At 42.8% G+C, this 144179-nt stretch overlaps 6 protein-coding genes across 6 annotated transcripts; 4 read left to right on the top strand and 2 right to left on the bottom strand.

Moving 5' to 3' along the window:
- Window positions 1-18146: 18146 nt before the first annotated feature.
- LOC121456893 (olfactory receptor 2V2-like) lies at window positions 18147-19094 on the bottom strand. Its single transcript, XM_041665419.1, has one exon. It carries the CDS (start codon window positions 19092-19094, stop codon window positions 18147-18149), a length of 948 nt encoding a protein of 315 aa, XP_041521353.1.
- A 14270-nt stretch (window positions 19095-33364) lies between these two features.
- Window positions 33365-34312, top strand: LOC121456781 (olfactory receptor 56). The gene has a single exon (XM_041665232.1). The coding sequence runs from the start codon at window positions 33365-33367 to the stop codon at window positions 34310-34312; it is 948 nt and encodes a 315-aa protein (XP_041521166.1).
- Window positions 34313-45701: 11389 nt separating this feature from the next.
- Window positions 45702-46655, top strand: LOC121456617 (olfactory receptor 56-like). The gene has a single exon (XM_041664933.1). It carries the CDS (start codon window positions 45702-45704, stop codon window positions 46653-46655), a length of 954 nt encoding a protein of 317 aa, XP_041520867.1.
- A 10489-nt stretch (window positions 46656-57144) lies between these two features.
- On the top strand, window positions 57145-58083 carry LOC121456381 (olfactory receptor 2M3-like). Its single transcript, XM_041664456.1, has one exon. The coding sequence runs from the start codon at window positions 57145-57147 to the stop codon at window positions 58081-58083; it is 939 nt and encodes a 312-aa protein (XP_041520390.1).
- An 8765-nt stretch (window positions 58084-66848) lies between these two features.
- On the bottom strand, window positions 66849-87758 carry LOC121456817 (butyrophilin-like protein 9). Its single transcript, XM_041665288.1, has 11 exons — window positions 87615-87758; window positions 83817-83945; window positions 81404-81751; window positions 79569-79850; window positions 76100-76228; window positions 75354-75386; window positions 75050-75070; window positions 73394-73414; window positions 73210-73236; window positions 69451-69477; window positions 66849-68538 (listed from the first exon to the last, which is right to left on the bottom strand). The coding sequence occupies exons 2-11, from the start codon at window positions 83923-83925 to the stop codon at window positions 67901-67903; spliced, it is 1635 nt and encodes a 544-aa protein (XP_041521222.1). The 5' UTR covers window positions 83926-83945; window positions 87615-87758; the 3' UTR covers window positions 66849-67900.
- Window positions 87759-109357: 21599 nt separating this feature from the next.
- On the top strand, window positions 109358-126713 carry LOC121457083 (zinc finger protein 62). The gene is made up of 2 exons (XM_041665740.1): window positions 109358-109409; window positions 122191-126713. Coding segments are annotated over exons 1-2 (2781 nt in total). The 5' UTR covers window positions 109358-109408; the 3' UTR covers window positions 124971-126713.
- Window positions 126714-144179: the final 17466 nt, after the last annotated feature.

Here is a 144179-nt window from a genome sequence, read left to right as displayed (position 1 = left end):
AAACCAAGTGACCTCATTACAACAATGTCTGGCTAGAACTATGGCCCTGCACCATGCATCTCAGTGTGGAAGTGTGTCTGATGCAGGTGATGGAGGAGATCACAGTCTCCTAACAGCCTGGAGTCAGTTGAGCAGACAGTGAATTTCTGACTGCAATCAAAGACACTGTTCTGGCCTTGTCAAGGAAGCACCAACTATTGTGTGATATTCACAACAGGGAATGGAGGAGGATTTTCCCAGCAAAAGGTGATGTGGTGAGCATGGGGCATGTTGCTTTCAGATGGTTAGGAACTATCAACAGAGACAGCTTCAGAGCTTTCCTTCTCTCTGTACACTGGGGCTCATTTCTCCAGGCTCCACAAAGGCTCTCCCCAGTCTCTGCTCTCCCTGGCTTCTCCTCTCCTTTATACTTCCCTCAAGGAGGGCAGCTCTGTGCAGCTTTTGGTGACTGTGCTGTGGGCTGCAGTGAGCAGCAGACTCAGTGCTTTCTGCTTTTGTGGAAACTTTGGCCATGGTTATTTACAGCAGAAACTCTTTGGAGCTGGTGAGTGAGAAAAGCCTTTGCCTCAGCAGTGACCTGGTGTCAGCTCTGTGAGCAGAGGGCAGAGCTGGCTTGGCTAAGCAACAAGTCATGTCATCTTTATCCAGAAGGGAGTCGTGGGTCTGGAGCTGCTGTTTGGTGCCCGTGGTGCTATGGAGTTGTGGAAAACTTTGGGCCAAGCAGAATAGTTATGGGTGACTCTCCCGGAATCCATGAAGTTCTCACTGTGAAACGGCTGCCTGTTCTGAGTCTAGTGTTCCACTGCCAGGCAGCTATTGTCACAACTCTGTGAGGTTTCCATAGTTAGCAAAACTCTAAGTAATGTGTCAACATCTGCTCCTGTTTGCTGAGATCTGATGATGTCCACCCTACTCCATAAGAGGATGTCCTTTCCATTTTCACACTCAGAGAACACACTTGAGAGCAAATGTGTCTGATGTTTAAGATGCTCACAAGACTTCTCTCGTTCAAGCACTCACCTTGTATCATTAGTAATCAGGGATAAAACAATCCTTCTTTGATGAGGGAGGTGATGTATGCTGTAAATATGCGTTATTGTCATTGGTTAATGAAAAAACTGCTTTCAGCCAGTAGCTTAACAGAGTAAAACCAGGATGAATTACACACACACACACACACACACACACACACACACACACACACACACACAGAGAGAGAGAGAGAGAGAGAGAGAGAGAGAGAGAGGGAGTTGGCCAAGTCAGTGGAATGCTATGTAGCTGCCAGAGTAGAAAGACAAAAGTCACCAGTCAGAACCTTGTTGGTGGCCATGAGCCTCATGGTAAAATATAAAATAATAGAAATTGAGCCGCCACCAAAAACAGACACGATGAAACTTTGCCAGTAAGCCACTGTCACATGGTGATACATAGATTAATGTAGATGGGTTAAATTAATATGTAAGAATTAGCCAATAAGAAGATAGATCTAATAGGCCAGGCAGTAAATTAATTAGTACAGTTTCTATGTGATTATTTCAGGGCTGAGTTGCCAGGCAGCTGGGAAAACAAGCGGACTTATTACAACAAATTGGCAGACCAATGTGGTTGACTAAATCCATATAAAACCTAGAGGGCTTAGAAAAAAATTCTCAACACTATAAAACAAAGTTTAGCCATGTTTATTTTTCCAAATGGACTTTGTTTGCTGGCAGCATGCTGCAGCTTCTTTAAAAGAGGAATTCCTGATTCAGTGGTAGAAAAAAAAACCCTGGTTTTGAAATGCTGGTTTTCTAGGCCATGCTGCCAACACAAACTCTGACTCTTTCTGCTACTTTTTTGCTAGTTTGGATAAAGGTTTGTCTATTTTTTTATTTTCTCAAAGAACCAACTCTTTGTCTCATTGATTCTTTGTATTGCTTTCTTATTTTCTATTTTATTAATTTCAGCTCTCAATTTGATTATTTCCTGCTGTCTAGTCCTCCTGGGTGAGTTTGCTTCTTTTTGTTGAAAAGTTTTCAGGTGTTCTGCTACCTTGCTAGTGTGGAATTTTTCCAGCTTCTTTATGTAGGCATTTAGGGCTATGAAATTTCCTCTTAACACTGCTTTCATTGTGTCCCATAAATTTGGATATGTTGTGTGGTCATTTTCATTGAATTTTTAGGAAGGACATCATTAATTTCTTCCTTTATTTCTTTCTTGACCCGTTCGGGTGAGCATTGTTTAATTTCCATGTGTTTGTGGGCTTTCAGAAATAGTGTTGCTGTTGAATTCTAATTTTAAGTCATGGTGGTCTGATAAGATACAAGGGGTTATTTAGGTTTTCTGTATCTGTTGAGATTAGCTTTGTTACCTGGTGTGTGGTCAATTTTTGAGAAGGTTCCATGAGGTGCTGATAAGAAAGTATATTATTTTATGTTTGAATGGAATGTTCTATAGATGTCTGTTAAGTCCATTTGAGTCATAACATCTGTTAGTTATCTTATTTCTCTTTTAAGTTTCTGTCTGATAGACATGTCCAGTGGTGAGAGTGGGGTGTTGGCGTTTCCCACTATTGTTGTGTGGGGTTAAATGTGTGGTTTAAGCTTTAGTAGTGTTTCTTTCACATATGAGGATGCCCTTGTATTGGGCATAAGTGTTCAGTATGAAATTTCCTCTTGATGATTTTTCCTGTGACAAATATGAAATGTCCTCCTTTGTCTCTTTTGATTGATTTCAGCTTGAAGTCTATTTTGTTCGATTTTAGGATAGACACATCAGCTTGTTTTGCAGATCCATTTGATTGGAAAAAATTTTCCAACCCTTTACTCTGAGATGATGTCTGTTTTTAAGGTTGAGATGTGCTTCTTGTATGCAGCAGAAGGATGAATTCTGTTTTCATATCTAATCTGTTAGCCTGTGTCTTTTTATAGGTGTGTTGAGTCCATTTATAATAAGGGATATTAATTATCAGTGATTGTTAGTTTCTGTTATTTTAGTTTTGTTGTTGGTGATGTTATTGTGTGTGTTTTTCCATTCTTTGGGATTTGTTGCTGTGAGATCATCTATTGTATGTGTTTTTGTGGATGTAGTTAACTTCCTTGGGTTGGAGTTTTCCTTCTAGTACTTTGTCTAGGGTTGGGTTCATGGCTAGGTATTGGTTAAATCTGATTCTGTCATGGAATATTTTGTTTTGTCCATCTATGGTGATTGAAAGTTTTGCTGTGTGAGGAAGGGTTTATGACAGGTATTTGCAGTCCATCATGGTGGAAAGTCCAGGGAGCAGGAGTTTGTCACAGTGCATTCTTAACCAGGAAGCAGAGAGTGATGACACCATGCTGCACAGCTCAGCTCACTTCTTCTACCTGCACAGTCCAAGATCCCAGCCAAGGGAATTGTGCTGCCCACAGTGGGCAGATCTTCCCTACTCAATGTGATCAGGATAATCTCTCTAGGTATGCCAAGAATCCTATCTCCCAGGAAATTCTAGACCCAATCAGGTTAAATTGACTCTTACTCTTCACAGCTGCCATTTTGATAATGTTGTCAAATATAATGGTTTATATACAACACATAAAGGCTGTCAAGTGCTCTCTTTCTAGAAGGTGTGAGTGGGTTGGGTTTGGGGACTTAGAAGGAGATGTTAGGAGGTATCATCTAAAGGGGTCGGTGATGTGGGATTGCCTTCTGTATGCTGTGATTACCATTAATGAATAAAGAAACTGCTTTAGACCTATAGCAGGGCAGAACTTAGCTAGTGGGGAAACTAAACTGAATGCTGGGAGGAAGAAGGGCAGAGTCAGGGAGAAGCCATGGAGCTGCTGCCAGAGACAGACATGCCAAAATTTTGCTGATAAGCCATTGCCATGTGGCAATACACAGATGAATAGAAATGGGTTAAATTAATATGTAAGAGTTAGTCAATAAGAAGTTAGAGCTAATGGGCCAAGCAGTGATATAATTAATACATTTTCTGTGTGATTATTTCAGGACTAAGCAGCCAGGAACTAACCAGCAATCTCCATACAACAAACTGGGGTACCAGCATAGTCAACTAAATTTACATAACACCCTAGAAAGCTTAAAAAGGAATCCTAGACACAAAAGAAGAGAGTTAAGCATGGTTTGGTAGCGGCTTGTCTTGGGTGGGCTTTTCTTTGCTAGAAGCAAGCAGAGACATGGCTTCTTTAAGAGAGGTTTTACCAATTCAGAAGTAGCAGAAAAAGTCACACTGGTTTGAAACAGCTGTGGCTTCCTGGGCCATGCTGCCAGTATAAACTCTAACAAGGTCTGGCTATGGAGCATTTAAATGGGTTTTGTGAGCAGAGTGCTACAATTTGCTTAATGGTGCAACAAATACCCACTGTATACCTGGAACTTGAGCAATATGCATGGCTTGCAGAGGTAGTAAACCGACTTCCACCATGTTGGACTGGGCAGAGCAAGCAGTAAATGCCATATTTGCTCTAGTAATGCTGCAGCTTAGGTTTTTAAGAACCGCTTAGCATTTTAAGAAGCAGTCCTGGTCAGAAAATAATTATAAATACACAGTAAAGACAAATTTAGATGGAAAAAACCTCTAAATGGATCTCAGTGTTAGATAAATGTTCGTAGGCTTGGGAGAGAGAAGAAAAAGAATATAGACATTATAAAAAGAAGTAAATGGTTTAAAAAGAAAAGGTAAAGTCTTTAAATAGATAGAGAACAGACAATTATAGATTAAAGGAGTAAAGATAATAAAATAAATATTAAAAAGTAATAAAGTAAAAATAAGCCACATAAAGATGCACAGAAAGTCTGGATTATGTATTGTGTTTTCTTTGAATTTTTTGACTGTGAAAGGGCAGAGAGACATTTCATTGTATGAACTGCTAAGCTAAACCAGCATTATATTATAAAGATATCTTGATTTTAAAATATGGGTCTAAGGATATGTTGCTTTGGAAAAGAGGTGCTTCTTTTTTTTCCACAGAGGGTGCGAACCTATACATTTATTCCAGGCTAATGTGGTTTGATGGACCAAGACCCTCTGAAAGGTTGCCTTAAACACCCCTCAAAAATTACTTTACCCAATAAACAGCAGGAAGAAGTTTGGGGAGAACTATGGACAAGTTCCCAAATATTGTTTATAAATGTTTCCTTACATTTAAAGGGGGATATGCTATAGAGATTTGCATTGGTATGGATCTTGGTCTATTAATACAAATTTAAGGTCATTTTTGTTATACTGTATATATGTATTTCTGATCTTGATTAAGGTATAATGTTTGTCCAGCTCATTTTAAAATGTAATGTATATATAGGCATCCTCCTGAATATTAACCTTCATCAGGCGATGAAAGGAGACAGAGACAGAGACCCACATTGGAGCACTGGACAGAAATCTCAAGGTCCAAATCAGGAGCAGAAGGAGAGGGAGAACGAGCAAGGAACTCAGGACCGCGAGGGGTACACCCACACACTGAGACAATGGGGATGTTCTATCGGGAATTCACCAAGGCCAGCTGGCCTAGGTCTGAAAAAGCATGGGATAAAACCGAACTTGCTGAACATAGCGGACTACGGAGAACTCAAGAACAATGGCAATGGGTTTTTGATCCTCCTGCACGTACTGGCTTTGGGGGAGCCTAGGCAGTTTGGATGCTCACCTTACTAAACCTGGATGGAGGTGGGTGGTCCTTGGACTTCCCACAGGTCAGGGTACCCTGATTACTCTTCGAACTGATGAGGGAGAGGGACTTGATCGGGGGAGGGGGAGGGAAATGGGAGGCAGTGGAGGGGAGGAGGCAGAAATCCTTAATAAAATCCTTAATAAGTAAATAAATTAAAAAAAAATAAAAAAATAAAAAATAAAACAGTATTAAAAATGTAATGTATAACTAAGAAATATAGGTTAATGGATAATCATCTATAATAGTCAAGCTTATTGTCATGTTAGTTAGGTTTTCTAGATATATAAAGATATATTTCATTAGATATATGTTCTTTAAACCTTTCAAAACCTACAGAGTATGGCATTTAAATGTTTTAAGACACTGGGACTTTTCATGGCAATGAGACATGTCTGTTCCTGGTAGCACCAATTACTTCAAGAGGAAGATGAGCATCAAAGAGGCTCCTTAAGGAGTTTGTTAGCCATTTGGACAAGAAACTGCTCTTGCCTAGACTACTTAACTGGATATGCAGAACCCTCAGAGAAATGACAGCTGAACTTGCTTAAGGGTGAGATTGTACTTTGGGGTTCCTGCAGGACACAGAAGAAAGTGACTGAGACTATGGCCCTGTAGGCTGAAGATGGATGTCCCAACAGTATAGAATAACCTTGGGTGACTGTCCAGGCAGCGAGATGTCTCTGTCAATTCTAGAGTTTTGAAAGTTACTTACAATGTACTTCCTGCTAATTTAGATACTATTATATCCTTCTAGAGTCTTCGATGGAGTTGAAGAATAGATATAGTTTTCCTTAGTCATGATAAAAGATAAAATAGATATAAATATTTTAAATATAATTCTTGCTTGGTAACTGTTATATGTAATTTTACTATGTTAAAGTTAATACCTTTTTTATTTAAACAGAAAAAAGATTCCCCTCTGTATGCTGTAATTACCATTAATGAATAAAGAAACTTCTTTAGACCTATAGCAGGGCAGAACTTTGCTAGGTGAAAAACTAAACTGAATGCCTTTGATTCCAACTCACGGGATCTGCCAGAGAATGTTGAAAGTGTTCCTGTGAAGGTCGAGGAGTGGGAATATAGAAGTGTAGGATCCAGGTGTAGGAATATAGAAACATAGAAATACAAATTTGTAAGCCCACCTATCTACTCTCTGCTTAACATTAAACACCAACTGGCCAATTTTCTTGCTATATATAAGCAAGCTCTAAGTAAATATCCCAGGTTTGTTTGCATTTTTACTTTCTTTATTTCTACAGGTCATAAAGGAAGCTGGGAACTGAATGAAGATGAATTACATGATATCAAAATCCACAGGCCACAGCTGAACTTGGCCTGGTAGAAATGTGTAGCTTTAAAAATCTGTACTAACAATACCAGAGAGGGTACACTTGGTAAAGAGACCCAATGTTTTTTTGGGGGAGGTTGGTTTTGGTTTCTAAGATTCGTTTATTTACTAAGTAAACAGTGTTCTGGCATCTCTGCCTGCAAGCCAGAAGAGGACACCTGATCTCATTACATCCATGGTGGTTGTGAGCCACCATGTGATTGCTAGGAATTGAACTCAGGACCTCTGGAAGAGCAGCCAGTGCTCTTAACCTCTGAACCATCTCTCCAGTCCAGTCATGATGTTTTAAAAGGCCTCAAACCAACAACCTATTTCACCCCCATAGAGAAACTCAAAACATAAAAGCAAACTCAGTTTCAGAAGACGTGGGAAGACAAAGATCTGAACAGATAGATAGACTGGCAAAAACTAGCCAAAATTAGTTGTGTGTGGGGGGGGGGACAATCAATATAATTTATAAATCACTAGCTAAAGTCCAGCTAGACTGAGCTGAAGAAAGGCATATATGAACAAAATCAGAAATGGAAGGGGGGCATTGCTGAGTCTGTAGAAATAAAAGAATTATAAAGATCTGTGAAGACTTTGCCCCAACACATAAGCCAACATAGCCGGAAGAGTGAAACTCCTAGAACATTATCAGATGATGTCGTCTTAGTAGAAATCCGAGGAGACTGTACCAAGTAAAAACTGAATAAATACTTTTGAATCTTCTCAGTGAAAAGTCCAGTATATGACAACATTTCCACACTGTATGCTCAACAGTGTGAAAAAAGGAGGCCGGGATGATGATTCTATAAGGAAATGATAGAGATTTGAGAAGCTAGATATGTTTAAGCAGATTTAGGCACACTATAACATACAATGATACACCACACGGTACCCTGTTAATCTTTGCTTTGTTATTAATTAAAAGTGAATTGTGAGTACGAGTGGTATATGCGTGTGTTTGTGCATTTGGAGGCACTGCCCCTGGAAGTGAGGGAGCATCCCTCAGGAAGGCCGTTACAAGGTGCTTCCTGAGCCTCTAAGTCCACTGGAGGGAACTTCGTCCTTGAAAGAGTCTTGAGGAACTCACTCACCCAGGATCAGACTCAGATTCTTGGCATCTAAACCAGAGCCAGGTCTCCTCATGTCCTCAAAAATCACTGCAGGGAGACCTCTGTGGCCCTGCAGAGTCCAAGGCAGGAGTGTTGTGGCCATCACTGGAGGATGACCCTTCTGCTCGGCTTTTCAATGTGGACGTGAAGGGGTGGGCACTCTCCCCTGGGCAATTCCTAGTTGACCTTGATTTGCCCTCTGTACCAAATGGGGGCTTAGCCAAAATCTCTAAAGACTTCCATATTCAGGGACTCTCAAGACCAAAGTCACTGCAGCCAGCCCTTAACCTACCATTGTCTCCTCCCTGCATTGCTGCCTTTGTGAATGACAGTGACTGATTGCAGTTACTGCTTAGCTGCAGTTATTGACAGTTTTCTGATTGCAAAGATGCTGTTCATTTCACTTGATTTTTCTAATGAAGTAAAACCTGTGTAGACCCTCAGCTCACACACTGAAATCACCAGATGAATAGGATACAGAGGCTTCAGGGCATGAAAGGAGGACCCAAGGATTGACCTGCACAAGTCACCTTTTATATGAGTCTCCAGCTCTGTGGGCATCTGATTGCTGCCACAGTTTGTGTTCAAGAGGAAGGCCCCACTGTCTCAGGAACCACAGGCAATCATTGGTAGTAACAGTTAGTCAGAGGCAGTAGCACCTTAAATCATGAGGACATCTCAGGTGTACCTTTGACAGCTCCCCGACTCCACTTCCCTCTTCTTTGGTTCACCCGGGACAGGCTCCTTGCTCTGGCTTTTGAGGTCCTCACCACTGTAGCCCATCTGCTCTGGCTACTTGTATTTTCCACTGCCTTCTAAAGTGCTCCCCACACAACCATGAAGGCTTTGACAACTATAGCGAGTCCTGGTTTACGATGGCTCCGTGTGACATCGGTGTGAGATGACCTGCATTCAGCAGAAACGGAGCTGCAAGTGTTGAATTTGGGTCCTTCTCCAGGCTGGCCACACATGGCGAAACCTTCTCAGGATGGTAGGAGGTCACAGTGGACCACACTCTCAACCAGCCCTAGCATCGCATGGTTGTTTGTGCTGTCACCAGCAATTTCTTTGCTTAAAGACATTCAACATTTTGCACGAGATAGCCTACAATTTACTGTATACCAAACTGTGTGTCAGACGATTTCACTCCCCAACTGCAAGCAAATAAATGCTAGCAAGTTAAGTAGATTTGGCTTGGTTGTGCTATTCCAAAGGCTAAAGAGATGAAATTCAATTTTATATTATTTCCAACTTACTAAAGACATACCTACAAGGAGTTGAAAAGCATTCATATTAGTTAGCAATGATAGTGACACAAATATCTAAGGAAAATGGCTTAAGGAAGGAGAGATTAATTGAGCTCTTGATTGGCAAGAAGCCAGGGATGCCTGGGTGGAGCGACTTAGCCCTTACTTGCAGAAGTATGTCAGACTGTTATTGAAAGACCCTACAGACCCCCTCCTCAAAACCCGCAGCTAGCATGCTCCCGGGGGAATGTCCTGTTTGCTTTAAAAAAATTCTCCGGATCAGCAGCCAGCCTGCTCTCGTAAGAACATCCCACGTGCTTGAGAGAGCAGGATGTCTATGAGATAGGATGACTGCAAGGCAGGATGTCAATAAGATAGGATATCAACAAAGCAGGTTGACTGCAAAACAGGATATCTATAAGATAGGCCAGGCATCCATGCTGAGAGAGGAAACCATTCATGCCCCCACCTCATTCCGATAGACCGATAACCACGCTTTTGCTTCTGTAAACTTGCTTTTTGCTCTTCCCTGTAAAAAGACCTCCCCCCAGTCTGCAGGCGCGCAAGTCCTCCGAAAGACTTTGCCACCCGCAGGTACCTGTGTTTACTCAATAAATCTCTTGCTAATTGCGTCCTGTGGCCTGGTCTCAGAGTGTCCTGGTTCTGGGGTCTTCATCAGAGAGGAAAGGTCCTCTCTGAGGGTCTTTCAGTTATCATTCAAGTGGACCAGAAAATAGAAAGAGTGGAGCCGGAACCAGGGTCTAGCCTCTAACTTCAAATGACCACCACTGGCTGGTGACTTCCTTCTACCAGCTAGAACCCACCTCTTAAAGGTCCCACAGCCTCCAGAAATAACAACTTCTGGGGAACTAGCTAGCACTCAAAGCATGAGACAGTGGGGGGACATTTCCATTTTAAGGCATAACAACAATAAACAGGGCTGGGAGTTGAGCTCAGTGGGAGAGTGTGCTCAGCATGCGGAAGGCCCTGTTCCAACATGCAATATCAAAGCAACAGAAAACCACAAATTCCACTGAAATTAACAAACTCAGCTAACCTGCCACAGACACCACTTTCTTTTCTTTTGCAGTGTTAGACGTTGGACACGGGTCTCACACATGCTGAGCAGATGCTCTACCCCAGTTCTGACATCATCTCCATTTAATAGATGAGACCATAGATGCTCAGAGAGACTGGGAAACCTTCAAGACCAATAGAATGATCTGGACTCTGCTCTTCTCTTTTAACCTAACACTAGATCTACGTCTCAAGGCTAAGCTCAAATCTCTATGAAAATGTTTCTGGTTGTTTTATTGATAACAAACGCTCATATTTCGGCAATAATAGCAAAGAAAATCTAAGCAGAACAATGTCTAATATCACCTCTTAAAACAAAAGCTAACCTGGGCATGGTGGTGCATGCCTGCAAACCCAGGATTTTAACAGTACAAACATGAAGATCAGATCAAGGACATCCTGGTGACATAGTGACAATGGGGTTACATGAGAAAACCCTCTCACACACACAAAGAAAAGCCAACCCAAACCAACCAACCTGAGATACTGTTAGTGTTCAAACACACCTTGGCTCTGCCCCTTGGGAACCTGACACTCCCTTACATATGGCCAGTAGTTCCCTTACTGTACGCAGGTACAAAGGTCCCTTTAAGAGACAAGCTCTGCCCATTCCTGGTATCCCCCCCCCACCACCACCACCACAGCCAAGGCAAGCAGGTCTTGGTCTCCCTTTCCTTTCCTCTATCTCTCTTTCCTTCCTCTCTCCCTCTCTGTCTGTCTCTGTGTCTCTCCCTTCCCTCCCTCCCTTTGCCCTCTCAATACCTTCTTCTCGGTAAACTCCACACTCAAGCTCTCTCTGCATGGCCTATTCTGTCACCTGCTGTGGGCCTCACCCGACCCGCCAAGGTTCCAACTTGCACCGTATCTTAACAAATACAAAACCACACAACTTAAAACTAAGAAAATCAAAAGGTAAACAAGCTCCATGCTGGATCTCTTTCTCTCTATCCTGGCCGGACTCTTGACCCTCTGCTGCCCCCATGTGGTTATGTGCTTTCTTAGCTGGTACAGCTAATGTGAGCAGCTGAATTCTTAAACGATACTTTACTCTCTTGAAACACCAGTGACCTTGTCCTAGGTTCAGTGCCATCCACAGAACAACGCCACTCTGCTTCCCACCTCAGTTAATGACAGGTCCGTCTGGCTGCAGGTCACCCCACTGGGCATACTCTAAAGGACTAACCTCTCTTCATTCATTCATTCATTCATTCATTCCGTCATCAGAAACATCTCCTGACTCCTTTACCTCTGCTTCCTCCTCCCTGACATTAGCACTTGTGTTGCCGCTCTTCATGATGGCAATGTTCCCTAACTGGCCTTAGCTTCTAAATTAAAGGTATTGAGTTATGTTATGCATATACGGCCCCTCTGGAATTCCTTGCTTCTTTGACTTCTCCATCATTGCATAGCCTGTTCCCTACCCCAGGCTACTGACGGTGAATCTATCTCTGTAAAAATAAAAGCTTCCCTATGAGAGGCTTTCATCAGAAACTTCCCCCACCCAACCACCACCCAGACTGCTTTTCTTCTGTTCTCCCATAATTCCCTCACTGCAGTCTCCTTGTCCACCCCCTGTTATCCCAACACTGCGAGCTGACACCAGCTTCAAGGCCTTTACTCTCCAGTGTTACATCCCCACACAGGGCTTTTCCCAGATACATCCTGCCTTGCTAACTCATCTCCCCTTCACCTACTGAACCCTCCCCTCACACCCGATTTAGAGTTGAATTCCTCTTCCACCTAGGTCCGTTTTCTGCCTCGTGTCCCACAGCAAACAATGCCAGTGCACAGGATGTTTTATTCTTGCTGGATGAGCTTCACTGACTTCTGGTCTCCTAGTTGGAACTTGTGTTTTCTGATGCCTCTTTTGCATACCCCAGGCTCTGAAAACAGTGCCTGTGTTATGTTCTCAGCAAATACCGTTTGGACAAGTAATATTTCTATTATACAAAACAATCTCGTGAAGCATATGTCTCAGTTCAAAGGTCTCAATTCTACATGCTGGGTATAGGTGGTGGTTTTGTTTTCTTCCTTTGAACAAGATCATGTAAGAAGCCACTTCATTTCCCACTGATCTTTGGAGAAAAATTATTCTCTGTCTCATATCGGTTCTTTTTCTGGATCTTCACTTTAACCTCCCTTAGTTTGTGCTATGCCTTCCTGCTGCACACAGTTCTTCAACTCAGGGACTACTGCTGGTCCCCTAAACAGAGAGAAAGAAGGCAGGCAAGTGTTAATATGATTAAGGAAAGACAAGGGGGAGAATTAGGTCAAAGTGGAGGGTTACAAGAAATAATGGAAAATTACTCACTTCCCCACTACTCCCAACAACAGCAGGAGACAGTAACCACCATACTGGAGAGAGATAGACAATAGGAGGAAGGGGATAGGCTGCTGCATAAATAGAAACTGAAAAATGGACCAACCACTGGTGTAGGAACTGCGAAGTTGGAATGGCATGACAGGAAAACTGTCACTAACCTGTGGTTGGGTGTCCTGCAGAAAAACAAGCTCAGCACAGACATCCTGTTGCGGGAGTGCTAGCGTTAAAATGATCTCATTGTCCTTTTCCTGTGCTCGCTCTTACTAGGTGAGAGGGGACAAGAAATAGCTGCTCTGTCTGATCCAGTCTCCATTCTTAGTCTCCACTAACCCCTCATCCAGGAATGCCCATGTCGCTCAGGTAGGAAACGCCCTACCTCAGACTGCAGGGCTAAAAGAGACAAAAGCCTCCTCTCGCAGTGATGGGAACATCAAGGAAAGGAGGAATTCCTGAGGTGCTGTGTATGCAAAATGTCACAATCTTATCATTGTACATTAAACACAGGTATGAAAATACCATACTATATCCTGTAACACACCAGCTACAAAAAGGGAAGTGTGAGAGAAAGGAGACAGCAGTGTGGAAATGGCCCAGATCAGCTTCTACATATCTACCCACTGAGTCCTGCCACCTGCCATAACAAGTTTCTGTATCACCTGAGCTACATACGGGACTCTCACTGCCCACACCAGTGCTGACCACAGAGTGTAAGTGAGGAAGGTGGAACCCATGGCTCTCGTGAAAACCATAAATGGATTTCCTAAAACTGGAGCTCCCAAGCTGATGATGCAAGAGACCCAAAAGAAGAACTGGGACCAATAGGGACACAGTAAGGAAACTGGTCAGGGCAGGTCCTCAGGGACCAACCAGAACACAAAAATATAGGAGTCTGTAGGAAAATTTCTTTATATTATATCTGCTCTCAGCCCCCGTTTCGGCACATCCTCGGGAAGGGACGTAAGAGGAACTCCAACAGTGGCTTTCCCCTTTGAGCCCACTTTGCATGACAGTCCATACCTTTGGCTGCCTCATCAGGCAAGCCTACACCTGCGAGTTGCGAGTGATATACAGGGAACAGTTGATATAGTAATGGGGATCAAATATAGGTACTAGCTACACATGGGGGACTGAGGTAGGAAGATCATAAGTTTCAAGCAAGCCTGCTCTACGTAGCAAGTTCCTGGACAGCTTGAGCTACCAACAACACTCAAACCTAACAAACAAAGTGCCAATCTGGACACCATGCAGGGCATTTATAATCTGAGGGAGGGATTGCCCTGCATCCACATCCACAAACGTCTGATGGAACGTGGGCCCTGAGACTCATCACACACCCCGTGAGCAGGCTGGAGAGATGGCTCAGAGGTTAAGAGTACTGGCTGATCTTCCAGAGGTCCTGAGTTCAATTCCCAGTAACCACATGGTGGCTCACAACCATCTGTAATGAGATCTGGTGCCCTCTTCTGGTATTCAGACAGAACACTGTACACATAATAAATACATAAATAAATAAATTTCTTAAAAAAAAACTCATGAGCTATTTCCTTTGGTCAGGAGGCGTGCTTTTCATAGATGAGAGCGCACAGTCCCAGAGTCTACGTTCATTGTTCCTGCCACCGCCCTCTATTCACGGCCCGTTGTTTCTCACATTAGAAGTGCCCCAGACTTGACAATAAACTTTATCGTCAAAGTCTTAAAGTTTTTGACATTATGTGTCACATATGTAAGTCCATCTTCTCATACATGTAAGTCCATGTCTGACACTTTGACCTCTGCTTCCCAAGAACCTCTGTTCCTCCAGGCTTATTGGAGGGCAGGACCACCGGACAAATGTGAATGTGACAGATTTAACACCTGCTCTCGTGGAATTTCCAGCTTAGCTTCAGTGGTGCACAACAAACACGCACAGCTTCCTGCCTGTGCGCAAATGTCGCGACAAAACCCACCTTTGCCATGGACATACGCAAATAAAAATAAAATAAGTGGCCTAATAATTTCATAACTAATATCAGTGTATCTTATTGCAAACTTAGAAAGCTACGAAGAAATAGCACAGAGAAAAAGAATACTCATCAGAGCATAGGAAAACTGAAGAATCAGGACCCCTAGGTGCATGCAATCTAGGTTCATTTTTGCATACACAAAACATGTTTTCGGGGTCAGGGAGATGGGTCAGCAGTTAAGAGCACAAGCTGCTCTTCTGGAAGACTTGGGTGCAGTTGCCAGCATCCACATGGAAGCACACAAACAGTCCAGGGCATCTGACACCTTTCTTAGGCACATACCTACAAGCAGGCAAAATACCCAAGCACATAAAAAGACAATAACCATTTGTTTCTATAATAAATGGCATGCACTGAATCTCTCTTTGGATCAGGTAGATCTGTTGCCTAGCAGCTGTAGTGCAAAGACTGTGTGTGTGTGTGTGTGTGTGTGTGTGTGTGTGTGTGTGGTGACTACTAAGGCCAAGCGGATGTCTCATGAGAGCAGAGAGCATCTCTCCTCTTCCCACTTCCTGTTGGTCTCCATCCTCTTTCCAAATTGCCCCCAACCCATTTTTTGAAAATCTGCATTTTTCAGACAGAAGAAAACATGGAGCTCATCTTTCTGAGTCTTTTTTATTTCAATGGTTTTTATTTTATAAGAAACATTGTACAGTTCATTGAATTGTGTGCCTGGGAAGAAAATACAAGTTTCTTGTGATCCAAAAGTCCACAAATGTCTGGGGGCCAGAAGCTGATGCATAGATTCCTGTCCATTGAAAACCTGGTCTGGAATGAAGGGTATGAGCTCGTGGTGGATCCCTGCATAGCAGATCCAGATCCTGGGTTTAGCAGATCCAGATCCTGGGTTTAGCAAGACTCATGTAGAGCTTTGTGTAGCATTTCTAGGTCCTGGGTTTAATACTCATTACTGCAAACACGATAACAACAAACTGGCCTTTGTCCAGGCAATGCAGTGGACACATAGATACATAGTATACACCCTAAAGGAGCAGGTAAAATAGGAACACCCCAGATTACTGTAATGACTTAGATAAAGGTTAGGAGAATATTCTTTAATACTGTTTTTAAAGTATTTGCTTGTTTATTTTTAAACTGAGACAAATATCCCAGGCTATGCCGACCTTCCAATTCTCCAGTCTCCTCCTCTCAAGTACTGGGATTACAGGCATGCACCACTCTATGCAGGTTAATGTGTATAGCAGGCATGCATGCAGGCATGCAGGCAGGCAGGCAAGCATTTTATTACCTGAGCTACATCCTCAGCCCAACTGAATTCTCCTTTTTTAGGTAGGGAAGAGCTGGGGTCTCATGCATTGCAGGTTGGCCTTGAACTTGCTTTGTAACTAAGGATGATAATAAAAATTTGAATTCCCTGCCTCCACTCCAGGAGCTATAGAGTGACAGACATTTTCCACCATACCCAGTTTATAGCAGAAAATTTTTCAAAATTTAAAGTTTTTATTTATTGATCGAGTCTTGATAATCCCTAGAATCAAGCAACTCTCTTGCCCCAGCCTCCTAGAAATCTGTACCACCACAGCCAGCGATATAAAACTTGTTAAAGTGAATTCTTGTCTTCCTGGAAAAGGGATGAGTGAATTCTACAGGCTCAGTGCTTATGGATGGATGGTTCTGGTTGGTAAATAGCATGCATGGTTTGATACATGCAAGCTATGAGGGAGATTTTAGTATGCACAGGTTTAATCAGGGGCACCTCCTGGAAGAAGAGAATCTGATTAAACTTTGGACAAGGCAGGTGGTTGGGGTAAGAATGAGGAGAGATACCAGAAAGACATTTTGTACTATAAACACTAAAATTAGTTTGCTGGATTGGGCACCACCTAGGAGGTGTCAGAAACAGGTCAATGGCGGAAGTGATGCACACTTACACAGTGGAAATTCTGGGCCAAGTTCTGCACACTTACACAGCGGAAATTCTGGCAGCTTCTATTTTCACAAATCCTTGGGGGCTTCCTTTGACGATTAGGGCTCCAGGGGAAGAAGCCCCCTACAAAGTTTAGTGAAATAACCATGTTCTCTACAAAATATTTGTTTTGAGAAGTTAGCTCAGTTGGCTGTCTAGTATCAAGTCCCCATGGCAACTCTCTGTGTCTCTCTCTGCCGCTCTCTTTCTCCCTCTCTTTGTCTCTATCTCTGCCCCCTCACCAATGTTAGGATTGAGTTCAGCACCCCATAAATGCTAAGCAGACATGCTACCAAAGAGCTACACCTCAGCCAACCCCCTCCATTAAAATTGTACTTATTAATACATAACCAAAGCCTGAGACTGAGCAAGCATTTTCTTGTGACTTAGTAGAACTTCCAGAACTCAATTCGAACCCCCCACTTAGCTCTCTGCTTTCAATAAGATAACTGGATTTCCAGGAAAAGATTATTTTATTGCAAATGTGGACTAACAACTGATGCCCAGCTCAGCAAGGTGGATGTGAGTCCTATTTTATAATTTTATTTTATTTCAATTATTTTATAATTGAAAAGTAAATGACATCGAAGAAAAGTTCAAATTTTGCTATGTGTTATTGGCGGGGAAACATGCTATTCTAAACAGTCAAAAGGATGGGACAGGAGTCCTCTAGCACCCAGACAGTTAAGGTCACCTTGAGCATCATACTGAGATTCAACCTCAAGCGAAGGAAAGAAGGCAAGAGCAAATAAAAGCAAAAATGCTAGATGGTGGCATTTTTCTATAGGACTGTTTGCATCCATTACTCCCATATATACCTTCTCTGTCCCACATAAATAATATGAAAATAAACCTGCCTTTACCCTGTTGCTCCTGAGTAGCAAAACGTTCCATTTTTATTCCTTGAAGCAGTCTTCCTAAGGTTTCACAGTATAAAGACGAGGCATCTCTAAGAAGAACTCCAGAGGTTTTTTTTCTGCCATCTAGATTTTTCATTTACGCCACTCATGGAAGGCTCTATTATATAAATAACAGACCAGTGATAGCTTCATAAACAAATAAAGTACACGTCACAGTTCATAATTAGAGAAAAATGATCACATGTGGTCCAGTGCCTGGAACATAAACTCTGAACGAATAGTGAACTTTAGCAAGAAGGGTTATGTCTTCTGGGAAGGGGAACATTCTAACGTTAAGAGGTAAGTGATACAATCTCAATGTTCTTGTACTGAGTGCTTGAGTTAACAAAGCCTTCCATTCTCTATCATATATTTAGAAACAATTCTGCAAAAGAAGGAGGGGAAACCCCACTTATCACACAGTTAGTCAGTACTGGTTTAGGGTTTATAAAGTCCTTTCCAAGATAGCAGTTGTCATGCACCTCATTATTAGTGATTAAACTAAATCTCACAGAGAGGGGATTGTTTACTGGTCACCACACAGCCATAAAGTGACAGAGCCCAGCTCCAGAGCTCAGTGCTGGCTGCCAGTCCAGCAGTAGTCCAGCCCTTTCTGCAGTGCTCCCAACACATCCCGATTCCTCAAGCTGTAAATGAGGGGGTTGAGCATAGGCGTAAGGACTGTATAGAAGATAGAAACCTCCTTGTCCTGGCTTGGGGTCCGGTAACGCCTTGGCCTTAGGTAGATGAACATGGCTGCCCCGTAGAAGAAGGAGACAGCTGTCAGATGGGAGGAACAGGTGGCTAGAGCCTTTCTTCGGGACTGAACCGACGCCATACGGAGCACGGTTCCTAGGATGCGAGCATAGGAGGCTACAATGATGGAGAAAGGAAAGAGCAGCATGAAGATGCAGCAAGCAAATCCTACCTTCTCAAATAGGGACGTGTCCGCACAGGCCAGCTTCAACAAGGAAAGCATCTCACAGAAGAAGTGGTCCACCTCCCTTAAGTTGCAATAGGGGAAGGTCATTACCACCACCATCTGCACCAGGCCATCTACTACACCAAAGGCCCAAGAGCTCCCAACAATCTGAAGACAGACCTTCTGATTCATGAGGACAGGGTAGTGAAGTGGGTGGCTAATGGCCACATAGCGATCATAAGCCATGAGTCCCAACAAGAGCCCTTCAGACCCCACAAGAGAGACAAAAAGTCCAATTTGTATGATACAACCCACAAAGGAGATGGACTTCCTACCAGACAGGAAGTTGGCAGCCATCTTTGGTACATTGGTGCAGACCAACATGAGGTCCATGAGGGAGAGCTGACTGAGGAAGAAGTACATGGGAGTATGAAGTCGGGAGTCAGTGTAGATGAGGAGGATGAGGAGAACGTTCCCACAGAGCGCCACTGTGAAGACCAGCATGACCACAGAGAAAAGAAGAAGATCAGTTGGACTGTGGGAGAAGATGCCCAAGAGGATAAAGTCATCTGTGAATGACTGGTTCAGCCACATCACCATGCTCACTTGTTATACTGGACCATCTGAAAACATGAACAAAGAGATATTTATTGACACCGCTGTCCCTTCCAACCTCTGATGTTTTTCTCTCTGACTTACACACACACACACACACACACACACACACACACACACACAGAGAGAGAGAGAGAGAGAGAGAGAGAGAGAGAGAGAGAGAGAACACTTTCTCTCCCTCCTTCTTTATCTCTGTACTAAACATTTTACCAGGGGTCTCAAGCACGCTAGGTAAGCATTTTACACTCTCAAACTGGAGAAGCTCTTATAAGAGAGTCAGTGACATTATCTAATTTCATATGAACAAACACAAATAGAATGAAATTATGCCTTTTTTAAAAAGCAATATTGATGATATTTATGAATACTGAACCTCAGGGGAAACAAAAGAACAAATTTTCTGGGTGTATTGATGTAGATCTATCATCTCAGCAATTCATGAGGTTGTGACAGGAGGATCATGAGTTCAAGGCCACTCTGGGTTCTGTAATGATTACACACTTCTTTAAAAAGCCATCAACAACAACAAAACAATAAATAATTACAAACAATTAAGTGGCAGATCATGACTGCAACGTTTTTTATTATTATTATTGAAAAAATTTTCGCCTCCTCTCCGCCTCCCATTTTCCTCCCCCTCCCTCCACTCCTGTTCCCCTCCCCCACTCCTTTCCCCTCCCTCTCCAGTCCTAAAAGCAGTCAGGGTTCCCTGCCCTGTGGGAAGTCCAAGGTCCTCCCCCCTCCATCCAGGTCTAGGAAGGTGAACATCCAAACAGTCTAGGCTCCCACAAAGCCAGTTCATGCAGTAGGATCAAAACCCAGTGCCATTGTCCTTGGCTTCTCATCAGCCCTCATGGTCTGCCATGTTCAGAGAGTCCAGTTTTATCCCATGCTTTTTCAGTCCCAGTCCAGCTGGCCTTGGTGAGCTCCCAATAGATCAGCCCCACTGTCTCAGTGGGTGGGTGCACCCCTCGTGGTCCTGACTTCCTTACTCATGTTCTCCCTCCTTCTGCTCCTCATTTGGACCTTGGGAGCTCATGACTGCAACTTTTAACATTAGCTTCATATTCTGATGATTTCAACATTGTCCTCCCCTCAGTGGCATTTCCAAGAATTTTTGTTTTATTTTTGTGGTTTAAAAAATATTTACTTTGACTCACAATTTGCACTGTAAAAAGAAATGAGAACCTTTTTCCTGATCAGTTCGTAGCTATGCTTCCAATTGCTCTTATATACTTATCCTGAATGCCACTACTTGGTATTAGTTTCCCTTTTTCTTATTGCTTTATTATTATTATTTACTCATTTTTTCAGGTAGTGCCTCACCATATAGCTCAGGCTGGTTTCACACTCTTAATTCTCCAGCCTGTCTCTCTGTTGGTGGGAACATAGGGCTGATGCACTACAAGGAATTTTCAGGCACATTTGTGGTTCTGCCTAAAACAAGGTCATGCAATATTTCCCTTTTAATTTTTTTCACCCCCCTTCCCTTTTAATTTTGTATTAGCTGTCCAACAGTGAAGAACACAGAGATCCAAGATTTAACAACTTAAATAAAACACACTAAGAAACACTAGTTATATCACAGTTTCTGTGGACCAGTGGCCTTGGTACAGCTTAGCTGAGTGACCTTTATAGTGCAGAGGCCATCATGTGGTTATTGTCAGACTGTTGGCCAGATATCCTCCGCCAAGGCATGACCAGAATAGACTCTACTCCAAGATCGCTCATGCAACTGTTGGCAGCTTTTGTTCCCTCCTCACAGGGCACCTCATAGCCTGGAAGCTAACATTGTCAAAGATAAAATATCCCAAAGCTGAGAGCCAGAGTACCCTTGCTGGAAGTTGAAGTTTCCTGTGACCTAAAGTGAGAAGTGGCACCCAATTAATTCTGCTGCTTCTGAACCACGAGATCCAAAGCGCAAAATCCAACTAGCACTTTGGTAAGGGACCACACGAGGCCATGGACACTAGTGAACAGAAGATCAATAGGAACCATAGCCTACCACTGGGTCTCAAGAGACAGTTTCAGATCCTTGTTGTTGGTATACTAAGGTGAGTTCCAATAAGCTTGAGCCAAGAATCTTGTCACTCAGGATAGATAGAGATTCTCACTGATATAGAGCTAAGACTCAACTATTTTGAGAACATGAATGTGCCTTCATTTTTCAGAGAAGAAGCAATGATCTGTCCTAGTGACAGGCTGTAGTTGCTAAATGTTGCCATCAGCTGTTGCTTTCAATATTGTCATGTCCATCATTCCACTTGACGTTGCAGTGATTCAGAGTTCAAATAGATGAGGACACATGCTCTGAAAAGATGCCTCTATTGCCTTCATGAGGAAATGTGGACCCAGGGCCTTTGACTCTATGGTACAGACCCTTTACATCGCATCAGGTTATGACTGGGAAAACATATTCTGAGAGAACAAGTTAACCTCTCTGGGAGAAGTTATCAATTAGAAAACCCAACTGTCTTTCTCTTATTTTTGGCACATTTGAAAGTCTTCTGGTACAAATAATGAACTCCTAACATTTGTAAATACTCTTATTAATCTTTAAGAGCAGAATTGGTTTCCTGTGAGACAAAATGTTCATAAGAGGTGAACATAATAAAGTTTGTGATAAGTAAGTCTTCTTGTTACTTCACTGGGATAGATTTCTAAGTATAGCTGAACATTAAATGTGCATGTTTGACTCTTCCAGACTCGGGAAAAATCCTCATAATGATGACAATGAGTTTGAGATATAGGAATAAGAAAGTACGAATGCCTGTCCTTCTGGTTACCTCTCCAGATGACCCACAGATCACTGAATCTCAAACATGTCTCTTGAGTCTCATCCCAGACTGATATTTGCATTTGAAATGAAAAATAAATACAATTGCATTTCTTTCTGGCATTATGAACAGAACCCATTAAGCTTTTACTCTATTCCTATATGCTGGAAAATGCCATCTCCCCCCTCTCCTCTCCTCTCCTCTCCTCTCCTCTCCTCTCCTCTCCTCTCTTTCCTTTTCTTTCTCTCCTCTTTGCCTCTCCTTTGATTAAAATAAGAGGAGACTCAACAATGAGCCCTTAATAGAAGCAGGCAAGAAAAGGAAGAGGATATGCAAATATATAAATAGAAAGGGGGAAATGAACCAAGTTCCAGTAATAGGGATTACAAAAGAGAAAGTGTCTTGTGAGGGGGGTGCATATGTGAGACCCTACTCACCTTTTGTTGAGTTTCCTGTAGGAAAAACAAATCCAACACAGATACCCAGTGGAGGAACTTCTACCAAAATAATTTCATTGTGATTTTCCTGTGCTTGCATTTACTAGGTGAAAGAGGACAGGAACTCGCCGCTCTTCACAAATCTGATCTCCTTCCGCAGCCACCTCAACCTCTGAGGCAGGTTGTGGATGTTTACACCATCCTGGGAACTCTATCTCAGTCAGTGTGTCTCAGATGAACTGCCTCTTCTCATGAGGAGAAAGTTGACAAAAATAACAGATATTTCAGGTGGTGGATATGCTAATTTCCACAATCTAATCATTAGACATTGCATATATTGAGATATTATAGTCAATCCCTTAAACATTTGTAATTATTATGCATCAAAGCAAAGGAAGAAAGAGAGAGAGAGTAGACTGAGTTATGAGATGGTGGAGATGGAGCAGGACCAGCCCCTGAGAACTGGAGGCCACTCACTGATGACTGCCTGACCCCACAGTCACAGGTCTCTCTCCTGTCTTGTAGAACTTCTTTGTATTGTCCACACAGGAGCTTAATGCAAAGACTGAGTTAAGGAACTCTCATGGGAGCCCACAAATGCCCGCTCCAGAACCAGAGTCCCCAAGCTTACAATTAAAGCCAACCAGAGAGGAAGCTTGGAGACCATAGCAGGAGCAGGGCCAGTGGGGACAGAAAGAAAAAAAGCTACCAGCCAGAGCTGAGGAATATAGAAATTTAGGGCTAGTCTCTTGGTGTTCTATCACCATATCCTTGTGACCTCCAGAGGTCATGATAAGACCTCTAGCTGTGGCTATCACCTCAGGTCCTTTCTGCAATTCCTGTCCAAACTTGCCCTTTCTCTGCCTGCACAAAGTCAGCCTATGTCTACTGATTTTCCATGATATGTAGAGATTTTGATGAGATATCTGTACTTGAGTCAAATGTGAGCACTGGCTAGGTGCAGTGGTCCATATTGCAATCCCAGCACTCAGAAGGCTGAGGCAAAAGGATAGAAAGTTCAAAACCAGCTTGAAGTACTGTCTTAGTCACTGTTTATTTCCTTGAAGAGATGCCATGACCAAGGCAACTCTTTTATTTATTTATTTATTTTATTAAAAATTTCTGCCTCCTCCCTGCCTCCCATTTCCCTCCTGCCCCCCTCTCCAGTCCAAAGAGCAGTCAGGGTTCCCTGCCCTGTGGGAAGTCCAAGGTCCTCCCCCCTTCATCCAGGTCTAGGAAGGTGAGCATCCAAACAGACTAGGCTCCCACAAAGCCAGTGCATGCAGTAGAATCAAAACTCAGTGTCATTGTCCTTGGCTTTTCGGTCAGCCCTCATTGCCCGCCACATTCAGAGAGTCTGGCTTGATCCCATGTTTTTTAGTCCCAGTCCAGCTGGCCTTGGTGAGCTCCCATTAGATCAGAACTGAACATAGAATTCTCAACAGAAGAAGTTCAAATGGCCAAAAGACACTTAAGGTCATGCTCAACCTCCTTAGCGATCAGGGAAATGCAAATCAAAACAACTTTGAGATACCATCTTACACCTGTCAGAATGGCTAAAATCAAAAACACCAATGATAGCCTTTGCTGGAGAGGATGTGGAGTAACGAGTACACTCATCGATTGCTGGTGGGAATGCAAACTTCTGTAACCAATTTGGAAATCATTGTGGCGGTTTCTCAGGAAATTCGGGATCAACCTACCCCAGGATCCAGCAATACCACTCTTGGGAATAACCAAGAGATGCCCTATCATACTATAAAAACATTTGTTCAGCTATGTTCATAGCAGCATTATTTGTAATAGCCAGAACCTGGAAACAACCTAGATGTCCTTCAATGGAAGAATGGATAAAGAAAGTGTGGAATATATACATATTACAGTACTACTCAGCGGTAAAAAAAAACAATGCAAATGGATGGAAATAGAAAACACTATCCTGAGTGAGGTAACCCAGACCCAAGGCAACTCTTATAAAGGAAAATATCTAACTGGGTGCGTTCTTACAGTTCCAGAGGCTTAGTCCATTATCATCATGGCAGAGAGCTTGAGAACAGGAAATTGCCATGCTGGAAAAGTAGCTGAGAGCTATATCCTGATCCAAAAGCAGATATACAGAAAACCTGGACATGGCGTGGGCTTTTGCAACCTCAAAGCCCACCTTCAGTGATGCACTTCCTCCAGCAAGGCCACACCTACTCCAGCAAGGCCACACCTCCTAACCCTTCTAATCCCTCTCAAGTGGTGCCACTCCCTGGTGATTAAGCATTCGAATATATGAGGCTATAAGACCATTCTTATTCAAACAACCACAGAGGCATAGCAACACTCTGGTGGAAGAAAAGGAAAGAAAAGGAAAGGAAAGAAGGTGGACACTGAACACAAGCCTGACCCTGAGAGATTTATAGACTAGAGGGAAGAGAAGAACCATAGCCATACTCACAAAGTCATGCATAGAATATGCCCTTTATGCTAGGATGTTTTCAGAATATGTATTCATATTATGTATATACACACACGTACACATATATAATAGCACAAATAATAAAAACCCAGAGACAGATATTGGGGTTCAAGATGAAGATCAGAAAAGCAAAGCAGCCAAGCCACTAGAGAGTTCTTACCTCTACTAACCAAGGCTCAGACAAACAAAGGGTCAGTCCTGTCCTCAACGTGACTGGCAGACTGCAATGCTCTCCACCGAACCTCAGACTGCAATGAGCTCTTGTCTCCTCCTGCCTTATATTCCTCTCTCTGCCCAGCCATATCACTCCTGTCTTCATCTTCCTAGTGCTGGGATTAAAGGTGTGTGACTCCCAAGTACTGGGAACACCTTTGTGTGAGTTCTATTTCTCCTTTTAGACAGATTCAACCTTAAGTAGCCCAGGGTGGCCTTGAATCCTGGGATTAAAGGTGTGTGCCATCACTCCCTGGCCTCTAGTGACTTAGCTCTACATTCTGATCTTCAGGCAAGCTTTATTTGTTAAAACACAAATAAAATATCACTATACTTCCTCTTTTGTCTAAAATGAAAAAAGAAGGCTATAATAACTAAATAAGAAAGACTCTATACAATTAGTACAATAACTATATACAATATATACAGGCAATAAGTACATCAACAATGTCTAGTCCTTTTGCATTTGACAAATCCCGAAAAAATACTCCATTATTTAAACTATCTTAGTGAGTTCAAAGTCTTGTACCTAATTTACTTTCATTAATAGCTTGCATTGCCATCCGAAACTATCTTTTGATATTGCTCAACCTTATACACTTTAACCCCTTTAGTAAATTTCCTTTCTGAGTCTTGTAAACAAGAAAAACTATAACTATCTAGTCTTCAACTACCTCAGAGACCTGAGAAGGAAATAATATTAACCTAGTAAGCAAGTGACTTCCATAAAATGGGAGTAATGACAGAAACTTGCTGCCTGGACAGTCACCCAAAGTTCCTCTGCAATGTTGAGGCATCCATCTACAGCCTACAGGACTAGCATATCTGACAAACTTTTCTGTGAAGCAGGATATTCTGAAGGGCTGTTCTACCTTGTCTTGGCAAAGTTCAGCAGTCCTTTCTTTTGTGTCCTGCTTGTCCAGTTAAGACAGCATACTGTCAGAAGTCAAGGCAAGATCACTTTCTTAGCTGGTGACTAACCTTTGCCACAAAGAAAGTAAATTCCATGTGGAGTTTTATCATAAGCCACATGTTGGGGCAACATCTGTTGTAGTCCAGCCTTGAAGAAATTTGTATGTGCCAGGATAGGAGAGTGACGATTAGAATTATTAAGCAAAAGGAGCAGAGATATGAGAGAAATAAAAGACAGAAACACAGAAGAGCATCGGGAGGGAAATTCAGTGAATACTGAACTGCCTTTGATTATTTTCTACCTGCTTATATATTCCACTCAAAAAGGGGAGAGGAGAGGCAACAAACTTTATTAATATGATATAAGGAACAGACCAAATATCCTGTAGGCTGCTACTTCCTGGAACCTCCTGGTAATCTCTTTTGAAGGAGCAGGAATAGCAAGGTGGAGCAGATCCACCTCTATACTCAAAATACTAATTAACCACACCCTAGGTCAGGATCTCTTGCTTGTAGCCATACCTGTTATCAACAACTTTGAAAGAACAAAAATAAGCTCAAACTCTCTGACTTTTAGTCAAGATGGACCAGGCTCACATCTGTGGGCCTCCACAGAATTTCTTCAAAGCCCGTCATCTTCCCTGAAATAGATCAGTGCTACCAGAAGCAGACAAGCCTTATTGTCATAAAAAGGAAAAGAACCTGTTATTAAAACATCTTAAATGCCATAGTCTGTAGATCTCTGAAGTGTCTGAAGATGGCCTGTCTATTTAAAACATATGTCTGCTTGATTTTGAAAACATACCTAATATGACTACAAGTTTGATTGTAATAGGTGACTAAGTACTAACCTGCTTTTCCTTATTATCCTAAATACATATATACATACATACATATATTTCAACATATATACATATACTGAAAGTTTTGAATATGTATTCAGAATCAGACAATGAAAAATTATAAGAGCAATAAACAGAGTTATGTATAGTCAGGCTGAATGAAGAAGATGGAAATAAAAAGCTGCATGCTTTAATATACTTTATTTTACATACACTATATTTTTATTTTAAATATTTTATGCAATGAGAAATAAAGGAAATCTCTAGCTGCTATGAATAATGTATCAGTATAACTCACAAAGAGAACAATTAATAGTTATGTAGGATGCAAACACTGCTCTACAATGTGCTCTGTGGCAGAAGCCCTGGTGGCTACCGCAGGTCTAAGCAGGAGCCTGGGCAGGGCCCAGTAGGGCTATGGGTTGCAGGAGCTATAGTGTGTAGGACCAGAGACTGTGATGTGATCAGGACAGCAGCGTCACAGCCTAGATCTTGAATGGCAGTTCACCGGGGTGGTGGCATTGGCTTCTCCTGGAGTGAGACTGCTTTTTCTGCACTGGTACACTCATGCTCTAAGATGGACCTGCACCCGTCTGTCCCCTGGGCATGGGATCTCCGCCTGCGCTGTGGGCATTGCTGTCATCATCATCTCCCCCTTCCATTTCAGAGAAGTTTTCACTGTTTCCTAGGGAGAAGATAGATGGGTTTGTGGGAGGTGGATGAGCAAGCACATTGGGGTCAGCAGCAGCGATGAGAGAATGAAACAAAATGGAACAAGACAAAGCAAACAAACGGGAGAAAAAGACCTAAAGAAAAATCACAAGAAACACACACAGAAGCAGAGACACACAAACTCACATGCATGGGAATCCCATAAAAACACAAAATTGAATATATGTGTGTATGCACCCAAACATATACACATATACACACATATATGTACACACACATACTAACACACACACACAAATGTTTATGGAGAGAAAGAGAGAGAGAAAGAGAGAGCCTTCCAAAATACAACTGAGTTAATTTTGTCTTGGCCATCTACTGCTGGGCATGAAAGTAGCCCTTAGGGTGGTTTGTATACCCAGAGTGATAGTTTGAATGTAATTGGTCCCAATAAGCTCACAGGGAGTGGCACTATTAGGAGTTGTGGCTTTGTCGGAGTACATATGGCCTTTTTGAAGGAAGTGTGTCACCATGAAGATGGGCTTTGAGGTCTCACAGATGCTCAAGCTATACCCAGTATCTCAGACCACTTACTGAACAAGATGTAGAACTCTCAGTTACCTCTCCATCACCACATCTACCTGCATGCTGCCATGTCCCAACATGGTGATAATGGACTGAACCTCTGAACTGTAAGCAAGCCACCCCAGTTAAATGCTTTTCTTTATAAGAGTTGCTGTGGTCATGGTGTCTCTTCACAGCAATAGAAACCCTAACTAGAACAACCAGTGAAGACTCAGTTGGAGAAAACTAATTTTCCCTTTGCAAGCGGTTGTTGATTGAAGACAGCTTTTGGGTTAGGGATGGGAGCTTGTGTCCAAATCCCTGTGCATGCCGCTACAGTCTCCAAGTTCATATGTGCACCAGCCCCGTGTGCAGACGGCCTTGTTTCCTTGGTGTCTTCCACCCACACTGGCTCTTACAATCTTTCCACTTCTTCTCTCACAAGTTCCCAAAGAGTGTGAAGCCCATGGAAATGTCTGGCAGTGTTTGGGTGGTACTCACCCCCTATGCCACCATCTTGTGGAGGCAAGTGCTCTTCCTTCCCCTCTTGTTCAAGGTTAAAAATTCCTCAAGGGCAGGACTGTGTCCAGTGCTCATTTCTGGTTCAAGTCATCTCTCCATCTCTCTACATTTTACCCATGATTGGAAGATGTGGGTTATCTTCATGGGGACAATTAGAGGACTAGTGTGGTTTATGGTTACTGGCGGCACTTGAGGGGAGGCCCATAGGTAGAGAGAGACTCCTTGAGAGCCCCGGGGGTAGGGAGGGTTGTATGATGTTTGGGAATTGAGGAATAAGGCACCAAAATATGTTAAAATGGGGAAGGAGGTAGAACACTGCTGAACTTTTTTCACATTCCTGTTAAGGCCCTATGGCCTTTCCTGACAGGCTTCCTCATTCAGTCCCCACTGGACCCATTTGAGCCACTTTGAGTATCTTTAATTGCAAGCCTGGGAGTTCCAATTTCAGGGCTGGAGTTTGTGGGCCCCCTAGGGAGAGACAGGCTTCAGGGTCCTTGCTCAACATTTGTCTTAAGTACCTGTGTGGGCAGTGGGGGATATTTCAGTGACTCGTGTGTGAGGTGGGTGCTTTGTGTGGAAATGGGGCAGGTGTGAGTGGGTGAGCTACAGTATCTACAGGCTGACTCTGGTACTTCTGCCCACCATCTCCTAAACTAAGTCTCCCTTCTCTTTTTCTGTTTTTGCTGGGAAGAGGCTGTTGTCTATCGGAGCCCTACTATCTGAACTGGAGTGGTCCATAACCTGGGGGTTGATGGGGAGGGAACTGGGGAAGGAGATCAGAGCTAAGGGCATAGCACTTCCTTATCCTCTCTCCACCAGTAAATGCAACAGAAGAATAGTGAAATACATTTGAAGTAAGAAACTCCTCCAAAAGGTATTTCTGCCAATGACTTTTTCCCACAGGGGACCCACCAGAAGGTGAGAAAGGGTCATTCTTTTTAACACACTTCCTCTCATCCTGGCAGTTCTTATTATTGGCTAGTGATTGATTCCTTCATTACAATGTGTTGGTCAGTATTTCTTGTGCTTTAGGTTGTCTGGTACTATTAGAGTGATTGTTTTTCTTCTCTTTTTAAAAAAGATTTATTTTATGTGTATGGGTGCCTTTCCTGCATGTATATATGAGTACCACATGTGTGACTGGTTCCCCAGTCAGAAGAGTCAGGACTGGAGTTAGGGATGGTTGTGGTCTGCCATGTGTGTGTGGGATCTGAACCTGGGTCCTCTGAAGAGCAGCCAGTGCCTTAGCCACTGAACCATCTCTCTAGCCCCTTATTTTCTCCTTTTTAAAGGGGAACAGCATTTTGAGTGAAATGTCTCTCCCCTTGTTCTCAAATAACCTTGTAAAGATCAAGTGGCTTCTTTTTGTGTTGCTATCTTTAAATAGGAGAAAGGAAATCATTGCCCAAGAAACCATTTTTTAAAAGGCTGATCTTAGGAGGAAAAGAATATGTGAAATTCTAAGGGGGGGGGGAGTCCCATGTTGTTTCGCATAACAAATAGTCATCCAAGTATTTACTGGCCTCATAATACATATGCCAACACTGTCACAGGAGTCCGGGGTTCTCCTTAAGAGCTGAAGTCATATTTGGAAACACAGGTTGTAGCCAGGAAAGCAGGAGACAAATCATGCAGAAAGAATGCAGCAGGCCCTGAGGTTTTGCCTGCTGTGAAAACCCACAGCAGGAAAGTGATGAAGAACAGAGGAAGGATTTCAGTTCTCCATGTTCAGGGTAGTCTTCTCAAAGAAGGGGAAGAAGAGAGTGAACAAGCAGAGCTTCTCTGTGAGGAGAAAAGAGCAAGCGTCTTCAAAGACTCTGTGACTGGGGCGAGCCCATGGTGTGGGAGGAACTGCAGGGAGGGTGTATCAAGGGCATCCCAGGGAGTTCAGAAGGGAAAGTCTGAATGTCAATGGGGGGGACCGTCAGCAAAAGTCTTATTTTTCTTTTGGAAGCGCTTTGGTTTTTGTTCTTTTGGGATGAGGCTTCCTTCAGCATTATACACTGGGGTGGGAGTCGAGTGCAGGCTGGGAGGCCAGTCATGTAGAAGGCCAGTCATGTAGAAGGCCATTGGTATCATCTGAGGACAGTGCTCATGGTGTGACTGGATAGGAGCTAGCACGTAAGAAGTATTTAGGAGGGCTGATCAGATAAGGAGTAGGTGGTCTCTGATGTTTGCGACATGTGCTTGCAGAAGGAAAGGAGTCAATGGTGGCTGGAGTGACCTGACTTGGGCAACTAGACTGATCATATAAGAGCTGGGGTAGGGAGTGTATGTGACAGAAAGTCCCCAATTCCTATCAGTAGGATGGACTTTTCTCAGTGCACAAGGGGAACTTCTCCTCTGAGCACTAGAGACCTGAGTTATTTTGCCTGGTTGATCTTAAGACTGATATAGCTAAGAAGGTACTTTAAGGCCAGGGGGACAGTAATTCACTTTCAGGCTATGGGGACAGTAATTCACTCCTATAGAAAACCCCATTTCTGGATATCATTGTTTGGAAGAATACCTGAACCCGTATTCTGACACATCAAAAATATTCTGTTCTGTGGAGAAATGAACCATCACTGGTCTGATGTAATCCATCCTAATTTAGGGAATTATCCCAGGTCTTCCTATACAAAGAGCCCAATGTCCTAGGCAACCGCTTCACTTCCCTATGCAGTGTGGTAGGTAGACAGGAAGACACCCGCACACAAATATCTCAGAGGTGCAACTGCCATCCGTTTGTGAAGAATCTTCTTATATTTTATAAATAGCTGGAGCTATTTCCTGTGTTATCATTCATTTTCTCACCAAGAAAGAAAGCATGTCACAAATTGCTGTGCTCAGGTCAGAAACAAACTCCCTAAAATCAAAGGAGGGGCCTTTCTGCTTTCAGAACTTGGACTTTCAGTCATGTATTCCATCTGAATTATCTTATTCAGCCATCCATATTCATTGAGGTCAAGCTATGAACTAAATGGCTTCCCTAAGGGCTTCCCAGATGCCACTGGGAATAATAGATGATGTTTATATTCCAGTGAGACAATTCAGGTATTAAAATGGGGGGGGGAGCATATATGCAGCCAAATGAGGTGAGTAATGAAAATTGGATCAGGGAAAGGCCTGGATAGTGTAAAATGTTTAGATTTTAATTTGACTTTTCATCATTTGAGTAAAGATAGAGGTGGGTTAGACCTAGGGATCTGGGCAAAAGGCCTGCCTCAGAGACAAGTTCTAAAAAGTGAAAGACCAAAGATGCAGATGTGTTCAGTCTGAGGAAATCAAGGAAGCACTATGAATTTTGGGGAACGGTATAAGTTCCAAAGCTTTAGTGGGTGCAGATATATGAGTGTACTGGTTTGTCTTTAAGAATTCGATTTGTACGTACTGGCTTTGTGGGAGCCTGGCAGTTTGGATGCTCACCTTACTAGACCTGGACGGAGGTGGGTGGTCCTTGAACTTCCCACAGGGCAGGGAACCCTGATTGCTCTTTAGGCTGACGAGGGAGGGGGACTTGATTGGGGGAGGGGGAGGGAAATGGGAGGCGGTGGCGGGGAAGAGACAGAAATCTTTAATAAATAAATAAATTAAAAATAAAAAAAAGAATTCGATTTGTCTTAGACTAGACTGGGAAGACACTGACATACTTTCAGCAGGAGGTTTTTAATCACCTCATACATTAGTAGAATCATGGGAACTACTGTGGAAACAGGACTCAACAGCTTTAGTAACAGAGCTGGGGAACTGTGAAGAAAGGCACAAGGAGTTATCAGGATGAAACATGGTAATTACTGTGTGCACAGTGAGGGATAGTTAGATTCTGAGAAGCCTTGGCTCTAGAACCAAGAGGCTTTCAGATGGCTTGAATCTTAATTGAATGATTGACAGAAATATTGGAATAAAAAGGATTCCAACACCTTTGGCCTGAGTAAAAAAAAAGATTCAGGAATAAGCCAGGCATGTATTATATGAATTACATGAATCACACACCTGTAATTCAGCACTAGGTAAGCTGAAATAGAAAGACTGCCTTCAGGTCAAGGCTAGCCTAGGCTACATAGTGAGTTCCCTGGCTACCATGGGGTTTAGGACAAGACCCTATTTCAAAAACAAACAAACGCCAGAACATCCCAAGATTTTATTATTTAGTGTATATATATATATATAAAATATATATATATATACTAAATATAGAGTGTATATATATATATATATAAAATGTGTGTGTGTGTGTGTGTGTGTGTGTGAGAGAGAGAGAGAGAGAGAGAGAGAGAGAGAGAGAATGTATGGTGCATGTGTGTGGGTTCCCCTCCCTCAGAGGCCAGAGTAGGGCATTGGATCCCCTGGAACCGGAGTTACAGGCAGTTGTGAGTTGTCTAAGCAGGTTCTTGGAACTGAATTCACATCCTTTACAAGATCTACAAATGGTCTTAGCCACAGAGCCATTTCTCCATGCTCCCATTTCTAGGTCTTTATCATCTTCCCTTATAATTCACTAGTTCTCTTTTGCACAGGAAATAGTCTGAGTGGTGTTAAAGTATGACTCCATCTATTTAATGTCAGTGCTGAATAGCAAAGCCGAGATATTGCTGGCTAGAGGAGGATTGTCAAAACTTGTGTGACTCATAAAAATAGATTCTATTGTTCTTGGTATAATGTATACAAATATAGACTTGTAATGTAGTTCTGTGAACTAGCAAAGTTGTGGCAGATGAAAGGCCATGGTTCTGTATATCTCAAAGCAAATACCATTAAATTTTAGTGAATTACAAAAGCTGTATCTGACTGAAGAAGATTTGAGAATCAAAGTCATACTCGCCCCATCTCAGAACTTCGCTGTGTCTGTTTCAGGTGGCTGAATCACTGAGCCATGGGAATATGGCCGAATGCATCATCTATAGATGGGTTCATCCTCTTGGGCATCTTCTCCCACAGCCAGACTGACCTGGTCCTCTTCTCTGCAGTCATGCTGGTCTTCACAGTGGCGCTCTGTGGGAACGTTCTCCTCATCCTCCTCATCTACACTGACTCCCGACTGCATACTCCCATGTACTTCTTCCTCAGTCAGCTCTCCCTCATGGACCTCATGTTGGTCTGTAACATTGTGCCAAAGATGGCAGCCAACTTCCTGTCTGGCAGGAAGTCCATCTCCTTTGTGGGTTGTGGCATACAAATTGGATTTTTTGTCTCTCTTGTGGGATCTGAGGGGCTCCTGTTGGGACTCATGGCTTATGATCGCTATGTGGCCATTAGCCACCCACTTCACTACCCCGTTCTCATGAGTCAAAGGGTCTGTCTCCAGATTGCTGGGAGTTCCTGGGCTTTCGGGGTCCTTGACGGAATAATACAGATGGTAGCCGCCATGAGCATGCCCTACTGTGGCTCAAGATACGTAGATCACTTCTTCTGTGAGGTGCCAGCTTTGCTGAAGCTGGCCTGTACGGACACGTCCCTCTTTGACACCCTGCTCTTTGCTTGCTGTGTCTTCATGCTGCTCCTTCCCTTCTCCATCATTGTGGCCTCCTATGCTCGCATCTTGGGGGCCGTGCTCCGCATGCACTCTGCTCAGTCCCGAAAAAAGGCTCTGGCCACCTGTTCCTCCCACCTGACAGCTGTCTCTCTCTTCTACGGGGCAGCCATGTTCATCTACCTGAGGCCAAGGCGATACCGGGCTCCTAGCCATGACAAAGTCATCTCAATCTTCTACACAGTTCTTACTCCTATGCTCAACCCCCTCATTTATAGCTTGAGAAACAGGGAGGTGATGGGGGCACTGCACAAAGGGCTGGACCGCTGCAAGGTCGGCAGCAAGCATTGAAAAGCCGTGGTCCAGGGCTTGGCTGTGTTACCTGCTATTTGTATATTTTTGGTAAGGCATTTTTGTTGTGTGAATCTCTGTTTCCTTCTAGACGAAGGAGAGTCATGATACTGCCTCTCTCACAGGGATTTTGTGGGGACCCCTTTCTATGAGTTTAAAACCTCACAAAGGGAGCCCCGCTTCACTATTGTTCTTATCAGTTGTACATAACATCCTTCAATAAAATTTACTCTATTTCTTAATTATTCTTGGCAATACTTGTCTTTTATTGAGTGCTTGCTAAGGGCTGGAAATTGTCTTATTCCATTTTGTCTTATTTAATAGGTAATTTTGGATTAAAAAAAAACTGGATATATTAAATGGGAATTTTCCAGATGTCAGGAATTGAGATTTCTATAACACTTGAATAGCCTTAGCTTCCTCTGTGTTCTAGTAGAGGCTTTAGAAACTGCCCTTTAAAGTTTTGTTTGGGGTCCAGTGAGACCGGTCAACGGGTAAAGGATTCTTTCACTAGGCCTGACAACCTGAGTTTGATCCCAAGACCCTCATGGTGGAAGGGGAGAGCCAAGCCCTGCAGGTTGTCCTCTGACCTTCATATGCATTCCAAGGTACACATGTATTTAACATGCATACACAGAAAAAATAAATGCAATTTTACAAGAACATGAATGGGTGTGTCTTTTAAAATGTTGAGATATAGGCTTATTTGAGTCCTTTGACTATTTTTAAATTGAGTTTATTATGAGTCATTGTTGTTCTTTGTATGCTACAGAGACTGTGACCTTACCACACATGCAAGGTACAGATATGTCTCTCACTCCCCAGGCTGCCCTTTTACTTTTGGATAGTAATACTGGTACACAACAGTTTTTAGGATTATTATAAAGTCCAATTTATTTATTTTTTTCTTTTGCTGCTTGTGGCTTTGGCATCATAACCGAGACTGTCTAATTGTCAAATTAAAGGTCTTGAATATTGGCATCCGTTTTATTGCTTCCACTCTTTTTTTTTTTGCTTCCACTCTAATAGTTAGTTTATTGATCCATCTTCAGCTCATTGTAGCTTATCATGCAATGTAGAGGTCAAGCTTCATCCCCTTATCCATGTAGATGGATATCCGATTGTTCTAATGTTTTCCGAAAATGCAGACTTCTTCCTTCACTGAATGGCATTAGCATCCTTGCCAACAGTCAATGTGTCATAAATATGTGTTTTTATTTAGAAAGTTCTCTTCCTGTTTTCTTTCTGTTCATCTCTATGCCAATACTCTACATAGTTTTGATTACTGCTTTACCACTGTTTTATAATCAACTTTGAAATTAGAACTGTGACTCCTTCAGCTTCCTCTCTCCCTTCCTCCCTCCCTCCCTCCCTCTCTCCCTCCCTCTTTCTTTCTTTCTTTTTGGTTTTTCAAGACAGGGATTCTCTGTAGCTTTGAGGAATGTCCTAGAACTAGCTCTTGTAGACCAGGCTGGCTTTGAACTCAAAGAGCTCTGTCTGCCTCTGCCTCCTGAGCACTGGGATTAAAGGTACACGCCACCACAACCTGACCTCCAACTTTGTTGTTATTCAATATTGTTTTTTATTGAGCTTCTGAAGCTTTCCATAAAATTAAGAATTGACTTCTCCATTTAAAAAAAATTTAAAAGCAATTGCATCGGACTTGATGAAACTACTCTTTGAGCAGTAGTACACAAAGTGTTGATTTGTCTTTTTAACAACAACAGATCTCTCAATCTGTAAACACTGGGAATCTCTTTGTGTAGCGAAATGGTGTCTGTCTAATTGAACTACGATCTGCTCAACAGGACAGCATTCATGTCTTGACCACAAACCTAACCAATTAACTGTGGGAAAGCTCACAGACTCAAGAGGAGAACCTTCTACTGCTGTGTGTGTATGTGTGTGTGTGTGTGTGTGTGTGTTTTAACCAATATAATTTTTTTGAGAAAAGGTCTTACTATGTTGCCCTGACTATATAAACAAAGCTGATCTCAAAGTCCCAGAGATCTGTCTGCCTTTGCCTCCTGAGTATTGGGATTAAAGGCATGTGCCACCATGCCCAGCCCTCAACATAACTTCTAACCACATTCAAATACTTATCCTTAGGCCCGCAAATAAGTGTAGCTCTCATTTTTCATCAAAGACACTTCCTTCTTGCAGCAGATGGAGGATATTGTGGAGATCCATAACTGGTCAAAATGCAGAGAAGTGACTGTGGGTGCCCAGATCCATGTAGTCTACAAGGCAACCCATACATTTGTCATTCAGGAAAAGTCAAGGAAGAGGGAGAGGATGGGCTGGAAGAGCTAAAGAACCAAGATTCCTGCTGCGAGATAGTGGTGTCTTCTATTCACTACAGAGAACTTCGTTAGCTAAGCAAGACCTGCCTGGTGTCAATGCCCAACAGTCAATCAATGGCTGATGAGACTGGGGGATAATTCTTTTTCAGGAGTGAGCTCCCTGATAGGTTGGTTACTCAATTCCAAGTGTCAGTCCTAAACACACACATATATAGGCATATCACTAAATGGATTCAGTAGGATACACACACACACACACACACACACACACACGTATAAACATGTAACAATAGTAATTAAAGAAAAAAGGATCATGAATTTTAGAAGGAGTGGGGGGACATGGGAGCAGTTTGAGAGGTGATAGAGAGGGGTAGAAATTAAGTAAATGTAGGATTCATACATGAAATTAAAGAATAAAAAATTTAAATGAGAAAAATCATACACCATGACCAAGTTGATTTCATCCCACAGTTGGTTCAACACGAGCAAATTAGTAAATGTAATACAACATGGAAATAGAATTAAGGAGAGAAATCAACAGTTGTCCCAAGAGACATGGAAAATGGTCTTTGACAAAGTTAAATATTCTTTCATAATCTAATCTCTGAAGTCACGAGGATGAGCAGAAACATGCTTCTATGTAATAAAAACTTTATTAAACACACCACACACACACACACATGCACACATCAGCTAAGTGATGATAAGCTGAAAGTGTTTCCTCTGAAGCCAGGAATGAAACAAGGGCGGCCACCATCACTGTTGCTCTAGTGCCATAAGCATTCTGGTCGTAACAGGAGAAAGAAACAGGTACAAACAGGAAAGGAAGAAGGCAGAGTATCTGTGCTTACAGATTTTACAATTAAAAGGCCCCACTGACTCCACCAGAAAAGCCTTCTATCCAAAAAACATATCCAAGTTCAGAAAGACAAATAAGCTATATTTTCTCTTTCATTTAGAATTTCATACAGTATATTTTAGCATATTTTCTCTGTCCCTCAACTCCTCCTAGACTCCCACCCATGTATACACCCACCCCACTTCATATTGCTTCTCTCTTTCAAAAGAAAAGAGAAAACTCACAACAATAAGCACGGCATGGGGCTGCCCTAGAGTGTGGTTGATAACACCCAGTATTACTCCATTGAGGATAACTGACTTTCCTATTCACAGCTACTCTCATCAGTGAATAGCTTCTTGGACAGGAGTGAGACTTTGCATCTAAGAGGGAAGAAACAGGTTGCAAATGTGGGGAGAGGGAAGAGAAACAGAGAAGGAAGTAGAACACATATGACATGGAAACAGAGGGGTTAATATTTAGAGGAGGAAGACAAGAGGCATGGGAAGACAGAGGAATAAATTAGAAGATACTTGTATTTGAATACCACACTCTTTTGACAGACCTAATAACTATAACTTTTAGGACTTAAAATGGGGAAGTGACTTTGTATTGTCAATTAGCTTTCACAGTGTGGAAAGTGGGCCTTGTCTTGCTTAAGTCACTCGCCCAAGTTAAGCCTAAGTTAAGATTCTCACCTAGTGTCATAAGCCACATTTTTTTGGGGGGTGACCTCTGTTGTGGTCCAGCCATGATGGGTTTGTACATTCTAGGGCAAGTGGTATGAGACAATGATTTGTATTCTGTCAATTATATTTTAAATAAATGCTGATTGACCAGTAGCCAGGCAGGAAGTATAGGTGGGACAACCAGATAGAAAACTGAGGCAGGTCAATGAGAACAGGAGAATTCTGGGAAGAAGGAAGTCCCCTCTGCAGTCCCGTACCAGCCACAGAAGAAGCAATATGTGACTGCCCCACTGAATAAGGTACCAAGCCACATGGCTAACATAGATAAGAATAATGGGCTAATATAAGTTGTCAGAGCTAATAAGAAGCCTGAGCTAATGGGCCAATCAGTTTATAACTAATGTAGAACTCTGTGTGATTTCTTTGGGACTTAACAATTGTGGGAACCAGGCAGGACAGAAACCCCAACAACAAGCAGGGGCATGTGGATTAGAAATGTTAGGTAGGAGGAATAGAGATATGAAAGAAACATAGAGACATAGGATGGTACCAGGAGGACAACTTGGTGTACACTAAATACTGAATCTGCCTGCGTTTATTTTTCATATTCTTTTATACCCCAGTACAAAAGGGTGGAAGAAGGCAAAAAAAACCCTGCTTTAGCATGACACAAAGGACAACCAGAACAGTTACTTACTTCAGTACTTGAAACAACAAGCCACTATTTTCTGAGTAAAGCATTTGATGTTTGGGGCAGGATATGCAGTGAACACACCCTAGACCAAAAACCCTGTAGGCAGCCACTCCCTAAGTCAAACCTCCTAATTAAAAATGAAGGAGCAGGAATAGGCTTGAATTCTTTGACCTTTGGTCAGGGTGGAGTGGACCCACCTCTGTGGGCTATCTTAATTCCAAAACACCAAGTAATCATACCCTAGGTTACAGTGTGTAGCCAAAGTTGTCAACAACTTTGAAAGAGCAAAAATAAGTACAAACTCTCTGACCTCCAGTCAAGGTGGAACAAGCTCACATTTGTGGGTCTCTACCACCTAGCCTTTTCTGATGTTGTCTTCCTAGTGCCTATCCTATGTTACCTTTTTGTTTGCATTGTTTTCTGAGACAGGACCTCACTTTCCCCAGGCTAGCCTCAGAATTACAATACTTCTCCTTAAGCTTCCTAATGCTGGGCTTACCAGTGTGGTATGCTACCTTTAAGTCTTGACAATTTCTTAATATGAGAGAAACCCATTTTTTTTTTCTGTGAACCTACAGGATGGTGGGCAGAAGGTGGACAGTGCCCGGAACAAGTGACCTCTGGGTGTGTTTGTGTATACTTCTGGGGACCGCGCTGAAACACAGTAGAATTGAGCTATGAGGTAAGAGCCAGTATAACTACACTAAGTGGGTTAGGCAATAGGAAGCTGCTGGAAGATGCAGAAGTGTGGGGCTCTAGAATATTCCAGGTAGATTCCACCTACACATGTTACTTAATGACTGACACCAAAGTAGACTACATCACAACACAAAAGCCAAAGCTCCTACTTGTTTTTGGAATGGCAGGGAAAACCCAGTATTCCCAGGATGGTCCACAGAAACCCTCATGCCCTAGTTTCCACTATGTCTTCCCCCTGGGAGGGAGTTTGTTGTGGCCCCAGAGATGACTGAAAACTTGGCAGGAAGCTCTCTTCCCTCGGAGGTTTAATTTCGAGAGACTGGGACAGAGGTGTGGCAGAGGACAGGTCTCTCAGGACTTATCAAAGCAGAAGCAACTTTCCTTAGTCACAGCAGAGACGACAGTAGGTGGGAGCGGACAGGGGATAAAACCTCTCAGGCAGGAGCTGGCCCTGACCCTGCCAAGGGGTCACACCTACAGGTAAGAACTCTGTGTATTCCCTTGCCTTCTCTTCATGGTCCAAGGTTCTTTCGGCAGGCTAAAGGTGAATCTTCTGGAAGACCTTTCCATGGCTTCTACAGCAGGTACTAGTCTTTTAGGGAGGAGCTCTCTCTTTTCTGGGGTTTCTGTGGTCCTTTTCTCAGCTCCAATCTCCTCCCCATTTTAGAGTATCTCTTCAATAGTTTTCCACAGCCTCTTGGAATACATTGTGCTTCCCCAACTCCTGTGTGTACAACATAGAAGATTAGAGACTCGTTATAGTCAGGTGGGTTTTTTTCTCCACAAATTTCTCTTCTCTGTTTCCTAAGCCCTTTGCACTTCTTTTCCAAATCCATTTCTCTCAAGGGTCTGGAGGTACTTCAGCTTGTCTGTGCTGTGACCACTTTGAAGATCTAACTCACTGGCTGCAGCAGTTGTTGCTGGGTGGTGGCAGTAAATGGATCCTGCTCTCTAAGTCCGTTCAGACTCTGATTGGTCCCTTGCTGGTCCCCCAGACATTTCTCCTGACATTGTTTCTGTGATTTCAGGTAAGACTTGTCCTCTTTGCATCTTGGTCCTTCCCTCCAGATCCTTAAAAGCCACCAGTGTCTGTGAAAGCCACCACAACTGACACTCTCTTGCCTTCAGGTGTAGAAGTCTTGTGTGTCTCCCTTTGGCTTCTGATGATGGGTTCTTTTGCCTAATATCTTATACCATGGGTAGCACTGGAGAACACCTGGCTGTCTTGTTCAGTTCATCATTTAAAGCTAGGGAGACAGAGTGGCCCCGAAAAGAGGTGGCATCCTCAGAATGTCATCATAGGTTTCAGGAAGAGTATGGCTTGGTATTGTCAAGCCAAGGAACAACTGAACAAAACTCAGAATGAAACTGTCATATATTTTCATGAGACAGACCCTCAGAGTGTTGGGAGAATTGTCTCTTCTAATATGGAGACATCAGATTTTATCTGATTCTAGTGGGACCAACAACAACCACCTACATGTCCCCCTTCTTGGATGCAAGGCATTGCTTGCTCTTCCTCTACCACCCACGTACTTCCCCCCATCTTCATATTCTCTTTTTGAAGAATAATTAGAACTCTGAGTTCATTTGGAAAAGCATGTGTTGGTGAGTGCACTCCCTTCTCTTCGGTGTGTAGTTTTCTTTCTCTGTGAGAAATCTCTCTGGTGGGGCCAGTTTCCACTCTTTCTGACACAAAGCTCTTCGAGGAAATTCCCAGGTGTGCTTCTGCTTGAGTGTCTCATCTACAACAAAGGCTTTGTCAAGATCTGATCCTACAAAAAAGGAAATTTGAATTAATACGACTTCATACTGTGTTTTGTTCACTGACAAGGCAAGTCCCCAGGATACTTTTTTTTCCAAAATTATTTTAGCTATTTGTTCAATATGTGTTTATAAGTGCCCGCTGTAGACTCTGTGCTGTTTTTGCTGGCTTTTGTCTTGCAGGTTTCCATGACAAATCCTATTGGGCATCAATTTAATATATATTTATTTATTTTAACTAGGCTATTTTCTCACAAATTTAAAAATGCTAAAGATAGAAAATTGTGTCCCACGAAGACATTCTTCTCTAACTTCGTGTCAGACTCCCATGATTCTTGGCTCAGGGTCAGTGCTGCTGTTTTCTTGCACACTAGCCTCGATATTTGATTTGTGAGTCCACGTGTCCATTGCCTTCTGTGCACTGATGCACTTTAAAACAATTTAGAGAGAATTCTGTAGAAACTCACTAAAAGCCTGTTTCTTATTTATACCACTCCGTTGTTTATTTAGCATTTCCTCTATTGAGTAATTAGATTATTTATGATTTTTTTTACTTTAATCGAATCTACATCCTGTCTACAAGTCATTTTGCAGGCATTCAAACATTTCTGTAAGATTGCCTGCCAGGAGAGTTGCTCAAAAAAAAAAAAACTTCTCTTATTTTCTAAATATGTCTACTGAGGGCTTTTTTCCCTGTGCCATCCTCTTGTGACTTCTTTTCCCAGACTCTAACCTTGTCCTTGTCTGTCACACTTTCTTTATCTCACTCATGCTTGGTAAAATGGTTTCTCTACTTCCCTGGAAAGTCTCCTTTCTCATCTCTATTGTCTTACTAGTTTTCCTTCGCTGGTTGATAGAAAATTTTTACGTCTGCTAGCCTTGGATATCGGCTCAGATTAGAGTGTTAAGAATTTGTAATTAAGAACAACTGGCTCTGAGTGTGTGTGAGGTATGCCCGTTGTAGCCTGGCTTACAGGACTGGTTTGTGTTTCTCTGTGTGGCATCGGTAGGTCTGAGTGGTTCCTAAGTTAGTCACATTCCTGATAGCAGGGAGAGTCCTCTGCTTTCCTGCTTGGTGGAAATGAATCTGGGTCCAGGAGAAGAGCTCAGACGATGCACCTTCTCCACCGGCTCTTTGGACTTGCCGTGGCCTCAACTCCCCTGGTCTGCGACTCCATTTCCCCTTCCCCAGAGAAGCAGTGTAGTGTGTTTGCCAGGGGTGAGGAAGGCCCCCTTTATGTGGGGTGGGGGAGACATGTATGGCAGGGCGTTTCTTCAGCAGACTTCCAGGAGATCCCTTTGCTGGCCTCATACTCATCCCTACAACGCTGTATCCTGTAACCCATTCTGAGCACGCGCACGGTGGGGGACGGGGAGGGGGGTTGCTCTCTGGTTACTATTTTGTATTTTTATGGCCACTGCAGAGCTTAGCTTTCTTAGTTGGAAGTTGGTCATCTTCCACGCAGCTGTTGCAGTATCTAAAACTACTGACTTTTATTGTATATGTGGTCACTCTCCTTAGAGAGAAGGTCTAGAGAGGTCCATGACGGGCGTGCGCAAGCACCATCTCCCCCCAGGACTGGAGATCTTCAGACCCTACATATTTTAAAGGGAACTGTTAGTAACCCCCAGTGGTTGAGAAGAGGCTTTAAGGAGTACCTGATGCAATCCTCTCTCCTTTCCCTGCCACAGAGGCAGAACGATCCCCGCAAAGTGTCCATCGATGTGACTTTACTCGATTTCTTTCCCTCTCTTGGAGAGAGTTTGTGTTTTTACGCGTGTGAGCTAATGATTTTAGTTTTGTCTGTCTCTCTGGAGAAGGCGCCTGCGGCCTCTATTCGCAGGTGCCCCTGTCCCTCATCTTTCTTTACCTCTTCTGAGTCTCTACCGCTTCTACCCTATCAGGATGTGTTGTGTGCTCAGCCCCCAGTACCCAGAATTTCATCTGTTCTTGGCATTCTCACTGCCCTGGGGGAGCTTCTAAAAGAACCCCAGCCCAAACACTTCCATTTGCAAAATGCCAATGCCCTTGAGAGATTCTACTTGTGATCGTGTGGATTTGGGGGAAAATTGTTCCCTTCCACCATCGAGTCTAACATATATATGGCTAAAAATGCCTGGCTAAAAATATTTTTCAGTTAAATTTTTAAGTTAAGGATCTTTATTCCATACTTGTTGTAATTGTAAATAAATACTAGGACTTTTTATTTAATTTTGCTAGCTGCTTGGTGGTAATTATGGGAAGACTTATGATTTTTAGGTCCTGAACTATTCATAACTTAATTTTTTTCATTTCTCGAGTCACACAATAGCCTGATTTAGCCTAACTTTATAATTAAACTAATTTTCCATGTTTCTTATAGAAAATGTAGAAAGTACAAAGAAATTTAAAGAAGTGATATTTAATGTTACTACATAGGACAAATTACACTGTTAATACCCTGGCATATTTTCTTCAAGCCTTCAGAAATTCTTAAAACTATTAATAATTTTTTAATATTAAAAAGTCATAAATAACCAAGTGTCATGGCACACACCTGTAATCCCAGCACTGGGGAGGCAGAGGCAGGTAGATCTCTACAAGTTTGAGGCCAGCCTGGTCTTCAAAGCAAATTTCAAGATAGTCAAAGCTGTTACGCAGAGACCCCTTGTTTCAATAAAATAAAATAAATGTCATTGATATCCCATTGACTAAATATTATTTTGCCATATATTATAGTTTATTTAGTTACTTCTGAATTTTTTATTTATTTATTTATTTATTAAAGATTTCTGTCTCTTCCCCGCCACTGCCTCCCATTTCCTTCCCCTCCCCCAATCAAGTCCCCCTCCCTCTAGGTGTGTGTGTGTGTGTGTGTGGTGGTGGTGGAGAGAGGACAGCCTGCAGGACTCTTTCCCTCCTAATGCAGGTTCTGGGGATTGAACTTGGGTTGTCAGTCTTGGCTGTAAGCACCCTTGCTCTCTGAGCCCCGCCCCGCCCCCTTAGTTACTTCTCTCTTTTGGACTCTCCCATTGCCTTCACCATTCTTCACTTGCTAAGCTTTCTAAGATAAGAAGTACTTTGAGGGCCAGTGAGATGGTTCAGCTGGTAAAATCCTGAAGACTGATGACCTGAGTTTACCCCCTGGGACACATGTGGTGGAAAGAGAGAACTGGCTTCCACACACATAGGTGCAGAAGGACATGGGTGTACATCCCCACCCCCGCTTATATGTTATTAAAATATTTTCTAAAAGCATTCGGTAAGCTTTCATGTGTGTGCACCTACGCACACACACACGTAATTGATTTTTTTAACATGCTATACGCTTTCATATCTGAAAATAATAATGAACCTTCCTTGGCCTTAGTTTGCCATTAATGAAATAAAGTTAATGGCCATTTTTTCCCCCAAGGACTTTGTGTTCTTATTTGGTTTTGTTTTGAAGTGGGGTCTCACTATGTAGCCAAGGCTGATTTTGACCTCAACATCCCCCTGCCTCAGTGTCCCTCGTGTAGGGGTGGGATTACGGGTGTGCACCGCCACACCTGCTACTTTCAGGTAATTATGAGGCTCTGTGAAGATGCCATAGAGCCCTCACTGTGGTTCCTGGCTCATGACAGATGCTCTAAGTAATGGCACCCAGCCACCACTTTTAAACCACTAAGTGCTGCTAATGTTCCCACAGCACATCTTCACTGTCCATCGGTTTCTGTGCTTACTGTTGTCTCCATTTAAACAACAACAGGAAAACAAAGTTGAGTAGGGTGCCCACTTGACTGTTTTCACTGCCTACGTGCTTTTCTTAAAAGAGCAAACCCTCAAGTGGTTAGGACCTGGGACCTTTACTGATTTTATGTTATCTTATTGTGTGGTGATAGTGGTTGAACCCAGAGCTTTGTGCATACTAGGTACGTGATCTAACCCTGAACGACATCCTCAGTCAGGTATGAGACAGGAGAATAGAGCAGTTTCTGCTAGGGACAGAAACTACTTCCTGCATTAATAAGCAACAACAATAACAACAAGCTTGAAACTAATTTCTCAGTTACGTGAAGAAAGTGTTAGAATTTAACAACCAACACTATTTTTTTTTAATCTTTAAAGAGTTTACACATTTATTCTAGACCAAGTCATATTTAAAGATGACAACACACTGGGCAAAGTCACAATGTCCTCAATATTATGTTATATATATATATATATATATATATATATATATATATGTATGTGTGTGTGTTGTTTTATATATATAATATATATATGCGATATGTTATATAAATGTGTATATATACATGTATATGTGCATATATGTGTTGTGTATATATTTTATATATATACATAGCACACACACACACCCCACACATATATATGTTATGTTGAGTTTTGTAAACCTGCTTGCAGATCCAGCTCTTCCTAACAATGGCCTGGACAGGAAACCAGACTCTCATCTCTCACTTTATCCTCCTGGGCCTCTTCTCCCGCACTCCGCTGCACCTCTTCCTCTTCTCCATCATCATGGTCATGTTCCTAGTGGCCCTCTGTGGCAATGGGCTTATGATCCTCCTCATCCTTGTGGACTCTCGTCTGCACAGCCCCATGTACTTCTTCCTAAGCTGGCTGTCGCTCATGGACCTCATGCTCATCTCCACCATCGTGCCACGGATGGCTGCTGACTTCCTCATGGGGCGTGGCTCCATCTCCTTCACAGGTTGCGGCCTCCAGATCCTCTTCTTCCTCACCCTCCTGGGGGATGAGTGCTTCCTGCTGGCCTTCATGGCCTATGACCGCTATGTGGCCATCAGCAACCCCCTGAGGTACTCCGTAGTCATGAGCCGCCGTGTCTGCTGGCTCATGGTAGCAGGGTCTTGGCTCTTTGGCCTGGTGGATGGCCTGATCCAGGCTGTTTTTACACTCCGCTTCCCCTACTGTGGCTCCCAGGAGATTGACCACTTCTTCTGTGAGGTTCCTGCTGTGCTCAAGTTGGCCTGTGCCGACACCTCCCTCTACGAGACCATGATCTACGTCTGCTGTGTCCTCATGCTGCTCCTGCCCTTTTCTGTCATCTCCGCCTCCTACCTCCGGATCCTGGTGGCAGTGCTAAGCATGCGCTCTGCGGAAGGGCGGCAGAAGGCCTTTGCTACCTGTTCCTCCCACATGATGGTGGTCTCCCTCTTCTACGGGGCTGCCATGATCACGTACATGCGGCCACAGGCCTACCACTCTTCCAAGCAGGACAAAGTGGTCTCTGCCTTCTACACCATGATCACCCCCATGCTCAACCCTCTTATTTACAGTCTAAGGAACAAAGAAGTGACTGGAGCCCTGAGGAAACTCCTGGGAAAGTGTCCCTGTGGTAGGGGAGCTCTTGGTTGAAAAACGGCATCTGAAGATGTGAACTATGGAACGTGAGAGCCTGGATTGGTCCACTGTGGTTTGACTGGGGGAGACACAAATGTAGCCTATTGAAAACACATGCACACATTTGTGTTTTCTTCATTATTGAATATTTTTACTGAGTATAAAATTATATGTTGACAAATTCCTTTTTAGTCTTCAAAGGTCTTTTTGTTAGTTTTTCTAGTTGCTTCTATTAAGAAGTCAACTATGTATTTTAATGGAGATCCTCCATTGTATGGTTACTTTTGGTTATTTTTCTCTAGATCTCTTGTTTTCTGTACTTGAAAATAGTATGTCACTAGCGTGGGCTTGTTTTTAATCAATGAACTTGTATTGCCCTAATATTGATGGATCTTTGGGAAAGACTAGAGCTATAACTTTAAAAATAATGTATATAAATAACTATCAAATTTGGGGGGCTTTTGTTGACTTTGTGCTTGTTTTGCCTTTTTTGACAGGGTCCCCATATGTGGCTCAGGATGACCTCAAACAATCAAGCCTCCTGCCTCAGCCTCCTCTTGCTTAGATATAGCACTACGAGGCTCAACTCTTCCCTCCTTTCTTAGACTCTTTGGATTGACATTCTACAGACACATATTCATCACAATGATCCCATGATATGTGAGCTTTTTCCTCTAATTTAACCATTTAAGACTATCAGGATACCCAAACATGAGTATCTGATGCAGCCATAATTCTTTCATTTGTCTTCATTTTGCTTTGGTTCTGCAATTTTTTTCTTAGTTCATTTTGCAGTTCAAGGGTCAGCAATCTATCAGGCCAAATCTGGCCCACTGTCTATTTTGATCAAGTTCCACTAAGTCTCCTTCATGCTAAAACAAGAGTTGGATTGTTGTGACAGAAATCGTGTGGCCTACAATATCCTGAACTACGAACTGCCTCATTCTTTACAGTAAAAGCATATCTGCCTACATCGTAGTTTGCTGACATTTATCCTCTATCTCCAAGATGACTTTTATTTCACACCATAATCCATCATTTCAGCGTTTCTCAAGTTTAAAGTTGCCTTATTCTTAGGGCTTCCATTTCTCTTTCAAACAGCTTTGAAAATCTCCATGTGTTCAGCTAGTCTCATAGTCTTTACATTCACTAAACAATTTCCGAGATTTAAAGACCTGATCTATTTCTAAACCCAAATGATCTCTGTTAGTCTGTCTGGATGGATGTCTTTTCTCTGAACAGGGTCATGTTTTCTTCATTTTTTGCATGCCCTACCTACATTTTCTGGCTTTGTTATGCACTTTGAATAAAAACATATTAAAGACTAAACTAGACAATTTTTGTTCTATTTGGTTTTGAGAGAGAACGCTTCAAACTCCCTATTAATACAACTTTCAGGTTCTCTTTGGTTTAAAAATGGGATAGCTGCCCTTCGCCATAAACCTTGATTTCTTCTATTGCCATGCCCACTTAGCATATTTTTTTGATCATAGGATTGGAACTGCAAGGGATTGGAGTCCACCTCCACTTTTATGTGTCCAATTCTGTATGTACCTCCAGTAGGGCCCTGACTAAAATGCAATTGAGAGAACTTTCCCCATTTTTAAGCACCATATCTAGTACCAATTAGCAAAACATCTCTGGGGAGAATATTTAAATTTATCCAGAGACAAAAACAGGAAGATTGCCAAGTTGGAAGCCAGCCTGGGCTATGGAGTAAGATCCTTTACCAAAGGGAAATGTTTTAACAAAAGATATCAAACTTGGGATTTGTCCAGATTCCAACCTGTTATATAAGCCTATTAATAGTCTAATTGATCCTGAATTTGGTTAGTTGCGAGATAAGAGGATACTTTATGGGGGAAATCAGCTTCCTTCATCTCTTAAAAAGGGAAACCAGTGAAAGAAATGGGAGAGTATCATTATGTGTAGCCAGTGACTCTGTGGCCAGAGTGTCGATTCAGTATAGACAGGATTTGCCTCATGTTTACCTGGTGTTTTACATCATCTCACACATTCATCACGATTACCCCCCGATGTAGGTGTTAGTGCTACCAACCTAACTGATGAGACGGATTGGGCTGCAGCTTTGCGGTACAATTCTTGGCTAGCATGCACAAGACACAGAGTTCAGTCCCCAGAACAGTGAGCCAGCAGACAAAAACATCCCGCTTCTCCATCACCTCGTCTTTCATCTTGGTGGCATTGGGGGCCGCTGTGTGTCCTGCAGTCTATCTTTCTGTCCACACAGTTTTACTTGCAAATATTCATTGTTTAATGTGTTGTTGGTCAAGTTCAAGACCTCTGGCTGATGCCACACCATCAATACTGGACCCTCACCAAAACTCCTCTCGATAACCTGCAGTTGCCGTGAGTCATGGAGATCCTATGGTTATGGTTCCGTAGGACTAGGCCCTTGGCGATCTCCAGCAGGTCATAGATGGGGTAGATGTTGGAGAGAACCCACTAGAGTCCTGGATGTGTATCTGAGTGGTAATTTGGTTTTTCTGAGCCAGCTGCTGGGACCACCCCCATCAGGTGAGTGGCAGAGTTAACTCTCCGATGCCAGTGTTTAGGGTTGGGGCCAACTTTCATAAGTAGGGGTAGGGCAGTGCTACTATTAGGGAGCCAGATCAGCTTTCTCATGTCTGGGTCATGGGAGTCCATTACCCCAGGGCCCCCAAGGGTCAGGGGCAGCTCTCTGGTAGGGGGAAGGGCAGCTTAGCAAAGCTCTCATACTTTAACACATGGTTCAACACATGGTTCTCATGGGCCCTTGTGGTAACACAGGCAACAGATATCAACACAGAACCTAGCTGTGGTAGAACCATGGACCAGACCCTTGAGCCCAGATATTACCATGGCTATGAATAGCAGCCCAGACCTCTCAAATCAGCATGGGTTTAGCAGTAGGGTGGTCCCTGGACTCCAACATGAATCCCAAGCAGTCATACAGCCTTCAATGGTAACAGGAGCCATGGGCATTGATGCAGACTCTGGCTGAGGTAGGGACACAGACCCATACATGGCATGGCCTATGGTCGGGACTTGGGCCCAGACAACACCATGGCCATGGGTGGCAGCTCAGTCACTCAAGTTGGCATGACCCCAGTGTAAATGGAGATTGTTCCTTCATTTCCCAGCAACCCAGACCCAAATAATCACACACACACACACACACACACACACACACACACACACACTACAACATACAACATTTGGCCAATAGTTTAGGCATTATTGAGAGTTCCTCTTGATGGATTTTTCCTTTGACTAATATGAAAATGTCCTTCTTTGTCTCTTTTGATTGGTATTAGCTTGAAATCTAATTTGTCAGATATTAGGATAGCTACACCAGCTTGTTTCTTAGGTCCATTTGATTGGAAAATTTTTTCCTCTGAGGCATTGTCTGTCTTTGAGGTTGAGGTGTGTTTCTTGTAAGCAGCAAAAGAATGGATTCTGGTTTTGTATCCAAAATCCTATGTCTTTTAACCTATGTCTTTTTATAGATGAGTTGTGTCCATTTATATTAAGGGATATTAATGACCAGTGACTACTATCTCCTGTTAATTTAGTTTTTATTGTTGGTGATGTTAATTTGTGTATTTTTTTCCTTCTTTGGGATTCGCTGCTATAAGATCAACAATTGTCTTGTGTTTTTGTTGATGTAGCCAACTTCCCTGGATTGGAGTTTTCCTTCTAGTACTTTGTGTAGGGCTGGGTTTGTGGCTAGGTATTGGTTAAATCTGGTTTTGTCATGGAATATCTTGTTTCATCTTTCTATGGTGATTGAAAGTTTTGCTGGGTATGGTAGTCCTGACTGGCATCCATGGTCTCTTAATGTCTGCATAATACTAGACCAGGACTTTCTGGCTTTCATTTTATCCATTGAGAAGTCAGGTATAATTCTGATAGGTCTGTCTTTATATGTTACTTGACCTTTTCCTTTGTAGCTCTTAAAATTCTTTCTTTATTCTGTGTGTTTAGTGTTTTGATTATGTGGTCAGGGGACTTTTTTTTTTTTTGATCCAGTTCATTTGGTGTTCTGTAAGCTTCTCGTATCTTCATTTGAATATATTTCTTTAGGTTGGGAAAGTTTTCTTCTATGATTTGGTTAAATATATTTTCTGTGCTTTTGAGTTGAACTTATCCTTCTTCCAAACCTAATAATTACTCAGGTTTGGTCTTTTCATGGCGTCCCATATTTCCTGGATATTTTGTGTTAAGCTTTTGTTAGATTTAATGTTTTCTTTGATTGATGAGTCTATTTCCTCTGTTATATCTTCAACACTTGAGATTCTCTCTTCCATCTCTTGTATTCTACTATTTATGTTTGTATTTGTGGTTCCTAATCATTTTCTCATGATTTCTGTTTCTATAATTTCCTTGGCTTGTGTTTTCTTTATTGTCTCTATATCAGTTTTCAAGTCTTGAATAGTTTCTCCCATATGTTTGATTGCCTTTTCTTGGTTTTCTTTAAGGGATTTGTTGATGTTTTCCAATTTTTTGATTGTTATTTCCTCCATTTCTATGAGGGAATTTTTCATTTCCTCTTTAAGGAACTCAAACATTCTCCTAAAGTTATGTTTTAGGCCATTTTCTTCTGCTTCATCTATATTTGGTTGTTCAAGTCTTGCTATTATTGGATCATTAGGTTGGTGTGGTGTTGCTTGTGTTCTTATCTTGTCTATCCATCGTTTCCTCTAACTGATGTAGTTGGGGCTGTCTGTGACTCTGGTGATCAATCTTTCAGATGCCAGTAGTTCCAAGGCTCAGATGATTGCTCCTCATGATGCAATCAGTGCCACATTTCCAGTCACCCCATTGGTTACTCCATGTTCCTGGAGGTTGCTCAGCACTCCCGGGGTTTGCTCGGCTCCTATGAAGCTCAGTGTCTTAGGCCTGCACTGGCTTAGGTTGCTGTTTCTGTAAATATCCCTAGTCTAGACCCACTCCTGGAGAGGTCCCTGGCTTGGGGTTGGTCCCGGAAAGGTCTCTTGCTCTGATCTACTTTCTCAAAGGTCCCAGGCTCGGGTGAGCCTGGACCCACAGAGGTCCCTGGTTCCTGCTTACTCCCTCGGATGTCCCAGAATGATGCCCAGACCCACAGGGGTTCTGGCTCAGGCCTACTTCCTCAGAGGTCTCAGACTCATTCCTGGAACCACAGAGGTCTCTGGTTCCTGCCTACTCCCTTGGAGGTCCCAGATTCATGTGGGGACCTACAGAGGTCCTGGCTCAGGTCTAGTTCCTCGGAGGTCCCAGGTTCACATCTGGACCTATCCTGGCTAAGGTCTACTCCCTCAAAGGTCCCAGACTCACACCCGGGCCTGCAGAGGTCTCTGGTTCCTGCTTATATCCTTGTAGGTCCCAGACTCATGCCTGGTCCTGCAGAGGTCTCTGGCTCCATCCCACTCCCTCAGCGGTTGCTCCCCTGCACCTGCTCCTGTGGAGTTGGCTATCTGCTCCAGCCTAGGTTGCTGGCTCAGTCCTGTTTCTGTAAATGTTCCTGTTCTGGATCCACTCCCACTCATGTGGAGTTCACTGTCTCAGGCCTGCTCTGGCCCAAGTCAGTAGGTCAGTCCTGCTCCTGTGGAGTTCACCGCCTCTGGCCTGCTCCAACCTAGGTCACTGGCCCAGTCCTGCTTCCACAAATGTCCCTGGTCTGAATCCATTTCTGCTCCTGTGGAGTCTGAGGCCTGCTCTGGCCCCAGGTTGCTGGCTCAGTCCTCCCACTGCAGTCTTTCACAGCCTGTCATACTATCTCTGAGTCTTTGGTGCAGTGGAAAAACTCTGGGTTGGAATTCAAGCTACCCCCATTTTGGTTCATTTTGCAAAGATTTGTAAAGAAGAACAAACATACTAACAACTTACCCAATAGCCACTGTTTACAGACATTTAGTCTTTATCCTTAGTTACTCCAGGGTCGTGCATTTGTATATAACATTTTGTGGTCTGTATTCTCCATGGGAGAAATAGTATGAGGGAGAATTTGGTTTTGTTTTTCAGATTACAGTACTGTGGATGAAACACAGGAGCTTATGCATGCTGGACAAATGTTCACCACTGGATGACGTCCTTAACCTAGAAAGCCGGCTTGGATGGCAGATAGCAAAGGAGTAAACTCTGACTCAGTTATACCTTTGTAGTCCACACTGGCCTGAAACTCACGGTGGTCCTCCTGCCTCAGACTCTTGAATCCTGGGATTGTAAGAAGGAAAGAACTGATTCAAAAATTTGTCCACTGACCAAAATACCCCCCACAGAGAGAGGGAGGAGGAGAAAGAGTGGTCGTCCACTAACAAAACTCCCAGAGTACAGGCAGACATTCTTTCTGACACTCAGTGCTTAGGCTGGGACAAGGTAAAGATGGCTCTTGGGGAAGAATAGGTATGACAATATTCCATGGGGGATCTTCCTGTGTAATTTAATGGGAGTCTAGGGTATTTTTCAGGGTTAGGGCTATGGGGAGTGAACTTTGTCCTGGAGTCAGTTCATTATTTGGGTTTCCTTTTTGGAGTGCAGTACATGTCTATTCCCTGGTCTCATTAATAGCTGGGCCTGGTGTCCCAAGACAGCAGCCTTGTATAAACCTGGGACATGAGCTCATTAGCTGTTTTGAAAGAAACGGAAGACAACCTTGAGGGGTTAGTTCTATAAATCTGTGTCCGGAGCTTTGGGGTTGGCGGGGGGCAAAGAGCACATCAAAGTCCTCCCAAACCAACACTTGCTCACACATTACCCCACGGCCTGGATTTGCAGAGCGAAGTAGAAGGTGAACTGTGGGGAGCTACTGTGGTGGGTACTGAGGAGAGGAGGGGGTGTCTGAGAGATGAAGGACTAACGGTGGTCAGGAACTGGGAAGAACTGTTCTGGCTTTAACCCTTTCTTCGGGTTCTCTAGAGAAAGTTGGGCTGCACGTAGAGAGACCTCGGTGCATTGGCTGGCAAAGGTAGTGGAGGCAGGAAGATGGCAGTCCTAATTTTCTAGGGTGAAGTTGTCTTTATTCACCTGTTCTTAGGCTCTGGACTGAGTTCTACGGTCAACAAGTAGATCCATCGAGTCCAGGTTGCGTTTCGGGCTTCCTTTAAGGGCGCATGTCTACCGCTTGCTGTGTCTTAGATCACCCTTCGTCATTTTCCACCGTCTGCCTCTACCCAGCTTTCCCGCTACTATCCAGATGAGAATAGTTATGGACCCAGATTGCTCTAAGCCAATGTGTATACACCTTTTTCTTTCCCTGTAACTCACCTGAGGAGCTGAAAAACAGTTAACAGCCAAGCCCCATCCAGATCCAGCAAATAAGAATCCCAGGAGGAGAAACCAACAAATATACTTTTAATTTGTGTTTGGTCTTGTTTCATTTGTTATTAGAGACAAGGTCACATGCCCTTGGCACTGGCTGTCCTGGAGCTCTCTGCATTCCTCCTGGCTCAGCCTCCTGAATGTCAAGATTACAGATGTGAGCCACCATGCCTGGCAGGTTTAAAACATACACCAAAGTGTCCCATAGACACAGCTGGACTAAGAACCCCAAACATCTTCCTCCCTCACAAGGGCAAAACTGTCTCTGCTTGAAAAACGGAAGATGTTTATTTGTTCCTTCGAATTAAGCCTGATTAGCTACCACATGGCAGCTGCAGTTACCACACAAAACCAAACAAAAGTTCCTGCTTCTGCTCAGCAAAACCCTCATTTCAACTCTGTGCAGCGTTCTTGCCTGGCTTTGATACCTTTAAGTTTATATTAAGGATTCTCTCTCCCCCTCTCCCTCACTCTCCACCCCTCCCTCTCTGTGCCTATGAGTATATCTGAGAGTGTCTTGCTCTTTAGTCCAGGTAGACCTCAAGCTGGTGATCTTATAGGCATGCGCTATCATATCTGGTTAGGTTTAGTTAACATATTTAGTTGTATATATTCTTCGAGGTATAGTACGATGCTGTATGCACACATTACAGGATGCTTAAATCAAGCCAACACACATACACTCTGCCTCACACCCTTATTTCTTTCTGGTGAGAACCTGTATGTATTGCCACTGTAAACACTGAACTCACGGCTGCTGTGAACTGTGAAGTATCACATTGAACTATGCTCACTGTGCTGTGTAGTACATGACAAAACATGGTTTCTCCTCTGCACTGCAGTTTTGTGCCCTCTATTCTGATAGACGCTGACAGAACTTATCAACAGAACCAATATGTACACCTCTTCAGTCACCATTTAGAAAGTGAGTATTGGCCCAGTTCTTACTTTTAAATGGGGGTGAATGTGACAGAATAGTCACTGGTTCTAAGCAGTCTAGTCCACTTAGATCAAGCACCAAATAAAGCAAATTATATTTGACCATGACACACACAGACATGTCCCCAGTACCTGATCTCATGTTTTTCAAAAGTCTAAGTATTGGGATAAGACAGTGGTTGACGTACACCCAGAGAGTCATGTCTGAGGTTCTGAGGCTCCCATGATGCCTTTGAGATTGACATTCATCTTTGTTCAGCACCTGCCTCTTTTGAGGAAAAAAAACAAAACCTCTCCCCACCCAGAAAAAAAGAAAAGGAAAACCTCTGAACAAAGATAGAAGAAAAGGACACACATGTTTATTATTGAATAAACCATAAGCCAGATGTGATGCTCCCATGGGGGTATGAATGCTATGAACAGAAAGAAGGGAAACTCAAGGTTTTGTATGCACAAACCCTTGTAATCAGGTATGCCACGTCCTTACACAGCTCCATGAATGAAGCTAGCTGGGGCAACAGGGGAATAAAGAAAAGACAGACAGACAGACAGATACGCAAAAAAGCTTGGATTTTGCAGACTAGGCTCTCTGGTGGAGAAGCTTCAGCACTCTGGAGTCTCCTTATGTTTATTTTATATGGTTGATAGTGAAGTGAGGCTATTGTATAAGCTGATCAAGGCGATGGGGCTATGAGATACAGATAAACAAGGAGGCTGGGCTATTATACAGCCTAACAAAGAGGCAGGTTTACCTGTCCTGATAGGTGCAGTCTCGGCAGGGGAACAGTCTTCAGACTGTGAATGTCCGAGGCGCAGAAAGCTATGATGAACATTTTCTGTGCACACTGGCAATATTCACACTTGGACTAGGAGGGGAGGCTTTGCCATTTCCCTGAACCTAGCCCATGGAAGACTTTGCTGTTTTCCATGAGTTTAAGACACTGGGGTCCTTGATGTGACAGTAGCCATGCCAACAATACACATTTACACAGGATGCCACCCACTCCCTACACAGATACATGCACATTTTTTTCAGGCAAATGGACATGTCCTCAAGGAAGAGGAATTGACTGCACCATTGTCACACACAGTCTATCTTCAATTTGCTTGCTGATTGAAGTGACAATCTGCTAGATAACTGGCTTTGTGTAAAGGAAAATTAAACCTCACATCTTCCTGAAAGGAAACAATTTTGTGTTCCTGAGTGAGGCGCCAGGCTCCAATCAGGTCCCCAATCTACCCTGACACTGAGGTAAGAGCACCGTTTTCCCTTCTTTTCTTCGTGTTCCTTTCTCCCCCTCCCCTCCCACTCTTTCCCAAGGAACACACTCAACTCAGGGTCTCAAACTTACTGAGCAAGGGCTCAACCACTGAGATACAATCCCAACCCCATTTTCCCTTTTTTTCTTTCTTTCTTTTTGAAACAGGGTCTCACTATATGGCTCTGGCTGGCCTGGAACTCACTATGTAGAACATTCTGGCTTTGAACACACAGAGATCTGCCTGCCTCTGCCTCCTGGGTACCAGGATTAAAGGCCTGCGCTACCACACTACAACAAAGTCGCTAAAAGACATGCATCTCACAGAGCAGAAACGTACTTAGTTTCCTAAGGTAGGTGCTCCACGATAAGGAGGGGAGAGGAGTCTCTGCCCTCTTAAATGAATGAACATGTCTGTATAATGTATATGTAGTGGTGCATGTGACAGGGCACGGGCTTGGAGGTTAGGGACAACTCTATGGGGTCAGTTCTCTCCTTTGACCTTTGTGTGGCTTCTGGGGCTCACGCAGGTCTTACATAGCAAGCGCCTTTACCTGTTGAACCACCCCACCAGCCCTCTTCCATTATTCTTAACAAGGAGAATTTTGCTTTTTAATTGTATTGTCTTTATCCCTTCCATCCAAACTTCTTTCTCCTTTTGTCACTTGGGTCATCCAATATTGCACTTCCCTGTCTTTTAAATCTATAGCCCCTTTCCTCAAATTGTTCCTCCCACCTGCCATTTAGCCACCACTTATCTCTCCTTGTGCTCCCCAACCCCCTACCTGTTTCTCCATTCCATCTTCTCTTAGGAGAAATAAGGGTCCATTCACGCTGGGTACACCTGAAAAGAGCTATGCGAGAAAATGGACTTTTACTGCAGGAGGAAAGAGGAGGGCAGGACCAAAGGGCCAATCTTTGCCTTTTGGGAGGAAAACATTTGTTTTGTTTTATGCTACTGAGGTGTCCAATACATTTTTTTTATCTGTTTGTCTCTCAGGGCCATGGCGGAGCAGCTCTGGAACCATTCCTCCTTGTCCAGCTTCATCCTTGCAGGCCTATTCGGACACTCGCCTTATGACTCCTTCTTCTTCTCCCTGGTACTTCTGGCCTTTGGGGCTGCTGTGGTTGGCAATATCCTCCTCCTGACACTCATCCAGGCTGATAGGCGCCTGCACACCCCTATGTACTTCTTCCTCAGTCAGCTCTCCATCATGGACTTGACAATGACATGCACAGTGGTACCCAAGATGGCAGCCAACTTCCTCTCAGGCAGGAAGTTCATCTCCCTGGCAGGCTGTGCCTCTCAGATCTTCCTTGTGGTCACGGTGGGAGGAGCTGAGTGCTTCCTCTTGGCTGTCATGGCCTATGACAGGTACACGGCAGTCTGCTATCCACTGAGGTACCCTGTGCTCATGAACTGGAAGGCTTGCACTTCCCTGGCCATGGCATCTTGGATGGGTGGAATGGCAGACAGTGTGATTGACGTGGGGATGGTCTTCAGCTTCCCTTACTGTGGATCTCTAGAAGTGGACCACTTCTTCTGTGAGGTCCCAGCCCTGCTGCGCCTCTCCTGTGCCGACACCTCACTTTTCGAGGACCTCATCTACGCATGCTGTGTGGTGATGTTACTGCTGCCTCTTGGGGTCATTGTGGCTTCCTATGTGCAGGTCCTCACAGCTGTGATTAGAATGCCTGCCACGGAGGGGAAACAGAAGGCTCTCACCACTTGCTCTTCCCACCTGGCTGTGGTGGGCCTCTACTACGGGGGAGCCATATTCAGCTACATGCAGCGGGCCTCAGCTAGGACACCAATGGGAGATAGAGCCACTTCTATCTTCTACACAATCCTCACTCCAATGTTCAACCCACTCATTTACAGCCTGAGGAACAGGGATGTAATCAGTGCCCTAAGGAAGATGCTCGGGAGATGGGGCAGGTAGGCAAGCCACCCACACACACCTTACTGCTCGTTTCTTGTCTTATCTGTTCCTTCCTCTGTCCAGGATTCCCTGTCATTACCATTTTTCCTCTATGCCTTTTGGGGACCTCTCTGGCTAGGTAGGATTAGGCTGGGAGCTGGGAGCGATCTGCAAACACGTAGGACACCTGCAAGGATGATGATCGAGTACCAGATGGCTCTTGTTAGCCTCACATGACTCTTCCTCCTATGGGAACCAGCATTTTTGAGGATTCAAAGCCGGTAGTGACTTTAAGAACTAGCAGATACCCTGATTATGTCCTTCGGAGGTTGGCAGACACAGCTTCCCTCTAGGCTACACAGTCATCTGGGGATGTGGCTCAGTTGGTAGAGTCCTCGCCTAGCAAGCATGCACAAAGCACTTGAAGTCTTGCCCAGCACATGAACCAGACATGTTAGCCAGTGTCTATAATCCTACCTCTTGGGAGGCAGAGGCAGGAAGACCAGAAATTCAAGGTTATTCTTAGCTACACATTGAGTTCCAAGACCAAGTCAGGAGCTGGCCCTGTTAAAAAACAAACAGCAAACAAACACAAAAACCACAGTGAACCAAGATTGGAAACCTATTCACAACTCATCTGTGTATCAAAATTTGGTGCATAGAGCTTGGTTATGTAAGAATTGAGAAACTTTGGGCAAAGTCACTCGTCTGTGGACTTTCCATTCTTCATCTGCGCAACCCTGGTTGTTGATAAAAACCCAAAGTTCCTTGGCATTCACTAAAAACTAATTACTTTCTGGTGAAACTCCATTTTTATGTGTTCATTACTAGGAAACACAGTTTTGCATCTTTCCCCAATCATACCTATTTTTTTTCTATTAAAAGATGGAGTTTGAGCATGTTGCCTAGGCTGACCAGGGCTCAAGTGTTCTTTGAAGTCATCTGATACTGGACTTTTAACACAACAATAGAAACAAGACTAAGTCATATACTACAAACAAGACAGGCAAACGGTGTTGCAACATGATTGACTTCAACTACAGCTAAAGAGAGAGCTCTGAGCCTCAGTCAGGATAAGGCTGCTGGTTGCTGAACAAATGGGAGCACTGGGCTTTTATTAACTTTGGGAGGCATAAGTTGAAATATGTTACAACTCCACTGGTCAGGGCCATGGTCTCAAAAGTTGGCCGTTGATGGAGGAAGGTCATTGGCTAATAAAGGAACTGCCTTGGCCCATTTTATTGGTTAGAATATAGGTGGGAGGAGTAAACAGAACAGAATGCTGGGAGGAAGAGGAAGTGAGCTCAGACTCCACAGCTCTCCTCTCGGGAGCAGACGCCTGAGAGAGACGCCATGCCCCGCTCCCGGGCAGACACACGCCATGAAGCTCCGACCCAGGATGGACATAGGCTAGAATCTTCCCGGTAAGACCGGTGCCCACAGATTATTAGAGATGGGTTGATCGGGATGTGAGAATTAGCCTGTAAGGGCTAGAGCTAAAGGGCCAAGCAGTGTTTAAATGAATATAGTTTGTGTGTTGTTATTTCGGGCATAAGCTAGCCAGGCTGCCGGGGTGCTGGGAATGCAGCCCCACAGCCCTTATTACTACAAATGGCGCCCGACGTGGTAGCAACAATTTCTCGGGTCTACTCTGCTTGCCAGAGGCAAGCAAGCGCCTCATCTAAGAGAGGCTTCCTGACTCAGCTTTAGCTGCAAAGCCTGCAGCTCATTAAGAGATCCTGCCATGAAACACTTAAAAGGTGTTGACGAAAAGCTGACCGCATGCTTTTCAGTTTTCAGCCGTAGCAGGAAAAAAGCTGCGCCGTTTAAAAATGCCGGCTTTCTGAGCTGTCCTGCCAGGGCAAACTCTGACTCTTTTACGCAGGCGGTTCGTGTGGTTTGCAAGCACAGGCTGCTGAAGCTCGCTTGCTGGCAGGGACCTTGAAATACCATAGAGTTGTGGCAGTAAACATGGCTAAAGCCAGTACCTCAGCCATGAGGCTGGAAAGCTAAGGAATGGACTACATCTAGCCGGCAAAGTCACGCCTTTAGTCCTACTGAGATTGCTTGTTAAATTAAAGACTCATGTGGTCAGAAAAACAGAGAGAGATACAGTAAAGAGAGATTCAAAGACAAAGAAAATTTTTAAATGATTTACAGCATGTTAAAAATATATGCAGACTAAAAGTCAAAATTCTTAAAGTAAAAACAAAAAAAAAGGAAGAGAGTTGTTGTGTGTGGTAGTATACACCTTTAATCCCAACACTTGGAAGGCAGAGGGAGATTGACCTCTGTGACTTCAAGGTGTGGTAGCACATGCCTTTAATCCCAGTGCCTAGAAGGCAGAGACAAACAGATCTCTGTGAGTTCAAGGTGTAGTAGTGTACACCTTTAATCCCGAATGCCTGGGAGGCAGAGACGGGCAGATCTCTGAGAGTTCAAAGACAGCCTGGTCTACAGAGTTACTTCAGGTCAAAGATACAGAGAACCTGTCTCAAAAAGCAAAGAGTTAAAAGTAAAAATAAACAAAATAGAGGTTAAAACAAAGCTGCACAAAGATGGAAAATACACAGAGAATTTTGATACTGTATGCTATTATGCTCTCTTTGAATTATTTGAATGCTGAGGAAGGAGCAACAGCTGCTAAAAGATATTTATTTATAAATGCTGCTGAACTAATCCAACATAGATATTTTGAATTTGGATTTAAGGATATGATACTTTGGAAAGGAGTTTCTTATTTTGTTTTCACAGAGGGTGAGAGTCTGTGTATTGCTTCCATCCCAATGTGGTATGATAGACCACGTCCTCCTGAATGGTTCCTGTGCACGCCTTCAAAAAATTGCTTCGCTCAACTGCCAAATGAGATGAAACTAGCACACAGGTTATACCATGAAAGACCTAATTAACGATGCCCCCATTCAGCAGGAAGCAGTTTGGAGAGAAAAAACTGCGCCCATGTTCCCAAATATGGTTTATAAACGTTCTTTTACATTTAAAGGGAGATATTATAGAGATATGAATAATTTACATTGATATGGATTTTGTTTTAGTGATTTAAATTTAAGGTCAATTTTGTTATATGTATATGTGTTTCTGATCTTGATTAAGGAACTGTGATTGTGTAGTTCATTTAAAGATGTAATGTATAATTAGAAATATAGATTGTTAATAGATAATCATAATAGTCAAGTTTGTAGTCATGTTAGTTAGATATTCTAGACATATAGAGATATATTTCAGATAGGCATTCTTCATATCTCTCAAAGGCTGCAGAATATGGCATTTTAAATGTTTTAATAACTTAGGACTTTTCATGACAATGAGACACTCTGCTCCTGGTGCACCAATCTACTTCAAGAGGAAGATGGGCATCAAAGAGGCTCGTTATGGAGTTTGATAGCCATTTGGGCAAGAAACTGCTCTTGCCTGGACTATCGCATAAACTGGACACAGAGAACCCACAGAGAGAGGACTACTGAACTTGCCTAAGGTGAGATGATCTTTTGGGGTTCCTGATTCATGAAAGAGTCTGTGAGACATTCTGCAGGACACAACAGATAGTGACTGAACTGACTTTGAATTTTCCTGCTTTATGGAAATGTCTGCTGGATACCATGGGCCTGAAGGCTGAAGATGGATGCCCCAATGGTACAGAGGAACTTTGGGTGACTGTCCAGGCAGCGAGATGTCTCTGTCATTTCTAGAGTTTTAAAAGTTGCTTTTTTCTTGTTTGCTTAGGTAGTATTGTATCTTTCTGGAGTCTTTGATGGAGTTAAGAATAGTTAGTTATAGTTATAGTTTTCCTTAGTTATGATAAAGATTATTGTAACTCTTACTTGATAACTGTTTTGTTATATGTAATTTTGCTATGTTAAAGTTAAAGCCTTTTTTTGTTTAAACAAAAAAAGGGGAAATGATGGAGGAAGGTCATTGGCTAATAAAGGAACTACCTTGGCCCATTTTATTGGTTAGAAGATAGGTGGGAGGAGTAAACAGAACAAAATGCTGGGAGGAAGAGGAAGTGAGCTCAGTCTCTGACAGCTCTCCTCTCGGGACCAGACGCCTGAGAGAGACGCCATGTCCCGCTCCTGGGCAGACACACACCATGAAGCAAGCCGCCAGGTTAGACATGCTGAACCTTTCCCGGTAAGACCGGTGCTCACAGATTATTAGAGATGGGTTGATCAGGATGTGAGAATTAGCCTGTAAGGGCTAGAGCTAAAGGGCCAAGCAGTGTTTAAATGAATACAGTTTGTGTGTTGTTATTTCGGGCAAAAGCTAGCCAGGCTGCCGGGGTGCTGGGGATGCAGCCCTGCCGCCCCTTATTACTACAGGCTGTCTCTTGTGCAAGCTTTGTGACCTTGTACTTGGTGGGGTGATGAGCAAGGACTTTCCTCAGGAACTGCTGAAGGTCAGTTGGCACCATTGTCTTGTGCAAACATCCAGCTGTTTAGGGCTGGAAGAATTACAATGTTTATGTTGACAAGAAGCCTAAGGTCAAGGTGGAAGAAACCCAAGCCAGCTCCAGTGGACAATGGGCTAAGTTAATCATGCATTGCAATCCTCGACACATTTCTCAAATCGTCAGCATAGCTACATGAAGAGTTGAGCAGAGTCTGCTGAGAGGTTCTGAAGCAGCAAAAGACACAGAAATGCTAAACGGACAGAGATGCCAAGCCTTGCATCCCAACTGAGCCATCTTATCAATATCAAAATGTTCAAGTGAAGAAACAGTGTTTTTAGCAAACACAGCCTCAAGTTTCTGCAGAGCGACCTTGATAATGGTTGTCATAACTCACATGTGAGAAGAGTTATCTATACTGAAGCTAGTGGGCAGCTGATGACGTACCACCCGGTTGTTCTGTAAACACTCTGGCTTTCCAGATTAATCCAGTGTTTCACAGAAAAGCCATGGAGCAAGCGCAGAACAGAGGCAGAGGAGAACATAGATCATGTTTATAATGTGTGACATGTTCAGAACCCAGAGTTTATTTTATTGCCTAGAGGTGGTCCCTGTGGTAAGACTAAGATACTTACCTGATGGTGTAGTACTATGGTCTGTATTCTGTTAATTATATTTTAAATAAATGCTGATTGGCCAGTAGCCAGGCAGGAAGTAGAGGCAGGTCAAGGAGAACAGGAGAATTCTGAGAAGGAGGAAGCCCATTCCTCTGGAGTCCTGACCCAACCACAGAAGAAACAAAATGTGACTGCCTCACTGAAAAAGGTACTGAGCCATGTGGCTAACACAGATAAGAATAATGGGCTAATATAAGTTATAAGAGTTAATAAGAAGCCTGAGCTAATGTGCCGATCAGTTTATAACTAATGTAGACCTCTGTGTGATTTCTTTGGGACTTAACGATTGTGGGAACTGGGTAGGACAGTAAACTCAGACAACAACCTGCCTTTGGTCTTTTATTATCTATCTATCTATCTATCTATCTATCTATCTATCTATCTTTGTTGTGTTGGGGACTGGGTCTAGGCTTTCCACACAGTAGGTAAGGTCTCTACCATCAAGCTATTCTTCTAGCTGGGGCTTTGTATGTTAAGAATGGAATCTCAGTGTAGAAATGCTAAGAAAGCCATATGGTATTGATTAGTAGGTTGGCTTTCAGATTTCTGGAGACACAGTTAACAAGCAAACATGTCTATGTTACTGTGCATGAAGAGCTGTTTGGCTTATATGCACATTTGGAAACAATTGCCATGGGATGTGGCACTCTCTCACAGTCAGAGTTCAAGCTATGGGGGATACAAAGACAACAAATACCTCACCCTACACAATCAAGATATTTGGGGGGGCAGTGCTACGGATTGAACCCCATGTTAAACACACCTTCTTCCATTAAGCTAATTCCTAGCTCCCAGAATGTTTATCACTGAAACCAAAGGTGAAACAGAAATGATGAGATTGCTGCAGACAGGAAGTAGCATTTCTTTTGGGGTTTGTTGTTGTTGTTGTTGAAGGTTCTTTGTATTATTTTGCTTTATTTGAGATGGTGCCTGGTACTGCCCTGGCTGGCCTCAGACTCTCTACACAGTCAAGAATGACTTTAAGCTCTTTCTGTCTCGCCTATGTGCTGGGATTATAGGTGTATACCTATGGACCACCATGCACAGGCACAGGAGTTGACTTCTGAAAAGACAGAGTATCCGTGAAGACAAATATTCAGAAGGGACTTAGGAAGTGCACTCCAAGTGTTTTGCCTTTGAGACAGTTGTCTCATCCCACTTTTCAGACTGGTCTAGCCTTGACCTTATTTATGACCATCCTACTCTCCTGACTCAGCACTCCCACCCCTAATTACTGACATTACAGATATGCATCACCAAATCCAGGTCAAAAGATAATCTTTTAATATACGTTTTCAATAAAGACCTTCTTTAAACACATTGGACCAAAAGAAAATATCTACTTCATTCTTCCAGCACACTAGAGACACCAGTTTCCTGGACTTCATAGTATGACAGGTAGCATGTGGGGAAGGAAACATGGTCCAGCCCTTAGGGAGTGTAGAGTCTGGGCCAGGATCCAGAGTGTTCCAGCTAGAAAAGGCCGCTGAAAATGAATTTTAGAGTGGAGAGACAGACAGAGAATGAGAGCTTCCTGGCCAGAGAGAACAGGGTCTCGTAATCCAGTGTGAGAAGTTAGAGCTCCGAACAAGAAGAGAAAATATTTGCCCTGGGGTTGTTTGTTGCTTGTGTTTGGGAGCTAGGGACCCACTAGGCTGGCCCCAGTCTCATTGTCTGCCCTCATGCTGGGGTTACAGATGTGTACCAAAATGCCCAGCAGCCAGTAAGTCCATCCAGGCTGCTGTGTAGGGCCCACAGGGAAGTTCCTGCAGTAATCTGGGTTAGAGTTTACAGAGTTTGGTTCTGGGTAGAAAAGAAAATGACCAGAAGTTAACAGGTTCTGGATACATTTTAAAGTTTAAATTAAAAGGCTTTTCTACCTTATTGTCAGAGGAAACAATCGAAACAGAGTAGCATTAGCTTAGAATGCTTATGATGGAATAGGGCACTCTGTATTTTTGTTGTTGTTGTTGTTTTGTTTTTTAGGACAGGATTTTTCTGGGTAGCTCTGGTTGTCCTGGAACTCACTCTGTAGATTAGGCTGGCCTCGAAATCAGAGATCCTCAGCCTCTGCCTCCCGAGTGCTGGGATTAAAAGTGTGCCACCACTGCCTATTTGCTTTTTAATGTGATACTGAGCATCAAACCCAGAGCACATGCTAGGCAAGGCTCTACCACTGAGCTAAGACAAGTGTTCTACCACTGAGCTACATCTCCTGCCCAAGGAGGAAGCCTTTGCTCATCAAGTGGTAGTCATTCAACAGCTGAATCCCGAAAGTGGGCTGTAGCCATCCCTACCCCACTGTGAGTCAAACCATGAGAGACCCTGTCTGGAAATGTTTGTGAAGAGCAGTATTTCCCTGAATGACTACAGCACTAATATTTCACTCAGAAAATCAGCATTCAGCTAAGTTTTTAAAAATATGTTGGGCTCTTTATCATCTTCCTTTGACCTGATGTCTCATCTCATCCTTGAATATGTAAATGTCATCACTTGGTTCATCTTGCAGGTTATCATTGCAAAGATACTTTTCCCTTTCCTTTTTTCCCCCTTAAGGAAGCTCAAGGACAATTTTATTAGAGGCTTTTGCAAACTGGGACAGATGAGATTAAAATTCTGGCAGCCACAAGGAGGAGATGAAGAAAAATCATGCCTTTTAAGTTAGGCATGGAGTACAAATAGAGAGCCCTTTTTGAGAAAAGAAAAAGCATTCCCAAGAAGGGAAGGATGCTAAGGAACCCTGAAGCCCTTCCTCTTACTTTTTTTTTTAACTTTTTTTTTTATTGAGAAAAGAGAAAAAAAAAAACAAATTTCCTCCTCCTCCCAGCCTCCCATTTCCCTCCCCCTCCTCCCACCCTTCTCCCCCTCCCCCCACTCCTCTCCCCCTCCCTCTCCAGCCCAAAGAGCAGTCAGATTTCCCTGCCCTGTGGTAAGTCCTAGGTCCTCCCCCCTCCGTGCATTTCTAGGAAGGTGAACATCCAAACTGGCTAGGCTCCCACAAAGCCAGCACATTACGTAGGTTCAAAACCCCGTGCCATTGTCCTTGGGTTCTCATCAGCCCTCATTGTTGGCCATGCTCAGAGAGTCCAGTTTTATCCCATGCTTTTTCAGTCACAGTCCAGCTGGCCTTGGTGAGCTCCCAATAGATCAGCTCCACTGTCTCCGTGGGTGAGTGCTCCCCTCGTGGTCCCGACTTCTTTGCTCATGTTCTCCCTCCTTCTGCTCCTCATCGGGACCTTGGGAGCTCAGTCCAGTGCTCCAGTGTGGGTCTCTGTCTCTGTCTCCATCCATCACCAGATGAACACGACAAGGCTGTCCACTCTCGCCATACCTCTTACTTTTAAGAAGTATGCAAGATTGCTACTTAAAACTGTGGAAACTTCTTGCTTTCCAGCAGACTTTGCCCAGTGATTTTAGCAATCATTACTCCTTTTGTCTATACTAATTATTTCCATGATATAAAGCTAATTGCTTTTTCATTCCACATCCTTTATCATTATCTTTTAGATAGATTTTATTAGATTATTTTTTAAAGGTTCCCCTTTGAAAAAACAGAAAAAGAAAAACAAATTAAAGTGCTGGCATGGACTTATGCATCTGGATTTTAGTTGGTAGCTAATGCTGCATTATTTATTTTTTTAATTTTGGAGATTATAATAAAATTACAGTATTTTTCTCTTCCTCCCCCCCCAGTCCTCCCCACATACTGTAACTCTTTACTCACTTTCATATTCGTGGCCTTTTAAAATAATTGTTATTACATGTGTACATGTATATGTGTATACATATATATTCCTAAATACAGCTTATTCAGTCTGTATATTGTTGGCAATATGTATGGTTTTTTTTTTTGAGTAACACTTCATTCTTGCCATCCTAGCCCTTCTCTTGCTGTGCTGGGGAACTAATGTGCTGCCCCAGGGAAAGTGTCCCTGGAGTTGAAGATATGCCATTGTCCCTCAAGTTAGGCAAGCACCCTGACCTCTACCCCAGCCCCATCAGTGCCATTATGGATTTCCATATTAATAATGCCACACAGAAGGCCAGGGAAGTCACTACAGACTGTAATATGTGTTTTGCTTTTTTTAAAAAAAAATTATTTACTTATTCTAACTGACAAGCAAAAAATGTGTATGTTTGTGGTGGACATGGTTTTCATAAATGTGTGCGTGCTGGATTGGCTAAAGCAAATCAACTGACATCTAGACTACCTCACCTACCCTTTTTATGGTGAGAACTCTTAACATTTTCTCTGGTTTTAAAGTATGCACTCCACAGTTACTAATCACAGTTCCCATTTGCCCAGCAGATCTGAACTAGGCTGCTTCCTATCAGTTTCTGCTGACTTTTATTTTATAGCCAAAATGGTCCAAGTTTTGGGCCTTCTTTACCCCAGTCCTGGAATCAGCCATTTCTCCCATTTCGTTTTAGGAAGAAATGATGTTTAACATTCAGATCTAGCCAAAGGTGAACTCATTACTTATGAAATGTCATTACTTCTAGACAGAATATACAAAATTACACAAAATATGCAAAACTATACACAAATTAACAAATACTTCTGACTTCTTTTCCATTCCCACAGTGCACACTCTATAGTCTTGCTATATACATAAAGGGTCTCTTTTTTGCCCGCTGTCCTTAAAATAATTATATATGCACAAGTACATATGCCAAGGGCCTCTGCATGCTTTGGCAGCAAGGGAGCAAAGCGCTGTCCGGGAGTTCAGGACACTGCCTAGACCTGGCCTTAAGGTCAGAGCAGCTCCTCATCATCAGCCCAGGTGGGGTCAAAGGGCTCATAGGGCTGTAGCCAATTGTCATTGTCGTCCTCTTCGAGGGCATGTGGCCCTTTAACCGGCAAAGAGCAGATGGTCAAGGGATCCGGGTGTTCGCTGCCATCGTGGGCTCGAGGCCTGAAGTAGGCGCAGAGCGCCCCAGAGAAAGTATCGGTGAAAGTGAAGATGTGCGAGCCATCAGACGCATTGAAGAAGGACAGCTTCCCTGCCTCATAGTCCAGCAGGATGCCCACCCTCCGGGGAGGCACGCGTAGCGTCAGCGCCACGCGCTGCGGGTCCAGCACGAAGTACTCGCAGCTGTTCCACAGCCCCATCACCCAGTAGCCGGCGGCGGGGCTCAGGCGCACGGACCCCGAGCGCTCCACCGACTCCAGACAGGCGCCCAGGAACCAGCGGCTGCGCCGGCCCACGTTCACCTCCCAGTAGTGGCGGCCGCTGCAGAAGCGCTCCCGGCTCAGCACGCACGTCTGCTCCGAGAACCGCTGCGGGCCATGGACCACAATACTGGGCGCACCCGGTCGGGAGGACACGCTCTTGAGGTCGTCTGAGATCTCCAGGCTAAGGTGCGCTGTGGTGGGATCCAAGGTCACATCCACTGAGCAGAAGATTAGGGTTAGTACCCACTGGGAAAGGTTCAGGTACCTCTCCTTCTTCCCTCACCTCCATCCTTGCCCTGCTCTCCCCCTCCACTCCTTCACTCCTCAGACGTCTAGTTTTTCCAGGTGGACCAACTGGTGGAATAGCAAAAGCACACACTCTGGCACACACCCACTCTTTCAACCATCCCTTTTCCCAGAATGGCACACTCCTGAAGCCCATTCCTTTCCTAACAGAAAAGTCCCGAATCCCATTCTTGGGCTGCAAATAAGGCAGGTTCATGGGGGAGGTTCACTAGCGTGGAGTCAGGTCTTTTGTAGCTTCTGTTTCCTTTGGTTTCACCGCCAGGTCGTCTCCTCTTTACAGTAATTCTAGGACTCTTGAAACTACAGGGAACCTCTGAGACCATCTAATCCAATGACCTACATTCCAGCACCCATGCTCCAAACACATAGCCCCCAAATACCCACCCACCAGATTCTTGAGTCAAAGTCTCCCTACATAACCCAGGCTGGTCTTGACTCGTGACCCCCCTGTTTCAGCCTCCCCATGCTGGGATTTAAGTGTGTGTGATGCCTCTGAGGGGCCCTTCTGAGGAATGATTTGGGAGATTCCTTTCAGACGCTGCCTTTCCTTCTGCACACAGATGCCAGAAGCAGCCTTCCTTCCTACCCTTAGGAAATGAACCCAGTAAACCCCGAAAACTGTGCCTCTTTGTGAACAGCTTGTGTTCGAAACGTGTGCACAGGAGAGCATGCAGCAGGCTGTATGTATATTCTGTTCTCACTTCCAGGAGATGGACTTGGCTCCTGGAAAAACCCTTCCTCCAATGTCAGACCCCTCCTCATCCCTTCTGTGCAAGACCCTGCCCACTTGTCACCAGTTGCACTTGGCAGCTTCAGTTACTTACCTGCATATTGCTGGGCCGCTCTCCACTCTGAAAGCAAAGAGAGAGAAGGGACTCAGAGAGCTCAGCCAACAATTCTGGGACCTTGAGGGTGGCTTCCCTTGCTCAAGAGCTGTCCACAAATTAAATAACCTCGTTCCTACCTCTGGACTGGATTGGACAGGGGTCTAATGATTGTGCTGGGTTCTACCAAAGTGGTATGTAACCTCGTTACATTGGGAAGATGGAACACAGAAGCAAGGAGCGAGCAGCCTTGGTACCCTAAAGGATGGAAATGAAACCTATCTCTGCCTGGCCAAGCTCAGTCCTGGAGGCTCTGCTGAATGGGACTCTGTCCTAAGATGCCTTCTAGATACCCAGTCTTCTCTCCACAGTCTCCCTTTTTATTGTGGACCATTCCGAGATTTTTCTCCAGTTTTCTCTTGTTCTGTTTTGGAACAAAGAGTTGATCCAAAGCGATAAAAACATTTTTCAAGTGCTGGGGGATTAACCCTGGACTCGAATCAAAACAGTCCGTGGAATTACACAGAACAGCTTAGTTCTAGCAAAACATTGATTCAATGTTAGTTTGCCTATAAATTTTTAACCATTCATCCAAATCAACTTGAGAATTTTTAAAGGAACTGTGTAAATTTATATTTTTAAAAGTTCATTAACTTTAAGAGGGAAGTAGATATGGAGAAGAAACCTTGAACTTCTAGATGCTATCAAAGCCATAATGGTGAAAACATGGAATTGGGAGGTGAGCCCAGGGACAAGCGCTTCCACACTGAATAGATGCTCAAGGTGAAAGCTTGCCTCCATGGGAGAATTATGGCTGGTATACTAAACGGCACTGAGAAGACCTATTCAGTGCACACAGACAAGTCAGTGCATTATCATCACCTCACACCCAGTGTGCGGACTTCTGTAGGACTGATTGATGACCTATACACGAAACACATTATTGTGCTTTGGATCTGAAACATTCTCCAATGGCCCCGAGTTAAAGGTTTAGTCCAAGCTCTGAGCTATGTGGAACCTTAGTTTCTGGTCTCTCCTGATTCTCTTTTTTGCTTTCTGCCTACCGTGAAACAAGCAGCTTTCTCTACCACATGTTCCTTACTTCCTGCTGCCTTGCCACTGACCCAAGTGACCATGGATTAACTCTGAAACTGAGACCCCAAGAAAACCTTTGCTCACTGGAAGTTTACCGTTTCAGGTATTATGCGGCACTAACAGAAGGCTGAGAAATATAATATAAATTAATAAAAGAAATGATAAGACAGTATACATTGTGGTATCCTTAGCAAAGATCTTCAACTTCAGAAGTAGAAGCCTTAGGTAAAAGTTTGATAAATTAAACTTTACGGAAAGCAATGATCTCTCTTCACTAAGGGGAACTTGGACAAGACTAACAGCAAACGACACAATAGCAAAAAGGAATCCATATTGTTTAATGTTAATAATAATATATGTATATGTTAACAAGGATATATACATAGCCATTATAAAATATATCAATAAGGATATGTGTGTGTGTGCATGTGTGTGTGTATGTTCAAAGTCAGCATCTAGAGTGGAGCCAATAATAAAGGAATGAGAAAGTATTTATCCCCATGGGTCAGCAAACCTAGAGAGCTGGGTCACACATTGTGCAGGTGGACAGAGCCTCACCATGGCCGATTGCAGGAGTATGGCTCACTGGGAAACCTTTGTCTATCTGACAGCCTAATCTCCCTTCCCAGCTGTACCTCCTAGAGAAAAGGGTGATAAGACAGCACGCTTCAGGCTTATTCAGTGTGGTTTGTAGTGGTGGGCAGCGAGAACCGGCAGGAAGAAACAGACCCAACACACTATAAAGTGAATATTTAAACAGTGATGCATATATAAAGCAAGGGACAGGCAGCATGAGACTATGAATGATGTTTATACAAGACTAAATAAAATGCATGTGACAGAGTGGAAATTCAGATTTGCAAGAATATATACAAAATTAGATATATATTAGGCTGGTGTTCTTATGGAGGGAATATAGGCCCTTATGGTATTGTTAGGTTCCAAGAAATTCCTTTCCCCAAAGCCTAGCTGATGGAGGAAGGTCATTGGCTAATAAAGGAACTGCTCTGGCCCATTTTATTGGTTAGAGGATAGGTGGGAGGAGTAAACAGAACAAAATGCTGGGAGGAAGAGGAAGTGAGCTCAGAGACTCCACAGCTCTCTCTCGGGAGCAGACGCCTGAGAGAGACGCCATGCCCCGCTCCCGGGATGAAGCTCCGACTCAGGATGGACTAGGCTAGAATCTTCCCGGTAAGCGCACCTTGGGGTGCTACACACAGATGATTAGAAATGGGCTAAATTAATATGTGAGAATTAGCCTAGAAGAGAAATGGGCCAAGCTGTGTTTAAAAGAATACAGTGTCCGTGTAATTATTTCGGGGCATAAGCTAGCCGGGCAGGCGGCCGGGGTGTTGGGGACGCAGCCCCGCCGCCGCCCTTATTACTTCACCTGGCATTTAGACAAAAGCCAGCATTCCCTCAAGGACTTAAGAAGATAGTTCCTGCCTGCTAAAAGGATAGTTCCTAGCAAAAGTGGCATATGGCTGATGCATTTGCCTATGACTGTGGTGCCTATTACCAAATCAAGGTCTATGGTAGCCCCTACGCTCCCTCAGTCTCAGCTGGTTGGTATACCCTGCCCCCTACCCTAAACCTCTCCATTCCCTGAGCTTTGCTCCCCCTCCCCCAGCTTCTCTGATTCCTATATAGCTCAGCCATTTTGATTCCCTTCTTGGTTCTGCTCTTGTTCTGCTCCTGGATCTCTCTTCTTCCCTCTCTCTTCTCTTTCTCTCTCACTCTGCCCACCCTCCCTGCATGGGCCAGTTCAGTCTGCTCTTCCAGACACCTTTGGCTGTACTCTCTCCCTCATATCTACAATAGAACCCTGCACCTCAACCATACCTAGGAGTGGCCATGTTCTCATTTTCATTCAGGTATGAAGAGATGTATTTACATATATAATAGCATGTCTACTTTAAACCCACAGGCAGTTTGAGGGTGAGCACCAGAAATTCAGGAGATTATGCTGTGTAATCAGGACTGAAAGCAATGTTTTCCCAAATGTAGCCTCTGGACAATAAATATAACATATAATATAAATTATATGGATAATTTATATATGATATAAAATAATAAATTTGTATAAATAAATATTTAAATGCATATTTTACATAAACGTATAAATTATACCTAAACGAATATATAATTATGATAAATGTAAATAAATATAAAAGTGAAACCTGGGTCTGACTTCTACCAAGTAAAATATACATAATAGAGCATGTGAATTGTAGGAGAGAAGGTGGAAGCACCAGAGAGACTATGATGCTGCCATGAACAGAGAGGAACAGGAAAGATAACTTGACTTAAGTTTTTTTCATTTGTTTGTTTTGCTTTACAATGGTGTGAAAACCATTTGTATTCATTAGAAACCATACTTGGAACTTTGATCTTTTCTCAGTCTGGTGGAGATGCTGGGAAGCCACAGGGAGTCACCACCCCAGACAATCACGTGATTAGAAGGGACCTATCCAACACCCCAGCACTGTGCTGCTCACATTTCTAACTTCGAACATTTTCAATGTACAATTCACAGTATGTCTTCAATTCACTTGTAAATGGAAAATGTCCTAAGTTGGAAATGCATTTAGAGGGATGTGATTCAAACATGCCAAGTCAGGGAGCCCACTGAGATGCAGTGGGAGAGAAGGGGGCTTTACTCACCAGCCTGGCCTTCGGACCTTCTCCAGTCTGAAGGAGCAAAGGAAAAGGAGAATTGGTGTCACAGTCTAATCCTCCCTTCCCTCACCACCCACAGTCAGCGTCGTTCTGGCCAGGGTATCATACGTGGGCAGCCAGGTACAAAGACAGGACAGGAAGTAATAGTTCTGGTGTGGAGGGAACTTACCAAGCTCTGTCTGAAGTCTCTCTGCAAGAAAAACAGAGAGAAACATCAACCTTCTGAGGCAAAGATTAAGGAACCTTGGTGTGGGAAGTCCTTCTTTGTTAAGTCTTGCCTTTCTTTGTTAATGAATAAAGAAGCTAATGAAGGCCTATGACGGGGCAGAATAGAGCAAGGTGGGAATTTCAAGCAGAGATAGAGGAGAAAAGAAGGAGTCAGAAAGAGACCATGTAGCTGCCGAAGGAGACAGATGCTCTGGAGTCTTACTGGTAAACCACGAGCTTCAAGGTAAAATATAAAAATAATAGGAATGGGTTAATTTAACATGTAAGAGTTAGTTAATAAGAAGCCTAAGCTATTGGCTAACTAGTGCTGTAATTAATACAGTTTCTGTGTGATTTTTCGGGTCAGGGCAGCCTCATGTTCATACAAATGAGCAGTCTCTGCCTACAGATCCTTAATCTGAAACTATTTGTGACTGCAACTCTCTCCTTGATGCCACATTGCCCTGCAGAAGGAGGCTCATCCCCAGCATTCCAGAGCGTTTAGCCTGTCTTCATTTCAGAGGAAGAAATCAACAGGCAGTGGGCCAGGGAGGGAAAACAGCCTTGGTTCTAAATGTTTTTTTTTTTCTCAAGGCTCTGATCTAGTTGGAGAGGGGGGTTTATTCTTTCTGAAATCACAAGATTTACCTGGTGTAAGGGGGAGGAGGGGAGGTGGGAAGGCAGAGCACATGATTAAGCCCAGGATCGGGCACAGCCTATGTGATTTGGGGATCTTTGCTGAATACTTCGTTTAAAGACAGAAAGGGCAATTATTTCTCCCACCTAGATGGAAAGGATCCAACTCTGTCTCCATAACACGGTCCTCTGGTCTCTCCATCCTTTGGATTCTTTGGAAAACAATCAATGTACTAATTCAGACTGTGATGTTGACTCACTGAAGTGGTTTTGCTTAGTAGGATTGAATAGGCAGCAATACAGGGCTCTCTACTCTTTCAGTTTTATCTGGAGTTTTGACAGGGCAGTCAAATTTTGGTTCTCTGGATCTTCGATCTAATTATGGGGGCCTTCTCCATCTCCCCTTTATTTGGGATCACTAACCTCCTTTGCTTTTTTGAGACAGGATCTCTCTCTGCAGCATGGCCTGAAAGTTACCAACCCCCTTGGGTCTGCCTCACTAGTGGAATACTGGGATTTCCAGCCTTTACCAAGGAGCTCAGGTTCCTCAACTTCCTTTGTATGGCCTTTAGCTATACCACACCGCTCCATGGTTTTATGTTGGTGTGTTCTGAAGAGAGGAAAAGTAATTTACCAGAGCATTCCCATTTTCGTGCAAGTTCAAGGATCTTTCTTCAGAGTGGCATTTGGGTTAAAAAAGATGGATCTCAGGAACATGAACTGGAGGGAGTAAAGACTCCAGCAGGGTCTCTTTAGAGGTTCTTCTATTGAATGAACCCTGAAGCGGGGTGCCCACAGGCACCGCATCTCAGTCTGATCGAAGAAGAAGAGGTACACAAAGCCAGATCGAGAACCAGATGGGTGTCCTCCTTCTCTTCCTCTGAGGAGCCTAGTGCCTTGAATGCCCCTTTCTGCTCCAGAGCTGGCCAGCTAAACCCACTTGTTCTGCAGCCTGCCCTGTGGTGCGGAACCCGGAACTTACCCAACCGTGCAATCAGTCTTCCTGAAGACAAAAGAGAGAAAAGATGCTCTCAGAATGGGGAATGACCAGACAGAGCAGATTATGAATATGGGTACCTCGCTCCCCTAAGGTGTGCAGATTCAGCCCTATGCATCCGGAAGTTCATTTGGGTGCCTGGACACTGTCAATCCGAGCAAACCCTGTCCTCCCCTTTCTACCCTTCTCCTAGATGCCCCCTCTAAGACTGAGGCCCTTGCCTTGGAAACCCAGCAGGTCCCTGGACCCTGCTCTGGGACATGGGGAGAGAGCATCTCTGCTGGCTTACCTCTGTCCTTTTCTTCCTGCTTCTTCAGCTTTTCTGAAAGAAAGAATGAATGGGGAAAGCTGAGTCCTACCCGAAACTGGCTGTCCTTCCAGTCTGGGTTGCCTTCTGCTTTTGTGTCCCTTCATACCTCCCCATACCTCACCCCTTTCCTATTGAGAGACTAGCAGACGGATAGGGAGGGGGATCGTGGCTAGGTAATTAAGATGGCAAATTTCCAAGATGACCAGCTTCTTCCTCAGCCTCCTGACTTGAGACAAAAGCCTAGCAGCTTTTGCCTCCCACTGGCAGGCCTGCTGGTGGACTGGCTCAACAAGGTCTGATCACAACAGCACATTTGCATTCCAATCAAGCATCCTATCTGTCCTCAAACTGACCAACTCTAAAGTAGGAGAGGAAGACTCTTCAGTGGCTTTAAAACTCCAGCTCTCCGGAAGAGATCGGATTTTTTCGACTTTTTGGGTTCTGCCTCCCCATCCCCTGGCTACCACCTCCTGCTCCCTCCCTAGCCCTTAGCTTCACAGAGGGTCTTTTTCTCTGTCTGTTGTCTGTGTGTGTTTCCTCAATAAATGCCGTTTTCAGCTGTCTGCGGTGCTTGAAATTTCTCTGCTGCAGACTCCACCCTCACCCCCCAACCCACCTCCCACCCCCGCTTTTTAGTTCTCTAACTGGCAGAGAAAACAGACCGGGTCCAGACCATTAGACTGCATCGCTATGGAGCAAATCCAGCTCCAGGGCCTGAGTCATACCTTGGGAGCACCGCTTCTTGTAAAAGTACTGCAGCGCCAGGATGGTGAGCACAGCCAAACTGAGTGGGAGGGCTGCCAGGGTTCCCAGGAATGCTTTCTTCCAGGGGGACGTTCTGGGTAGGAATACATCTGGAAGACATGTCTCATGGGGTTTGTTGTCTCGACTTAGGCACCACTAGCCACTGAAACAAGACTATCTTGGACCTCACATCCCGGAAAGCCTTGAGGGACCTTAGGATGGCCGGTTACACCTTCCGTGCGAGCCCCTGTAGCCAGGCATGAACTAGACATGAGGGCAGTTGAGCAACCTTCACTCCAGGTAGGATCTGGTGCAACGGCAGGACTTGGACTGGTGTGAGCATGGGCAGAGAGAAGGGAGCACTGTGAACTGAAGATGAATGACAGGTCTTGGTATACCCCTTTCCTCATATAACCGGGAGATAACTTCTTCTGGCTCTGATGCTACCTTTCAATGAATCCAAAGTGTTTTGCTTTTGAAAACCAGTGAGCTGTTCTATCTGGTTGGAGAATCCACAAGTTGTCACCTGCTTCCTGACATTTATCTCAGTTCTCACAGCACTGGAAGAATTCCCAACAAAGCCAATAGTTTAACCACAGCTGCTTCCCGAACAATCCCCAAGGAAAGGATGCCACTTGTGGCTGCATGCAGGCCAGGGCAGCTCCAAGATTGACCAGAAGATGAGGGGATGAGGGCAAAACTGGAGCGTGACCCTGAAGAAACAGCTGTGTCGGTTTAATAAGGTTTGTGTCTGTGTGATCTAATTATTCAGAGGTAACACACTATCTCAGAAGGATGTTTCTCTAAAAGTATATTTTTAACCTCTAAGTACAGTAAATTGAGCCTGAGATCACAGTGGTTAAAAGCCCTGGTAGCTTTTCTGGGGTCTCATGAGAGAGACAGGCTTTGTATCAAGGAGCTAAATCCTAGCCCTCATCTTAGCCACACCTATGTGCACATCAGTGTCCATTTCTAACACATTTTCATTGTCCCATGCTGTTCACCAAACACTGACACCTCATTCACTCTTAGCCTCTAGGCTTTTCACAACTTCTACTTGACTCTCTAGATGAACTTGACTGTTCTGGGTACCTTGGCATTATGTCCAAGTTAATCATCCCCCCAAAAAGAAACTGCATGGAACCAACCGATTCCGATGTAAAGCACAAGAGGGTTTTTAATATTCCAACTAGAGTTTGGACCACACCTCCAGCAGTGGGTGAGGGAAGGGCAGTCCCAAGCCCAGGAAGCGGGGAGAACTTTTAAAGGGGAAATGCCACAATCCAGGGAGTTTGTGTCCTGTCATCTTGGGCTTGTGCAAGGAGGGCATAGGGTAAGGTGGTTTCTGAAACTATTGGTCAGTTTTGGGGTGCAAAAACCCTAACAAAGAGCCATTAATAACTGACAAGGTATCTTCAAAGATAGAATACCTTCTAGAAACATCTGAACCTCATTATTATTTTTTTTTAATTTTTCGAGACAGGGTTTCCCCGTCCTGGAACTAGCTCTTGAAGATCAGGCTGACCTCAAACTCACAGAGATCCACCTGTCTCTGCCTCCCGAGTGCTGGGATTAAAGGTGTGCACCACCACCATGTGCCTGGACCTCGTTAAATTTTATGGCCCTGCTCCTTAGCTCCTTAAGGGGCTATTTTCAGGATATCCTTTACAGTTCTGCTATTGAAACACGTTTCTGGAGCTGAGATCAGCCACCACTCATTATGTGGCTTAAGATGAAGCCCCTTCTTTAGAAGAAGTTTGCGAAGTAAAATCCTCACGTATGTAAGTAAAGTCACATAGTGTTTTTTTCCTTTTGAGTCTGGTTTGTTTTGCTTAGCACTTGTAGTCTTTTTTTGTGTGTGTTAGTTTTCTAGAACTCTATTTTCATGGTCTTGTATGAAGGGGTTGGCCACACTAGATTTATCCTTCCCATACAGCTTTCCCTCATCTGCTGTTTCCCTGACTTGGTGGCTAGACCTAGGCCCCCTTTGGTCTCTCCACCTGATATCCATTAAGAGCAGTGGACTTGTGCGAGTACATACATATCTAAAGGTCTATACATGTAACCTTAATAATAAACTATAAATGGTATGAATATATATATATATATATATATATATATATATATATGGATCTAAAAAGGAAACAAAGGAAGGAAGGAAATCCAAACTTTTGCTGATATTAAAAGAAATTAGTAGCTCTCAGTTTCCCTTTAGGATTTTTTTTTTTTTTGCAAATTGCTTATTCCTCTGAGAAGCAAGTAAGTCTATTTGAAAGCTAAACAACTTCGACAGCTTTATAACCTAGGACTGTTGTTCTTCAGGACTTTCTATCTGACATGCAAACATCCAGGACAAGACATCCAAATCCTTTCATGCTCTGGGAATTTAAATTTGGGGTCCAGCTCCAGGCTGTAGCTTCATGCTTGCCTTAGAGATGGGTGTACTTTATTTTCCCTTTGGATAAAGACAGCCAACACAGACTTCCCCCACCACCCAGCTACCAGGGGACTGTAGAATGATCTGTGCATGACAAATAATGCTGCCGAGTCCACCCGCTTAGGGGCTTGTTACAGTTTGTCTTGAGATCATGCATGCAGTAGGTTGTATCTGCCTGATAAAAAGGAAGACGGTGTTTTCTAACTATTGATTTAGATTTACAGGAAAAAATAACCCATAGGTTAGATTGGTTTTCAAGGCTTAAAACAATAAAGGGTCAGAAAGATGGGTCAGCAGTTAAGAGAACTTGCTGCTCTTCTAGAAGACCTATATTTGGTTCTCAGCACCCACATGGATGCTAACAACCCTTGGTAACTACAATTTCAGGGGATCTTATGATCTTTTCTGGCCTCTGAGTGCACCAAGCACGCAATTGGGGCACAGACATACATGCAGGCCAACAGCCATACACAGAAAATAAAATAAAATTTAACACTGTGGACTTTGAAACCAAGCAATGGATGAAATTTCAACTCTTCGCCTGAACATCTGTTGACCCGAGTCACCTTTTTATAACCCAGAGCTATATGACGTCATCCCCAGGTGCCTTCTTCTGCTTCTCGGGTCTCTCCAGCACTCCCACCTTCTAGGGCATGCTCTTAGTCACTTGTTTTATCATCTGAATCCCTCCTGGGACGGGAGCCATGGTGTCGGGATTTGGGGTTCTACAAGTAGTGGCTTGAGGGATGATGTTAGTAACAGATGAGTTCCTATGATTACCTATAATGAGCCTTACAAGTTTGTTGCATGACCTATGGTATAGAAATGCTGCTTCTCGGGCCTCCTCACTTACTGCTTGGTTGTCAGCTGCACTCTCAGAGTTACTCTTAGCCAAGTAGATTCAGGTTTCAAAGCCAACCCACCCCATACCCAGCAAGGCCTCAGAATCCCGGGCCAACCAACATGGAACTTTTGATGATCAGAAGGATACGTGTGAGCCGGTGCTTACTGACCTGCAATCTGGAGCACAAACTCTTTCTTCTGGGCTAGCAAGGGGTTCTGGATTGAGCAAGACACGTTACTATGAGCCCCTCCTTGGACAGTCACAGATGTGTTCAGACTGAACAAGCCCTGGGCATTCCGAATGATGGCTTCAGACTCTGGAGGAAGGCACTGCCCCCGGTGGTCTCTCCACTGAACCTTGGGCTTGGGGTACCAGCCACTGGAACTGCATCGCAGCCGAATGCCTCCTTCGTTGAAGCCCTCAAGGGAGATGAGTGGGTCTGAGCCCAACCCTGGGAAAGCAGGAGTGGGGAAGATCAGGTTTACTTCTAGAAGCTCTGCATACAGTTCATGCTGCTGTTCACCATCTGAGATCAAAATATGACGTCAGGAATTATGACTACTCTTCTTATCGCGTTTGTGAGCTCACAGCCCTCCAGCTATGAACTGCCAAAGAACAGTTTAGATTAGGCAGGGATATTAGGAAATTTTCAGAGGAAGGCTATATGTATTTAGTTATAATGTGCAATAAATGACCCCACTACAATGAAGAGTTGTCACGCCCAGAATTTCAATAGACTATCCTCTGTTAATTTTCACTAAATCTCAAATGCCTATGACATATGCAATTCTTTCCCAGTCAAATAGAGCTGGCTCTGTTATCTATATAGCTATCATTTGTCATTTAAGTATCAATTTATGTGCTAAGAGTCAAATCCAGCTCTTGTTCACCTATGTAAACATCCTCTCACTGACCTATATCCCCAGCCATATATTTTAAAACTTATAAAATATCAATATGTGTGTATGTATGTGTGTACAATATATCTTAAGTCCATTTTTGTTGGTAGTATGTATATAGCTTTAAGGCTGACCACTCAGCATGTATGTGACAATAATCCTCAAAGAAAAAAAGGTTTATCAACTCGAGAGTGGGGGGGGGGGGGTATGGGAGGGGTATGAGAGAGAGACTCTGGAAAGGGTTGGAGAGAGAAAAGAAGGGGAAGAATAGTGATGCAATTCTATTTAAATCAAAAATATATTGGAATATTAATGTCTAAATACTAATGATATATAAAATATCAGGAAAGCCCCAGACTTTTCTCCACTAATTTTTATTCCTTAAGTCCTTACTACTTAGATAATCAAATCTATTAGCTTCTAGCTTGTGCTGTTTACATTTCTTTCTATGTTAGTCCCCTTTATTTCTTGTTCATAAAAATATACATCATTAAATTTCTTTACATGAGTTTTCCCATCTTCCTAATGGATTCTAGTAATCCCTTCACATCTGCTCATTGAGCTCCTTGTCTTTCTAGCTTCAGAATGTGGACAGTGGTTATGGAGCCCTTTCAGCTCCTATGCGCTACCTTTCAGGAAACTTCAGTGCTCAAGAAACTCTAAGTAATACTGCGCAAACGAATCTTGCACAAATGCCTGTTATACCTTGATGTCACTTTGAGTCACCTTGTCCTTAAAGGCTAAAATTACCCTTTCAGCTGTTTTGAAGTCATTCAATATTTTTTTTATAACTTTTCTCCCTTTTATTTGCTGCCTATAGATTTTATAAGATTTCTTTCCTCTTTTTTAACTTCTAAAAAACCTTTTTTTCTTTCTTTCTTTCCTGGTACTGGGGATTGAACCATGGCCTCGTGCATGCTAGGCAGGCACTGGATGGATGTCTGAAATATCTCTTCAAACCCTACCTGATGTTTTAACATAGTGTGTGTGTTTGTTCTCAATCTGAGATTTCCCCCACGCCATTCTGTCTCCTGGCTTGTAAGGCAGCTCTATCCAATCCGATCCTTTCCTCCGTCTCCTTCTCCTGGCTAACTCCAGAACATACCTGCTACTTCCAGCTCCCACATAGCTTCTCCAGAGAAGTTGTGGGAAAGAAAGCGGCACCCATATTGGCCCTCATCGGAGGGAATAACGCTGTGGACATGCAGGGTCACGCTGCCATCCATGATGTCATTCGCTTCGAATACGGTCCTGTTGCGGAACTCTGGCATCTGCGGGTCGGAGAGCCCCTGCTGTTCCTGGTACAGGTACACCACGTTTGAGACCTGGGTCCGGAACCAGCGGATCTCCATGTGCTCTGCATCCTGGTATGGCGACAAGTGGCACGGGAACTCAGCCGTTTCCCCGACAAGGGCCAACATGGAGTCTCCAGGGCCCAGCACCTTGACCTCGTCTAGGACAACAATTCAAAACAATAGCCAAGATCAACCCACGTGAAACTCAAGTTTTTAAAATTCACTTCCCTTTGCAGATCAGAAATCTACAGCAAATTATCCAAATGACAATGATGAGTTGCTCTCCAAGGACAACCCGTGTGGTTTCCTGGAGAAAAAATCGTCATGAAAAAAGCCAGAGTGGGGGGCTGGAGAAATGGCTCAGAGGTTAAGAGCATTGTCTGCTCTTCCAAAGGTCCTGAGTTCAATTCCCAGCAACCACATAATGGCTCACAACCATCTGTAATGGGGTCTGGTGCCCTCTGCTGGCCTGCAGGCATACACACAGACAGAATATTGTATACATAATAAATAAATAAATATTAAAAAAAAAAAAAGAAAAAAGCCAGAGTGTAAGTTAAAATACATTATATACACACATTCCAACCAAGTGCACTGTGCAGGGCTGGACTGGTTGGTTACTGGTTTGAATCAATCAAGAGTAGATGCTATTTGGGGAGCTGTGTAAATATGGTCAGGGGAGCACACTAAATGCAATGTTTGACAAAAAATTTTGTCTGTGATATAGAATAGAGAACTTGCATATTTGTGCAAGTGCATAAGAAAAATATCTTGGAAGGGAGACGCCATATGGCTGATGGCGGTGATTTCTGCGCAATGAGAATGGAAAGTCTTATTTTGTCCATGTCTTGGTTCGAATTTCTTTTGCTGTGATAACTGCCATGTCTGAAAGCAAACTGAGGAGGAAAGGACTTATTTCATATTACAGGCAAGTCAAAGCAGAGACTCAAGGCAAGAGCCTAAACTCAGGAACTGAAGCAGAGGTCATGGAGGAATGCTGTCTACTGTCTTTGTTCTCCATAGACTGCCCAGCCTATTTCTTCCATACCCCTGGAATCCCTGCGCAAGGTGGTACTGCACACAACGGGCTGGGCCCTCCCATATCAATTATTAATTTTAAAATGCACAGGCTTGCATGCAGGCTGTTCTTATGGAGGCATCTTCTCAAGTACGCTTCCCTCTACTCAGGTACCTCTGACTTGTGTCAAATTGACAATAAACTAGCTAGGACAGGCGGGTTCACAGTGTTTATCAATAGAATGCACATGTACAGCTTCTACAAAAACAAAATATACAGGAACATAACCTATGGGCCTGCTGTGCTCCGTCGATTTTAATATTTAAACACCCACTGAGTTCTGCGACTGAGAGACTTGTCACCACCTTTCCCTTGGACATTTCTCTTCTTCCGTGAGGTTGCCAGGTGCTCTCTCTGCTGTCCTTAAATTAGTCCATTTCTTCCTTTCCAAACTCAGCTACAACTTCTTCCCCAAGCTTACACATCCCAGATCTCCCTCCCCATCCTTCGCTTTGCCCCATAGATCATATGTCAATTTGGACAAAACCTTTTGCCTCCTGGATGATTGCTGGCCAATCCCAACCACCCTCCTACACGTTCGCTCTCCAGGGTCTCTTCAGCCCGCTTTCTCACACACCTGAGGTCTCTCTGTCATCCCCCCTTCTTTCTCTCTTCACCCCACCCCAGTTCATCCTCCATCTATTTCCTTCCCAAAGAATGTGTTCTTTGCAAAGCTTTCCAGGGAAAGAGAATTGCTCTTAGCTGTGCTTATCTTTGCTCCTGGGAGTGTATATGGGAAACAGGGGCTGGTGAACGGATGGAAGAACATCAAGTGCTGTGGCCCTTTAACAGCTGGTATGGAAGTAGGGAATGGTGAGGTATAACTGCAATCCCCCGCACTGGGGAGGCTGAAGCGTGGGGATCGGGGATCGTGAATTCCAGGCCACCCTGGGCTGCACAGCAGGAACCTGTCTCAAAAGCAAAGCAAAACAACAAAAACAAAAACAATGACAAAAACAAATAAAAAAATAAACCGAACAAACAACAAACAAAAAATTCAAAACCTTGCATGGGAATACTTTACATTTTAGCAGTTAGTATGGCCTGCTGCTGCACTATGAGGGCCCATTCCCAGAGGGCACCCAGCAAAGAAACTCATATCCTACCTGGGTGCACTGAATATGGCTGCAGGCCAAATACATTACCTGAATCTACCTCACCCAAGCAGAGGATGAGGAGAAAATGGGTGAAGAAGATGCTCCTGCGCCAAGGCACTTCCTTCAGAAACCCCACAAACACTGAGAGATCTGCCATCTGTCAGCAGTGCGGGCCACCTAGAAAGCAATAAACATGCTAGGTGACGTGGGCAGTGAGCCTCCGCCCAGCAGGCTTGAGGTCAGCTGCTGTCTTGGTTATTTGTTGTTTTCTGATTTTGGAGTTTTCACATCAGGCCTATGGCTTCTTTTAAACCCTGAGGGGACGTGAGAACTGCTTCTAATTTTACCAGGTGATGTTGTTATCATTGGGCTTGTTGGAATTCATGGAACTGTGAGCAGACAGGACTGAAGGGTCCCAGAGGAAGCCAAGTATTGTTTAGAGTCAGGAATGGAGCCATACAATGTGTGGGTGCTCAGTATCACCCTCCTCTGGGTTAGGGACACACCCCCAGGGAATGGGAAATCTCAGAAGAATCTCAAATGCAATTTTATCTCCCTTCCTCCCCACCACCCACCACTGTGTACAATTTTCCTTGCCCTGGAACATCCGGTTTGTAAAACAGAAGAACAGAGAATTGGGTTTTTTTTCAATTCAAAACAGAGTATATATCTGGTGGCTGCCACCAACTTTTTGGACATTCTGGGACAATTTCATCTATTCTGATCCCTTAGGTAGTGCTTTCAGGGAGTTAGCTAGTCACTGTTCTTGTGTTTATAGCATCCATAGGCCCAGCTGATAAAGGCAGACCTCTGGCAAGCCCTTCTCCCTCCTGTGGTCCAGAAGACTAAGACTCGTCCCACACAGAGCTATCTCCTCTAGTTCAAAGTCCCCCTTGGGCTCTGTGTTAGCATCTAAACCTAGCAGCCAGCCAGTCTCATGTGGTTACCCATCTTGGAGTGCATCAAGTCTCTCCACATAGCTTCTTTACTTAGTTGTAGGATTTATAGCAGGTTTTGTAGCTGAAGGAACCCCAATGTTTGTGCTTGAGCAATGGAAGGACCCAACGACAAAGGGAAAGCTTAAGGCTTCTGTGAGTTGACAAGATGTTGTTTAAATTGCATGTGGTGGTGCACACCTGTATCCCAGCATGCAGAAGGCTGAGGCAAAGAATCATGAATGTAAAGAGAGCCCGGGCTACATAGTCAGACCCTGTCTCAAGCATAGAGATAAAAAAATACTCTATAGATAGAAGTTGCCACCTTCTCCCTCTGTGTCCATGTTCAAAACATCAGTTTGCCACTGTCTTCTAGAAACTGTTTATCCCATCACAACAGTTCCTCCAGGGAAGGATTAGTCAGTGGATTTTTATTCTCTATCCCAACTCACTTTTCTACTCGTGTCTTTTGCCACCCTATTTTCCTGTTTGCAATGGCTTAGTGACGCTTGCATAGCATTTCCTCCTGCCACACCGCGTCTGCAAAACCCTTGGCAAAAGATGTAGAATTCTACAGTAGAGAAGCAGTCAGAGAAGAAGGAATTGATGAGGGCTTCTCAGAGTGGCCCCTGGGCTAGAAGGACCAGACAGGTAGGAACACAATAGTGGGGTGGGGAGGGCAATGGTCTGAGAAGTAAATGTGCCAGGTCCTGGGGCTTTGGAGCTCAGACTCAGATGTTGCAGAGGGAAGACAGAGGAGCAAGTTGGGGCCACTCCCTCTGTGTTTCCCTTTAGAGGGAGGAGGGCAGAAAGCCCTCTGGAGCCAACTTGTCTGTTTGGATGGTCAGAACTTAGTGAGGTCATTAAGTTGTGCAACAACTAACAAGACCAGAGGTCCTGAGCAGAGAGCAAAGCTCTGGAGGAAAGTAAGGCCTCTTGTCTGTGGCTGAAGATGGACGTGTGTATGTGTCTATCTGTGGCATCTCTGGCAAGTGGCAGCAACGCATCCGAAGCCACGCTGGCTTTGTGTTCATCCCTCATCTTGTTTCCTTCCCTTCTCTTTTGTGCCTCAGCCCTGTGGACTGGACAGAGCTTAGAGTCCCCAAAAGAGCAAAGCCACATGGGACCCACCACCACTCAGATAGCAGCTCGCAAAGCAATGGAACCAAGGTTGTATTTACGGGTCCAGTTGGGTGAGCTCCAATGTGAGGAATTAGTCAGCTGCGTCAAGTGGTGTCATGGGTCCACTCAAGAGAGGCTGCCAGGGCATCAGACGGGAGCCTAGTGAACCCTTGCTCTGGTTAGTCTAGAAAGAGCGTCTGTTCTTTCCCAAGGGGTAAGCAAGGGGCGGGGGAAGTGCGTTTCAGAACCACGAGAGGATTCCCTGTTTTCTGCTGTCATTTCTCTGTTGTGATATACACACACACACGTTCCACCACCAAAGCCACAGGAAAAGAGGCTGAAAACACAGGGAGCACATGTACACACAGCCCGCCCCCATGCACACGCAACTCATCCATAAGCCCACAACAATAAAACTAACATAAATGGAGCACTTATTCATCCAACACTCACCCACACCATCGGTATTACTACTTTGACTGATAAGCTCAAATTACATGGGGGCCCCTTTGCACACAGCTATTGGGTGGTAGAGTGAAGTTCCTGTGTGCACAGCGCCTGTTTTCTCTGATCCAGCTTCCCACCAGCTGTGTTGTGTCAGGTCTGGCTTCAGCTTTCTTGCGCATCAATAACCTGAAACCATAACGCTGTTAGGGACCGCCCAGCCGCGAGCAGCGCTATGCCCAGCTGCGCTGAAGAAGAGACTAGACCACAGGGTATCCAGCTCCAAAACCAATCAACTAGTGAATTCAAATTGTACTGCTAATTAAAGAAACTTAAATCAAAGTGTCCCTAAGAACTTTGTCACTCGCATCGTCTCAGATGGGAGTCACGGATACTTAGTCCCTGTTCAGTATTCAGGGGAGTCTGCTGGATAACCTTTCTTTCGTTGGAAGCCAGTGGTCTGGCGACTTCCCGAAGGGAATAGAAGAGATTCTCCTAAAGTGACTTCATGGCAAAACACCACATCCCTCCCCACAGTTGCCTTGATGTCCCTTCCCACCTGCCCTTCAGCTACAGGTGCCAACCCTTCCAGGAGTGCAGCTGTTCCCTAAAAGGAAACATTTTTTAGTTCCAGCCATTTGCACCAAGGTTGAAACAGGCTGCAGATTCTGACTCTGGTGGAGACTTTGGCTGGAGAAAGGAAGAAGCTAGACATGTTGAATATGGGGTGAAGATGGAGACCTTGGTGAAGGGGCCTCAGATCTAGCTAAGTTGTGTTGGTGGGGACCATAGTCTCACTGCTCTGCTGGGAGCCCCTGGGATGTCCCTTTCTGAAGACATGAAGGATGAAGGGCTCCTCGTGCACACTGACGTATCGAAGGCCATCTCTCACCTCTTCTGTTTGACTGCTCTTTTGCAAACAGCAGTTGGTGTGTTTCATCTTGCTGCTACCCACATAAGCTCCAGTGGGCAATGAGCCTTACACACTTCCCTCCTCTTTCCCACTCCACTGTCCACTTCTACTCGGTAGCCTACACTGGTGTGATTGTAGTTAGATTTCCACCCTCTTAGTCTCTAGGGCCTGAGCTGCTTTCAGAGGGGAGTCCCAAAAGAATGAACCCTTTTCATCTGCAGCGGGGAAAGAATGCATCTGAGTCTTGCCTCCTCAGAGGGCCCAGCCTGAATGGGCATCTCTGCTAAGACACCCAAAACACCTCACAAAACCACCAGGATCAGGCAATAAAAGCTTCTCTCTATGATATGCCTCCCCCAGGGCCTCACTCTGTCCTCTGCTTTCTAGAAGGTTCTAGAAGGTTCATACAGGTGTTACAAAGGAGCCACATACCTTTCAGGAAACAGCGAAAGGGCCAAGTGGCAGATGGGCGCTGGTAATCTTGTCTCCCTGTAAAAGGGATGATGGTGAAGTGTTAGTCCCTGAAGCTTAAGATTCTTTTGACGCGGACTGGCAGCTGAGCTCAGGAAGCGGGGTGCAGTTTATGAATGACAGAAATACTCACCCACCTTCCACCTTAGGCCATAAGCCCTTGACTCTGCCCTTTGTTATAAAAACCAGAATAGACAGAACAAAACGAGGAAGTCTCCGTCATATCCTGTCCCTGTGAGGAAAATCACAAGTTAAATTCCCATAGAAAATATCTCTCCAGGGTCTTAGAAAGAGGCCAAAGGTACCTGAGAACTTTATCAGAACAGGCTGTATCTGCAGAGGCTAAGAGGGTGGAGCCCAAGCTAGCCACCCAGGATCGCTGGGTGGGTCAAGCTGAACATCCAGGGAGCACCACAGTTATCCCAGGCTCTCTTCCTGGTCACATTGAAAGACCCAGAGACTGGGCTCCAATCTCCATTAAGAGTTGAAAAATGCTTTCGTGCCCAGCTCCTACTTAACCCATCATATTCCTCCGCAGGGAAATCACCGGCAAGGAAGTAACCTGGGAACGTTGCCACAAGCAGACTAACAACAGCTGTGCACACACAGCTTGGAAGCGGTGGGGTATACACATCTCTATGGCGAAGCTGAGCTCCACATGGAGCTGACTGGAAATAGAAGAGAGGCTGGCTAGAGGTGGGAGAACCCACTCCTCTCTCGAGTTTGTCAGAGAAGGTCTGTTCATCCTCTTCAAGTCTCTCCAGCCATTAGATTCAGCTCTGTCTGCACCTCCAACCCTCATCCTTGCTTTTCCAACCTTTGCTCTTTGCGTTCTTGCCTCCTACTCTCTCCACTGAGCAGAGAAGCAGCTTTTGCACTCACTACCCATGCACGGGATATCCTATCTGCCTCTTTTCTGTCCATCAGCACTTTTCCCAAAGATCCTGCTCAAAATTCCTGCCGGGTGGGTGAATCTGACCTCTTCCTGTGTGCATGCCTCTTTCTTCTCAGTCCTGATAAGGGGATCTGTGAATGAGACCACCACAACCATCAGAGTAACGGTCCACAGGAGGCGGGAAGGTAGTTTGGTTGAATACAACTAGTAGCCCATGTTGGCTCAAACTTTGGGAGTGTTTTTAAGTAGTTTATTTTAGGCATATTTAAGCACAACACAATTTAGTGAAAACTTTTCTGACAATCATTAACTCAATCCCATGTGCAAAATAAGTCACAAAATAGGCTAAATAAAGATTCTGTGTGACTACATAGAAACCCCTCAGAAAGTACACATAAACCTGCAATAAAGATGGGTTCTATAGATTGCCTGAGAAAAGCAAGCTTACAATAAGGATCTGAGGGAGGACAGCCGTGGGGGTGGGGTCTCAGTCACACATATAGTGCAAAGGCCATCAGGCTATTAACCATGTCTACTCACAGCCTCCTTGGGCAGCTAAATGGTTATGCATTTCTTCTTTTGAGGGAACAACCCTGTATGTTTAATACTCCAGGTTCCCCTAGTGTTCATCTGTGAGCCCAAGGACCTCTTTTTCTCCTCTATCTCCCCCCCCCCCATTTTTAAGGAAAAAAGGATGGTGTGACAGAGGCTAAGATTGAGTGCACCGCCTGTGTGGCTAGTGTAAATAATATAGTCAAGCATAACAGAATTCTAAGACTAGCTAACACTAACGGAGGACCCAGAAAAGGGAAAAAGCCATCTTAACCATGATGGCTACTCAAAGGTCACTTGAAAGATATTGTTTATCTCTTTATGCAAATCACAAATTTGTCCTTTAATAGAATGAGGGAAATCTGATACATGAAAGCAACACATGGCAAGAAATTGTTGACAATCAAAATTATGCTTGACCAACAAATAATCTATAGGAGCTTTATTTTGTAAAACCATGGCTCTCAGTTTGCCCATCTTCTAGCTAATTTCTGCTAATATTTTTGCTATAATATTAATGATTTTACTAAACATACACACGAATTTTTATAAATATTTATTATTATTTAGTTATGAATATAATGGTCTGCCTGCATGTACTCCTTCAGGCCAGAAGAGGGCACCAGATATCATTACAGATGGTTGTGAGCCACCATGTGGTTCCTGGGAATTGAACTCAGGAACTATGGAAGAGCAGCCACTGCTCTTAACGGCTGAGCCATCTCTCCAGTACGCCGCTTGTTTTATTTTCTTGTTTTTACATCCTAACCAAAGTTTCCCCTCCCTCCTTCCCAGGTCTTCCTCCCCTTCCCACATCCACCCCTCCACAGTTTCTCTTCAGATACAGTCAGGTATCCCATGGATATCAGTCAGCCATGGTATATCAAGTGCAGTGAGAACAGGCACGTCCTCTCCCATCAAGAAGAAATGCGGCAATCAGACAGGAGAAATGGGTTCCAGAATCAGGCAACAGAGTTAGAGACCCCTGCTCTCTCTGCTTGGAGTCCCATAGGAAGACCATGTTACACAACTGTAATATATATGCAGAGGGCCTAGGTCAGTCCCATTCAGGCTCCCTAACTGTCACATACAGGCTATTTTTGAGACCTCTCTGTATTCTAGAAATCATTCCTGGGACTGGTCATAAAAAAGCTGTCGTGGATGCAACCATTACAGGATGCAGTAGATGCAAAGAATCATCACAACTCTGAGGAAGAGCTCTTGATTCCATTGACCGACTGCAAAGATTTATCAAACATAATGGATGTAACGCGGCCTGTATCCCACATAAGCCTTTATGATCCTCAGGAAGGGCAGTATATGTAGCATTTTCCCAAAGGCGGTTGTTACCAGAGAAAACCGTATGATTGGAGGTGGAATAAGAATAAAGAGGAATACAAGCACATTTAAAGCATAAATGATGCTATTTTTTTTAAAAAAAAAAACACCATTGACAGAAATATCAGGGGAAGCCCCATGGATATGGGTGCAGGTGGACTCTAATGCATACGAGTAATTCCTAAGCCATACAAAAAAATTTAAGAGCCCAGGAGTAGATGGGTCTCCTCTGGTGCAAAAAGATGACTCTTGTTGTCTGCTATGTGCCAAGTGAAGCCAGAGGTTATTTTTGAAACCATTAGTAACAGATAGAGTTATTCTGGGTACAATGGTATCGGTACATCAGATACTCCTTTGCTCATCTTCATACAACCGTAATTTCCATTATCAGAGCTTTCTGAAGAGTACCTAATTATGCCTAAATCTACGTTATTGCATTTGGATTGATTAATTAGATTAGTTCAACCAAAATAGCCTCCATTCATGTGACTCAATATTTCTATAATATCTTTTTCCAGACAATTGATCCTGAGGGGGAAAAAAAGCAATCCTTAGTATGGCAAAACAACAATGTACTGTCTCCTATTACAGGAGTGCCTTTTATTGCCCCCATAAAAGACATTTGGGTTCTGCACTGACAAGTGGAGAATTAACGTATAATATGATCGGTAAGCATAAGAGCATCATTTTTGTGTCAATAGCATTGTGTCCTTGTTGTCTCCCCAAGGTCTTGATTTGATAGGTCAAAATCTTTATGTATCCCCAGGTCATCAACTTACTCTTCTCTTGGGTCATCTCCCTCAATGAGTTTGTCATCTACCTTCAGATGCTTCCTTTGTCCAATGGTTGCTGGGATGTTGTCCTGTTTGGGGGCAGCAGAACAGAAGCCATCTGGAACTTCATTCATTTTGGGGGAAGTAAAAACAGTAACCTCAACCTGATCTTAAAAGAACTCCAGCCCTTTCTATTGACTAGTTTCTAGATATTTTCATTTAACATATACTTTAGGATGTGTCTCCTTTAGGACAAAAATTCTTTGGGGCAGCAGCAGAAGTATTGTCTTTTAAAGTGAAAAAGACTAAAGCCAGCATGGTTAAATGTGGGGGGGGGGGCTAGATGTATGTTAAATGTATGTGGGGATTAAATGTATGTTAAATGTAGGGTTAAATGTACGTGAAGATTTCACTGGGTGTGTATACCCTCTTTCTATTTTTAAAACTTCCTGTTTAAGTATTTGATGGTGTTTTCCCATACAGTTTATCCTTGTGGATTGTAAGGGATTCCAGTAACATGATTAACAATCCATAAATTGCAAAATTTCTTAAAGCGTTTTCTAGTATAAGCAGCACCAACATCAGTTTTTAGTTATAGTGGGAGTCCTAGAAAGAAAAAGGTGTCTAGTAAATGACAATAGCATCATGGGTTATTTCACCCCGGTGAGTGGAAGCAACAACCGTATTAGAGAAGTATCAAGTGCTACATGACCGTATTTTAAACGTTTGTCTAACGTGATTGGTTTTAACGTGCCAGTATTAATTCTGCCAGCAGAGGGCAGTCGTGTGAAAGAACAAGATGGTCTGTCCAGCTTGCTCGAGGAAAAATGGTTGTACCTGTAAGGATTTTGCATTTTGATAAAGTTCATGAGACTTTTGAATATACTGAAAATAAAGCATTAGAGGTGAGGAGGGGGCAGCACATCGGCTTGAACAAAAGAGGATGTTAATGGACCCGGTAGATTAGAATGAGCACAAAAAGAGTTATGAAAAAATATCGAGACTGTTGTCTCATAGACATCTGAAGGGAGAGATACAACAGTGAAATAACATTTGTAGTGGGGTTGGGTTTAAATTTGAAGTTTCTAAAAGAGAAACAGTCTTAGAACAATTTTCAGAGTTGGTTAAAATATTCAGTTGGCAAACAGAGAGACTGGTCATTTCCCAGCCGCCTGGACGTGAATAATCAATCACATAGAAACTATATGAATTACAATACTGCTTGACCAATAGCTTATGCATATTTCTAGCTAATTCTTACATCTTAAATTAACCCATTTCTATTCATCTGTGAATCACCACAATGCTGTGGCCTACTGGTGAGGTTCTGGCTGGCAGCTGGCGACTTTCTCCTTTGGCAGCTACATGGCAGCTCTCTGACTCCACCTACTTTCTCTCTATCTCTCGGTTCAGATTTTCCACCTGGCTATACTCTACTAAACCATGGCTGAAACAGCTTCTTTAATCACCAATGGCAGTAAAACATATCTATAGCATACGGAGCAGAATCCCACATCATTCAGTGACTGAGAGATACCTAGTAACAACTGATTGATTACGGTGAGTTCAAACTGTTGAGGTGTACAACCAGGACTTGGCACAACCTACTTTTGTGGAAGGTGTAGAATTTGTATATAAAAACACAAGTTCCAGGCTGGAGAGATGGCTAAGAGGTTAAGAGCATTGCCTGCTCTTCCAAAGGTTCTGAGTTCAATTCCCAGCAACCACATGGGGGCTCACAACTATCTATAATGAGGTCTGGTGCCCTCTTCTGGCCTGCAGGTATGCACACAGACAGAATATCGTATACACAATAAATAAATAAATAAATATTTTTTTAAAAAAAACACAAGTTCCTTGTCCTTATGAAGATCCATCTGTAGAAGCATTATAAATAATTTCTATAGGATTTTTAGATGTAATTTTAGGTATCTAAATATAATGGGGTATCATTAAAAGTTTTTTTTTTCTTTTCACAATTTTTTAAATCAATTCTTCGGGAATTTCACATCATGCACCCCAATCTCACTCATTTCCCAGTCATTCCATGTCTGCCCTCTTCCCTTGTAGTGTATCCTCACAAAAGAAACTAATAATAAATAAAGAATAATGATAGCAATGAAAACATTTCACTCCTCCATCTCTTCCCACCTCTCAATTACCTATTCCTTTGTCAAGTGGCCTTGGGAGCTGCAGTGGGTCATGCAGCATACCAAACAGCTTTTCTTGCAAATGTTGCAATGCCTTTGGCTTCTGGTGCACCATCAATACTGGACGTATTGATGAAGAAACGTCTCTTGGATGTCCTGCTGTTGCCCTGAGTTATGGAGATCCTGAGACTATGATTCTATAGAACCAGTCCCTTCACACTCTCCAGCAGCTCACAAAAGCTGTAGATGTACAGGTGGGCCAACTCAAAGACCTGGATGTGGCCTGGGTTGGCAGCTGAGTTGGTCAGTCTGGACCTCCACTGGGACGACTCTTTTCAGGTGAGGGTCAGGACCAGCTCTCCTGTTGCAGCAGCCTGAGTTGAGGAGCAGTTCTTCGAGGGCTGCCAAAGGTTAAGACCAAATCTTCCATGCATGCGCCGTTGGAGCTAGTTCTCCAGGAGGGGGGGTGAGGATGCAGCTCTTCCATTGAGGTGCCCAGCAAGGGGCAGGACCTGATGCCCTGGCCACTGGGGCCAGCTCTCCCAAGGTCCGTGGTAGTAAAATGACCAACAGACATCAACACAGACCAAGGCTACAGTAGAACCACGGACCCAGACAGGGCCCTCGATCGCAGCTCAGGCCCAGACATCACCATGGCCCTGGGTGCAGCTCAGAATATTTGTATCAGTATGATCCTGGAGACAGCATGGCTCTTGGATACCAATGTGGCCTCAGGTGGTGGCCCAGACCCTGGGCATCAGCACGGCCTTTGGTGGTAACACGGCCCACGAACCTCAACACAGATCCCAGCTGTGATAGGGCCATGGACCCAGACACGAACCTTGACTGCAGCTTAAGCCCTGACTTCCTCTGGGTCTCTGGGTCTGCAGATTGCAGCATGATTTTTTTTTTAAAGTTAATAGCCACTTATAAGAGAGTACATACCATGTTTGTCTTTTTGGATCTGGGTTACCTCACTCAGGATGAGCCTGCTAGTTCCATCCATTTGCCTGCAGATTTCATGATTTTTTTTATTGATTTTTATTGAGCTCTACATTTTTCTCTGCTTCTCTCCCTACCTCTTCCTTCCCCCCTCAACTCTTCCCCCAAGGTCTCCATGCTCCCAATTTACTCGGGAGATCTTTTCTTTTTCTATTTCCCATGTAGATTAGATCTACATAAGTCTCTCTTAGTGTCCTCATTGTTGTCTAAGTTCTCTGAGATTGTGGTTTGTAGGCTGGTTTTCTTTGCTTTATGTTTAAAAACCATCTATGAGTGAGTACATGTGATAATTGTCTTTCTGTGTCTGTGTTACCTAACTCAAAATGTTTTCTAGCTCCATCCATTTTTATGCAAAATTCAAAATGTCATTATTTTTTCTGCTGTGTAGTACTCCATTGTGTAAATGTACTACATTTTCCTTATCCATTCTTCGATGGAGGAGCATTTAGGTTGTTTCCAGGTTCTGGCTATGACAAACAAAGCTGCTATGAACATAGTTGAGCACATGTCCTTGTGGCATGATTGAGCATCCTTTGGATATATACCCAAAAGTGGTATTACGGGTCTTGAGGAAGGTTGTTTCCTAATTTTCTGAGAAACCACCACACTGACATCCAAAGGGGTTGTACCAGCTTGCATTCCCACCAGCAATGCAGAAGTGTTCCCTTTTCCCCACAACCTCTCCAGCATAAGTTGTCATCAGTGTTTTTAATTTTGGCCATTCTTACAGGTATAAGATGGAATATCAGAGTTGTTTTGATTTGCATTTCTCTGATGACTAAGGATATTGAACATTTCCTTAAGTGTCTTTCAGCCATTTTAGATTCCTCTGTTGAGAGTTCTCTGTTTAGGTCTGTACCCCATTTTTTATTGGATTATTTGCTCTTTTGATGACCAATTTCTTGAGTTCTTTGTATATTTTGGAGATCAGACCTCTGTCTTATGTGCGGTTAGTGAAGATCTTTTTCCATTCTGTAGACTGTCATTTTATCTTGTTGACTGTGTCCTTTGCTTTACAGAAGCTTTCAGTTTCAGGACGTCCCATTTATTAATTGTTTCTCTCAGTGTCTGTGGTGCTGGGGTTATATTTAGAAAGTAGTCTCCTGTGCCAATGTGTTCAAGTGTATTTCCCACTTTCTCTTCTATAAGGTTCAGTGTGGCAGGCTTTATGTTGAGGTCTTTGATCCATTTGGATCAAAACTTGAGTTTTGTGCACAGATTTCATGATTTTTTAAACAACTGAGTAATAAACAGTTGAGGGACGTCTGGGCTGTTCCATTTTCTGGCTGTTGGGAATAAAGCTGCTATGAACATAGTTGAGTCCTTGTGGTAGAATGAAGCATCATTTGGATATATACCCAAGAGAGGTATAGCTGGATCCTGAGATAGATTAAGTCCCAATTTTCTGAGGAATGTTCATATTGATTTCCATGGTAGCCCTACAAGTTTGCACTCCCACTAGCAGTGAAGGAGTGTTCTCCCTTGCTCCACATACTCAATAGTACGAGCTGCCACTTGTGTCAGATAGAATTTCAGAGTTGTTTTGATTTGAATTTCCCTGATAGCTAAGGTTGAACATTTCTTTGAGTGCTTCTTGACCATTTGAGATTCCTCTGTTGAGAATTCTCTGTTTAGATCTGTACCCCATTTTTTATTTGAATTATTTGGTTTGCTGATGTCTAGTTTCTTTTATTCTTTATGTATTTTGGATATCAGCCCTCTGTCAGGTTGGAGAAAATCTTTTTCCATTATGTTGACTGCCATTTTTTCCTGTTCAGAGTGTTCTTTACCTTACAGAAGCTTTTCAGTTTCATGAGGTACCATTTATTCATTGTAAACCTTAGTACCTGTGCTACTGGTGTTTTGTTCCCTATGTCAATGCATTCAAAGCAATTCTCTATTTTCTATTCTACCAGGTTCAGCTGTTCTGCTTTTGTGCTGAGGTCTTTGATCCACCTGGACTTGAATTTTGTACAACATGATAAATATGGATTTATTTACATTCTTCTACTTGCAAACATCCAGTTGGAACAGCACCATATGTTGAAGATACTTTCTTCTTTTTTTCCATTGTATATTTCTGGTTTCTTTCTCAAAAATCAGGTTCCTTAGGTGTGTGGATTTAAGTCTGGGTCTTCGATTTGATTCCATTGATCAGTCCATCTGATTTTATGCCAATAGCATGCAGTTTTTATTACTATTATTCTGTAATACAGCTTGAAATCAGGGATGGTGATACTGAAAACAAAGTGCGTTCCTTTATGTTTGGGTGAAAAGAAAAAAGATAAATCCTTTTAAAAAATAAAGAAAAAAGTTGGGTGTAGTGGCACACACCTTAATCCTGACACTTAGGAGGCAGAGGCAGGTGCATCTCTATCAATTCGACAGCCTGGTCTACAAAGTGAGTTCCAGGACAGCCAAAGATACACAGAGAAACTGTGTCTCAAGAAACCAAAAATTAAAAAGAAAAAAAAAGAAGAGAATCTGGATATTGTGTGTTATTGTGTTGTCTTTGAATTGTTTGATGGCTAAGGAAGGAACAACAGCTGCTAAAAAAAATTTTGAATATCAATGTTGCTGGATTAATCCAACATATGTACTTTGAAAATGTTTTGACTTTAAAATATATGTCAAAATATATGCTACTTTGGAGAAAAGGTTTTGCTTTTGTTTCCACAGGAAATTACAGGATTCATTCCAGGTTAAGAAAAAGCAGGTTTGAGCAAGGAAGACTCCTTCCCCAAGAAATCTCCAGTTGTTGCATTGAAAGAGTCACTTGTTGGTTCTCAGTTGCTTAGCCCTGAAATAATCATACAGAAATTGTATTAATTAAATCATTGCTTGGCCCATTAGTTCTAGCTTCTTCTTGGCTAACTCTTACATATTAATTTAACCCACTTCTATTAATCTGTGTATGGCCACACAGCTGTGGCTTACCAACTAAAGTTCCAGCATCTCCAGCGGAGTTACATGGCATCTCTCTGACTCCACCCTTCTTCCTCCCAGCAGACAGCCTAGCTTTCCCCACCTAGTTCTGTTCTGCCCTGCCATAGGCTCCCAGCAGTTCTTTATTCATTAACCAATAAAAGCAACACATAGACAGAAGGACCTCCTACACCATCTGATAGGAGCCAATGGCCCAGATGTCTAAGTTCTATATCCAGAACTGATTCAAGACTGCTGGATGAGATGATCAAGCCTTACAGAATATTCTAGTCAGGACTTGATCATAATTCTAAATTTTCTGAAGGTCCCCGTAAGATTATCAGCGCCCGCAACCGGCAGGAAGTATCCTCGAAAACTATGCCCACATTCCTCCCCCCCCCCAAATGGATTATGGATGTTTGTTTAGAGTGTTGGTTACAAGTTGTTATGGATAATGCTCAGGAAAAAAGCTAAACAAAGGAGATTAGATTCAGAGTTTTTGTTTTGAAAAAAAGGGTGGGAAGTGCAGTGGGACAATGATCTACCCTATAAAGATTTGTCACTTGTATTGCTTTAATAAAATGCTGATTGGCCAGTAGCCATGCAGGAAGTATAGGCAGGGCGACCAGGCAGGAAGGATAGGTGGGGCAACCAGAACAGGAGAATTCTGGAAAGAGGAAAGTCACAATCTGTAGTTGTCACAGAAGAAGCCAGACACAGAGGAAGCAAGATGAGAATGCCTCACTGATAAAAGGTATCAAGTCAACGTGGCTAATACAGACAAGAATTATGGGCTAATTTAAGATGTAAGAGTTAATAAGAAGCCTAAGCTAACAGGCCAACCAGTTTGTAATTAATGTAGACCTCTGTGTGTTTCTTTGGTACTGAACAGCTGCGGGATCAGGCAGGACAGAACCTCTGTCAATAGTGCTTTTTCTTTCTTAAATCTTTTTCAAGGCTCACAGAGTAGTGGATGCCACCACCAACAACCATCCTCAAGGCTACAGAGTAGCAGGATGCCACCACCGACATTTCTCATGATGGAAGTCAGCGGATTGAGCCAAGTTAGAGAGAAAAAACACACAGAAGGAATGACAGAGTCTTTTCCAAATGGAAGTCAACTATGAACTACATTCTGCTGCAGAAGGTGCAAACTGCAGAAGCCATGGCTAAGCTAGCACTGAGGTGAAGATGACTATCTAGCCATGACTTCCTGCAAGTGGCATTTACAACGTGCTATGTAAAATAAATTGTTTTTAAAGCTGAGCGGACAAGAGTGAGAAGCATACCAGGTGGAAGCACACGTATGTAATGTCATGGGAGAGTGGCTTCTATATGACCATTTGTTTTCTCTGTGTCCTTCACTGCCCGCTGTCCCCCGTGTCCTTCACTGCCCGCTGTCCCCCGTGTCCTTCACTGCCCGCTGTCCCCGTGTCCTTCACTGCCCGCTGTCCCCCGTGTCCTTCACTGCCCGCTGTCCCCCGTGTCCTTCACTGCCCGCTGTCCCCCGTGTCCTTCACTGCCCGCTGTCCCCCGTGTCCTTCACTGCCCGCTGTCCCCCGTGTCCTTCACTGCCCGCTGTCCCCCGTGTCCTTCACTGCCGCTGTCCCCCGTGTCCTTCACTGCCCGCTGTCCCCCCGTGTCCTTCACTGCCCGCTGTCTTCCATGTCCTTCACTGCCCGCTGTCCCCCGTGTCCTTCACTGCCCGCTGTCCCCCGTGTCCTTCACTGCCCGCTGTCCCCCGTGTCCTTCACTGCCCGCTGTCCCCCGTGTCCTTCACTGCCGCTGTCCCCCGTGTCCTTCACTGCCCGCTGTCCCCCCGTGTCCTTCACTGCCTGCTGTCCCCCGTGCTATTTCCTTGTTGCACTTTGGATGCAGTATTACAATCCCTGCACCTAAGGACCACGCTACCAGAAAATTTGTGGTCAGACTTAAACTTTCATGGCTACTATAATATTTAGGACTACTTGGAAATGGCAGTAGTAAGCAGGTCAGTGTAACTAAGTAATCCATTAGTAGGCCATTTTCTAGAAAATGATTTAATGTAATAAAGTATTTCAAATCAATAAGGGCATTAGTGAGTAAAAGTTAACTGATAATCAGTTATTTGGAGGGGAAGGAACTATATATTTTAAGATAAATTCTAGAAAGATTGTTTAAATTTCATGGTTTAAAAGCACATAACAAATGCTTTTATGTTCTTTAAAAAAACATGGAGTCTAGTTGCCCTCCCTTTGAGGGTGACCTTGCCTTACTGACTCATTCCTAAACATTACTATATTAGTTATTTTCCTATAGCTGTAATAAAACATCATAACCAAAGCAGCTTACAAAAAGAAAGCATTTAATTGGGCTTATGGTTTCAGGGAACTGAGAGTCCGTCACACAAGGCAGCCTGGCACCAAGCCGCAGGCATGGTGGATGGAACAGCTGAGTACTCATACTTTGGTCTGCAAGCAGGAAGCAGAGAGGCACACTAGAGATGGTCCAAGTTTTTGAAACCTCGGAGCCCAACCCTGGTTGCACACCTTCTCCAACAAGGCCATATCTAGTCAAATGGTGCCTTGTAGGTGCCGTGAGAGCATCCTCATCCTTTCCAAATAACCACCAACTGAAAACCAAGTACTCAAACAACCAAGCCTCTGGGGGTCATCCTCATTCAAAGCACCACAGCTTCAAAGACTCGGGTGTAAAAAGCTCTGGATGTTTTTCTTTACCTTTTCTCGCATCATTTGTTATCATTACATAGGGATGTTCCACTAGAACTGTGGAGGGGCCCACATTGTCAGCGGCCACATATGTGAACCTGTTTGGTAATGGGTCCATCCAACTCAAATGGATCCCATGAGAGACTTTGAGTCAGAACCACTCGGTGAAGGGGAGCAGGGCGTATATCAGCAAAGGACACTGTATACCTGGATATAAATGTCATAAATGTGACTATAAAAATAATGTGCGCTAAGTTCCTGACCAAAAGAAACATTATAAAACAATAAGTCCTTTTATGTTATCAGTCTTTGTGGACAATTTGATATATGTGTGTGTGTGTGTGTGTGTGTGTGTGTGTGTGTGTATATATATATATATATATATATATATATATATATATATATAAAGAAAAGGACCTTTCAGCTCTCATGGAAAATTCTCATGCTGCTTGAGCTTAGATTTCACCAGCTCATGTAACAAACAAAGCCACACTGACCATATTACTGGATGATTCCGGCTTTGGTTTCAATGTTAAATGTGGTCCTAGGGAACCCCCCATTTTTTTGAGGTGCTATGGCTTTGAATATACTATCAGTGTCCACCAGATATCCACAGCACCTCTTGTTGGCAGCCTCCTTTGCAGTTATAATGAATGAATCTGTATAGCTTGGCTGGGCCAGAAAGATGCAGATGTCACTAATAGACCCAAATCTTAAAATCTATACCACAGGGTCAGGGGATCCTGAAGAGGTAGCTTAGCAGTTAAGAGCACTTGCTCTTCTCTTCCAGAGACCAAGGTTTTTTTCCCAGTACCCTCATCAGACGACTTAAAACCACTAGTAATTCAGCTCTGGGGGTCCTAGGTCCCTTTTCTGACCTCTGTGGGCACTGTACATATGCAATTCACATACAGTCAAGCAGGCACACACATACACACAGGTCAATAAAAGTAAAAATGTAATGATTAATCAGAAGTATACGATGGAACCTTCCAGCCTCCTCTTCCTCTGCAGTGGTAACTCCAGGTGAAATACCTGCGGGACAAAAGAAGGAAGAAATTTACTTCAACTGAAAATTGTATGAGACTGATAAATCTTGGATTATGCCTCTGGAGTGGAAGGTTCAGTTGTTACTTCAATCAAGTCAGATCCATCCTGACTACCCCTTCCTAGGATCTTTGAAGGGTATTTTTCAAGGCCAGGGCCAATTCAATATGTGTGTGTGTGTGTGTGTGTGTGTGTGTGTGTGTGTGTGTGTGTCTAGATGGCTATCTCATTCAGTTTAGTGTGTGTGTGTGTGTGTGTGTGTGTTCTAACTCAGAGTCCTGTGCATGCAATACAAGCTTTCTCTTACTGAGCTACAGCTCCACCCACCTCCAGCCCACTAGAATGCTTTAAGCAGACAGTTCACTTCTAGAGTTTTTGGGATCCTGGCACTCACCATGCTGACTCAGATGTGGACCTGTAGCCTGACCAAAGCAAGCCATGATATTCCACAATCCTTGGAAATTAAAAGACTAGTCTACCACTGAGTACTCTAGATACCTATAGACCCTGCATAATTTCATAAGATGATCCCTAAAGAGGACAACACACACCAACACACATATCCATGTATGCACACAATCATTTGCAGGGGGCAGGGGGGGTCCTTGACTTCATCTCCTGTTCAATTAGCCCTGTCTAAAGCAGCACTTTGAAGTTCTTGGGAACTGTCCTTTCTCCTCCCAGGGGATAAACAGAGGTGATGTGATGTGGGATTCCCCTCTGTATGTTGTGATTAGCATTGATTAATAAAGAAACTGCTCTGGACCTATAGCAGGGCAGAAAAGAGTTAGGTGGGGGAAACTAAACTGAATGCTGGGAGAAAGAAGGCAGAGTCAAGAGACGCTATGTAACCAGCCACCAGAGGGGAAAGACGTGAGTTGCCAGCTGGAACCTTGCCTGTAGGCCACAAATCTCATGGTAAAATATAAAATAATAGAAAGGGGTTAATTTAATATGTAAGAGCTTGCTAGGAATATACTATAGTGATCGGTCAAGCAGTGATTTAATTAATACAATTTCTGTGTGGTTAATTTGGGTGTCTGGGCTGCCAGGAAATGAACAAGCAGCCTCCTACAACAGTGATGAACTTCTCTCAGGGAGAAAGAGAGTTGGGGAGGACCAATACTGTCCTCAGAAACATTAGTTAATTTCTATGATGTTTGTTACATAGCAGTTCCTGGTTTTTAAAAAATATTTAATATTTATTTATTTATGCATTGGTGTTTTGTCTGCACATTTGTCTGTGTGAGGGTGCCATAGTCCCTGGAAGTGGAGTTAAAAAATAGTCATGAGCCACCATGCGGGTGCTGGGAATTGAACCCAGGTCCTCTGGAAGAGCAGCTAGTGCTCTTAACCACTGAGACATCTCTCCAGCCCAGCAGTCCTTGCTTTAAGGGTCTCACATATATTAATGCAATCTTTAAAGCAGCTAATATTATTGTCTGTTTTGCAGATGGTGAAACCAAGACTCAGAGTGGTTAACAGCCCGAGTCTATACAGTTGTGTGGTCACAAAAGAAACCCAGAACCCAACAGAGACAGAAAAGAAATACTTTGGACCTGGGTCGTTTTTCAAGAGTTCTTCCTTCAAATTCGGAAAACAAAGGTCAACTACTCTAAAAACAGAAGTCATAATTACATGTATTTGTTTATGTGTATATGTATGTGTGAATATGTGTGCCATGGCATACCATGTGTGGAGGCCAGAGGACAACTGTCAAGAGTCTGTTCTCTCCTTCCACCATGTGAGTCCAGGAATCCAACTCAGATCATCCATCGCGCTGAGTAGCAAGCACTTTTGCCCACTGAAATAGCTCACTGGCCCAGAACAACTTCTTTAACTTCCTATCTCCTGTGTTAGTCCATGTGTACAAGTTCAGTTGTCTTCCTTTATAAAGACTCTGCCCCCTTCATAAAATGACAGCTGATAGCAAGAATCGGCAAGGAAAAGGCTGTGTGTGGCCCCTGTGGAAGGTAGCGTGGAAAGCTGCTCCTTCCTTTTAGACCTTTGTTCCGGGACCTGCCCTTCAAAGCTTGATAGCAAGCTTCTAAGTCCAGCCCACTCTCCCCTCCCCAGGTCAACATTGCCATCTGTCACACGCTCTGCACACCCGTGGGCTTCCAGGTCTGAAAGGAAAATAGAATCAATCACTAGGCACATGGAAAGGCAATGCTCAGGACAGATTCCAAAGGCGACTCTCTCCTTGACATAGCAGATGTTCCTGCAATGAAGAACAAATCCACACAAGACTTTGGGAAGATACGCCTCTAGCATAAGGACAGGTAGTTCCTAGAGAAGCTACAGAACCAGGCAAAGGTAAATTAAGCCACCGGATCCTCTCAGCCCGCACATTTGGAGCGAAATCAAACTGCAAAGCACAGAGCCAAAGAGTTGGTTCGTAGTTCGCATCAGGTTGGTTTGGTTTCCTCACCAGTATGTCCCTTGAGAGTTTAGCAGTCAGTCTGACTCAGTTTAGGTTTGATTTAATTTTTCACTCATGAATGTATTTATTTATTATTGCAAATATTTATTCAACAGGTAGCGCATGCCAGTTGACTTCGCCCCAGTCCTTGAGCATACAAGGATGGGTAAGGCTTGTATTTTTTTGTGGCTCTTGTGTTCTAGTTATACTGTTTATTGTGATTGGGGTCATGGAAAAAGCTGGTGTAATAAGGAAGTGAAATCGCTCATCCTTCCAGCTACCTTATTATGTTTAAATTTAGACTTGAATAAACAAATAAAAAGTCTCCTAGTTCAAAGTACAAGGTTAGGTAATGAAAATTCTCCTTTCCACCTCTGTCTTCCAGCAGCCCAGGCACCTCACAGTCAGCCAAAGTTAGTGGTTTCTGATCGAATGCTTGGGAGCATTTGATTGAATTTATGGGAGCATAAACTCAAATAAACTTGAGTTTCTGGGACTATGCACCTATACCACAGCACCTGGCTTATACCACTTTATAAAGAGTTCCACTCTTTCTTCTTCATAGCTGAGCATGGTGTTACGGTTTGAATGTGTTCTCAAAGTGCATACCTTGACGTTCTAGCCCCCAACGCCTCAGAAACTAATCTAATTTGGATCTCAGATCAGTTCAGATATAAACAACTAAATCAAAATCATAGAGAAGAAGGTTAGCGCAGTGTGTTTATGTAAGTGTTGTTAGGTAAAAGTGCAGCATCTCTATGCAAAAGACAGAGATAAGAGCATCCACAAATTCAAGAAGAACATCATGAAGACAAAGAAAGAGACCTGGATAATGTGTCTATGTGGGAAGGAACACCAAAGATTTGCAGCAAGCCATCAGGAGCTAAGTAAAAAGCATGGAATAGATCCTGTCTGATAAGATCCAGGAAGAACTGATCCTGGACTCTTTTTTAAAACTTTGTGTGTATATACGTGTGAATATGCACACATGTGTGCATGGGTGTGTAGGGTTGAGGTCAACAATAAGTGTCTACCTCTATCATAATCCACCTTGCTTTTTGAGATAGGGTCTCTCACTGAAGCTGAAGCTCACTGATTCACCCAGCTACACTGTCTCTGCACCCTGGTGCTGGGGTTTCAGACCTATGCTGCCAAGTCTGATGTTTTCCATGTGGGCGGGGGATCCAAACTCCAGGACTCCCACTCCCACAGCAAGTGCTTTACTTCCCGAGCCATCTTCTTAGTCCTGTAGACTCTTTTGACCTTGGATTTTAAGCTTCCTGAATTGTGTGACAGTAAGGTTTTGTTATTTAAGCCACATAGCTTGTGGTATTTGATCATGGCAACCCAAGCAAGCTAAGTACATGTGGGTGTACAATAATTCCTTCTATGGAGGCCCAAAAATGTGAGCCATTTCCACCCTGTCTGAAGGTCAGAGAGTTTGAGGTTGCTCAAAATTGTTGACAACAACAAGGGCTACACATCCTGACTGGAACTGGAGCATAGATGGTTGTGAGCTGCTATGTGGATGCTGAGAATCAAACTCCAGTCCTCTGCAAGAGCAGCAAGTGCTCTTAACTGCTGAGCCATTGCTCCAGCCAAAGGTTTGTCCTTTCCATGAGTCGTTGGTGGAAGCTTTGTTTGAAACCGGTTTTCCAGTGGGTTGTTCATCTTCCTCATGGCTTCTAGAAAAGCTCCTTGTGTTGCAGGAGAAATGGCCCTTTGTGATGTAAGATGCAAATATTTTTATTAGGTAGTAATTTGAAAATTTATTTTCCTTTTGGTGACTTTCCATAAAAAGTATTTTACTTTGGTGTGTTTCTTTATTTTTCCACTGTTTACCTTTTGTGTTATAATAAAAAAGAAAAGCATTTCTGTATTCCAATATGATCAGAAATTTTCTGTGATTGTTTTCCTAATACTTGCATGGAATTGGAAGCAGCAATGGTGATGATCAATGCCTGTGCATTTACTTATTTATTTATGACAGGTTTGCTGTGTTGCCCAAGTGAGCCTTGATACCCTGGGCTTAAGTCAGCTCACTGCTGCAGCCAGTTATGTGTCTGAGACTACAAGCATGCACCCTCTTCATCCCATTCCTGGCTCATGCATGCAGTTAACACACACACACACACACACACACACACACACACACACACACACACGTAGTGTAGGCTGGTATGAAGACTGGGGTTTAATATGACCATCATACATTAAATGCCTGTCCTGTGCTGCTCTATACTTAGGGTTTATATGTATGCTTTGGAATTTTGCCCAATTAATTAATGTGTTTTAACAGACCTCCCCCATCGCTAGTTCTTTTTCTAAAACATTTTCTGGCTGGAAACAATCAAATGTCTGCTCATTTTTCAGGTGAGTTTTAGAATCGATGCTAGATTACAAAGGAGGTTGTTACTGTTTGCTATTGGAGCCATTACAGGTGAGAAAAAGAGCACTGTTCTGATACCAAGTCATTCCTGACATTTGAATCCAAGAAGCTTTGCACAAGTTCAGTTGCACTTCTGTGTTCCCAGGAACACTGCAACATTTCCTCATATAGATCGTGCATGTGTATTGCTAGTTCCTATTTCATTTTTGCTTTGTTTCTACTGTAAATGTACTTTTGCTTCATTTATTAGAATTATAGCTTATACATAAGGAAACTATTGCTTTCTTTGTGTTAATTTTGAAAACACATACTTTACAGTGTTGTCTTATTGTTTACTCTGGTTTTCCAAGTTAATTCCTTCGGGCTCTATAAAAGTAAAATCTTGTTATCTGGAACTAGGATAATTATACCCTTGCTTTGCAGTGTTTATATTCTATTTTTTCCTTCTCCAGCTGCAAAGGGAAATAATGGTAGTAATGGGTAGCATCTTGTTCTGGCTCTTTGAATGTTTTCAGTGTTCCCCCTGCTACACTTACAAGCGCCTCCATCCCTATTGTTCTTATTTTTAGGACTCTTTACCATGTTTTGTCCGTTGATCCAGTAATCCTCCTTTTGTCAACCATTCCAAGAAGCATTCATAAAAACCTTTGCACATTATTGTTTATTATAGAACTAACTGACTTTTTGGGGACTTAATTAGGAGTACCTCATGACTGCACAAGAGGAGAATGGTTAATGCGATTCTAACTCAACAGAACATCACAGAAAATAGTAGCATCGTGGGAAATCATAACATATAACATTGCTTTTTAAAATCACTATAAAAGTACATCCGTAGTTTGATTGCAACACTCTGAAAAATATCCATTTACTGATGATAGAGAAGGAAGGACGGCTTGATGTGGTGACACACATATTTAGAACAGCACTGTGGAGACAGCCAGGTGGATCTCTGTGAGTTCGAGGTCAGCTTAGTCTACAGATTGAGTTCCAGGACACCAGAACTACATAGTGAGATCCTGTCTCAAAAAACGAGGAAGATCTTTGCAAAGATGTTAATGGTGGTTGTCACTAGGTAATGGTTCTATTTTTTATTTGTTTGGTTTTTTGAATTTTTGTTTGTTTTGTTTTGTTTTTTTGTCACCTTGACACAAGTGAGAGTCATCTCAGAAAGGGGAACCTCAATTAAGAAATAATGGACTACAACCTATAAGATAGGTGATGGGCCACAGTTGCTTTTGGTCATGGTGTTTTATCACAGCAGTATAAAGCTAATTAAGCAAAAAAAAAAGGCAAATAATCTTTTCCTCTTTCTTTCAAATTTTACATGATGAATTGATGTTTTGCTAGTCCGGGAAAGGAGATTTTTTTTTTTAAATTTGTAACCAAATTTAACAGCTATACTTGGGCCACTCCAAATGAGAATAAATTAGAGACATCACTGTCACGACCCTCACTGGCCTTCTGAAGATGCACATCCATTTTCAATGGACATGCAACATTATTCATGTATGAAATCTATGATTGTCTAGATGTCACATTTAGAGTAAAAGGGGGCATGTAAAATTCATTTCAACAATACATTTTATCCAAGTCAGTGTGAAACCGACCTCTTCCTGAGTCACTGGTAAGTATTAAACTCTATTAAGTAACTGTTTCAATCTCTTGTGATCACTTATTGTGAACCAATTCTTTACACTTGTATTGAAAGCCTCCCTTCTAATGTCTACCTTCCTGTAAATTAGACATATATTGGAGGATGGGCTAAGAACTGTAATGCTGACTACTGCCAAGGCCTTATCATCTACTACCGAAGGCTTTGCATGGAGACTGTGACACTAGAGCTTGGCCTAACATTGTCACTTACTGTCATCAAACACTGAGAGAAGTTCAAACTGCAAGAAACCACCAGCGCCTGAAAGCCTGCCTACCCGTGCCCCCATTCTGGTAGAGCAAAGGAATTCCTAACCAGCTGATTGGTGGCAAATGGAGCCCAACCATTATCACTCTCGCTTGCCATTGGTATAAGAATAGTAATGTTTCTTTTTTAATATTCCCTTTTCTTTCTTAGCTTGGACATCCAGTGTGGGTTTTACATTTATAATGTATCTTAGTTCAGAGTAGCCATAGCTCACATGTTTTATAGCCACTAAGTGTTCATAGTAGCTCTGCAATGGGTAATCTTGGTCTGTTCCAAAGAGCAAGTTCTGACAAGGGTGTGTGTGTGTGTGTGTGTGTGTGTGTGTGTGTGTGTGTGTGTAAAGGACCAAAAAAAAGTGCCTGCAAAATAGCAGAAATCATGGATGTAAGAACCATCATCTACAATAAAAATAACCCAAACCAAGATGCTTTATTTTGGTTTCCCAATGATCCTTCTCTACTGTCCTTTACTGAATAAAGTGCCCCAGTCCAGATATAGATATGGTTATACTTTCTTGTCTAAAAGAAAAAGGAAGCAAACAAAAAAATTTCAAACTCTTGGGATGCAGGCCAGCCTTATATGATAGCCTTTAATTAGCCTATGAATTCTTTGGGAGGCCTGAAAGAATTGCCCAAAGCTCTTCCGAGTTGTGCTATCCAGTAAGCGGTCTCCTAGCAATATGTGGCCATTTCACCGAAATGTAATTAGACATTTGGTCGTCAGCTGCGTCGGTCACATTTCTAGCGCTGGGTAGCTGTGTCTCAGTCGCTGTGTGAATTGTAGGAGAATCCTACCCCAACCCCAATCTGACCATGATCTTCTCCACAACTTGCTGCTTGCTGGCCGGACAAGCATCTAGGACTCTGCTCCATCTTAGGGTTCACTATATCACAGCATTATTTCCCACTGGCCCTGACCTCCTTAGAGAGGCATAGAATTCTGTAGCTTAGTGCTCAAATGTGATCAAAGACACTACTACACCAACACTTCCATTCCCTATGCATATCTACGACAGGGTTTGCATAGAAAAAAAATAAAAACAGGTATAGACTGATGCAGATGATTTAAACTGGAGTTTTGTAGCAAAGGATAGGGGAGAGGGGAGGGGGGTTTCTTAGTGGCAGAAAGGGGAAGTTAGCTGTTTTCCCTAGATAAACTTCAGCCTCCAAACAGCTGGCTTCCTGGAAATTTGAGCTCATCTGAGGGCCTTGGCTTTGGGGGGACCCCCCATATTTTGCTTCCTCTCAAGCGCTCAACCCTGCCTCTTAAGAATCTCTCTTGGTAACTGTGGGCTCAGCTTCACAGGCAGGAAGTGAAGGATCTATCCTACCGCCACTGCATTATTTCATTACCCGCCCCCAATCCAGCCCGGAATAGAAAAGCTCAAGACAACAGGAAAACGCCCCTACACATCTTGGGCATCCGGGCAGAAAGACCTCTCCACCCCGGTAAAGAGGCCAGCGCGCACCGGCTAACCGCGGGTCACGTGCTCGAACGGGGCCCGACCATCGAGTCAGTCCTCCAGCAGCCTAGAGCGGCCTCGGAAGTGCCCCCCGCGGCGCGGGTCTTTCCGGCCCGTCAGTCCGCGCTTTTGTCCCGCCGGCGGCCGGGCTCCCGCGGCGCCGTCACAGCCAGTACGTGAGTCCCGGGCCGTGCGCTCCCGCCTCTCCCCGGCCCGCCACGCCCTTCCCTTCTCGGCTCGTGGGTCTCGGGCGGGTCCTGGGGGAGATCGTGACTCCGCACGCGCCTCGGGAATCGTCCTCCAGGAGTGGAGGGGAAGGAGAAGCCCAGGCCGGGGCCCCGAGGGCTGCTCCTGCGGTCCGAGCTCGCCCCTGCCGCTGAAGGGACAGAACCCACCCCGGGCTCCTTGACTGTTCTTAGCCGTCTCGGGCTTAGAAAGGGAGGAGAAGCCCGATTATTAGAGCTTGAAAATTTGCCCTGATTGCGGTTAAGTTTGTGAGACTTAGAGGTGACCTGGTTGGGTCACCCCTCCCCTTTATTTTGGTGGGAGTGGGGTGTTGAGAGACACCTGGGGTGTGGAAACAGACCCACTGCGGGGCCCTCTCCTAGGAGATCACGTGTAGACCAATGGGTGCGACCGGAGAGGGCCGTCTACCCGACCCCCCACAGCCAACAGAGAAAGTGTTGACTTAGGTGAAAGCTTCCAAGAAGTGTTGGGGTGGTGATGTAGAAGATAAACAGGGGCCAGATGGAGACGTGCCCATGCTAGTGTGTTATCTTAAGATGCTTTATTTAGGTGGCCAGGACAGTTTGTGTACGCTTGAAGCTTTGTGTGTGTGTGTGTTTGTCTTTTTGAATATGTAATGTTCATGCGGCCACGACACTAAAATATTAAAAAGATTTTTAAACCAAAAATTTAATACAAAATATAAAAACATAAGATTTTCTTCCACTGTTATCAGTGGTGGTTCTAGGCCCTATCTTAAAAGGTAAACACTTTTATTAAGACCTTACTAGATTAACAGGATTTCTTTATTCAAATACTAGAAATGCATAGTTCCTCTTATTCAGGCAGGTGGTAGCATAACAAATACTTCTGCTTCCTTGTTTCTTTTTTTTATCAGGAAACAGGTTTGTTGTTTTTTTTTTTTCCCAGACCTGTAGTAGTTGGCTATTTTGAAAAATATTTTAGGTAAGGATTGTATTTGATAATCTTTGAGTTGTTCCTAGTGTTCTGATCTCAAAGGGTAGTATTTGGAATGATTCTGTACTAGAATAAGGATTGTGAAATTAGTGAGGAACTGAGATTAATAAAGTATTTTTTGTTTTACATTAACTCAATAAAATATGCTACATTACTTGCTTCAAGCAAGTCCCTGAGTGAGCCCTTAGCTTCAGAAAATCTCTCCACTGCCTTTTATAATCTTTTGCTTTCTTCATCCTTGGAGTAGCTAGAACTCTCCTCCACTACTACGAGAATACGTCAGTATAGAAATCCCTTCAATCCTTATTCCTAATTTTTAAATAATAGGAACAAATCTTGTTTGCCATTTATATGTGCTTTTTGTAAATTAAATACGAAAATAACCAGAGCACAAGTCATCCTCTTGTCTGTGTGGCTCTTCTCTCATATGGTTCCGTCTTCCATTTGCACAGTCTAGCACTTAGGTGCTCTTGGTCGGCAAGCTCTCTCTATTTCACTCCAGTCATCTGAACATGTCTGAATGACTTTTAGTCATTTGGATGACTATTATTCATAATAGTTCTCAAATATGTTATCTGAGGATTTAAAATATGGAAACTGTGGATCACACCTGCGATATAAGACATCGCCTTGTTTAATACAATTAAAAGCCGGAAATTCAAAGTTGCGGCATGCATGTTGCACCTGTTTCTTCTTGCAGTCTCTTATTGTAGGAGCCGTTTTCCTCTGAACCAGGATTGCTCTCTTGTGAGTTGTCTCAACCTTTGAGAAGTAACTCCTCACTGACCAGAAAAGGGAGTAATTAGGTTCTTGCTGTCTGCATACACTTTTGTAGGACTTAGGGCTAGAATGTGAACAAGCACAGAAATAGCCCAAGGGTTGTGAGTCTTACTAATTTGTGAGGGACAGAGACCTTTTCATGGTTGACTTCCACCGATGTTACCAGACTGATAAGGTCATGCTGTCTATCAAAAACAGCCTAGAAAGAGTTCCCATCTAATTTTGAGAAATTAAAACCTTTTTTGATCCTTTCTAATCCTTTGTTAGAGGGGACACATCCATCTTATTGATTTATCTTATAATAACTTCATCTTAGAACTCTAATTCTTGGTTCTTTTGCCCCTCTCCCAATCCATGCTCTCACTGCTTGGTGGTGGTGGTAGCAGTGTAACCCTTAGTCCTAGGAGGCCCAGGCTGTGTGAGTCAAGGCCAGTCAGTGCTGTATAGTGTGGCGCTGTCTTGAAAAGAAACAAAGAAAAAGAAAAATTAAGCAAAGTAAAAATAATACTTTATACCCATAGTTTCGGGGTTCTGCTACATTTTTCTCACCTTTGCCTTTTGTTTTTTTCTTGGTTGAAGCATTTTGAAGCAAATTCCTGATACTGTTTTTGTATTACCCACGTGTTTTAGTTATTAAAAGTGGCATATGCTCCTAACAGCTGTAGTGCCATTACATTACAGCCCATTTTAGCTTTAATTTTTTTTTTTAATATTTAGCAGCAGTAGTCAGACTACTGGGTTATTTGTCTACAGTAAGCTAAGTAACATTAATGGAATGTTTATAATCAACAGCATGGCTCAAAAAGATCTAAAGTATTAATACTTATCTGGCCCTTTGAAGAAAAATATTGCCAACCCTAGATTTAATAATGCCTCTTTACTTAAAACTCCCGAGGAGTAGATGAATTCTTCAGTTTGAGGCAGACCCTGCTGAGCCCTTGCTGCCCACCTGTCTGGTTTCACCTGCTGCTCTATGCTCCAGATGTCTAAAGTGTTAGGAACATTAAGTCTCCCTAGTGTGCTCTCCTGAAGTTCTTAGTTCTTCAGGGTGAAGGTCAGCCCTCCCACCTTTTCTGCTGTCAGTGCTGATGCTCTCTGGGTTAGACCTTATTTCACCTATCCCTCCATTCCCTAGACAGCCCCAAGCCTGGGGGGGGGGGAGAACTACTTATTATGGGTATAGTCTGAGTTCCTTGTACCCTCTAAGGTACATTCAAAAGGATGGCAAGTATTTTATTACACTTCTCGGTTGCCTTACTTGTTAACAGTGTTATGCTCCTACTGTCTTGATGGACTTTGCTTATATTTTTGATTGTGTGGTCCACACTGGATGAGTTAAATAGCCTCTAATGAAACAGAGTTAAGGAAGCTTTGGCCTCTGACTAGGTTGGAGAAGCAAATAGTAGTGTTTGTGATTTCATGCAGTTGAGGCCAGTTGGTTGCCAATCATACATTCCCTGAGAATTAGAGACATCAGAATTCAGTTTGTCAGATAATCGGTGGAGGGGTTGGAGACATGGCTTTTGTCACTATCCTCGGGACTTGATTGAGTTCAGGCTCCCATGTGAAAAGCCTGGAGTTGTACCACACACTTAAAATCTGAGCCCTGAGGAGGAATGATAGGAGAGACTGATTACTGAAGCTTCCTAGCCAGCCAGCTGAACTGATGAGAAGCTCTGCTCAGAAAGTACAATGGAGAGTGATTGTTGAAGATACCTGACGTCAACACCCTTGGCCTCCACATGCACACACACGTTCACATACTTAAACTTATGAGCACAACACATACACAAGAGGGAAAGGATAGATTGAGAATTAGTGCAGTAGCAGTGAGCAGTAAGTCAATGCCCATTTTGTGTCTAAGGACACACACACTTGGGTAGCTTGATATAAAGGATTTGGCCTGATGTTGGGGTGTGTGTTAAGGGTTTGGTTTGGTTTTTGCGCTACTCCAGCAAATCCTGCAAACTGGGTAATTTGCAACAAGAGCCTGAGAAGTCCCAAATTAAGGTGTTGTCATCTCTCGTGGCCTTTTTGCTATGTTTTCACATGGTGAAAGGCACCACATGGTAGATGAGCAGGGAGAGTCATAATAACAGTTCTTTATGAGAACCTAGTCCCACAATAATGGCATTAATATGCTGTAACATAAAGACAGTGTCTCTATGGCCGTACCCACCAACTTCTACCAGGAACAGTGTCACACTTTTGTAATCCCAGATAATTGGCAAGCTGAAGCTGGGATCTCTGAGCCTGAGGCCTCAAGTTCAAGGCCAGGCCCAGTAACATAGTGAGCCCTGTCTTTAAATATATGAATGAAAGAGAACTGCTTAATATTATATTGGCAGTTTAACCTAAGCGTGAATTTTGTCTTAGCTTGGTGTTAAAGTCTAGCAGAAAATGACCAAGTATGCATTTTATAGCATTTCTTAGAGGAAGAGTTGGGTGGGAAAAGAATGAAGGAGACAGACCCTAGGGGCAGCAGTCCAGAAGAGAATTGTGGAGGGCTGAAAGTAAGGCCTAGAAGCTGATGCTCATACAGTAAAATCTGCTACTTTTTCAGGCTGTTTTGGATGAAGTTTAGAGAAATAGAAGAGCCTGCTTCTGATTTAGGCAAAGAGGCCAGTGGGGTGGATAATAGTATCTGTGTTTTGGATAAAAGGCTTTGGGCCAAAGATGAATTTCTGAAGTCGCCCATCAGAGCTGTCTGTCCAGAGGAAAGATTAAATGAAAGGATAAGGAACATATGAGCAGCTTCAGCTCTGCAAAGGAAGCATCTAGAAAAAGCTAGTGCAGTGAAATTTAGTGGTGGAGTGAGTAGATGAGGCTTAAAGGGACACAGGTCACTAACAGGCAGGGTGTGAGTAACACCTAGAAGGGATATAAAATTGATGGAATTCTAAGTGCATTTTTTGATATTTTGAAAACTTTGTATTTGAAGGTAATTTTAAATATACAGAAAAATCCTAAGAGTAAGATTAGCGAAAGGGGGGCTAGAGAGATGGCTCGGCTGTTGAGAGCACTGGCTTCTTCTCTTCCAGAGGACCAGGAATCAGATCCCAGCACCTATATGGTAGCTCACGGTAGTCTGTAACTCCTTTTCCAGGGGCTCTAACTCCTGGCTTCCTCAGTCACCAGGCATACATGAGGAATACAGACATACATACAGGCAATCATTTATATACATAAAAAATCTTTTAAAAAGTAGTGAAAGATATGTTTTATTCATACTCATCTGTAGTTAATATTTTATTTCATTTTGACCCTTTGCTTTCTCATACACGTTTTCCCTCAAGTTATTTGAGGATAATTTAATACATCATACTCCTATCCTTAGATACTTTGTCATATATATTTTTTAATTTAAATATTAAATTTCAACCATTTATTTGCACATGTCAAATCACAGGAATTTGTTTCTCCTTCCACCGTGCTGAACCACCTTACTGGCCCCCTTCTGTGATTTTTAAGGGTAGGGATATTCTCTTAACCAACTGCAGTAGTCAATTTCAGTAAGTTTAAAGTTAATATTTTCCAATTTTGTCAGCTGCCACTTTGTTTTTTGGGACAGATTCTTACTATATAGCTCTGGCTATCCTAGATCTCACTGTGTGGGGCGAGCTGGCCTTGAACACAGAGATAGACCTCCTCTGACTTGACTCCTGAGTCCTGGGATTAAATGTGTAAGACACACCCAACTCTGGCACATTTAAAAGATGTAACAGTTTTAGCCTTCTTTAGCCTATAACATTTCTAGAACTTCTCTTTGTCTTATAAAGGTTTGAAAAATCGAGTTCCTCCACTCCCGACAGCCCCTCAATAGAATCATCTTCATTTTGCATTAACCTGTTTCCTTATGTGAACGTCCATGTAATAAATTCTCGTCGGTCCTGTCCTCGGGATGCCTTACAGGAAACATATGATGTTTCTCTGCCCCATAGAAATATTAATGTAGAACATCTGTCAAAGCTTTGCCTGATTTCATGCATAATTACTGTTTTCTCTCTAATAAGCATTATGAGAAGGAATATTTAAATCCAACAAATAGCCCATTCTTTGTAAAACTTTCTCCCTAGACTTAGAATTCATTGGTGGTTTTTATCCAGTCTTTACTCTGATATTTACAGAATGCTAATGTATTCTGTTTTAATCAAGAGGCCTCCCCCTTTCCGGGCTTTTATCTTTAGGGGCTTGTGTTATCCTGTTTGCAGTAGATTATTTGCCATTACTGTGCCTAAACTGGATGTTCAAGCCGGCTCTTGTAGTGCCTCACCTTCTGTTCTTTCCTTATCTGGGTAATAAACACCACACCACAGCTCATCTTGTGCTTCTCCTGTTCCCAGCCTTTTCTCTAAAGACTTTGGTCCTCTTTAGACTTTACTAGAAGAAATCAGAACTTGATATGCTTATACTATACCACTGTGGTAATTCTTTTTTCTTCTTGGCTTGCTGTCAACCAGTGCTACAGATTTCATTTTATTCTTTGGTTATACAGAACTATGCATACTATGCTACCATAAGTGAAGACTATACTGTGCTATAGTCTGTGTCTCTGCAGCTCCCCTCCCCCTTAAGCCCTATTCTCCGACTCCACCCTGTGCAAATATCAGTGTTTCTTCATATTAACATAAAGATAAGCAGCTAAAATACTTTTTTTCTTCCTTTTTTTGATCTGCACTTTCTCAGTTTTTGACAATACAATAGATCCTGGGATTTACTACCTTTCAATGAGACGTTCTCCTTTCCTAGTACTCCTTCCTGTGTATTTTATGTTTTACGTAGCTATTTTCAGTTAAAATTGTGCCATAAAATTTGTTACCTGTACACATTTCCCTATGAGTGCACGCATGCTTACATATACACACTTTTTTAGTATTAGAAGTATTTGTTAATTGTAGATTTAGGGGAAATGCATGTATTAGCACAGATTTTCCCACCACAGCTTTATGTAAGTTTGCATCCCAAGCAATCTGTGCGAATAATTGTTTTCATCATTGTCGTATCGACAGGGCATATGGCCAGGCTCCAAACACTGGTCCACATAATGTGTGAGAAACTATCTTACTGAAGTTTTAATATATATTTCTCTTATAATTTTTTAGACTACAATAAGAAGGCAAGAGAAAAATCTAAAGGGTGATCAAAAGGTTGAGGAAGTCGACTAGTGACTAGCTTTAAAGCATTGTAAGATTTTTTTTTTTTTCGAGACAGGGTTTCTCTGTGGTTAGGGAGCCTGTCCTGGAACTAGCTCTTATAGACCAGGCTGGCCTCAAACTCACAGAGATCTGCCTGCCTCTGCCTCCTGAATGCTGGGATTGAAGATGTGCGCCCCCACAGTCTGGTTTGTAAGATTATTTTGGTCATAGAAATAGTCCACTTTTCAAACTAGAGTTTCGTCATCAAAGCCTGTGCTCTAAGAAGCTGTTTTCTAGTCGGGGGGGGGGGGGGGATAAAATTTACCAAGAAAAAAAAACTGAGCCATATTTATGTTTCTATGCCATTTTTACCATAGAAGTATAAGTATGTAGTTAATCATCAGTCCTGTCTTGGTTATGATTAGGAAACTTTCTCCATACCCAGGTTATAGGGTCATTACCTTGTGTTTCTTTTCCTGGTATATTACTCTAGTGTCTTATATTATTTCTATGCTTTCTCTCAGAGTAGTCACTAACCTTCTCTAGAACAGAACCTAACTGAGGTTTCTTTCCTCCTTTTTTTGTAATCCCCAGATGAACAGTGTTAAAAAGTACAACAGGAAGTAGCCATTGGGCTTCTCAGCTTTTCTTTGCCAACTCTGCCCCCAGTAGCAGGCATTTCTTTGTGATTTTACAGTGGGGACCTAGTAAGTCACTCTGAAAAGGAACTGATCTATGACTTGGAAGAGATCAGCAATTCTAATATGAGCCACTGCAGTTTGGTGCTTTAGCTTGTCCCGTTAGCTCTTCTGGAAAAGCAGAACCACATATTTAGGGGCTCTTTTTCTCCGGCTTAGGTTTGGGTTCCACTTTATCCTTTTCTTCTTTCTTCAGAAGCCATTCTACACAAAGCTAGCTTTTCAACACCCCCTCCTGTCTTCCTTTCACTCCTTCTCCTTCTCACGTTCCCTTCCTTCCCTCTCCCGCTCCTCCTTCCCTTCTGAAAGTTCATACAAGGCTCAGTATATTCCAGATGGTCCTGATGGCTTCTAGACAAGCAATCCTGATGATGCTGGGAATGGCCAGTGGTTTCATGGCTTCCAAGGTTGTCATTCAAGCACTTCAGATTTTTTAGATTTTCAACTTTCTACATTGTTGGACTGGTTATGCTAGAATTGGTACAAGAATTGGGCTTGACACTGTAAGGCTCGTCACATACCTGGAATGAAGTTAAATTTCTCTTAACACCCCGGAGTCCCTGTTTTTCCAGGAACTTCTTGTTACAGATTCTTAAAGTAGTCACTTTTCTAGGCCCTTTAGGTAGGTTGACTCAGATATTACAATGGAGTCTACAAAGTCTGGCAGAAAGAAATCTGAGCATTCTACAAAGTTTCTTTTGTCCTGGGTGGCAGAGGGTGGGGGTGGGGGGGTGCTGAGTATATATAATGAGCATGAAGACCAGAGCCAGGTTTGCTTTCAAGAAGCCATTCACTAAGAACAGCTATACTGCTGGATTTTGACTTCAGTCTAGCCCTTGGGATATAACTTACTTTCTGTAAGGGCTCATCTTTGATAAACTAGCATGAGGTATCAGGTGCCTGGGAATCAGAATTGTCTTGAGGGACTCAAATGTAATGGCCTGGTTCAGAGCGGTTGTATCAGCTTTAAAGATCAGGACAGTGGGATCTCTAGGCTTAATGGCCAAATTGTCCAGTCTTTCCAAGTACATAGATAGTTGATTGGCTGGATTTCTATTTGAGTGTATTCCAATTAAAGACAAATGTTTTGTCCCAAAAACCATCAGAACGGCCTATTCTGCTACTGAAGTGTCTCTTTAAGCTGATAGATGTCATCTACCCATTTATATAGCTGCAACTCCGGTCTTCAGAGGCATTGTAATGGTTCATACAACTGAATCAGCATTTACCAATTGCACATCATCTGTACTTTGTTCATCCTGTAGTATTCCAGCAACAGAAAGCTCCAGCACATCGTTATGCCTTGACAGCAGTTCTAGTACGGAAGCAGCCACTCTGTTCCAGGAAGATTTCATTTTGCTCACTTAGCTTAGAGTACCAGTAACTATTGATGAGCAAAACAGGCTTTGGACAGACCCAGACACGTTGTCATGCAATCTTAGGTCCTGAAATAGAGTTCTTGAGAGAGTATAGCCTTTTCCCTTACCTTACTACTCTCTTGAGAGTAAGGGTTAGAATTTGTGGATATACTACTTTTATATCAGTCTTCTGCATCTTGTTTATGATTAGGAAACTTTCTTTATACCCAGGTTATAGGGTCATGAACTTGTGTTATTTTTCTAGCATTTGTTATTCTAGTGTCTGTTACATTATTTCTAGCTTCTTTATATTTAGAGCTCTGTTCCATTTGGAGTTTGTTTCTTTGTGTGGTATAAAAGATCTAATTTTATCTTTGTTATTCCCCAGATGGCTTTATATTTGTTACAACACTATTTTAAAAAACTGTCTTTTCTCCAGTAATGCCATCCTCATCATCAATTTCTGTGTGTTGTTGAGATAATTTCTGGCTATGTCTATTTATATGCCAGTAACATATTTAAATTATAGAAGCACATTTTTAATTATAGCTCATGTTAATAGCCAATATGGCTAGTAGTCACTTACAGCTCTTTTTCTTCCCTAGCAACTTTTATTTTAGGAAATTGTTTTTTATGGCTGTAAGAACTTTCACATTTTTCTCTTCTGAAGAAATTAAGATGGAGTGGCTAAAATTGAAAAGGAAATGGATAGGACGTCTTCTGTTGTATGTGGAAATAGAGTATAAATAATGTGTGCTCTATGGATTGTGCCAGTGTTGTACAAAATGTCATTGTTCTAAACATCTTTGCATTTGCTTATGCTTGTAGACTACTGTGTTCTCTGCTTGGAGCAGGTCTTTTCTACAGGGGGACAGTTAAGGAGGCCCAAGCTGACTACTTCCTTGTTGCAGGCTTAGTGAAGGAAAGATCTGGTTCCCAGCTCCCTGGGGACCCCAGACCTTAGCACAACTGACTTCCATGATGGAAATAATTCAGGCCATAAAGCTCAACAACACCTGCCAAAATGAAAACAAAAGACTTAATCCATCAAAGTCCAAACGTTCTGGGAAAGTCTCTAAATGTACTCCCATTGCTTTTTGACTTCTTTTTTTTTATTTTTTTTTATTTGGTTTTTCGAGACAGGGTTTCTCTGTAGCTTTGGAGCCTGTCCTGGAACTAGCTCTTGTAGACCACGCTGGTCTCTAACTCACAGAGATCCGCCTGCCTCTGCCTCCCGAGTGCTGGGATTAAAGGTGTGCGCCACCACTGCCTGGCACTTTTTTTGACTTCTATAGCTCTGCTTCTGGCTAACTGTTCTTGTTAACTGAAGTATGTTAGGCCAGGATATGGTTTTTGCGCTTAAAAGCTCACCCTGAGAAGGGCTCAGGGCTATACTGGAATCCCAAACACCCAGTGTAGTCGCAGCTGCCCAATAAAGACTTTCTATTGGCTTAGAAAAAAAAAAATGCTGCTGTTGAAGTTTCCAGAACTACACTAACCCACCCATGAGTTCCACTTTTGAAGTGTTGTGGGCTCTACCCAAAGTATTACAGGAAGTCATGGAACTAGGCTGGGCTACCATTCTTCAGTGACCTCATACATGGGACTTAACATTATATATTTCTTTCAGCTGAACCAGCTTTTGTTTTAATGTCTTCTGGGTGATTCTTTATCTTCTAAATGGTTGTCTAAATTTTTAGCTATTTCTATTCCTAAAGGACATCATTATTTCTATGAAAATGAGTTGGGTAATATGACTCTTTAACATGTTCACTCCAAATTATGTATCTTTTATTGCCCATTTTTCCCTCAGATGCTTACATATAGAGTTTTGTAAGATTCACAGAATTTCACAATAATGTTCCGAAATGTTACCCAGGGCAGGAGAGAAAGATCACAATTTATATTATTACAAATGCTTTGTTTTCTAGGATTTTACAATAAGTTAGAACAGTTTCTTCTTAGAAGTCGGTATGTCAGAAAGTAGGTATTGGTGTCATGTAAAGTTCCTTCAGTAGAACAGGATCACCTCTTGGGTATTATCGTCTGCTTTGGGAAGTTAATCTTTTTCTGAATCATGCTTTTTCCGAACATTTTAACCCTGGTCCAATAGCTTAACCTTTAATACCATAATAAATAATAAAATGAATTTTATTAACATTTTTCCCTGATCGAGGGATATGTATTGTTCTTACTGGTTTTATATGGCTATCATCTAGTATTTACAAATGATGCTACTACTTTCATTTTACAGATGAAGAAACTGCTGTACAGAGAAATCAAATAGCTTTCTTGAAAGTCATGTAACTAGGTATTTGGACCTAGTCAGTATTCTAGTCATATTCTGGTCTATATGAGGGGTTGGTATGAAGATCTCACAGATAGCAGAGTCTAACACAGATGCTCAAGTCCCCTACTTAAGATGATGTAGTATTTACAAATGACTTTCACACATCATCCTGTGTACTTTAAACCATTTTTTAAATTACTTACAGTGCCTAAAAACAATGGAAGTCTTTGTTGTATTGTATTATTTATGGACTAATAATAAATATTAAAAGATTATGTTCAGTACAAAAGTAACTTTGTTTTTCTGAATACTTTTCATCCATGGTTGGCTGAATCTGCAGATGTAGAACCTGCAGGTATGGAGGACCAGCAATGCTTTGCTCAGTGGCTTGAGGTGTTGTCATTGTTTCACCATCCTCAAGACAAGGTCTTACACTGTAGATCAGACTCACCTGGAACATGTAGCCAGCCACCTTCCTACCTAAGCCTCCAAAGTGCTGGAATTATAACATTGGGCCATCACACTTTGCTGTTTATAATCTTTGGCATGCTATATGACTAAATTATTCATAAATAGTAATGAAAACTTTATTCTTTGGCAGGCTGGAACATGTTCTACCATATAAGTTCTTCCACAATTAGCTACTTTCCAAGGACAGTGTTTTCCATACATAGAAAAGTTCAGAAGGCCAGATCAGTTTCCAGTAGCTGCACATTTCTTTCTTTCTCATTTCTTGGTCACTGTCCTCATAATCTCATAACACCAACTACCTGTCTGATCTCTCTTCTAGGGTACTGATTTAGTTTTACCTAAAACTTCATTAGTTTTACATACTCTTGTCTTGATTTATGTCTAACTTTCCAAAGAAGAATTAACCTTGCCTTTGTTTTTCCAATTTTTTTTCTGTCAGCTGCTTTTCAGAAACTTTTTGTTGTTTTTCTGTGAGGTGACACTGAAACTGATTGGTATTGGCTGTGGTTCTGTGCATTAGTCTAACCCATTTCTAACTTTTATTCACGCTAGGTCATTAATGCGGGAATGAAAAAGCTCTTTGGATCGTTAAGAATCTGGGCTCTAGTTTAACAGTAGTTCTGAAAGTTTTGAAATCTTATTAATGTTCCCCATTATATATCCCCAACAGTTAAAATGGTGCTTATGGGACTGGAGAGATGACTCAAAACTTAAGAACACTTAATGCTCTTGCAGAGAACCTGAGTTCAGTTCCTAGCACTCAATGGTGGCTCACAACTCCAGTTCTAGAGGATCCAGCTACGTTTTCTGAACTCATTGGGCACCAGGCAAATACACGGTGCACAATCCTACATGCAAGCAAACACTCTTACACTTAAAATTTTAAAGATTATTTTTAAAATGGTACCTATCACATAACAAGCAAATACCTGTCAAATGGATAAGTTGATTTTGTTATTTGCTATTGTTATGCTTTCATTTTTTTTCTAAACATATCATTTTCATTTTCTTGGTCTAGTGTCACATTTGAAGACAAGCATGGAGGATGAGGAATCAGCTAAAAAGAATGAAAGTAATTCAACTGCAGAGTCTCAGTGCAAAAATGTGAAAATTCTTCACAAGGCTCATATGCAGAAATTTCAGATCGGTGACACTTGTGATTGGGTAGAGAAGCAATTGGAAAGGCCTGAATGGAAAATAATGAAGGAAAACAAAAGTAGCATCAGAGAAAAGATTGACAAATCTAAGAACACAGAAAATATAAAAATAGAACAGGATGATGAGGCATCTGAAAAAAGTCTGTACCCAAGTGCAAAAACCATATACCAGATTATCCCTGTTGAACCAAAAATTAGTGAACAAGGTGAGCACGTGGAGAACATGAATGGAAACGTGCACCCTAGTCCACAGCAGAATTCTACTGCTGTTGAGAAATCACATAAGTGTGATGAATGTGGAAAATCCTTTAAATACAATTCTCGCCTTGTTCAACATAAAATTATGCACACTGGAGAAAAGCGCTATGAGTGTGATGACTGCAGGGGAACGTTTCGTAGCAGCTCCAGCCTTCGAGTCCATAAGCGCATCCACACTGGGGAGAAGCCCTATAAGTGTGATGAGTGTGGGAAAGCCTACATGTCCTACTCTAGCCTTATAAACCACAAGAGCACCCACTCTGGGGAGAAGAACTGTAAGTGTGATGAGTGTGGGAAGTCCTTCAACTACAGTTCCGTTCTGGACCAGCACAAAAGGATCCACACTGGAGAGAAGCCCTATGAGTGTGGGGAGTGTGGAAAGGCCTTCAGGAACAGTTCTGGTCTGAGAGTCCACAAGAGGATCCACACGGGGGAGAAGCCCTATGAATGTGACATCTGTGGGAAAACCTTCAGTAATAGCTCTGGCCTGAGGGTCCACAAGAGGATCCACACAGGGGAGAAGCCCTATGAATGTGATGAGTGTGGGAAAGCCTTCATTACTTGCAGAACACTTCTAAATCATAAAAGCATCCACTTTGGGGATAAACCTTATAAATGTGATGAGTGTGAGAAATCTTTTAATTATAGCTCTCTCCTCATTCAACATAAAGTCATCCACACTGGTGAGAAACCTTACGAATGTGATGAGTGTGGGAAGGCCTTCCGGAACAGCTCAGGCCTTATAGTGCATAAAAGAATCCACACAGGAGAGAAACCTTACAAGTGTGACATCTGTGGCAAAGCATTCAGCTATAGCTCAGGCCTTGCAGTCCATAAAAGCATTCATCCTGGAAAGAAAGCCCATGAGTGTAAGGAGTGTGGCAAGTCCTTCAGTTATAACTCACTTCTCCTTCAGCATAAAACCATTCATACCGGAGAAAGACCTTATGTATGTGATGTGTGTGGCAAAACATTCAGGAACAATTCAGGCCTCAAAGTCCATCGGAGGCTCCATACTGGGGAAAGACCATACAAGTGTGATGTGTGCGGGAAGGCTTATATCTCACGCTCAAGTCTTAAAAATCACAAAGGAATCCACATGGGGGAGAAGCCCTATAAATGTAGCTATTGCGAGAAATCTTTCAACTACAGCTCTGCTCTTGAACAGCATAAAAGGATTCATACAAGGGAGAAACCCTTTGGGTGTGATGAGTGTGGAAAAGCCTTCAGAAACAATTCAGGCCTTAAAGTACATAAACGAATTCACACAGGGGAGAGACCTTATAAATGTGAGGAATGTGGGAAAGCCTATATCTCACTGTCAAGCCTTATAAATCATAAAAGTGTACACCCTGGGGAAAAGCCCTTTAAATGTGACGAGTGTGAGAAAGCCTTCGTCACATACCGAACCCTTTTAAACCACAAAAAGATTCATCTTGGAGAAAAGCCCTACAAATGCGATGTGTGTGAGAAATCTTTTAACTACACCTCACTCCTTTCTCAGCACAAAAGAGTTCATACTAGAGAGAAACCCTTTGAATGTGACAGGTGTGAGAAGGTCTTCAGAAACAACTCAAGCCTTAAAGTTCATAAAAGAATACACACTGGGGAGAAGCCCTATGAGTGTGATGTGTGTGGAAAAGCCTACATCTCACACTCAAGCCTTATTAACCATAAAAGTACGCACCCTGGCAAGACACCTTTTACATGTGATGAATGCGGAAAAGCATTTTTCTCCAGCAGAACTCTTATAAGCCATAAGAGAGTTCATCTTGGGGAAAAACCGTTCAAGTGTGTTGAATGTGGGAAATCATTTAGCTACAGCTCACTTCTTTCCCAACACAAGAGGATCCACACAGGGGAAAAACCTTATGTATGTGATTGGTGTGGGAAGGCATTCAGGAACAGCTCAGGCCTCACAGTGCATAAAAGGATCCATACAGGTGAAAAGCCCTATGGATGTGATGAATGTGGAAAGGCGTACATTTCACACTCAAGTCTTATCAATCATAAAAGTGTCCACCGTGGAAAGCAGCCCTATATTTGTGAGTGTGGGAAATCTTTCAATTACAGATCTGTCCTTGACCAACACAAAAGGATCCACACTGGAAAGAAGCCATACCGATGTAATGATTGTGGGAAGGCGTTTAATATCAGATCAAATCTTACTAAACATAAAAGAATCCATGCCGGAGAAGAATCTTTAACTATGTCACATATGGAAAGTCATAGTGGCACATTCCAGAAGATAATCTACTATGAGGGAGGTAGTGCTCTGGAAGGGACCAGGATGCGGATGCCTATGCCTATATGGGAGGCACAGCCTACCAAATCTCAAAGAAATCAAATAGAAGAAAAACTTTATGGATGTAAGAATTTCTGAAATTCTTACTTAGAATTTTTATAGTGTCAGTGAAAAAATTATAAATGATGATGAGCAATTCTACATGATTCAGTTATAGCAAGGATAGTTCTAGTGTCAAAATAGTTGAGCCCTTTAGGAATATAAAATACCACTAAATATAAAAGCTTTCAAAATTATGGAACATTTAATAAAAATCCTCCCAAGTAGGCATACATTTCTGGACATAAACATGAAGGCAAAGGACTTCAGTTAGAAATCATATTCACTATTACAAAGATGCTATTTGGATAAATGAGTGGATAAGAATGTAGAAAGTCTGACGTAATTTTGAACTTTATACTTTGATCAGTGGGGGAAAAAAAATCCAAGGGCCACTAACAGGCAAATTCAGGGAGAGACTAGCTTCAGGGAATATCAGTTTATTAGTGGTAATGAATTAGAGACTTAATAATGGTTTGTGATAGGGAAATGACAACTTTTGAAACAAGATGTTCTAGGAAAAGGAATGGCATAGTCAAATCTGTGATATAGTCATTAAAATGCAGAATTGTTAGAATATACTATTATATTAGACTGATAAGACTTTTAGAGTTTCAAGTGAGCTCCCTTAATAAGTAAAATATATATGATAAATGAAAACCTGGAAGGTGACATTCACACATACTAAGAATGGAAAGGATTTCAGTATCTTCCATAAGTAAGGAAACGGAACACATCTTCAATATGAGTTTGCACCTTACAGAAAAAATTCAGGGAATCCTATGAAAAAGATATTTCAAAGAAAGGCATTTTATTACAAGAGCAAAGTAAGTATCAGTAATTAGGAAGAGGAAAATCATGTTTTTCAATATTGTTTGTTTCGAAAGTGTTGTAAAGAGTTTATGTACTACATGTGTATATTGTCTGTTGTAAAATATGAATATGTTCAGAACTCGCTTTGCCATAAAAGGCAGATAGTTATGGTAAGGTAAGACAAAACCCCAATAAAGAAATGCCTCAAGTATAAAGATTGTGAATTAGATGGAATAATATAGAAAGCCATTTGTGTGTCGTAGCTTTCCTTGTAAGTAGTACAGGACCTACGCCAGAAAAGCTTCCGTCTCATCTGTGAAGACTCATCCACCAAGCTAATATCTGAGGTTTCACCAGAAGTTAGACCGTGCTTATCTCAGGAAAAACATGGTATTTGAAGAGAGCATGAGTAAGCAATCTGATCCTGATATTGAGGCTGGATTGTAGTTTATTATAGTAGGTAGGCTCTATGAGTGATCTAACACTATACAATTCATCAGGAACAGAATTTAATACAAAATATTAGTTATTGTAGCAGTATTAGGTATCTCAACAGTAAAAGTAGACTTTTCCTGAGTTGAGCTCCAGTCATAATATTTGGACAAATTATTAATACCAGGTGAAGTCTCAGCTTGTTCTCAGACTTCAGAATCTACAGTCATTACAAAAGACAGTCTCCAGCCAGACCTAAATTTCTCTAAGGATTCCTTTCTCACAAATAATCTCCATGTCTCTCTCTGGGAGTACAACAGAGTACTTTGTCTCTGCCTCAAAATCCCCACCAGTGAGTGGATTTTGAAGATAGGGTGAAGAAAGGGAAATACATTGTTACCACTCGGTGCTTATTTGCATTGTTTTCTGCATGAGAGACTGGTGAATGTGACCGAATCCACAGATTCAGTTTACTTAGCAAATGTTTGTTGAGAATCTGCTGGGTACAACACACTGTCCTGGTACTAAGTAGGGGAAAGTGGGAGCAGGAATTAGTTAAGACTATCAGCAAACCACTCTGATAGACATACACATACATGTACACATGCTGGGGCTAACTTATAAAAGTGTTCAGAGAAGGAGCTGGAGAGATGGCTCAGAGGTTAAGAGCATTGCCTGCTCTTCCAAAGGTCCTGAGTTCAATTCCCAGCAACCACATGGTGGCTCACAACCATCTGTAATGGGGTCTGGTGCCCTCTTCTGGCCTTCAGGCATATACACAGGCAGAATATTGTATACATAATAAATAAATATTTTTTTTTTAAAAAAAAGTGTTCAGAGAAAATTGACCATAGCCAACAAGGAAGAAAGGTATGGATATTGGGTTTTTTCCTGAGGAGTGAGAAATAGAACATCCTGATTAAGATAGCAGAACAAGTGTTCAGGAATCCTCCAGAATGACTTCTGGGGCAGGTAGACCAGATTATCTACTCCCAGTAGCTGTTGAACAAAGGGGTTGGACTTCATTTGCTAAAGAAAAGACCACTCTCCATGTACCTTATGGCCAAGTAGCCGGTGACTTCAGTCCCACCCCTCTCACTCCTGTCCCCCACGTGAACTCCGACTCGACATAAGGTATTACCTAGTTTCAGGGATGACACAGGTTAAGTAAAAATGTTGAAGTTGGCCACCACCTTTCAGAAAAGATTGTGAATTTTGTGGTGCTATGGGTCAAACTAAGTACATTTATGCCTGCTATACATGTGTTTTACCACTGAGGTATATCCCTGGCTCTGGTCACCCTTAAAAAGTTTTAATATTTCCTCTTAATTATATGTATGTATGGGGCTATGTGCTTGTGAATGTATGTGTCTGAGCAAGCTGGAGGCATCAGATCCTACTGGAACTGGAGTTTGAAATACTTGTAAGCTACCTGATACGGAGGCTAGGGACCAAATTTGGGTCCTCTTGGAGAGCAGTTCAAACCCTTAAGTACTGAACCATCTCTAGAAGCCTTTTAGATTGGCATCCTGATTACCCCAATGGACTGAATGCAGGGGACAACTACTGCAGCCCCCATCTATTCAGAGGTGGGAAATAAAAAGGCTAGTGACCTCTTGACTTGGCCTTGGGTATGATATCTAGGGCCAGATAAATGATACTCAGATGGACTCAGGTGTGGATGGGTCTCCTGGTTGCTAGTCCCATAGGGATACCATGTTCCAGATTCAATGAGTTTCTTGTGGATAAGCTTGTTTGTACCAGTCCATGGATGTGAAATCCGTGATCATCCTTGCCTTTTCTAGTAAATGATATGCAAGAAGAAAATAAAAAGCAAAAATGTTATCTTGTAAGTGAACCAAAATATATTTTTAAAGTTTGAAAAGTTAAGAGAGAATCGGTATGGTTAAAACTAAATTGGAATCTGGAAGACCAGAAGCCTAAAGTGCTATATCTAGGAACAGGTTCAAGATGTTTAGGTTTTATAAAGTTAAATATGTATGGAAGGTGTCATCGACAAGTGTTAACAGGATAAAGATAAAGTTTAAAAATCTATGATGAAGATCCTCAATATGAAAAATGAACACTCGGTTTCTGGTAAAGATGGGCTAAACTATTTGTGTCAATTTTCCACTAAAAATCACTTCCCAAAGGCCCAACCATACAATATATTGGTGATTAAGTTTCCACATAAAAATACAGGAGTAGGGGGCAGTTAACGTGAAGATACCTCGAGAGAGCACTGAAGCTCAAAAGACAGTGGGCAACCCCAAGACAGATAGGATTCTGGGACTGGAGAGATGGATCAGCAGTTAGGGCTTACAGACAGATAGGATTCTGGGACTGGAGAGATGGATCAGCAGTTAGGGCTTACTACGCTTGCAGAGAACCCATGCCATGTTTGGTTCTCAGCACCCACTTGGGAGGCTTACAACCTTCTATAACTTGAGCTTCAGGGATTTTCAGTGCACACACACTTGAAAAATAATATAGCTTTAAAGTGGGATCATATAGGTAAGATAAAATGGAGACTATACTGTAGACTGTTGATGCTCTCTGGATGAGATAAATTCAGTGCCAACAAGGTTTCTATTGCTGTGAAGAGATACCATGACCACAGCAACTCTTATAAATGAAAATACTTAATTGGGATTGCTCGCTTACACTCTTATAAATGAAAATACTTAATTGGGATTGCTCGCTTACAGTTCAGAGGTTCAGTCCATTAGTGTGGTGGGATGTAGTGGTGTACAGGAAGACATGGTGCTGGAGAAGAGACACTGAGCAGTATCTTCAGCATATATGAGATCTCAAAAGCCCACTTCCACACTTCTTCCAACAAGACCACACCCACTCCAACGAGGCCACAGCACATAATGGTACTACTCCCTTTGGGTACCATTTATCTTCAAACTACCACACAATCCCAAATAGTGATGAATGGGAGACCTTTGAAAAGCTACACTGGATTCTCAAACTGCTATACCCTACAGAGTATAGGAAAATAAGCCAGTACTAACCCCTGTCCTAAGTGTAGAGACAATGACCTTGTTAATAGAGTGGCTGGGCAGTGGTGGCACATGCCTTTAATACCAGTACTTGGGAGGCAGAGGCAGGCGAATTTGTGAGTTTGAGGCCAGCCTGGTCTACAGTTCTATCCCAGGACAGCTAGAACTGTTACACAAACCCTTTCTCAAAAAACCAAAATAATAGAGTGGTAGAAGAAAAAGTGAAAACATTCCTGGTTTTACTCAAGTTTAGGTAATAGCAGCCTGAGACATGGCAGACACATGAGAAAACTAGCTCAATTTAATCTCACGTTAACACTTAATCTACCCACCCCTTCTTTTTTCCTTTTGTGGCAAAGTCACTGTATCCCAGGTTACCCTCAAAATCACAACCCTGCTCCTGCCTTCTGAAGTTTTGAGGTTACAGGTATGTGCCTCCACACACAGTTTCCGTAATTAATTTTTACAGCAGTAATCTGCAAGCAAAGGTAATCAAATATATTGGGGAAACAATATACTAAAGTCCAGCAGAAAGAAGCATACCTAATAGGCTTGCCATACTGAATTAAAAGTGTATTTATAAAAATACTTAAAGAAGATTATAATACTTAAAGGAGCACTTGGCAACAGAACAGGACACATGAGAAAACAGGTTTTGTTTTCAACTGAAAGACATATGAAGTTGCCTAGGATGTAGCTTCAAAATGGGAAAGTGTAGTTGTATGGTAAAGTTCTATTGACACTTATTTTTCAGTGCAGAGAGACATTTTTAACATTTAATCATAGTTGAGAAGGGGAACTGAGCTGGGAATTTACCAGAATTGAAATCTGCAGATACAAAGCCCCAAGATTATAAAGTGGATAATTTATAAGAATTGCTTTTCACCACACTTGGGGCAGAAGAAGGTATATCTCTGAGTCTATCCTCAGAAGAAAAGAAAAATAAATAGGCCTCAGAAAGGCATGCAGACACCGTTGAATCTCATGATGCTTGCCTGGGACTGCACTAGGGGATTAGGAATTCTGGAAAGAAGCACCTTATTTTTAAGGTGAACCCACCTTCCTGGAGGTGGCTGGTCCCCTAGCCAGGTCCCTGACACTGTCCAATTGGATTCACCATTAAGACAAGAGCATGTCTCTACCTAAAAGTAGATCCCAGTCTTTACATGCCCATTGAGAAACTTCCCATTTAGATTCAATTTCTTCTCAAGCCATGAGTTGTTACCAGAGGTTTCTGTCCCTCTGGTCCCATAACCATTCAGTCACAAACACACAGAAGTCTATATTAATCATAAACTGGTTGGCCTATTATCTCAGGCTTCTTATTAACTTGTCTTACATCTTAAATTAGCCCATTATTCTTGTCTATGTTAGCCACATGGCTTGGCACCTTTATCAGCAAGGCATTCTCATTTTGCTTCCTCTGCATCTAGGTGAAGGCTGCAGACTGTGTTTTCCCTCTCCCCCAAATTCTCCTGTTCTCGTGATCCCATCTCTATTTTCTGCCTGGTCACCCTGCCTCTACTTCTTGGCTGGCTACTAGCCAATCAGCGTTTTATTAAAATAATACAAGTGACAGGATAAAAGACCATTGTCCCACAGCAATGAGTAGTGTTGGTTGTGCTTAGAAAGCAGTGAAACCCATGCAAAGAGGTAACAAAATGCGGTGGCTGAAAGTAGGATTTCTCTATCAGGAAACCTGGATTTAAAAGAGGACTCTTGGCCAGGCAGTGGTGGTGCATGCCTTTAATCCCAGCACTTGGGTGTCAGAGACAGGCGAATCTCTGAGGGTTTGAGACCAGCCTGGTCTACATAATGAGTTCCAGGACAGCCAGGGTTACATAGAGAAACCCTGTCTTGAAAAACCAAAAGATAAAAGAGGACTCTCACTTATTCCCAGATGGTCTCAATCCAGTAACTAAACCACTTATGTTGATGTTGGTGCTTCCTCACCTGCCTTTTGTCAGGATAAGAGTTCAAAGGTTGTAAAGAGACTAGAAAAGTCAGTGTAATTGCAGACCCAGGAAGAGTGCCTGAAGTGAGTAGTGTAAACGAGGATGTATCAAGTATGGCTGGCCAAATAGTAGCTCTTTCCCAAGCATTGTGGAACATTAAGACACTAAGATAACAGAAGGCAATTCTTAACTGAAACTCAAGAAAAATTCCCAAGGTTCATGCCATATACAGATAAAATATTTTCTCAGTGGTCATTTGCTCTAAAATAAGCCATCTATTGTTCTGAGCAAGCATGCTTTATCTTTGCTAGAGGGATTCAGAAGAAGAGCCTCCAACTTGAGACTAGCATGAATTTTCATTTCTGGTTTAGGCAGCCTTAGGCAACCTAGACATTCAGGTTATGCACATTTTTGCTTCCCTTGACTCCTACCCCCACTTTTAGCTTTTGTTGCAGTGAACTATGGTGATTTTTTTTTACTTAGTTATTCTCAGATATTCTAGAGATTATGCAAAAAGAGTTAGTGAGTGCCAAGCTCCCACTATCTTAACCATGGCTGTTTTTAGTAAGTGTCCATTAAGGTCTAAAAAGATAAGAGATCCTGGGGTTGTTAGAGACTCACTGAAGAGAGCAGACAAAGTTCATCTGGTCTCAGATACAAACTTAGGGCGTATATTCCAGTCAATGCAGTGATTAGGAATTTATTTCCTGTCCTGCCTGCAATTTTCTCATCTGTAAAACACAATTCTTTAAGATTAATAAAAAAGGGTCAGCAACATCATTGCTCAGTGAGTAAAGGCCTGCCATACCTGACAATCTGAGTTTGACCTACATGGTCAAAAACAGGACTCCTGTAAATTGTCTTTTGACTTCCACACGTGTGCCCCCATACATATACATATGTAGACTGAAAAGTTTTTACAGCCCAATAAACCTCTCCACCGAAGCAATAATCCAAATCAAACTAAATTAGAAAAAGCCCAGGTTTAATGGATGCCAGCACTCCCAGGTGGCCTTCTAAGCCCTCAGAGAAGAGATGGGTAAAGGCGAGAGAAAAACCACACAGAGAGGGGAAAGGAAGACCTTGTGTTTGTTCTCTGGGGGTCAGTTTAAATAAATACCGTGGGAGTGGTCTTGAGCCTCTCTGGGGAGGGGCCACTGTTTGGCAGGCTTTCTCAGAAGTGGAGTCTGGACTGAGGCAGCTCCCAGAGGAGGGGGCTTGGGATGGAACTTTCCACCCAAACATTCCAGACTCCTTGGATACATGGATACCAGGGGCAGCAGTGAATCCCGAACCCAAACATTCCAGATTCTTGGGGGTGTAAGAATGTTAGGGGCTGAGGTGACACTTCCTTCCAACCAAACATCTCAGACTCTTTGGGTATATGGATGCCAGGGCTGGGGTGACACTTCCACCCAAACATCCCAGACTCTTGGGGTATATGGATGCCAGGGTCTGGGGTGACTCTTGGGGTATATGGATGCCAGGGTCTGGGGTGACCCTTGGGGTACATGGATGCCAGGGTCTGGGGTGACCCTTGGGGTATATGGATGCCAGGGTCTGGGGTGACCCTTGGGGTACATGGATGCCAGGGTCTGGGGTGACTCTTGGGGTATATGGATGCCGGGGCTGGGGTGACTCTTGGGGTATATGGATGCTGGGGCTGGGGTGACTCTTCCACCCAAACCCAGATGTCCTGGAAACTGAACTGAGTTCATCAGGCTTTGCAGCTAGCACTTTCAGTCCCTTGTTTTGGTGTTTTGAGACAGCCCTCACTTCGTTTGCTTAGCTAGTTTGGAACTTGCTCTATAGATGAGACTGGCCTCTCGCTTGCAATCCTTCTGCCTCTGCTTCCTAAGTGCTGGGGGTTGTAGGTATGCAGCACCACTCCCAATGAAGCCTACATTTTCTGTTAAAAATACCACGCAGACAGCTGCTTCCGGGGCTTCTGGTACGCTCACTCCCCTGCACTCTGAGTCAACAAGTGCAACTTTCCTTTTTCCATCTTTCTCTCTCTTTTGGTCACTGGTCAAAAGCCTAAGCATGCTGCTCTGACACGGGTCTGTCTTATTCTTTCTCCAGAACTCTCCCATATCTACCATGCAGCTAGCTGTCTGGTGTCCTCCATTGTTAAACTTGCTTGCTTTCTTGGACACTAACTCAAAAGGCATGGCGAGCTCTCTTCCTTTCCTCATCTCCCACCCATCAGCTGCAGCTTGACTTTCCTGTTGTTTTTCTTTCAAACTCTAATAATACTGTCTTGGAGTTTCAAAAAAATACTATCTAGACATTGTTAGATTGTATGATGTTCTGTCTTATTTTCAAAGCTATGAAAAGGAGAATAAGCATTAATGAAAAAGACAACAACAAAATAGAGATCGACAAAGTCAAGGCTGGCACTTCAAGTGTAGGGAAATTGATAAGCTTTTGGTGTGATTAACAAGAAAAAACAGACAAATATGAATAATCTAAGTTAGAAATGAAAAGGAGGGACTCTTAGTGGAGACTCCATAAGAAGTTAGTTTATTTTTAGATTCCCTGACATTTGGGTGTCCTAGTTACAGGTTTGTTATTTTACTGTGTTCAGAAAACATACTCTGTATTTGCTGTCCTTAAAAATGTGCTGAGACTTTTCTTTAGATCCAGCATGCATTTCCTTTAGTGAAGGTTTGCAGCATTGGAAAAGAACATGTGTTCTGCAGATGTTGGATGTGGTCACCTCCATGAAGATATTACGCTGACTCTGTAATATACCACGCATATTCACTGTTACGAGTGAATGGTAGTTTGCTAAGTTACCCTTTACTGTGGATTTGGTTTTGTGGAGGCCACATGGATATAGGCTAGCAAGTTGAAACTTTACAGAGGAAAACTTGATTCTAGTGATGCCTTTTGTTTATTTAGTCTCTTTTCTCTGACATTAATAGGCTAACTTCTTTCTGATTATTGTTGCATGGCCTAGCTCTTTCTATTTTTTTTTTTGCTTTCAATGTTTCTGTGCTTTTTTACATGTTTGATGTGACACTTGGAAATAACATGTAGCATTGTTTAATCCAGTCTAATAATTCATTTTAACAGGAATATTAATTAGTTTTTTAATGCATGATTACTGATTGCTTTAGATTTAAAGCTTATTGACTATTTTTAATTTCACCTGATATCACTTATAGCCTATCATGTCTTTAAACTATATCAGAATTATTCTATTTGCATTCTATTATAATTATTCTATTTTTCTCCTCTAGTATGAAAATAGTATTCTCTTGGAATGAATTAAAACCTATTTTCTGAGTTAGGGTTTAGCTATATAAATTAGGTTAGCCTTTAATTTGCGGTCTTTCTTTCTCAGCCTTCAGCTGCTGGAATTCCAAGTATGTCCCACCATGTCAACTTAAGAGACAGTTTTGTCAGGAATGCATCTCTTGCTGAGTCCATGTTCTTTTGTCACAGCAAACCACCTGCCTTTGAATTTTATGCTGTCCATGTTTAAGACATATTTTAAGACTTCTTTTAAGGTTTGCTTTGGTATCTTTGGTTTGCTTGTGTTTTGTTACTAAGTATCTTAGTATAGACGATCGTTTTAGTGATCCTATCTTTGTTTCTCTGTGCTCATACAGTTGTGGCTTTATGTCTCAGCAAACACAGGCTCAGATATTAGCTACACACTCTTCTCTTCCTTCCATGATTTAAATAAAGGTATATTTCCTTCTCATTGTAGCTTGTGTCTATTGGCCTTTTATTCCCATCTATCAGTTCCCCCAAGTTTCATTCCGTATCTAATTTGTCTTTCAGTCTACTGGTTTCTCTTCAGTTATATGATCTACCACTAAATACATATATTAAGCATTAAGTTATGAATTTTTGTTTTACTTGCAGACTTCATAGTAAGCAGAATTCTCAAATTTAGCCTTATTTTCCTTGAAAATAGTATGTTTCGCCCATTTTTGTTTATTTTAGGAAGATGGCAGTCTTGCATATCATTGTTAGATATTGTCCATCTTCTATTAAGACAAAGTTTCCCATTCACTTGAAACACATCAAGTAAGTCAGACTAGTTGGCCAGCAAGTACTAGGGATCTATCTGCCTGACTGCCTGCTCAGCACTGGGATTACAAGCACATCCCACCATTCCTGGCATTTGGGGGGTAGGTTCTGGGGATCAAACTCAGAGCCTCATGCTTACAAGGCAAGTCCTTTACGGACTGGGCCATCTTCCCAGCCCCTAACATTTGTTACTTTGCTTTCTCTGATGCTGATTTTTGAGTAGTCACTGATGCGCATCATTAGATTTCCTCTGTCCAAGTACTTAGTGGTTTTTTTGGGGGGGCACGCACCTTCAGCACCTTTAATCCCAGCAGTTGGGAGGCAGAGGCAGATGAATCTCTGAGTTTGAGGCCAGCATGATCTACAGAACAAATTCCAGGATGACCAGGGCTACACTGAAAAACCCTGCCTTGAAAAAAACCAAGGCCAAACCAAACAAAGCATGGCTGTGTTTTTCCTTGTTGAAATCTGATTGGCTACACTCTGGAAGCCCGTGAACTTGAGCCTTACATTTCCTCAGAATTATTTCCCAGCTCACATCTCTTCTTGATAGTTTATTATTTTTCAGGAATAAGAAACTTGGCTCAAGAGCTCAGTAAGTTTTGTTCTAAAATCAAGATTCTAAAATGAATTCAACTGAACAGAAATTATCTGTTCAAAATCCGTTGGCCTTAGCAACGTTCAGTTTTGGGGGTGCCATTGCCATTTTCTCCATTTTGTTTCCGTTTATCTCTTTCAGAGCAATTTTATCTTCCACTTTTTCCAAAACAATATCTGAGAAGCGATTTACTGCCTATTGATAGTCGTGGTACCTTAAGGTCATTTAAAGTCAGTATCTTAGCCAGGCATGGTGGCACACCTTAAATTCCAGCACTCAGGTAGAAGCAGGTGGATCTCTGAGTTTAAAGGCCAGCCTGGTCTATGTAGTCAGTTCCAGTATAGCCGGGCTACACAGTGAGACCTTGTATTTTTTAAGAAAAAAAAAAAGTATCTTCAATTTCTATTTTCTAAATTGCTTAAATAACTTCCAGATTTTTTTTTTCTCTAGGCTCTGTTTTCTGAGACTGCCATTAAAAGGAAAGCAAAGCCAAGGCATGGAATGTCCTACACTCCTGCTTTATCAGGAGGCTGCTTTTAAATTGAAGATGAAGCCAAGCCTGTTATTATAATAGAAATACTGCAATAGTAACACTGTTTCCTCTCTTCCTGTCATTTCACCACTTCCCTCCTACTAAAAAGAACTTAAAAAAAAAAAAACTACTTTTATGGGAAAGGTTGCAGCTTTACCTTCTCCCACATCTAGAACCTTGGAAGCACTCTAGTTTTTGTTTTGTTTTTTCCTGGAAACTAGCTCTGAAGGCTTGGATATAACTTGAGCGACCTCCCCCGCCCAAAGTTTTCATGTTCTGGAATCACCTTTCCCAGAGTGGTAGTAGAGGTGAATGGAGTCTAGTACTAACAGTTAAGTTGTAATGGCCATCACTGCTGGAAAGGGCCTAATGCTGGTCTCCTGAAGCTAGTAAGCTCTTTACATAGGTTGTTAGAGGCCAGACAGTGGTAGCACATGCCTTTAATCCCAGCATTCGGGAAGCAGAGGCAGGCAGATCTCTGTGAATTTGAAGCTAGCCTAGCCTACAAGAGCTAGTTCCAGGACAGGACCGAAACTACAGAGAAACTGTCGGGGTCCAACCCCAACATAAACTATCTCTCTGGACTGGTGTGGAAGCGTGGGAATAATTGAGACAGTTCACACAGCAATATCGGAAAGGAGTCTCAGGGTTCATTCAAATCCTGAAGGTCACCCGCGTTTATTCTCCAAACAGCTCTTATCTCCAAAGGTAAACTGAGGGGAAAGTTCATTAGCATTCTGTTTCCAGGGTAGCAAGACTAAATTCAAGTCAGCAGCTCTGTCACTAGCTTGGATTAACACCTCTTTCCAGGCGTCCCCATAATTACAAAGAAGGGAGCAGAACAACTCAGCACATCCTGACCCAGGGCGGCAGTCAGTCTGTAAGTGCTATTGTGACCATCTCAGGTGCCACTGTGGCTTGAGAGCCTGGCCACCAATGCAAATCAGAAGTATGTGGCCTGTATAATATTACCCCACAAGAAACCCTGTCTCAAAATAAGATAGGTTGTTAGAAAGTCAGTTCCAACCTTCCATTTCTACTCCTCCCCTCCTCTAAGTTTTTCAAGACAGGGTTTCTCTGTGTAACAGTTCTGGTTGTCCTAGAACTCACTTTGCTGACCAGGCTGGCCTTGATCTGCCTGCCTCTGCTCTGAGTCCTGGGATTAAAGGTGTGGGCTACCACCGCCCGGCCCCAACCTTACACTTCTAAAGCACTTTATTCTTTCTGTACATGGTTGATTCTCCTTTTGATTCTCTGCCAAGCTGTGATGCAGCCAGGTAATCCTCAGTAGAACTCTGGCACAATGCTGTTTAGAACCATTCAACTATCAAGAAAAACCCCACTGCATTATAATGTACACAGCATCAAGTACCTTGTTGTAGCAACAGAAAACAGACTAATACATTGGCTAACACTGGTGAGCCTTTGAAAGGGCATGTTTTGAGTCTCTCTTGTCCCACATGAACCTTTAACTTAACCTGAAGTTGATTGTCCCATTATGACTGATGCATAGGAGAAACCAGGATGTGCCCTGGAGTTCATTACTAACTCCATCCCTATTGTGTCTCATCAGTCAGGAGCAGAGGCCAGTGCCCCAATACTGTGCCTGAACTTTTCAAAGAGCAAGGCCTCAGTGACTGAGCAGCCTTATGGCACTTACTATGGCGCCTACTTGGGGACTCTTTGCTCACCTCTTTACCTACCTGACAGTATTCCTTCAGCCAGTCCCAGAACTGCAAGATTGTAGGTAGGCTAGTGAGGGAAGGGACCACGTGTTGATTACAAGGTTAGATCAAGTTCTTGATTAGCCAGGGACTGAAAGGTTTAACAAAAGGAAGATAGTGGCTATGGCAGAGAAGAAACAGATTCCGCACATCACAATGAAGCTCTGCTCTGTAGTCTGAGATCCCTAAGAAGATAAGAGCCAACCAGAGCAGGAACATTCCTTCCTTGTAGAATACAACCACTGTAAACTCAAGTATTATTTATGTTTTGGAAGGAGCTAAACTAATAATCCTCCCATTTATACTTCTAGGAATTTGTTCAAACAACCACCTCTTAGTTCCTGAAACAGCCATAGCGTCACTAGGGCAACATGTGGGGGAAGTCAAATCAGCAGCTTGGCACCATTCAGCATCATGCCTCCAAATGTGTACTTTCCTCTCCAAACATATGGTTTTGATTTTCTAACAAAAGGGATCTTAGCATTACCACATTTGCATTTATATAGTGACTCAACTTGCTTGTGAAAACACACATTTTTTTGCATTCTTCCTGAGGGATTCCTAGCTAGTTATCATCACTGTTTAGTTAATTTAACTAGCCTTTTCACTGGGTCCTTCAATACTTACTGTAGGAAATCAGTGGTTACACTAGCCCTAGCCATTGCCTCTGGAAAGAACAGTCTGTGTTTCCATCTAACCCTTGCTTCCTATCCTGCCCCAGTAGGCCCGTGTCACAAAACTGAGCTCTTTCCCAGGCAGCTTGGGCCTTAGCTCAGTTTATATTCTCATGAAAAGATAAGATCTATTCACAGATGGATACCCTAGTTCGTGACTGTAACAAATTGCCACAGGCGTGTGACTGAAAACATAAATTTGGTATCGTAGTGTTCTGGAGATCAGAAATCAAAGATGGGTCTTATTGAGTTGTGGAAGCCATAGACTGCCAAGGAAAGGCCAACACTGGTACCCGGATGGCCTCAAGAGGCCTTCAACTGCTGCTCTGGGCCACCCACCTGCTCACCTGTGAATGTTACCTTGAGGACAAGATGAAGGCCTGACTTGTTGAGGCCAGTGGATTGGCCCATAAAATCATGTCCCCTTTCAGTTTTCTCTTCTAGTTTTTAACAGCCCAGAGGGTTGCAATCAAAATGAGTTGAACACAAGACAGAGGGGAACACAAACACCGTATTATCTTTTGCATGAGCAAGAAATTAGTATTTGGTGCCAATAAGCATTAAGTCGCTGAAGCTTGTATATCCCACCCTGGCTTATAAAACATCCACTGACCTCCATGCTACTAGTCAGAAAAGGCGAGGTTGCTATTACAAAGAACACCACAATGTATTAAAGGTAGAGTGACCAGCACAATTCATTATACAGCTCGTTCCAGTGTGATTATTTTCAAGTGTTTCTGGCTGGGTGACAAATTATGTGGATGTTTATTTAAAGAGAGAAGTACTTTGTACCACTCTTGCTTCAGGCTATGTATTCCTGCTGCAATCTCTCTGCTATATCAGGGCATTGCTGTTAACTGGATGGGTTAAGTTGGGTTGTTACCAGTCAAAGTTATCATTAATGACCTTTTTGATTTCTTAGTTGTAACTTAGTCTTGTTATTAGGCCATAAGCATGAAACCAAGGATTTGAGGGTTTTTTTTTTTTTTGTTGCTGTTGTTAGTTTTTTACTTGAGCTTGAGCTTATATAGATTCACATGTGGGGAGATGTGATACTACAGAGATTTGTGACCCTTTCACCTATTTCTCTTTAGTAACATCTTATAAAATCGTAGAACACTGTCACAACTATGAAGTTAAAATTGTCACAGCCCAAAGATCTTGTATATTGTTTGTCCAGTTTCTCTTGCATTACTCCAGATTTAGTTCCATACAACTTTATGTTTGACACAACTTATTCCTGACAAGATCTGTCACTGAAGATACAAAACAGCCAACTATAGTTTTGCCACTGTCATTTCTCCAAGGCCAAGCATGATCTACATGGCACAAAGAAGACCTCCAGTGAATAGTTGCTGAATGATGAATTATACACTAATGTTGGTTCTAAGGCACTGTAACTGAAATGCAAAACTCTGTAAGTATGCATAAGATACTTGTAGCATGCCAGGGTAGGGTTGACATGTAAGTATGCATAGGATACTTGTAACATACCAGAGGCAGGGTTGACCAGGCAGCCACTCTATCAGTGTCTCTAGCTCCATGTTCCCAGCTAGCATGCAGGGAAAGGTCCTAGACCAGCAAGGGCAAGAGGTGGTATATCACATTTTTTCATATTCTTTTAGCCAGAACTTAGTTGCAAATATGTATGAAGCTCAAGGGAAGCTAAGGTATATTTCTACAGTTCTTTTTCTACTTGCCTTTCACAAGATTCACCAGGATGGAGCATATGCCCTCATTTTGCTGAGGCTTGGTTCTGGCCAATGGAGTGTGAGCAGAAATAATAGTGTGTCAGTTTTGGGCTGAGATCTTGAGGTGATTCAAGGATTTTGTTTCTCCTCCCACTGGCACTTCTGCCATCCTTCATGAGTTGAGTCTCAGTTGGGTAGCCATTAGTAAAAAGCATCAGAGGCAAAGGACACAACTCTAAATTGGTCCATAGACTGGAGCAGTGCTGCCTTTGATGACACGTGGGAAAACTATTTTATCAGTCACTAAGATTTGAGTGCTGGTTGCCACGAGCTTGGCCTTTGATTGCAAGGTTACTTTTACTATTACACATGGGAAGAACGGGCATTTGTGAAGCATAGGTATTTTACAAACATGAAAGAAGCTGCTCCCAGGACAAAGCAAGCAATTCTATTTGGAGAAGATTCGTTAGTTCAGAGCATAGGTGGCCAGACTGGTTGCATTACTGTAATGTAAGCATGCTTTCCACCTTTACTGGGGAAAGGATAGACTGGTCAAACGTACGGTGAGAAAGCAGGAGCACATTTGCCTGCAGGCATCTTGGGGATTAAGGCCAGAAAAACGATGGAAAACTAGGTCAAAACAAAACATTAATAAACCAGGTTGGGAAGTTTTCACATTGAGTAAAAACGTGGCGCTAACAGTGTAAGCCTGAAATAAGTGCATTTGAAAATATTACTTACTTCATGTCTGTCTGTCTCTGAGAGTCCTGCATCACCAACTGAAATCTACCTCAAAGCATAATTTCTCTAGAGAGTTTCACTGCCTCCAACTTATGCAAATCGAATGCAGCTTTTTATGGGAAGCAGCTCTCTGAACTACTTGCTGATTATTCTGCCAACAAGACTTTGGGTAGTAGAAATGACATTGATTTTTTTTTTCCCTACTTGGTTAATTGCTAGAGACAGGAAAGGTAAAAAGCTCTTGAGAGCATAGCAGCTTGGGTGTGAATATCCACTCTGAGGTGTATGAATTAGCCTCTGACCACATAGTGGCTGCTAACATGAAACTGGCTGAAGAGAATGAGATGATTAACACATTTCTTCAAATAGAAATATATTCTAACTTTGACCCAGTTTCTCTTAATTCTTTATGAAAAGTATTAAACACTTAGGTATCACCACACTGGAACTATAAATGCCTTCAGCTTACATTCAATGTGCCAACATCTTATAAAATTTGAATTTTCTTTTCCACAAGCACATGGATGTATTTCTAAAAAATATAGTAGATAAAGCACAAAGATTGCTAAAAAATCCTTCATTATAAAACACCTAATAAAGACAATCTTTTATAGAATTTACTCCTATTACATTAAAGGAACATAGCAATTGTTCTATTGGTAATCACAACTAATATACAAGTCATTAAAAACTAAATTTATGTGTATGTGCATGGCACTTATGCCATAGTGCATGTGAGCACGTTAAAGGACAAACTGAGGAAATTAGTTCTGTAGCATTTGGTTCCTGTCCTGGAACTAGCTCTTGTAGACCAGGCTGGCCTCGAACTCACAGAGATTCACCTGCCTCAGCCTCCCGGAGTGCTTGGGTTAAAGTCGTTCTTTCTTTCCTCTATGTAGGTTCCAAGACTTCAACTCCAGATTGTCAGACATGGTGACATGCTTTCCTACCTTCTGAGCCATCTCCCCAGGACCTTTAAGTCACTTTTAAAATTTTCTAATTGTTTCCTGAAGATTTTTATGGAACTTTAATCTATGATGCAATCAGGGTTTGAGGGTTCTATCTGGAGGCTAATTTGGAAAATCTCCCCCACATTTCCTTCTCTACGGTTTTGACATACGGCACAGACTTGAAGAATTTGGGTAGCTAACTTGAAGGCTGCACATTCTCGGCTTATCTATTGCTTTCCAGTGTCATATGTTTAAGTTGTATCACCCTTCAAACCAAGTCTAAAGGTCTGATTAGATTGGGGTTTAACAGTTTTTCCAAGAACATTTCATAGGCACCATGCAAGAAAGCCATTAATTGAAATCTTCCACAAGGGATGAGTAATGACTAAGGTTTGGCTGGGAAAGTAACTGCCATGTTTCCATGGGAAAACACCTTTGCCTAGAAACAGACTGAACAGATAGTTTATATGCTAATACAGTGTGAGTGGTACAGTCTTATGAAATCTAGTGAGAAGAAGGAAAAACAGAAAAAAGGGAAAACTACAATGAAGTCCCCTACCAAGCTCTCCATCGCCCCATAGCTCGGCTGAAGAGTAGAAATCCTCAGAGGAGGAGACTTTCCGTGTAACAAAGGTCACGGAATGTTAATGCGCGGGCACTTCTGAACAGAGTTCCTTGTAGTGGAATCCCAGTAGAATCATTGTATCTAGGGTAAACATTGAATGGTTGTTTTCTAGAAGTAGTTTGACCTTGAAGAAATTGCAGGAAACAGTGATTGTTTTCTATTATCTATAGAGTTGTTTTTCTGAGGCTTTACAGCCTTTGCCTGACTTTGGTCACAAGATGGTCCTGGCACACTTCAATGTCTTGCATTACTGAATACTGCAAACAGTGCGTAATGAGTAAAGTTGTAGGAGTGTGATGCTTCCCTTCCCAAAACATACAGATTAGATTAGGGGCTTTAGATGGGAGAACTTGTTTTACCCAAAAAACAACTTTTGTGTAACGATCAACGGATTGATTATGCTTCTGCACAGCAGTTCGAGGTTCATAAAGACTGTTCCTCTCCGCTGCCACAGAGCCTGAATTACTCTAGAGTGACCTTTCCTTGACTATCCCATGTAACTCAGAACATGGACAGTTACTGTTCCTGGCAAACCACTGGGGAAATGCAGGGCAACTATGCTTCCTATGATACTGATTTGCTGTTGCAGATCCAACCCTGGCAGGTGTAACGACAGCCTTGCCAAAGGCCTATCATCTCAAGAGATAAGATGAAAATTGGTAATGGTCGTGTTTATCCAGGAATCAGGACCATCACCCTTTCCCCAGCCTTCCCTGCTGGTCCCTTTCCTACAATTCTTTCTCCTCCTGCCACTGTACAGTTCTAGTTGTTGTTTTCGTTTGTTTTTTGAAGCAGGATTTCTCTGTGTGTAGCTCTGGCTGACGTAGAACTCACTTTGTAGAGGAGGCTGGCCTTGAACTCAGAGACCCATCTGCCTCCACCTCCTAAATGCTGGGGTTAAAGGTGTGGGCCACCATACCTGGATTGAACCCTAGTTTGCTTTTTATTGCCATGATAAACAACATGACCAAAAGAAACTTGGAGAGGAAAAGATTTATTTCATCTTATCCAGGAACTGAAACAGAAGCCATGGAGAAATACAACTTACTGACTTGCTCAGCTTGCTTTCTAATACAACCAAAAACCCACCTACCTGTTCAGGTTGGTACCACCCCCAGTGGGCTGAGATCTCCCACATCAATCACTAATCAAGAAAATGCCTATTGGTTTGCCTACAGGCCAGCATGCTAGGGACATTTTCTCAAATGAGGTTTCTCTTTTCCCAGATGACTTTAAGTTGTGCCAAGGTAACAAAAAACTAACCAGCAGTGTTACCATGTGGCAATTTTTGGAAAACGAATGCAAGCAATGATGAAGTATGTTTTTGGCTTTTTTTTTTGGGGGGGGGGGCGGATTTCTAACCCCACAGGCCAGGCCAGTCTTTCAGGGCACATCTACCAGTCTGCAGTTCTACATATAATTGTGAGAAGCAGCATACTGGCTAACAACCACATAGAGGGT

The sequence above is a fragment of the Microtus oregoni genome, unplaced genomic scaffold, assembly GCF_018167655.1.
Source record: "Microtus oregoni isolate MIOR12 unplaced genomic scaffold, Mior012 000015F_ref0000493, whole genome shotgun sequence".
Lineage (NCBI taxonomy): Eukaryota > Metazoa > Chordata > Mammalia > Rodentia > Cricetidae > Microtus > Microtus oregoni.
Note: the sequence above shows the minus strand (reverse complement) of the source record. Positions and strands in the feature narration are given on the sequence as shown.

Excerpts from the sequence above, each read along its gene's own strand:
- LOC121456617 (XM_041664933.1), top strand. The coding sequence starts at position 45,702 with ATGGCCTGGACAGGAAACCAGACTCTCATCTCTCACTTTATCCTCCTG.
- LOC121456893 (XM_041665419.1), bottom strand. The coding sequence starts at position 19,094 with ATGGTGATGTGGCTGAACCAGTCATTCACAGATGACTTTATCCTCTTG.
- LOC121456817 (XM_041665288.1), bottom strand. The coding sequence starts at position 83,925 with ATGGCAGATCTCTCAGTGTTTGTGGGGTTTCTGAAGGAAGTGCCTTGG. Across the intron at positions 69,478-73,209 it reads AAGGTCCGAAGGCCAGGCTG|AGTGGAGAGCGGCCCAGCAA; the intron begins GTGAGTAAAGCC and ends CTTTGCTTTCAG. Across the intron at positions 68,539-69,450 it reads AGCGGCCCAGCAATATGCAG|TGGATGTGACCTTGGATCCC; the intron begins GTAAGTAACTGA and ends TCTTCTGCTCAG.
- LOC121456781 (XM_041665232.1), top strand. The coding sequence starts at position 33,365 with ATGGGAATATGGCCGAATGCATCATCTATAGATGGGTTCATCCTCTTG.
- LOC121456381 (XM_041664456.1), top strand. The coding sequence starts at position 57,145 with ATGGCGGAGCAGCTCTGGAACCATTCCTCCTTGTCCAGCTTCATCCTT.